Source organism: Rhinopithecus roxellana, chromosome 4 (genome assembly GCF_007565055.1).
Source record: "Rhinopithecus roxellana isolate Shanxi Qingling chromosome 4, ASM756505v1, whole genome shotgun sequence".
NCBI classification, from domain to species: domain Eukaryota; kingdom Metazoa; phylum Chordata; class Mammalia; order Primates; family Cercopithecidae; genus Rhinopithecus; species Rhinopithecus roxellana.
Window position 1 is genome coordinate 17196959 of NC_044552.1, and position 143873 is coordinate 17340831.

A 143873-nucleotide genomic window follows, 5' to 3' on the forward strand; every position below is an offset into this window, starting at 1 on the left:
AATCTCGGCTCACTGCAACCTCTGCCTCCTGGGTTCAAGTGATCCTCCTGCCTCAGTCTCCCAAGTAGCTGGGATTACAGGCACACCCACCACGCCCAGCTAATTTTTGTATTTTTAGTAGAGACAGAGTTTCACCATGTTGGTCAGGCTCATCCCAAACTCTTGGCCTCAAGTGATCCACCCACCTCGACCTCCCAAAGTGCTGGGATTACAGGGGTGAGCCACCGCGCCCGGCCTATTCTTTTCTTTTCATCAAATTTTTTTCTCCAACAGAAAGCCCAGTAGAAAACAGCACTGTGTTAAGCCTTCATGGCTAATATAAGCTCTAAGAATACTTCACAGACATGAAAAGCCATTTGTGTTCCACACCTGCCCAGGCTGGTAATGAGACAGGTGTTTTGTTTGTAAACTGAAAATTAAAGATTATACCTCTTGCTGAATTCGAAATGAGTTCTCCAAAAAACAAAGCAAAACCTTCCAAAACAAACAAAAAATTCCACCACGTCCCATATGTTGTTTCAGTAAATCCACTTTCTTGCTGACTGTCTCACCCCTCCTCATGGTTCTTCCCATGAAATGGATCACTTGGCCCAAAACTGCATGAGCCAAACAGATCTTAATGATCACTGGCGACACTGAAATCCAAGAATACAGGAACTGTTCAAGCCTGAGACCAAATCTGGGAAGGGAGAACGGAAAAGGACACGAAAATCGTCCCACAAAGGACTTGAACACACACAGAAGTGGCGTGTTAAAACAATATGTACACCATGACTCTTGAAGAGAAAATTGTTGGGAAGTTTCTTAGCAAGGGGAGAGGGACTTCTTACTATATACATTATATTAATATATTAACATTAATCAATATTAATTTCTGGAAGAATATACTTCACTAAAATGAAAAACGGTTTGATGTTGAAAAAATTGAGACATAAAAGAGAATACATTTATTTAACTTGGGGAGTTAGTTTCACTTTGGTTTATTTATGATATTTCAATATGTTGACTTTAATTTTTTGGATGCAGTATATTTGTATGTATTTATGGGGTACATGTGACATTTTGTATATGCATAGAATGTGTAATGATCTAGTCAAGATATTGATCATTTCCACGTTTTGGGTACATATCAAGTCCTCTCTTGCAGCTATTCTGAAATACATAATACATTGTGTTAACTGTAGTCACACTGCTCTGCTATCAAACATTAGAACTCATTAAATGGAAAGATACCTAGCACTTGGGGAGGCTGAGGCGGGCGGATCATTTGAGATTGGGAGTTCAAGACCAGCCTGGCCAATATGGTGAAACCCTGTCTCTACTAAAAATACAAAAAAAATTAGCTGGGCGTGGTGGCAGGTGCCTCTAGTCCCAGGTGCTTGGGAGGCTGAGGCAGGAGAATTGCCTGAACCCGGGAGGCGGAGGTTGCAGTGAGCTGAGATCACGCCACTGCACCCCAGTCTGGGAGACAGAGCTAGACTCTGTCTCCAAAAAAAAAAAAAAAAAGAAAGAAAGAAAAGAAAAGATACAAAGGCACACTCTTATTTTATGAAAACATGTTTCCTCAGTCAGAGACAGATGCTTGTCCATAGTCCTGCAGTTATCATCCTGAGTGGTAGTGAAGATGACACCAGAGGCGCAGTCCCGTTAGTATTTCTAGGGTTCGTTTTTGTCCATCCCTAAGACTGCAGTTTATTAGATGAAGTCGAAATAGCTCCTTACTGTGGAACTGTGAAGAGAAGGAACCGCCTCTCTTGGCTTGCTGGTCTAGTGCTGGAGAACGAGGTTATAGGTGTATCTTTGATCACGGTGGGACATGGGCCTTCATCTTCCAGAGGGACGAAAATTACAAGATCTCAGAGTTGCCTCAGTATTGTTGAAAGATCGAAATCAGACAATAGGCCAATGCACGTATTGTTATCACAGGGTGTCAGGAGCTGATAGCCACCAGAATTTAAATGAAGGGCCTTCAGAATGAATGCTGTTAACAATACCATAGATCGTTCCCCTCCTTCTGAGTCCACCCTTGACCAGGGCCACAGCCTGACTTCTTTCATAGAACTCCCATGGAACTTTCCATGAAGTTAAGACAGTCATTGCACACCTCCCAGCACTTTTATTTCTACTGAATAAAATCTCCCTCTCTTGGCCTTGGAAACTGCTACAGCTCACTAACCCTCTATCCTCACAAACAGCCCTTCCAGCAACCCTGGCGGGCACCTGCCCATATCCTCAGGGAATTCCACTGGACTGTTTCGGTTTCCTCCCTGGTCCCACAACGTTTTCACTGCGTTTGTGTTTAGCTGGCAGAGTGAAACTCAGCACATGCTTTATTCTCTCCCAGTTACACAAAGTTTCATGGAAAATCTCATGACAGGTTTTGGAATTGGGTTGATTTATAGGGCCATCCTTGGGAGAGGATGTGGATGGCAATTGGTAAATTGGGGCAAATGTCAAACTCTTTTAAATATTTTTTTTACCTGTTGCTGTCTTTCATATTTTTCTCCTGAGAATCAAATAACCTTAAAGCTGGAATGATCCACTCTCTCATTTCATGATGAGGAAATAGAAGCTTAGAGAAATGAATTAGCCTGGATTGAAAGATTAAACAACTAGTTAGGATGGGAGCCAGGGCAGGAATCTTATGTCTCCTCCTCTCCAGTCAAGAACTTCTTGCCTCCACCATCCTCTTGAACTCACATCTCAGAAGAGTGACACAATGTCCTCTCCCTGGGACCTCTACGTAGCCTCCACGTTGTCGAGGCTCTTGAAGTGCTGGGTTGGTGCCCTTGCCCGGAACAGAGAGTGAGGCAGACTGAGCCAGGGAGCAGGCAGGTGCTGGAGAGCCAAGGAGCCTCAGCGGGATGCCTTCCCACCTTACCACTGCTGTTATTCCAGAGCCCAACTCACGTTTGTCATTTTAAAAGCCATTTGTTAAACTCCCTTAGTCAATCCCGTAGACCCATTTTTCTTGTTTCCCTGTGGCACTTGACTAGGAGTTAAAAAATAATAACATTTAAGACAGACCAACTATTCTTATTCTTGGACCAAGTTCCGGGAGCTGTGTTTTCCACAGCCGGGAATCGGGGGAATCAATGTGACCTGAGTGGAGTCGTCGAGCAGTTTCCCACTCCTGCAAACCTGGGGCTGGTGCCAGGTCCAGGGCATGCACTCCAGAACAGGCAGGGGCAACCTCTGAGATGCAGCCAAGGTACCATCGCTCCTGTGGGCCCCTTTCTCTATAAAACATATTTTAAAAGTATTTTACTGCTGCACTGATAAAATGACAGATGTAATTGAGATGGGATTCATTATTATATATTCATGATTATTATGTATATTTTTCTTCTGATTTTAAAGAAATAAAGATTAAGCATTTTTTTTTTTGGACAGAGTTTCGCTCTTGTTGCTCAGGCTGGAGTGCAGTGGCACAATCTTAGCTCACTGCAGCCTCCACCTCCCAGGTTCAAGCGATTCTTCTGCCTCAGCCTCCTGAGTAGCTGGGATTACAGGCATGCACCACCACGACTGGCTAATTTTATATTTTTAGTAGAGTCGGGGTTTCTCCATGTTGGTCAGGCCGGTCTCTAACTCCCAACCTCAGGTGATCCGCACACCTTGGCCTCTCAAAGTGCTGGGATTACAGGCTTGAGCCACTGCGTCCAGCCAAAATTGAGCATTTCTGAGGTTTCCAAATGCAGCCTGGGCCCCAGGCACTGTGCCTCCTGTGCCAGAGGGCAAAGTCGGCTCACATCAGAACCAGATGAGCTGCGGGCAGCTCCTGCTTCTTCATGCCATCCTGAGTTCCCAGAATCTCTGTTTCCTTCTCTCTAGAATAAAGATTGCCCAGGGCTACTGTGAGGATGGACAGAGATCACATGCATCAAAGAGAGCATCCCCTCATCCCTCCCTCTCCTCCCTCCTTTTCCTGGGAGACTGGTCTGCAGCATTTCTTATCTGCACAAACTCTTGGATTTGTTGCTTCTGAAATTAGAGACAAGCCGCTGGTTAAGGGCACAGTCATTAGCAAGATCAGGTTTCCTCTGTCTCAGCTAACTTTTCTCTCTGTACGGCACTCCCTCTGCTCTGGTCACCATGTGCACAGCAGCACTGAAACTTCTCTCTGGTGACCGCCACTCCCTCCAAATAGCCTCACAGTGCCCCCACTGTTGCACACACACAAGCTACCGCCCAGAATAAACCACCTTGGGCATCTTTTAAAAAATGCACTAAAGGAAAGTGCTGTTCCATCCCTGAGCGATGGAGGAGGAATATATGTTTCAATTAATGGTAAAATAACCAAGACTGATGCATCCTATGATATCTGGGACCTGCTTTACTCATTTGTCATGAAAAATTGTGAAGGATTTTGAAATGTGAAAGAAAATGTGAGTGATGTCTATAAATCTATGTATCTACGGTTGACCCTTGAACGACATGGATTTGAACTTTGCAATTCCATTTACACACGAATTTTTTTCCATGGGAGTTACACTGACTGTGCCTGACTCTCTTGCCTTCTCTTCCACCTCCTCTACCTCTTCTGCCCGTGCTACTCCTGAGACAACAAGACCAACCCCTCCTTTTTCTCCTCCTCCTTAGCCGTTGTGAAGATGATGAGGATGAAGAGCTTTATGGTGATTCACTTCCACTTAATGAATAGTGAATGTATTTTTTTCTCTTCTTTATGATGTTCTTAATAACATTTTCTTTTCTCCAGCTTACTTTTTGCTAAGAATACAGTACATAATACATATAACATAAAAATATTTTTTAATCAACTGTTTATGTTGTTGGTAATGCTTCCAGTCAACAGTAGGGATTAGCAAAGTTTTGAAGGATGCTGAATTTTACCAAACATTTAAAGAAAAAGTAATACTAGTCCTACTCAAACTATTTTGAAAAACAGAGGAGGAGGGAATACTTCCAAAATCATTCTATGAGGCCAATATTACCCTGATAACAAAACCAGACAAAGACATATCAAAAAAAAGAAAACTGCAGGCCAATATCCCTGATAAGCATTGATGCAAAAACCCTCAACAAAATATTAGCAAACTGAATTCAACAACACATTGAAAGGATCATTCATCATGATCATGTGGGGTTTACCCCAGGGATGCAAAGATGATTCAACATAAACAAATCGGTCAGTGTGATCCCTCATATCAACAGAAAGAAGGACAAAAAACCATATGATCATTTCATCTGATCCTGAAATAGCATTTGATAAAATTCAACATCCTTTCACAGATAAAAACCCTAAAAAAACTGGGTATAGAAGGAACATACCTCAACACAATAAAAGCCATATATGACCGATCCACAGCTAGTATCATACTGAAAAAAATTAGTAGCATTTCTATATGCCAATAGTGAACAATTCGGAAAAGAAATCAAGATACTAATCTCATTTACAATGCTATGAATAAAATAAAATACCCAGAAATTAACTTAACCAAAGAGGTAAAAGATTACTACAATGAAAACTATAGCACATTGATGAAATAAACTGAAGAGGACACAAAACAGTGGAAAGATATTCCATGTTCATGGCCTGGAAGAATTAATATGGTTAAAATGTCCATATTGCCTAAAGCAATCTACAGATTTGATGTAATACCTATCAAAGTACCAATTACATTCTTCACAAAAATAGAAAAACTAATTATAAAATCTATATGTAATCACAAAAGACCCAGAATAGCCAAAGCTATCCTAAACAAAAAGAACAAAACTTGAGGAACCACATTTACTGACTTCAAATTATACTACAAAGCTATAGGAACCAAAACAGCATGGTACTGGCATAAAAACAGACACATAGACCAATGGAACAGAATAGAGAACCCAGAAACAAATCCATACATCTACAGTGAACTCATTTTCAACAAAGTTTCCAAGAACATACATTGGGGAAAGGATAGTCTCTTCAATAAATGGTGCTGGGAAAACTAGATATCCATATGCAGAAGAATGAAACTGTTGCACATCTCTTGCCATATACAAAACTCAAACTGAATTGAATACTTAAATCTAAGATTTCAAACTATAAAACTAGTGAAAGAAAACATTGGGGAAACTCTCCAGGACATTGGTCTGTACAAACATTTCTTGAGTAATACCCCACAAGCACAGGCAATCAAAGCAAAAATGGACAAAGAAGATGACATCAAGTTAAAAAGCTTTTGCACAGTAAAGGAAACAGTCAACAAAGTGAAGAGACAACACACAGAATGGGATAAAATATTTGAAACTATCTATCTGACAAGGGACTAATAACCAGAATACATAAGGAGCTCAAACAACTCCATAGGAAAAAAATCCAATGATCTAATTTTAAAAATGGGCAAAAAATCTGAATAGATGTTTCTCAAAAGAAGACATTTAAATGACATACAGGTATATGAAAAGGTCCTGAACATCACTGATCATCAGATAAACGCAAATCAAAACTACAATGAGATATCCTCTCACCCCAGTTAGAATAGCTTATATCCAAAAGACACATAATAATGAATGCTGGTGAGGATGTGGAGAAAAGAGAAACCTCATGCACTGTTGATAGAAATGTAAATTAGAACAACCACTATGGAGAACCATCTGGAGATTCCTCAAAAAACTAATAATAGAGTGCCATAGGATCCAGCAATCCAATCCCACTGATAGATATATATCCAAAAGAAAGGAAATCACTATACTGAAGAGATGTCTGCACTCTCATATTTATTTCAGCACTATTCACAATAGCCAAGATTTCGAAGCAACCAAAGTGTCCGTCAATAGATGAACAGATAAAGAAGATGTGGTGCATATACACAGTGGAGTACTATTCAGCCATAAAAAAGAATGAGATCCTGCAATTTGTAGCAATGTGGTTGGGACTGGAGGTCATTATGTAAAGTGAAATAAGCCAGGCACAGAGAGACAAAGTTTGTATATTCTCACTTATTAGTGAGAACTAAAAATTAAAACAACTGAACTCATGGAGATAGAGAGTAGAAGGATGGTTCCCAGAGGCTGGGAAGGGTAGTGGGAGGGGAGGGGAGTAGGAGGGATGGTTAGTGGGTACAAATATATAGTTAGAATAAATAAGATCTAGTGTTTGATAGCATAACAGGGTGACTATAGTCAACAATAATTTATATGTTGTTAATAATTAAATATTATCATTGGATTGCTTGTAACACAAAGATATGATAAATGCTTGAGGAGATGGATACCCTATTTACCCTGATGTGATTGCTACACATGGTATGCCTGTATCAAAATATCTCATGTACTCCATAAATACATACACCTATTATGTACCCACAAAAATTAAAAATTAAAAAAAAAAACAAGATTTTTTACTGCACAGGGATCCGCACCCTGACTCTTGCATTACTCGAGGATCAACTGTACATCTATATCTGTACATCTCACCCACTGACATGATCCTCACTATTCTTTTACCTCTATAAGTTGTTCATAGAAATGCAAATTAACTTGTCCCCATTGGGGTGCAATTGGCCATTGCCCTATGGAAGAGCAGTTTTATGGCTATTTGTAAATTCATTTTATAATTCCTTATTCCTTGTATATAAATGTATGGTTCTCAGAATTCTCTATTGAACCCATTGTAACATTTAATTATGAGTGAAATAACATCTTTGACATGTGTTCATTTTATATTTGCATAAGAGTCTGCAAATCACCCTTTAACACATTTCATCACTACTCTTGAGTTCACTCTTCCCTCCTTCATAAAGCCACATCACCTTCTGACATGAAGCAAACCCCGAAACAAGGTCTGCAAATCACAGGCTCATGACGGGCCCAGATTCTCTAGCAAAAAAGAAAGGACATCAGATTAGATAGATGTCATAAAGTGATTGTCTTCATTATGAGCAGTCTGGAAACCCAGTCTCGGTAATGGTTTGAAGTCATCAAATATATATACTCCCCTTGTAAATTTTACAGTTGTGTAGGTATGTTCGCTTGAACCACACGAAATTGCTGCTCTATAGGTTAAAATGTTCAATATCAGCAAATCCACATGGTTTGATCTAATAGATATGTATGCCATTGTAACACTCACATGGATGTGTATGCAGAGACACACAAAGTATGCATTCATACAGAGTAAAACTGCATCATGAGTGGAAGTTCTGGGCTAATTTAGGTGTAAGCAGAAAATCACGTTTCTTGATGAATGTGTTTCTGTTCCTTTAAACTCTAATTTCTGGAAGTTCACGTGAAATGGGCAGAGGAGTCTGTGCTGTGTTGTGGGAACTTTTGAGGCCAGGAATTAGGAAACCTACAGCCTCACTTGCTCTAAGATGTATTCATCCCTTTAGCGGACATTACTTTCGTACATTTTTCTTGGATTCTGAAGGGTTTTACAGGGACTCATGTGTTTTTCCTGAGGATCCAGAATGGATAGGAGATTGGGTTGAGTTGAAGCTTAAAATTATGTTTTCCTTTTGTTTTGTTTCTTTCAGTTTTGAAGAAAAATATTTCCTGATATAACCTTTTTTTTCCCCCTGATTGGCCTCTTTCTACCAAAGTAAGAGAGCAGCAAACACAAAATGTGGTTGAGATTCCATTCGGCAGGAATCCAGTGATTCTGAGTTTGGCTCTCCACATTTTGCAGAACACATCCTCGTGACTCACAAACCTACACTCTCCCATGTCCATCATGGTGAAGGTGCCAACATGACTCTAATGACTCATGCACCAGAGGAGGGTGACACTAGATGCACTCATGGAACCACTCGTGGTTGGTTTTCTAGTTATGGGAAAGGTTTGTGTTGAGTCATCTTCATGTTCTCACCTTCTCCTCTGCAATGTGTGTGACCTTCCAGCACAGGTCCTAGCCCTTAGAAATATGTCAGTCCATCTGGCCAACACGGTGAAACCCCGTTTCTAATAAAAATACAAAAATTACCAGATGTGGTGGCGGGTGCCTGTAGTCCCAGCCACTTGGGAGGCTGAGGCAGGAGAGTGGCATGAACCTGGGAGGCAGAGGTTGCAGTGAACCGAAATCACACCACTGTACTCTAGCCTGGGTGACAGAGCAAGACTCTGTCTCAAAAAACCAAAACAAAAACAAAAAAGAAAAAGAAAAAAGAAATAAATATGTCAGCCCGTAAAATCTGTCTCCAGAGAAAGGGAAGAGAAGGAATTACCACGTGCTGGGTTATAATTGGTGAAGTTTACTATTGTGTACAGAGGAACTTGAATTTTCTCCAGTCATTAGTAGTAAGTAAAACATGCTTCTTAATGGAGTGACTGTTGGGGAGATATAGAGAAATACATGAAAAATATTTTATATGTATATGTATATATATGGAACAGGGTGAGGGAGACAAAAGAGAAATAATACACACTTTTTTACATAATAGCTTTTTAGAGATATAATTCATACCATAAAATCACTCTTTTAAAGTGTGAAATTCAGTGTTTTTTAGTATGCTTGAAGAGTTCTGTAACCATCATGACTACATAATTTAGAACCTTTTTATGACACTTCAGAAAAAAAAAATCCCACATCTATTAGCAGTCACTCCCCATTTTCTCTTCCTCCCAGCCCCTGGCGATCACTAATTTGGTTTCTAGCTCTGTGGATTTTCCTTTTTCAGACATTGCACATCCATGGTCTGATACAGCGTGTGGTCTTTTGCGCCTGGCTTCTTTCACTTCACATTTTCAAGGTCTTTGGGGGTCATCAGTGCTGTGCCATGGATAAGAACTTCATTTGCTTTTGTGGCTAATAGTCTCTTGTATGGATAGACCACATTTCGTTTAGTCACTCATCAGTTGATAGACATTTGGGTTGTTTCTACTCTTTGGCTATTACAAAAAATGCTGCTACTATGAACATCTATGTACACATGTTATGTAGACATATGTTTTGATTTCTCTAGGATATACACCCCGGAGTAGAATTTTTAGGTAATATAAGAACTCTGTTTAATATCGTGAGTAACTGATACACTGTTTTCCAAAATGGCTGCACCATTTTACATTCCCATGGTAAACTAAGAGGGTTCCAATTTATCTGTGTCCTTGCCAATACTTCCTATTTTTCTTTTTTTTTTTTTTTTTTTTTTTTGAGATGGAGTCTCACTCTGTTTGGAGTACAATGGCGTGATCTTGGCTCACTGCAACCTCTGCCTCCCTGGTTCAAGCGATTCTCCTGCTTCAGCCTCCTGAGTAGCTGGGATTACAGGCACATACCACCATGCCCGGTTAATTTTTGTATTTTAGTAGAGACAGGGTTTCATCGTGTTGGTCAGGCTGGTCGCAAACTCCTGACCTCGTGATCTGCCTGCCTTGGCCTCCCAAAGTGCTGGGATTACAGGTGTGAGCCACCACACCCGGCTAATACTTACTATTATTTGTCTAATTATAGCCATCCTCATGGGTGTGAAGTGATATCTCATTGTGGTTTTGATTTTCACTTCCCTAATGGTGGATAATTTTTGGGCATCTTTTCATATTCTAATTGGCCATTTATATATCTTTCTTAGAGAAATGTCTGTTCAGATCCTTTGTGCATTTTTAAAAAAATAGTTTATTTTTATTATTGAGTTGCAGATGTTGTGTACTTATTCTAGAAGCAAGTTACCCTTCTATTCTGAATATATTTGATTTGCAAATATTTTTCCCATTTTGTGGGTTGTTTTTTTCACTTGATGGTGTCTTTTGCAGAACAACAGTTTTTAATTTTGCTCAAGTCCAGTCAATCTATTTTTTTCATTTGCCACTTGTGCTTTGTCGTTTTATCTAGGAAGACTTTACCTAACTCAAGGACATTAAAATTTACCCTTAGTACTTCTTCTAAGAGTGTATAGTTTTAGCTCTCACATTAAGGTTTATGACTCACATGGATTTAATTTTTGTGTATGTAACAAAGGAGTCCAACCTTATTCTTTTGCATGTCTATATTCAGTTTTCCCAGTACCATTTGTTAAAAAGATCTAAAGAGAGGAGGGTGATACTGGACCTACTCATAAAACCACCAGTGCTTGATTTTCTAATTTCTAATTTAAAATTATATCTATGAGTTTAATAATTTTATAATTTTAAAAAATATTTTAATTTTTAATTTTGTGGGTACATAGTAGGTGTATGTATTTATGGAGTGCATGAGACATTTTGATACAGGCATATAATTATAACATCACATCAGGGTAAATGGGGTATCCATCTCGTAAAGCATTTGTCATAGCTTTGTGTTACAAACAATCCAATATAATATGTTACATATTTTAAAATGTACAATAAATTATTGTTGACTGTAGTCACCCTGTTGTGATAGCAAATATAAGATCTTATTCATTCTAATATGTATGTATATACTATCATATATACATATGTATTCTAATTCCTACGTATACATATATAATAGAAAAGAAATATATATATACACACACATATATACATCTTTTTTTTTTTTAGATGGAGTCTCACTCTGTCACCTAGGCTGGAGTGCAGTGGCATGATCTCAGCTCACTGCAACCTCCACCTCCCAGGTTCAAGTGATTCTTTTGCCTCAACCTTCCAAGTAGCTGGGACTATAGATGCACGCCACCATGCCCAACTAATTTTTGTATTTTTAGTAGAGACAGGGTTTCACCATATTGATCAGGCTGGTTTCAAACTGCTGACCTCAAGTGATCCACCTGCCTCGGCCTCCAAAAGTGCTGGGATTACAGGCATGAGACACTGCACCCACCCATTCTAACTATATTTTCGTACCCATTAACCATCCTTCTACTCTCCCCACCCCAACCCTTACTAACTTCTGGGAACCATTGTTCCCTTCCGTATCTCCATAAATTCAATTGTTTTAACTTTTAGCTTTCACAAATGAGTGAGAACATGCAAAGTTTGTCAGTCAGTGCCTGGCTTATCTCACTTAACACGATGACCTCCAGTCCCATCCATGTTACAGGATCTAATTCTTTTCTATGGCGGAACAGCACTTTATTGAGTGTCTGCACCACATATCCTCTGACCAGTCATCTGCTGAGGGACACTTAGGTTTGCTTCCAGATCCTGGCTATTGTGAACAGTGCTGCACTAAACATGGCATGCAGACATCTCTTCAGTGCAGTGATTTTCTTTCTTTTGGGTACATACCTAGCAGTGGGATTGCTGGATTCTAGGGTAGCTCTATTTGTCAAAATTGATTGGCCACAAACATAAGGATTTATTTCTGGACTCTGAACTCTATTCCACTGATCTACACGTCTGACTACTACCACACTGTCTTGCTTACTGTCACTTTGTAGCAAGCTTTAAAATCAGGAAGTGTTGAGTCTTTCAACTTTGTTTTTATTCTTCAAGATTGTTCTGGTTATTCTTGGTGCCTTGCCTTTCCATATGAATTGTATAATAAGCTTGCCAGTTTCCGCCAAAAAAAAAAAAAAAAAAAGCCAGCTGGGGTAATGGTAGGAATTATAGTGAATCTGTAGATCAATCTGGGGAGTACTGCCATCTTAACAGTAAATATCGAGTGTTCCAATCTATGTTCATGAGATGTCTTCCACTAACTTAGATCCTCTGTAATTCTTCCAATGATGTTTTGTACTGTGGTTTTCAGTGTAGAAGTCTTGAATATTTTGGCAAAATCTGTCCTTAAGATATTTTATTCTTTTTGATACTATTATAAATGGAACTATTTTCTTACTTTTATTTTCAGATTGTTCATTGCTAGTGTATAGAACCAGCCGACTTTTGTATATTGATCTGCTACCTGGCAACCTTAAGGAACTCATTTTGTAGTCCTAATAGTTTATTTTGTGGCATGCTTAGAATTTTTACTATTAGATCATGTCATCTACAAACAGAGATAGTTTTACTTCTTTCTTCCCTATCTGATGTCTTTCACTTCTCTTTCTTGTCTAATTGTCCTGGCTTGATCTTCCACTACGACGTTGAATGGAAGTGGTGAGAGTGGACTTTCTTAGGGCGAAAACATTCCACCTTTCACCACACACGGAACGTTAGGTGTGGGTTGTTTGTAGATTCCCTTGATCAGGTGGAGGAAGTTCCCTTCTGTTCTTAGCTTTTGTGTGTTTGTGTTATGAAAGATTGTTAGATTTTGGAAAATGCTTTTTTTTCTATCTCTTCAGATGACTCTGTGGTTTTGTTGTCATGCAATGCATTACATTGATTGATTTTTCAAAGTTAAAGCATCCTTATATTCCTTGGATGAATCTCACTGGATTCAGTTTGTGTTTTGTTGAGGATGTTTGTATTGATTTTTATAAGGGATATTGGTTTGTACTTTCCTTATGAATCTTAGTCTGGTTTTGATATCAGGGTAATACGGGAGACACAGAATAAGGTGAAAAGTACTTCATCCTCTCCTCTTTTTAAGAGTTTATGAGAGGGTCCAGACGCGGTGGCTCACACCTGTAATCCCAGCACTTTGGGAGGCCGAGGTGGGCGGATCACTTGGGGCCGAGAGTTCGAGACCAGCCTGACCAACATGGAGAAAACCCATCTCTACTAAAAATACAAAATTAGCAGGGCGTGGTGGCGCATGCCTGTAATCCCAGCTACTCAGGAGGCTGAGGCATGAGAATCGTTTGAACCTGGGAGGCAGAGGTTGTGGTGAGCTGAGAGCACGCCATTGCGCTCCAGCCTGGACGACAAGAGCGAAACTCTGTCTAAGAGAAAAAAAAAAAGGTTTATGAGAGTTTGGTGCTAACTCTGTATTTGATAGAATTCACCAATGAAGCCATGTGATTTGATAGAATTCACTAATGAAGCCATGTGATTTGATAGAATTCACCAATGAAGCCATGTGATTTGATAGAATTCACCAATGAAGCCGTGTGAGTCATTTGATAGAATTCACCAATGAAGCCGTGTGAGTCTGAGCTTTTTGGTCGGAAATTTTTAATTACTAATTCAATCTCCTTACCTGCTACACGTCTATTCGTCTTTCTTATTTACTCTTCTCTCAGCTTCGATAGTTTGTGTCTTGTATACACGTTAAAATAAAAATGTTAATTTGAAATTTCTCCCCATTCCTGTCATCTACCTATTCTCCTTATTACTTGGGCTCATCTCCTTGACAGCAACTATAGGAAAAACAAAAAAGCAAAAATATCATCTCTGTATATGTGACAGATTCCTTTGGATTTTGCTCCCCTGTGGCTTCTTTTGATACGTTTGGTCACCTAGCCCCTCTTCTTTAAAACTTCTCAACTCTAGAAAAACAGAAGAAAAAGACTGAGCGAGAGAAAGAGAAAGATTGCTGTAGTGAGATTTGAATCCATTCTGTAGTGCCGCATGGATAAAAGTAGGCCTATCAAATGTCACAAACGGGTTTGACTCACTTGGCATCTCAAAGCCCTCACAGCGTGTAACTGCTAGCAAAGGTGTGATGATTCATATCTTCTGCAGAATTGAGAACATGAAACTCTACATTGCCTTCCTCCTTAGAATTGTTCAGAGGAAAGGTTATTTCTTCCCTGAAAGCTAGTTGCAAGTTTCTTTCCTTTCTTACTGAATCAAATGTCACATATATTGATAGATGACCACTTTCACACAGAGCTAGGTAAATAAGATTATGATTCTTATATTAATTCCAGAGTGATGATTTGATAAAGAGAGGAGATAATTCATCATTTCATCCTTGCAACAGAGGTCTCAATTTTGTTGTAATTAGAAGGAGATGAATTATTTTTCCTTTAATGTACTTTAAAAAACAAAAACCAACCACCATCAACAACAAAAATACTCTCTAAACTTGTGTTGAAACTGCAATGGAAAAAACTATTTTAGTTAACTTAGCATTTTCCTAGTGTTACCTCATCTTAGGATTTGCGTTTTCCAATGACTGTTGGCAGTGTCTTGTTATTTTTAGGGATTCGACAGCCTCTTCTGCAAAACATTCTCTTGAACTCTCCCTCATCTACCTCTGCATTGTGATATTTTATGTATCAAAAAGTTTCTTTTTCTCTAAGATGAAGCTGGCTTATCTTTATTCAGTCTAGATGATTTGATTGCACAGAAATGATCTAATAGTTGCCCACTGAAGGATTTCACTGCACCTGAACTCATTCAAAATGCTTCTTACCCTTGCACAACTGTTGGGTTATGAAAGGAAGACCAACAGTCTCTCCACAAACTGGACTCTAGCTTGTGATTTTGCAATTAACTCTCTGCGGAACCTTGAGGTAATAATTTAATCTCAATTCTAGACTTTTTCTTATCTTCTCATAAAAGCTGATATTCTTTTTCTCTATAAAAATAACACTTGATTACTGATAGAAATGTTTTTGAATGAGCCTTTCAAACATTACCAGTCTTGCTCCACTGGCATTCCGATGCCTATATTGATTTTTGGTTCTATTTCTTTACTTATAAACTTGTTATTTTGAAATAATATCAGACTTATAGAATAGTTGTAGAAATAGTACATAGGATCCTTACATTTCCTATGCCCAGAATCGCCAGATGTTAATATTTTAACAGATTTGCCTTCTCTGGATTAATGTTTTTAATAAAGCCATGATCTCTAGGACAGATTATGGAACATGGATTCCCATTTCATCAAGTGGCAGGCACTCAGCACTTTCCTAGTCAGTTTGTTCTTATTTTCCTTCTAAGTTCTGCATGCTTTTTAAACACTGTTTCAGAAAGTCAAAGAAACATACCTTCTTATTCATTTAAACAACACTGAAGGACCTGAATAAGTCTGTCCTTAATTATTTCGTAACTGAAACGAAAACAAATTTTAGCATGTCAATCTGATATTGTAAGCCACACACAGGAAGCCCAAGGTCAATGTAGAGTGTCTTATTCTAGAATGGTAAGCCAGGCTTTATTGTTTCTATTGTTCTATAAATTACAGCTGACAAGCATGTATGAAAGCTTAACACAGATATTAAACAAACCAAAAAGACTTTCGGTTTCTACCTACACTGACAGATTATTTATCTCAACAGGTAAAATTGTAATAAATCCCCAAATCTTAGGAAAGGTATGAGAAGTTTATTTTCTCGTTGGAGAGGAAATTATGCTGACACCATAATTATGCTGTATTTTCCTTTTTCATTCATGGGCCTCAGTTGCACAGAATCAGATGATTCATAATTCTTGTTTCACCACACAATTTCCCCACTGATCCATGCATGGCCCTTTTCTATTAATTTACTCATTTATTTATTTATTTCTAGTAATACAAGAAAACCCCACAAACCCACCACCCATCACCACTGATCAATAAGCCAGGACTATGAATTCTTTTTTTTTCTGAGACAGAGTCTCGCTCTGTCACCCAGGCTGGAGGGCAGTGGTGTGACCTTGGCTCACTGCAACCTGTGCCTCCCAGGCTCAAGCAATTCTCCTGCCTCAGCCTCCCGAGTGGCTGGGATTACAGGTGTGTGCCACCACAGCTGGCTAATTTTTGTATTTTTGGTAGAGATGGGATTTCACCATGTTGACCAGGCTGGTCTCAAACTCCTGACATCAGGTGATCCGCCCACCTCAACCTCCCAAAGTGCTGGGATTACAGGTGTGAGTCACCGTGACAATGACAGTTTAACTCAGATTTTCTGCTCCTTTGCGATCTTCTATCCCTGCTTCACCCCACCTGACTTGCAGGCTGGTAACTGCGACCCTAAATCCTTGTCTATCATTCCCTTGCCTCCCTTTTTAACATGGGGTTTTCACTTTGTATCCCCTGATTAACAAGTCGATTTATTTTGTTTTATTTTTAAGTCCCTCCCAGATCCCACTCAGATATGCCTTTCACATTTTTGTGTTAGAGGGAATGGCTTGGCTCCTCCATTTTGGGGAAATTAATTCCTCATTTATTCATACTTAATTCTTCATTTATTCAAACAGGGTTTAAGAGCATGCAGACCGGCAAGGGCAGAGAACAATCCCACCTCAAGGGACCATAAAACCAAGAAGTCCTTTTGTGGGCTGTCTCGGTTGCCTCATACTGGTCTCTTCATGACACGCCAGCACTGGGCAGCTCCTCCTCCATGGGCTGGATCGTGTCTGTGGCTGGCCAAGCCCATGGTGAGCAACATCAGGAGTTTCCTTTCTGAGCACTTTTCTGCATGAGGGCTGAATTATGAAGTTATGAATCTGTATTAAGGAGGTTTTAAAGAGGCAAGGCTGACTTTGGGGGCTTTTTGCTTTCTTGAGGTCAATAAAAGTTGGTTTGGCAGGAAGGGGGCATCCCAGTGTAGGGGAAAGGACATTGGATTTCGAGCTTAGAGACGTGAATTATAGTTTCAGTTCTGCTGCAAGTAGCTGTGTGACCTTGAGCAAATGATTTCTACCTCACTGGACTCAGCTTTCTCTTCTGTAGAATACACATTTGAACCAAATGATTTCTTTTTTGTTTGTTTTGTTTTTGAGAGAGTGTCTTGCTCTGTTGCCCAGGCTGGAGTACACTGGTACAATCATACAGCCCTTGACCTCCTGGGTTCAAGCCATCTTCCCATCTTGGCCTCTCAAGTAGCTGGGACTATTGACACACACACCATCATGCCCAGCTATTTAATTTTTGTAGAAACAGGGTCTTACTGTGTTGTCCAGGCTGGTCTTGAGTTCCTGGGCTCAAGCAGTCCTCCCACCTCGGCCTCCCAAAATGCTAGATTTACAGACGTGAGCCGCTGCGCCCAGCCCCACATGATTTCTAAGGGTCCTACCAGAGAAGGAACTTGGGGAAAGAATGAGTCAGGGCCTCACTGTGCTTCCTTCATTCATTTGGTTGTGGAGTCAACACACAGGCCATTGGGTTCCTACAACGTGTCGGGGACACAGGAACTGAGTCCTGTCCCTCAGTGAAGTGCAGTCTCCTGCAGTGTATTTTCCAGCTGTCTTACTAAGTTGAGATCTGCTTATGAGCAAGGACACTGTCAAGCCTCAACTACAAGCAACAGAAGCTACTGGGACTAACTTAAGCAAAGGGGTAGATTTGCTGGAAGACTACAGGTGTTGGAGTATTTCATAAAAGTCATAAGCAGGACCACAACTGGGTCTCAGTAAAAGGCTAGAGACGCTACCCTGAATGTGGAGGGGAACCAGAAAGTCACCCCTCCGTTTCTGTTTCTATGTCTTTTTGGCAGCCTGCTTCATTCTTCACTTTCGCTGTAGCTGCTACTTCATGGAAAATAGCCTCAATCACCACAGTATTTTATATAAAAGGAGACAAACTCTTTCTCTCGTCTCCATTCTGAATTCCTAGGGAATAATTGTGACTCCCATTCCAATCCACTCTACTGCGGCCTGGCTGGCGTGGAGGTTGGGGAGGTTAAGGTCAAACAATGGCCTTTCATCTACCATGAGGATGGGAGGGGAAGACACACCTGGGAAGGTTCCGTGTCCTCCAGCTCTGGCAGGGCCTGTGATCAGTGCTGGTTTGCTCGTCTCTCTGTGCCTGGTGCTGGCTCAGAATGGGTCCTCATAACCTGCATTCTGAATGAATGAACGCGTAAACATAATCAACTAAGAGTGAAATTACAGGTAAAGAAAAACATGCCAAGTGAACCCCGCTCTTGGCTTTAAAAGGAAGTTAAAAGAATATTAGCAGAAGAGAATAAGCCACACAGTTTTGAAACAGAGCTTCCTGGAAGGCATGAAACTCGACACGTGACACTATGCACAGTTTACAGCCATGTGTTACTATCGTGCAATAGAGAGAACGCATACGTGTTTTCTTATAAGGTATCAAACAAGTAGGAAGTGATGACGGAATGACATCTCTTTCAAGTTTTCAGCGACTTAGAAGTCTTTCTTAGAGCTTTTCACATCCATTTCAAAATACCGATATCAACAACGAACAGCCAGTGCGAACAGAGAGGCCCGTTTGCCTTCTCGTAGCGATGACCCTGAAATCCAAAGAACATTTCTAAGGGAGAATCGTGGCATTTTAGCACTAAAGTGAGCCTGTCCCAGCGTCTCATTCTTTGCCCTAATTTTACAAAGGTGGTTAAACTACCTTCTGCCAGCTAGAGACAGAGGGGACCCCTGGCTCCGTGTTTTGGAGAATCGTGAGCTTCGGTTGTCACCAAAGCCGTGTGTGGATGACGTCGAAAGTTGTGCCTGATTTGTGCGTGAACACCTCATTCTCCCAGGCCTGGCTAACATGTGCTACATCAAAGTTAGGATGCATGGGTCTGAGCCTTGCCAGCCCAGAGTCAGGGTTCCCGAGAGGTCACAGGTTTATACTGACACTGTCTGCCAAGCAGGTAGCACATGGAGACACAGTGGTGGGACAGCTGTCTTTTTTTTTTTTCTTTTTTTTGGAGAGAGTCCTGTTCTTGTCGCCCAGGTTGGAGTGCAGTGGTGTGATGTGGGCTCACTACAACGTCCGATTCCCGGGTTCAAGCGATTCTCCTGCCTTAGCCTCCCAAGTTGCTGGGATTACAGGCGTGCACTGTCACACCTGACTAATTTTTGTATTTTAGTGGAGTTGGGGTTGCACCATGTTGGCCCGACTGGTCTCAAACTCCTGACCTTAGGTGATGGTCCCACCTTGGCCTCCTAAAGTGCTGGGATTACAGGCGTGAGCCCCCATGCCCAGTCGAGAGCTGTTATGTTTTATGTCAAATTGTATTTATTTGACTTATACCTCTATAAATTTATTCCATAATTTTGTTCAATATTAAATTATATTTAACACACATTATACACACACTTTTGTGACAGTGTTATACTTTCCATAATTTATCTATTTCATACCTCATGGGGACTTTTTAAAGAAAGGAATCTTTGACATTAAAAAAATATGTAAGCTGATCGTGATCTTAAATCAACAGTCTAAAATTTTAACTTAGATCTAAAATTCCTTGAAGAATAAACTCTGTAAGAAATTTCTAAGCATGACAATTCCACTCATGTTATTGAAGGACAACATATCCATTTACAAAGTCAACACATTTTCCTCTAAAACATTAAATGTGTGCTAGAAAAAAATACTTCCTGGAGAAGCGGTTTCCTTTGTGAAATAATTTTATCTTTTTCTGACTGCCTTTGGTTGACTAATCATGAGAAATCTCCCCTTGATGCAGTAATTCTAATTCTGACGCTGTCTCCAGGGGGAAAAGAAAGCTTCCAATTTCTCTTTAAGAGGAAGTCAGTGCCTCAGACAGACAATCACTTCCCTGGAAGAACATCTCCTCACAAGTGGAGTTTTTAAGTTTAAGAAGTTAACTTTGTAATGCTTAAAAATGAAAACTGCTGCTGGATTTGATAAGCTTAGGAGGGAAGCCCAGAATACCTTTGTCACTACTGGTCAGGCTGATGGTTTAGTTCGAGCCTCAGGTGGGAAGGGGAAGTGCTAATTAGGGCTTCCAGGAAGACACCCGCACTGACAAGCGTCCAAGTCCTCCGCGTCTCCAGAACTAAACCTTGATTTCAGCCTTGCCAAAGCCCTGCAGAATTATTATGTAAGGGTATTGGCTAATCTTTATTTGCTGACTTTTAAATGTCTTTCGTGCCTAAGGAAAATCAAACCCATTGTTGGGGTTTGAGAAGGTAAATTTACCACACCTCTGCCAGTTACAGCTTTAAGATCAGGTACAGAAAGCAGATATAAGTCAGTGTATTAGCTTTATTTCTGGCAAGGCTGAGTTTAAAAATCTCCACTTGGACCCAAGGTCCCAATGATCTTCCACTGAACTTAACCAGGCCCACCCACCCACAGGCAGGACAGCTGTGGGCCTCCCCCTCAAGGGCTGCACCTGGCTCCTTGGGCTCACCCCATGGAGGGGAGGAGGGCAGGTGCATCCTGTGACCAGGCTGTTCTAAAAAAGTGATGAGAGAGAGAGAGAAAGCACACCAAGGGGAGGGGAGTGGTGAACTTTACAGTGACCCCAACCCTTAATGAGCAGCGGAATTAGTCATCCATACTGAAGAGTTAGAAAGGGGTAAGGAGAAGAAAAAAGTTATTTCCGATGTTTGAAAGGTCAGGCGTTTCCTTTTCCTTGCAGAGGCAGGAGCAGGTGGGGACAAGAGAATAGGTCTCGCTTTGGTTGGCCACTCCAGTGGGTCACTGCAAATGCTGCCATGCACACTAGGCTTTGCCAAGTGTAGCTTTGCCCATAGGGCATCAAAATTGGAAAGCCCAGAAAAAGTTTTATTTTATAATTTCAACTTGTATTTTAGATTCAAGACGTACATGTGCATGTTTGTTACATGGGTTTATTGCATGATGCTAAGGGTTAGGGGTCTGAATCATCCCATCACCCAAGTAGTGAGCATGGTACCCAACTTAGTTTTTCAGCCTTGTCCCCATCCCTCTCTCCTGCCTCTCGTAGTCCTCAGTGCCTACTGTTCCCATCTTTATGTCCACGTGTACCCAGTGACCAATGCTTAGCTCCCACCTGTAAGTGAGAACAGGCAATGTTTGGTTTTCTATTCCTGTGTTAATTAATTCACTTAGGATAATGACCTCCAGCTGCAAAGGACATTTTATTTTATTTTTTTGGTAGAGGTAAGATTGTGCTCTGTCGCGCACTGCGGCCTTGACCTCCTGGGCTCAAGCAACTCTCCTGCCTCAGCCTCTTGAGTAGCTGAGACTGCAGGTGCATGCCACCACACTTGCCTAAGTTTTTGTTTTTTACTTTTGTAGTGACAGGGTCTTGCTATGTTGTCCAGGCTGCTCTCAAGCTCTCGCCCCAAGTGGTTCCTCCACCTTGGCCTCCCAAAATGCTGGGATTACAGGTATGAACCATTGCACCTGGCCAAGTTCATTCTTTTTTATGGCTGCATAATACTCCACACAGTATATGTACCACATTTTTAAAATCTACTCCACTGTTGACGGGCACCTAGGCTGATTCTATGTCTTTGCCATTGTGAATAGGGCTGTGATGAAGTTTTAAATAATCGTTTGAAAACTCTGTGAAAGCCATTATATCTCACCTCTTCAGTAAACACTGTGTTCCCAGTACTGCCAGCATGGTCCCACCAACAGAGGCAAAGAGCTGAGCTCCAACCTCAGACCAGGACAGGCACCAGCAAAGCTGAACAGGACTAGGGACCCAGTACCCCTGTGTGGGCTTGGGGGCAGGCAATCGCGTCCTCCTCCCCTCTTCCCTTTCCCTGCTGCTGACACTGGTGCCTCTTTTGTTTTGGGAGTTTTTCCATGTTGCTTGTCCCTAACATCAAAATTAGGCTAAGAAGCTGAAGACAGAAGGATTTCTTTCAAATTAGTGTTAGAATTCTCTCAACAGTTATTTGTTGAGCACTCACTATATGCTATTCTAGTAGCTAGGCATGCAGCACTAAACGAAATAGAATGTACATTCTGGTGGGAAGAAACTGCAGTGATCAAGTCATTAATCTTTGGAGAGAATTTCACGTATGTGTGCATTTGCCTCTTATGTGCGTCCACATAAATCCAGCTTGTCCAACCCATGGCCCACGGGCCACACGTGGCCCTGGATGGCTTTGAATGTGGCCCAACACAAACTTGTAAACTTTCTTAAAACATCGTGAGACTTTTAAATTTTTTTGCAATTTTTTTAGCTCATCAGCTATAGTTAGTGTATTTCACGTGTGCCCCGAGACAATTCTTCTTCCAGTGTGGTCTAGGGAAGCCAAAAGATTGGACACTCCTGCATAAATCAACATATTAATAAGGCACATGACAGTTACTTTGAGGATTCTCATTGAGACAGTTCTTCAGGGAACACGTAAGAGGGTATAGGTGACAAATCACAGACATCAACAAGATTTACACAAAGAATTTATTGACCATCTAGGCTGTGCAAGAGACACTTTCGTTTCAAGGCTTACTACATTGCAGGAAGCATGACAACCACAAACTGACTGCTCTTTAATGGTCAAAAATAAACCCCAAACTCACATCTTTGTTTTGTTTTAACCAGGTAGCTGAAAAGCAAAAATGAAAGTTTAGATAAATTTTACTGCCGTAAAAGACACATAACATAAAATATACCATTTTAACAATTTTTAAGTGTACAGTTCAGTGGCATTAATTGCATTCACATTGTAGTGCAACCATCACAACTCTCCATTGCCAGGACTTTTTTCATCTTTCTGAACTGAAACTCCAACTAATAAACAATAACTCCTCCTTCCCTCCACATTTTTGCCCCTAACAATGACCATTCTGCTTTCTGTCTATGAATTTGCCTAACACAGGTGCCTCACATAAGTGGAATTGTACAGTATTTGTCTTTTTGTGACTCGTTTATTCCACTTAGCATAATGTCTTCAAAGTTCAACCATATGTAGCATGTGTCAGAATTTTATTCCTTTTCAAGGCTGAATGATATTCCATTGTGTGCATTTACCACATTTTGCTTATACATTCATATACCGATGGACATGGGGTGTTTCCATCGTGTGGCTATTGAGAATAAATCTGCAATAAACACTATCATACAAGTAGCTGAGTCCCCACTTTCAGTTCTTTGGTTATGCACGTAAGAATGGAATTGCTGGGTCATGTGGCAGTTTTACACTTAACTTTTGAAGGAACCAAACCAAACTGTGTCCCACAATGACTGCACCATTTTAAATGCCTGCTATCAATGCACAAGGGTTTCAATTTCTCTACACCCCTGTAAACATTTATTTTGTGTTTTTAAAATTATGGTCCATCTTAGCAGCTGTAAAGTGGTGTCTCGTGGTTTTGATTGGCATTTTTATAATGATTAATAATGTTGAGATTAATGACCGATGTGCTATTTGCAAATCTTCTTTGGAGAAGTGTCTATTCAGGTCCTTTCTCCTTCTTATTTATTGGGTTACATGTTTTGTATTTTTGTTGTTGAGTTCTAGGAGTTATTTATATATTACGGATATTAATCCCATTCCAGATATGTGATTTGCAAATATTTTCTCCCATTCCGTAGTTGTCTTTTACTTTCTTGGTAATGTCCTTTGATATACAAATATTTTGATGAAGAAAAATTGATCTAATCTTTCTTTTGCTTTTCGTGCTTTTGGTGTCCTGAGGGTCTACTACTGAACTCAAGGTTATAACAGCTTATTCCTATGTTGTCTTCTAAGAGTTTTAAGACTTTACTATTTTAGAGGAGTTTTAGGTTCTCAGCAAAATTAGGCGGAAGATACAAAAACTTCCCGTGTGCCTTTTATCCTACGTATGCACAGCCTCCCCCACTATCAAAATCTCTCATGAGAGCTGTTCATACAATTAATGAACCTACCTTGACACCCCGTAGTCATCCCATAACCACCCCAAGTTCACAGTTTACCTTAGAATACAGCTCTTGTGTTGCATATTCTACAGGTTTGAGCAAACGTATCCATCATTGCTGTATTTCACAGAATCTTTTCACTGCCTTAAAAAAAACCTTCTGTGTCTTCAAAGATTTTATGGTCATCGACCCATGAGTTAACTTTTATGTATCATGTGAGGTAGGGGTCCAACTTCATTCTCTTGCATATAGAAATCCAATTGTCTTTGCACTGTTTGTGGAAAAGACTTACTTCCCCATTGAATGAACTTGGCATATATGTCAAAAATAAATTGGCCATACTGGGCACAGTGGCTAACACCTGTAATCTCAGCATTTTGGGAGGCTGAGGCGGGCAGATCACGAGGTCAGGAGATTGAGACTATCCTGGCTAACACGGTGAAACCCCGTCTCTACTAAAAATACAAAAAAATTAGCCAACTGTGGTGGCGGGCACCTGTAGTCCCAGCTACTTGGGAGGCTGAGGCAGGAGAATGCTGTGAACCCAGGAGGTGGAGCTTGCAGCAAGCTGAGATCGTGCCAGTGCACTCCAGCCTGGGCGACAGAGCAAGACTCCATCTCAAAAATAAATAAAGTAAAATAAAATAAAATAAAATAGCTATAGATATATGGGTTTATTTCTGAACTCTCATTCTATTACATTGGTTTATATGTTTATACCTAGGCCTCCACCTTGTTTTGCTTTTTGTAACTTTGTGAGCTTTGAAATCAGGAAGTGTGACTCCTCCAAATTTGTTTTTCTTTTTAAAGATTGTTTTGACTATTCCAGGGCTCTTGCAATTGCCTATGAATTTGAGGATTGACTTTTTCATTTCTGCAGCAACAGCTGTTGGAATTTTGAAAGGGATTTTATTAAATCTGTGTATTGCTTCAGGTAGTATTAACATCTTAACAGTATTAAGTCTTCTAATCTGTGAACACAAAATTTCTTTCCATTTATTTCTTTAATTTCTGTCTTTAATTTCCTACAGCGAAGTTTTATAGTTTTCACTGTACCATTCTTTCACCCCCTTAGTTAAATTTATCTCTAGGTGTTTATTCTTTTAGAAGTTGTTATAAATGGAATTGCTTTATTTTAATTTTCTTTTTTGATTGTTAACTGCTGGCATATAGTATATTATATACTATATATATATATATATATTTCTGGTATAACACAAACTAAACTTTTCGTGTTAATCTTGTAGCCTGTAATTTTGCTGGATTTGTATTCCTGTCAACTCTAGAATTTTCTATATATAGGATCATGTCCTCACTCATAGAGATAGTACTACTTTTTCCTTTTTCATTTGAATGCCTTTTCTTTCTTTTTGTTGTTTAATTTTTCTGGCTGGAACTTATAATGTTGAATAGAAGGAATGAAAGTGGGCATCTTTGTCTTGTTAGGAGGAAATTTAAAAAATCTTAACGGAGAAAGCTTCACTATTGAGTATGATGTTAGCTGTGGGTTTTTTATAATTGCCTTTTATCATATTTAGGCAGCTCCTTTCTATTCCTAGTTTTCTGGGCTTAGAAAAATATCATGAAAGGGAGTTGAAAATGCCTTTTCTGCATCAATTGAGATGAGCATGCATCTTTTCCCTTTGTTCTATTAATTTAATTGATCTGTTATATTGATTTTTAAAAAAATTTTGAGCCACCTTTGCATCCTGGGTTAAATCCTACTGAGTCATGGTGTATAATTCTTTTAATGTGTCATTTGATTTGGTTTGCTAGTATTTTGTTGAAGTTTTTGCATCTCTATTCATATGGGATATTGGTTTATACTTTTCTTCTGATGTCTTTTTCTAGTTTGACATCTGGGTTACGATGGCCTTATAATATGAGTTCCCATAAAAAGTATTCCCTCCTCTATTTCAAGGATGGGAGGAAGAGTTTATAGAGAATTGGTGTCAATTTTTTAAATATTTAGTATAATTTACCAGTGAAGCCATCTGGTCTTGGACATATCTTTGTTAGAAGGTTTTGATTACTGATTTAATCTCCTGTTTTATATGTGTTGAGATTTTCTATTTCTTCACGAGTCACTTCAGGTAATTTGTGTGTTTCCAGAAATTCATCAATTTCATCTAGGTTATCTAATGTTTTGGCATGCAGTTAGTTGTTCATAGCATTCTCTTACAATGTTTTATTTCTGTGAAATCTGTGCTCATGCCTCCACTTTGGTTTCTGATTTTAGCTAGCTGTGTCTTCTCTCTTTTTGGTTTGCTACTTTAGCTGAAGACTTGCCAATTCTGTTGCACTTTTTAAACAAGCCAACATTTGGGTTTATTGAGTCTCTACTTCTTTTTTTTTGAAACAGACTTGCTCTGTCACCAGGCTGGAGTGCAAAGGCACGATCTTGGCTCACTGCAACCTCTGCCTCCTGGATTCAAGCGATTCTCCTGCCTCGGGAGGATCCTGAGTAGCTGGGACTACAGGTGTGCACCACCACACCCAGCTAACTTTATATTTTTAGCAGAGACAGGGTTTCACCATGTTGGCCAGGATGGTCTCCATCTCTTGACCTTGTGATCCACCCGCCTTGGTCTCCCAAAGTGCTGGGACTATAGGCGTGAGCCACCATGCCCAGCTTATTTTTTTCATTCTCAATTATATTTATCTCCACTCTAATCTTTATTTCCTTCCTTCTAACTTCACAGAAAGAAGTTTAGTTTTCCTCTTCTTTAGATCCTCAAGGTGTAAAGTTAGGTTTATTGATTTGAAATCTTTCTTATTTTTAAAGGTAGGCACTGGCCAGGCACGGTGGCTCACACCTGTAATCCCAGCACTTTGGGAGGCTGAGGCCGGAGGATCACCTGAGGTCAGGAGTTCACGACCAGCCTGGCCAACACGGTGAAACCCCGTCTCTACTAAAAATGCAAAAATTAGCTGGGCATGGTGGCGTCCACCTGTGATCCCATCTACTTAGGAGGCTGAGGCAGGAGAATTGCTTGAACCCAAGAGGCAGAGGTTGCAGTGAGCCGAGATCACACCACTGCACTCCAGCCTGGGTGACAGAGTGAGACTCCATCTCAAAATAAACAAACAAACAAAAAAATAAAAAAAGGTAAGCATTTACAGCTGTAGATTTCCTTGTAAGCGTTGCTTTTGTTGCATTCATAAGTTTTGGTATGTAATACTTAAGTTTTTAATCATCTCAGTGCATTTGCTAATTTCCATTGTGATTATTTCTTTGATCATTGGTTGTTTAAAAGTATGTAATTTAATGTCCACATATTTGTGACTTTTCCATTTTTCCTTCTGTTCCTGGTTTCTGTTCCTGGTTGAAAGACATACTTTATATACTTTCTTTTAAAATTTGTTGAAACTTGTTTTGACTCAACATATGATCCATCCTGGAAAATGTTCCACCAGCATTTCGGAAGAATCGTATTCTGTTTCTGTTGGGTGGAATTGGGTGGAATGCTCTGTACATGTCGAGAAGATCTAATTGTTTATTATGTTGTTCAAGTTCTATGTTTATCTTTTGCCAAGTTGTTCTATCTATTCCTGAAAGTGGGTATTAAAATCTCCAATTATTATTATAGAACTCTGTCCCCCTTCAATTCCATTAGTTTGTGTCATATTTTTTGAGGCCCTGTTTTTTATGCATATATGTTTATAATTGCTATATCTTTTTAAATGAATTTATGCCTACACTTTTCCCAATACAAGTCTTGCTATCAAGTATTTTCATCTCTGCTAATGTTCTTGGTTCTTGAATTTTCATTATTGAGTGCAATTAAGCATCTTTTCACAAGATTAAAAGTCATTTTTTTCCTTTTCCTATAAACTTAAGGCTCATAGCCTTAGCTCATTTTTTATTTTAAAATTATTGTTACACATAACAATTATTTTATGCTATTGTTATAATAACATAATTACATTATCTTAATTTACTAGAAAAGTTACTTCTTAATTCCAATGTACTTTGTAAATATTCATTTCCCAGTATGCCATTTGTTCCTTGACTTGTTCATAATGGCTTTTGCCATGCAGAAATACTTGACTTTCATGTATCTGAATTTATAAAAGTTTTCTGAGTTGTATAATAGCCAATGATTCTTTATTCAAAGGGTGTTTTGAAACATTTTTCCTTAAATGATTTTAGTACTTTTCTCATTTCTTTTTTCATTTTTTTTTTTTTTTTTTTTTTTTTTTTACCTATTATTAATTTCTTCAGAATGTATGCTGATACAAAGTGTAAGGGAGGGATCTATATTCACTCACCTTTCTGGGTGGCTTTCTAGTTATCCCAAACTATATAGTAACAAGTATAATCAATTAGCTTTGATGTGATCTAATTGTGAAAACAATGTGTTGTATCTGCCGAAGCCGACTTCCACTTACCAGAGGATTTTCTAATGCAAGACAATGCAGCTGGTCCCGTATTTTGTTTCCAAATCTGTCCTTAGTAGAAAAGACATCTAAGGGTTCCTAGGTCAGCAAGGCAGATAATTTGTCAACAAGTCAATATTCCTGTATATTCCATTTAACCTTCTGTTCCAGGCTGGGAAATGGGCTTGCTATAACCTGGACTTTATCTGCACTTCATTTCAATGATTGTATCTTTTTACAGCTTTCAGTGGGCCACTGCCTTGAAAACCTGTTAGGTGCCATTAGGTTTGCTTTTTTTTTTTTAAATGAATGAGGAATGCAGCCCTATTGTAATCTGCTGTGAGACCACCCCAAGATCAACCATTGATCTACTGAGTTGTATCTCTGTTTTCTATTCCTATGATGATGTGCTACCCATCCAGAAGAAAATATTTTTAAATCACATACCTGATAAAGAACTTGTATCTGCTATATATAAAGAACTCTTAAAGTCCATTTATAAGAAAACAAACAACCGTTAAAAATGGTAAGTTTTTACAGACATTTGAACAAAGATGATCATACGAATGGCAAATAAGCACAGAAAAAGATATTCAACACTTTATGTCATTGGGGAATAAGACACCACTTAATACTAATTAGGATATCTCAAATTACAGATGCTGACCAAGCCAAGTATTGGTGAGGATGCAGAATAGCTGGAACTCTCACTAATTACTGGAGGGAATATAAGTTAAACATAGTCAAATACAAACCTGCTACATGATCCAGGCATTGAACTTCTAGTTATTTACCTAAGAGAAACAAAAGCATAAAATGTGGACATAAATATATGTGACAACTTTATGTGTAATCACCATAAATTAGAAACTACTTAAATGTCCATTAACAACTGCATGGATAAATAAATTGTAGCATGTCCATACACATACAAAGGAGTATTCATACTGCTCTACCATAAAAATGAATTAAGTATTAATGCCTGCAGCAACATGAATAAATCTCAAAATAACTATGCTGTGTAAAAGCAGGCAGACAAAAAGAGTGAACAAAGTACATTATTCCATTTATATAAACTCCAGAAAATACAAAATACTCAAGAGTTGGTATGGAGTCAGCTGGATGCAATGGCTCACGCCTGTAATCCCAGTACTTTGGGAGGCCCAGGTGGATGGATCACTTGAGCTCAGGAGTTCCAGACCAGCCTGGGCAACATGGTGAAAACCTGTCTCTACTAAAAATACCAAAAAAAAATAGCTGGGCATGGTGGCACATGGCTGTAATCCCATCTACTTGAGTGACTGAGGCAGGAGAATCGCCTGAACCCAGGAGGCGGAGGCTGCAGTGCCTAGAAACCGTGTGATTGTACTCCAGCCTGGGCAACACAGTGAGATCCCGTCTCAAAAAAAAAAAAAAAAGAGTTGGTACTGAGTCTGTATGCAATGGGGGAGCCACTGGAAGGTGTTGCCCATGGTGCTATGTTTTAGGGCTCTCTGGAATTAAATGTAAAACTGCATTCATAAGCTGATATTTCTGGCGAAAAAATTTCAACATATCACTCCTTGGGAAGGCTAGAATGAAGTCTGTGGTACTGGTGGTACTGTATTAGAGTTGGAGACATCAGTATGAATTCAGGTTAACTTAATACAGATGGATAGATAAAGAATAATTTTAGCCATGTGTGTCCATGAGTTTGTATACAATGTACGTCCTAGGTCTGCCCAATGAGAGGGCCTTGAGTCAGTGAGCCCCCAGTGGCAATGGGCACCGCCAGCGCCAAGGTCTTAATTTCTAATCATTCTTCAACAAAAGGAGCCAGCGTTCCTTGGAGAATTGGCTGACTGTGGGACTGACAGGGAAAATACAAGATAGACCCGCAGTGTCTTGCAGTGCCAGCAAGAAAAGAAGTACCAAGAAACAAAGCAATTGGGATGTGAACAAGGGACGCAGGAGCCAACTTGGAAGAGCTCCCATCAGCCAAAGCTGAAACCATTTGAACAAGAAAATAGAGAACATGGTATTGAATTATAACCCAAAGTGTAAAATAAACATCACGAGTCTATACTAACATAAACTGCATAAACAAATAAATATGTAAACAGACGAGAACAGACAAATCTTTCATATGGAAGGATTACAAATAATTTGTGTAATACCTTGCCCTCCAGGAGATGCACTTCGTCCTCCCTCCCCGCCTCTGCCCACTCGTGCATGTGGGGCTTTGCTGGATGACTTGGTCCCAAAGTGCAGAGCATGCCACATTCTGTTTCCTCATTTATTCATCAATGTGCCTTTGGGTTATTTCTATTCTTGACTAATTTTGAGTGATACTGCTATAAACATGGTTATAAAAGTATCTGTTTGTGACGTTGCTTCCAATCCTCTTGTGTACCTATGCAGAAGCAGAATTTCTGTATCATATGGTAATGTTATGTGTAATTTTTTGAGGAACTGCCACGCTGTTTCCCACAGCAGCTGCATCATTTTATATTCCCACCGAATGCATGAGAATCCCCATTTCTCTGCATCCTTGTCAACACCTGTTTTTGTTTTCTATTGCTTTTATATTTTTTATAATAGCCATCATAATGAGTGGGAAATAGTGTTTCTTTGTGGTTTTCAAGTGAAATTCTCTAATAATGAGTGATGTTGAGCATCTTTTTTTGTGCTTATCAACCATCTGCATATCTTCTTTGGAGAAATGTCTGTTTAGTCCTTGGCTCATTTTAAAATGGAGTTGTGTGATTTTTGTTAATGTTCTTTATATAGTCTGGGTATTAAACCCCATTCGATATGCAAATATTTTCTCTCATTAAATGAGTTGCCCTTTTAACTGTGGTTATAGTGTTTTCTGGGCAAACATTTTTTAATTTTGATGAAGTACAATTTGTCTACTTTTTTCTTTTGTTGCCCATGATTTTGGTGTCATATCTAAGAAATATTTACCAAATCCAATGTCATGAAATCTTTCCCCTATGTTTTCTTAATTTTATAGTTTCAGCTTTTATGTTTAGGTCTTTGATTCGTTTTGAGTTAATTTTTGCCCATGGTGTTAGGTAAGGTGCAACTTCATTTTTTTACAATACGGATGTTCATGGTCCCAACACCATTTGTTGAAAAGATTTATTTTCCCCTTGAATGCTTTTGGCATCCATGACAAAAATCGTATGTGTGTATGTATGAGGGTTTGTTTCTGGGCTTTCTGTTGTTCTCCACGGGTCTATATGTCAGTTTTTATGTCACTACCACGTTGTATTGATTCCCCGTGGCTTTGTGGATGGGTCTATGTGTCAGTTTGTATGTCACTACCACGTTGTATTGATTCCCCGTGGCTTTGTGGATGGGTCTATGTGTCAGTTTTTATGTCACTACCACGTTGTATTGATTCCCCGTGGCTTTGTGGATGGGTCTATGTGTCAGTTTGTATGTCACTACCACGTTGTATTGATTCCCCGTGGCTTTGTGGATGGGTCTATGTGTCAGTTTGTATGTCACTACCACGTTGTATTGATTCCCCGTGGCTTTGTGGATGGGTCTATGTGTCAGTTTTTATGTCACTACCACGTTGTATTGATTCCCCGTGGCTTTGTGGATGGGTCTATGTGTCAGTTTTTATGTCACTACCACGTTGTATTGATTCCCCGTGGCTTTGTGGATGGGTCTATGTGTCAGTTTGTATGTCACTACCACGTTGTATTGATTCCCCGTGGCTTTGTGGATGGGTCTATGTGTCAGTTTGTATGTCACTACCACGTTGTATTGATTCCCCGTGGCTTTGTGGATGGGTCTATGTGTCAGTTTGTATGTCACTACCACGTTGTATTGATTCCCCGTGGCTTTGTGGATGGGTCTATGTGTCAGTTTGTATGTCACTACCACGTTGTATTGATTCCCCGTGGCTTTGTGGATGGGTCTATGTGTCAGTTTTTATGTCACTACCACGTTGTATTGATTCCCCGTGGCTTTGTGGATGGGTCTATGTGTCAGTTTTTATGTCACTACCACGTTGTATTGATTCCCCGTGGCTTTGTGGATGGGTCTATGTGTCAGTTTTTATGTCACTACCACGTTGTATTGATTCCCCGTGGCTTTGTGGATGGGTCTATGTGTCAGTTTTTATGTCACTACCACGTTGTATTGATTCCCCGTGGCTTTGTGGATGGGTCTATGTGTCAGTTTTTATGTCACTACCACGTTGTATTGATTCCCCGTGGCTTTGTGGATGGGTCTATGTGTCAGTTTTTATGTCACTACCACGTTGTATTGATTCCCCGTGGCTTTGTGGATGGGTCTATGTGTCAGTTTTTATGTCACTACCACGTTGTATTGATTCCCCGTGGCTTTGTGGATGGGTCTATGTGTCAGTTTTTATGTCACTACCACGTTGTATTGATTCCCCGTGGCTTTGTGGATGGGTCTATGTGTCAGTTTTTATGTCACTACCACGTTGTATTGATTCCCCGTGGCTTTGTGGATGGGTCTATGTGTCAGTTTTATGTCACTACCACGTTGTATTGATTCCCCGTGGCTTTGTGGATGGGTCTATGTGTCAGTTTTTATGTCACTACCACGTTGTATTGATTCCCCGTGGCTTTGTGGATGGGTCTATGTGTCAGTTTTTATGTCACTACCACGTTGTATTGATTCCCCGTGGCTTTGTGGATGGGTCTATGTGTCAGTTTTTATGTCACTACCACGTTGTATTGATTCCCCGTGGCTTTGTGGATGGGTCTATGTGTCAGTTTTTATGTCACTACCACGTTGTATTGATTCCCCGTGGCTTTGTGGATGGGTCTATGTGTCAGTTTTTATGTCACTACCACGTTGTATTGATTCCCCGTGGCTTTGTGGATGGGTCTATGTGTCAGTTTTTATGTCACTACCACGTTGTATTGATTCCCCGTGGCTTTGTGGATGGGTCTATGTGTCAGTTTGTATGTCACTACCACGTTGTATTGATTCCCCGTGGCTTTGTGGATGGGTCTATGTGTCAGTTTTTATGTCACTACCACGTTGTATTGATTCCCCGTGGCTTTGTGGATGGGTCTATGTGTCAGTTTTTATGTCACTACCACGTTGTATTGATTCCCCGTGGCTTTGTGGATGGGTCTATGTGTCAGTTTTTATGTCACTACCACGTTGTATTGATTCCCCGTGGCTTTGTGGATGGGTCTATGTGTCAGTTTTTATGTCACTACCACGTTGTATTGATTCCCCGTGGCTTTGTGGATGGGTCTATGTGTCAGTTTTTATGTCACTACCACGTTGTATTGATTCCCCGTGGCTTTGTGGATGGGTCTATGTGTCAGTTTTTATGTCACTACCACGTTGTATTGATTCCCCGTGGCTTTGTGGATGGGTCTATGTGTCAGTTTTTATGTCACTACCACGTTGTATTGATTCCCCGTGGCTTTGTGGATGGGTCTATGTGTCAGTTTTTATGTCACTACCACGTTGTATTGATTCCCCGTGGCTTTGTGGATGGGTCTATGTGTCAGTTTTTATGTCACTACCACGTTGTATTGATTCCCCGTGGCTTTGTGGATGGGTCTATGTGTCAGTTTTTATGTCACTACCACGTTGTATTGATTCCCCGTGGCTTTGTGGTAAGTCTTGAAATCAGGAAGTGCGAATGCTCCAACTTGATATTTCTTTTTTTTTAAGATTCTTGTTGACTATTCAGGGTCCCTTAAGTTCTATATGAACTGTAGGAGTTTTCTGTTTCTCAACATAAAACAATGTCAGGGTTTTGATAGAGGTGTCATGAAATCTGTGGATTATCACTTGGGGGGTAGTATTGATACCTTAACAATATTAAGTCACAATCCATAAATATGGGATGTCTTTCCATTTATTTATCCCTAATGTATTTTCAACAAAGCTTTATAGTTTTTGGTGTACACATCTTTCACCTCCTTGGTTAATTCCTAAAGATTTTATTCTTTTTTAAACGCTATTATAAATGGAATTTTTAAGTATTAAGTTTGAATTGTTCGTTGTAAGTGTTTAGAAAAGCAATTTTTGTGGTTGATTTTGCATTCTGCAACTTTACTGAATTTTTATATTAGTTTTGTGTGTGTGTGTGTGTGTGTGTGTGTGTATAATCTTTCAGGTTTTATGTGATATAAGATCATATCATCTACAAATAGAAAGAATTTTACCTATTCCTCTCCAAATTAAATGCTTTTTATTTCTTTTTCCTGCCTAAGTTCTGTGGCTATGCTATGGACTAAGTGTTGTATCCTCCCTAAATGCACTTGTTGAGGCCCTAATCTGAATTGAGATAGTAATTAGAGGTGTTGCTTATCCATGAAAAAGAGTTAAACTTTGTCAAATGCTCTTTCTGCATCAATGGAAATTACTGATGAAGAAGAAGATAACTTACTTCTATCCTCTATTTCCTTCATTCTGTTAATGTCATGTATTACACGATTGATTGCCATATGTTGAAGCATCTTTGCATTGCAGGACAAAGTCCCATTTGCTCACTGTGTACGATCCTTGCAATATGCTGCTGAATTTGGTTTGGTAGTATTTTCTTGATGATTTTTACATCAATATTTATAATGGATATTCATCTATAGCTTTTTGTCATGTTCTTGCCTGGTTTCGGTATCAGAGCAATGCTGTCTTCTGAATAAGTTAGGAAGTGTTTCTTGCTCCTGAATTTTTTGAAAGAGTCAGGAAAGGATTGGTGGGTTTTCTCCTTTTAATATTTGGTAGAATATATCAGTAAATCCATCTGGTCCTGGGCTTTTCTTTGATTGGAAGTTATTTATTTAAGTTTTTTATTATTGATTCAATCTTCTCACAAGTTATAGGTCTACTAAAACGTTTTATTTCTTTTTTTTTTTTTTTTTTTTTTTTTTTTCAGAGACGCAGTCTTGTTCTGTTGCTCAGGCTGGAGTGCAGTGGTGCCATCTCGACTCACTGCAACCTCTGCCTCCCGGGGTCAAGCAATTTTCCTGCCTCAGCCTCCAGAGTAGCTGGGACTACAGGCGCCGCCACCTCGCCCGGCTAGTGTTTTGTATTTTTTTTTTTTTTTGAGACGGAGTCTCGCTCTGCCGCCCGGGCTGGAGTGCAGTGGCCGGATCTCAGCTCACTGCAAGCTCCGCCTCCCGGGTTCGCGCCATTCTCCTGCCTCAGCCTCCTGAGTAGCTGGGACTACAGGCGCCGCCACCTCGCCCGGCTAGTTTTCTGTATTTTTTTAGGAGAGATGGGGATTCACCGTGTTAGCCAGGATGGTCTCGATCTCCTGACCTTGTGATCCGCCCATCTCGGCCTCCCAAAGTGCTGGGATTACAGGCTTGAGCCACCGCGCCCGGCCAGTTTTTGTATTTTTAGTAGAGACAAGGGTTCACCATATTGGCCAGGCTGGTCTCGAACTCCTGACCTCAGGTGATCCGCCTGCTTCGGCCTCCCAAAAAATGTTTTATTTCTTTATGACTCAGTCTTGGTAGATTTTGTGTCTCTAGAATTTTGGCCATTTTGTCTAGGTTATCTAATTTATTGGCATACAATTATTCATGGTACTCTCTTATAATCCTTCATATTTCTGAAAAATTGGTAGTAATGTCTCCACTTTCATTTCTGATTTTAGTAATCTGACTCGTTTCTCTTTTTGTCTTAGTCAATCTTGCTAAAGTTTCTCAATTTTGTTGATCTTTTTGAAGAACCAACTTTTGGCTTCACTGAGTTTCTCTATTGTTTTTCTATTCTCTATTTCATTTATCTCTGCTCTAATCTTTATGATTTCCTTCCTTCTGCAGCTTTGGGGTTAGTTTGTTCTTCTTTTTCAAGTTCCTTAAAGTGTAAATTTAGGTTGTTGATTTGAGATCTTTCTTCTTTTTTAATGTAAGCATTTACAGCTTTAAATTTCCCTTGTAGCAGTGTTTTCACTGCATCCTATAAATTTGGGTATATTGTTTTAATTTTCACTTATCTATGAGTAATTTCTAATTTCCCTTGTGATATCTTCTTTGATCCATTGATTGTGTAAGAACATGTTGTTTAATCATCACGTATTGTGAATTTTTCAGTTTTCTCTCTTTTTGTTATTGATTTCTAACTTCAACTTGCTATATTCAGAGAAGATACTTTTATAAAAATAATATCAATCTTTTAAAAATGTATGGACACTAGTTTTGTAGCCTAACATATGTTCCATACTAGAGAATGTCCCATCTGCCTTTGAGAAGAGTGTGTATTCTGTTTTTGTGGGGTGGGACGTGTTTTATATGTCTGTTGGATGTAGTTGATTTATTGTGTTTTCCAAGTCCTCTATTTCCTTGCTCATTTTCTGTCTGGTTGTTCTATTGACTATGGAAGTCTGCAGCTATCATTGCAGAACTGTCCATTTCTTTCTTTACTTCTGTCCATATTTGTGTCATGTATTTCGTGGGTCTGTTATTAGGTGTGTAAATGTTTATGACTGTTACATCACCTTGCTGTATTACAACTTTTATTACTATCTAATATCCTTCCTTGTCTCTTTTCAACATTTTTTTTTAACTTAACTCTATTTTGTGTAATTTTTCTATCCCTTCCCCAGCTCTCTTTTGGTTACTATTTGCATGAAGTATCTTCTATCATCCTTTTACTTTCAACCTTTTTGTGTCTTTGGATCTAAAGTGAGTCTCTTGTAGACAGCACATAGTTGAATTATTTTTAAAAATTTATTCATCAATCTCTGTCTTTTTGTTTGATAATTGACTTCATTTATATTTAAAATATTCACTAGTAAGGAGAAACTTATTTCTGCCATTTTGCTATTTGTTTTCCGTTTTGCCTTTTGTTTTCATCTTTTACGTGACTGTCTTACGTTGTGTTTGAGTTTTTGTAGTGAAACATTTTAATTGCTTTCTCATTTCTTTTGGTGTATATGTTATAGCTATTTTCTTTGTGGTTTCCATGGGATTTACATTTAACATCTCATATTTATAACAGTCTAATTTGAACTCACACAAGCTTACATTTCTGTCTTTACCTTTTAATTATTGATGTCATAAATTACACATGATCAAAAACAATGACTAAAAATTGTTTCTCTATGTATTTGTCTTTTAAATTAGAAAATAAAAGGGGAGTTACAACACAAAATTACAATTATATTAACTTTTATAATTGCCCATGTAAATCCTCTGTTGGCTGTCTTTATTTCTTCATATGGGTTTGAGTTTCTGTCTAGCATCCTTTCATTTCAACCTGAAAATCTTCCTTTAGCATGTTTTACATTTATAGCCACGATATATTTAAATCTCTTTCTTTCTCTCTTCTTCTTGAACTGACACAACACATATGTTTGTCTGCTTGACAGTATCCCAGGGGTCCCTTGGACTCTGTTTACTTTTCTTCAGTCTTTTTCTGTTTCTCTGACTCAGTAATTTCCATTGTCCTATCTTCAAGTCTGCTGATTCTTTCTTCTGCCTGCTCAAATCTGCTTGTGAAACTAAAGAGTTTCAAAACTTCACCAAAGTGAATTTTATATTTGTTATTGTGCTTTTCAGCTCCATCATTTCTGTTTTCTGTCTTTACTGATACTTCTATTTGTTTGTATCTAATTTTCATGAATTTGTCCACGTATTTGTCCATGTCTTCCTTTAGCTCTTAGAGCATCTTGAAGACAGCTGTTTTAAAGTCTTTGTGTAGTAAGTCTGACACCTGGTCTTCCTCAGGTATGGTTTCTGTGCATTTAGTTTGTTACTCTGAATAGGCAACTATTTCCTGTGTCTTTGTATGCTTTGTAATTTTTGTTATTGTCACTGTTGAAAACTGGACATTTGGAGCTTACAATGTAGTAGCTTTGGAAATCAAATTATCTGTTTACCAGAGTTTGCTGTTTTTAAATATACATATATATTCTATACTGGGGATCAGCCTGAGATGTAAACTTAGGAAACTTCAGGTCTTTTCTGAGTCTGTACCCTTCCCTAGACATGCATACTGACTTTCTAAATTTCCTCATATAAGCAATTTCTTTCAAATGTCCTAATGCTTAAATCTCAGCCAAGCCTCTTTCTGGAAGCTAGACACCTTCAAATCGACTCCAGAGTTCCAAAACTCATTACATCAGTCAGGTTCCGGCATTCCTCTGTAGGTATGTGTGCATATATATATGTGTGTGTGTACATATATATGTAATTTATATTACATAATAAATATTACATAATAAATATTACATATCTCAGACTGAAGATGAGTCCTTAAAAGTGGAAGACAGTGAAAGAAGAGTGGGTCAGAGTGATGCAATGTGTGAAGGATTCAAGCCACCATTGTGTGAAGATGGAGGGAAGGGGCCATGATCAAGGAATCCTGTGACCTCTGGCCTCAATTTACAGCAAATAAGAAAACATGGGCCTATGTTCTACAGCTGCAAGGAACTGAATTCTTCCAACAAATCATATGAGGAGGAAAAGTTCTCCCCTACAATCTCCAGAAAGGAATGCAGTGTGCTGAAACTTTGATTTTAGTCCAACAAAGCCCATGTCTGACTTCTTTTTTGTTGTTTTTCTTTTTTCTTTTTTTTTTTTTTTTTGAGACGGAGTCTCACTCCGTAACCCAGATTGGAGTGCAGTTGTGCAATCTCGGCTCACGGCAACCTCTGCCTCTGAGTTCAAGTGATTCTCCTGCCTCAGCCTCCCAAGTGGGTGAGATTACAGGCATGCACTGCCACACATGGCTAATTTTGTATTTTCAGTAGAGATGAGGTTTCCCCACTTTTGGCCAGGCTGGTCTCAAACTCCCGACCTCAGGCAATATGCCTGCATTGGCCTCCCAAAGTGCTGGAATTACAGGTGTGAGCCACTGCACCCAGCCCATGTCTGACTTCCGACAGATGTTACAGATGTTACAGTTACAGAACTGTACATTTGTTACAGTTGTTTTGTGTACGGCGTACAAGTGTACGCCGTACACAAAACATTTGTGTTGTTTTACGCCGTTAAAATTGTGGTAATTTGTTATAGTGGCAATAGAAAACTAATACATACATCCAGTATTATTCTAGTAAATTCAATTTCTTTCTGCTAAAACCAAAAGAATCTTTGGTTATTTAAGAATTTAAGATTAAATCCATATATTCCCTGAATTAGAAAGAAAATGTGTTTTCCTAAAACCTGTGATATGCTCAGTGTTATCTTTCCTTTGTTAGTCCATAATCTATGAAGACAAAGACATTTCTACACTGCCATTGATTTTTCTTCAGAATTAGAAGTTTTGTTTTGTGTTGTTACTGCTGTTGCTTCCTCTGCCAACTTGGAAAAACTCAGCCAAGCAAAGACAAATAGTTAGCGGATGTTCTTCTTTCAGCAGAATTAGAATTACAGCAGTTAAGAAATATAGGTATATGAAATAAAAACAAAAAGTTCTCACCTGTGATTCTGCTAATCAGTTTAATCTATGGGAACTTTAATGATGCTATTAAGAATTAAAATAACTTTATTATTTGTTTTAAAAATAATGATTAGGATTTTGGGTAGGATTGTTCTGTGGTATCTCTAGTGGAATACATCACAGTGAATGAGTGTGCATAAAAAATATGGAGGGATTTCATGTAGCAGAGTAGTAGTCAAGTGTTCTCCTCCGAAGCCACACTACCTGAGTGAAAATACCACTCTTTCCACTTACTTAGCACATCACTTTGAAGGCTTACCCTCTCTTCAGATTTTGATCCATTGAAATGAGGATAAACACAGTACCTGATTTATAGAACTGTAAGTATTAAATGAGTTAATATATTTAAATTACTTAGATGAGTTCTGGCCCATAGAAAATGCTTAATATATTCTATTATGATCATAATAAAAATTATTATTACTATTCAATAAATATTAAGAACATTTAAAGTGGATATTTCAAGTATTTTCAATGGGCTGATTCACTATTCTGAATTGTCAAGACTATTTTATTTTACCTTCAGATATCAAGCAACGTCGTTGTCAAAACAGTTGACTTCTTATTGGTTAGGATGCTTTTCGCTACAACATAAAACTCAGCTAAATGTGACTTAAGCCATAATGATATTTATTGTTTACCCAACAATTACCATTTCTTTGCCTTCCATACAAATTTTAGAACAAGCTTATCGATTTCTACAAATAATCCTTCAGGGATTATAACTAGGATAGCACTGAATGCACAGATCAACTTGGGGGAAAACTGGCACTTTAGAAACATTGAGTCTTTCAATCCATGAACATGACATATGTGGTATACATCCATTTATTTAGATCTTTGATTTTGCATCTCAGTGTTTTATTATTTCCAAACATACAGACCTCATATAAACTCTATTAGGTTTATATCTAAGTATTTTCTGTTTATTGGTGCAATTGTAAATAATACAGTTTTTTAAATTTCAATTATTACTTTTTATTGGTATTATATAATAAAACTATTGATATTTTAGCATTGACCTCGTATCCTCTGGCCTTATTAAATTCACTTGCTAGTTCTAGCCATTTTTATGTATTATCTGAGATTTTCTAAGTAGGTAATCACGTCATATGCAAACAGAGATAGTTTTAACTCTTTCTTTCAATGTGTATTCTCTTCCCCACCTCACTTTAGTGTTTTGGCTGGGATCTCTAATACGAGGTTGAATAGGGGTGGTGAAAGTGCGCATCCTTGTCTTGTTCCTGATCGTAAGGGGAAAACATTTAGTTTCTCACCGTTAAGTGTGATGTTGGCAAATTTTTGGTAGACGCTCACTTGGAGGAAGTTCCCTCATATTCCTAGTTTGCTGACAGTTTTTATCAAAAATGGATTTTGGATTTTGTCAAGTGGTTTTTCTGAATCTAGTCAAATGATAGTTTATTTTCTGTACTCTATTGATATGGTGAATTACACTGTTTAATTTTCTAATATTTGAACCAGCATTGCATTCATGGAATAAATTCCACTTGGTCATGATTTATTATACTTTTATATATTGTTTATTTGACTTGCTAATCCTTTGTTGAGGATTTTTGCACCTATATTAATGATGGGAATTGGCCTGTAGATTTCTCTTCTTGTAATGTTTTCATCTGGTTTTGGCACCAAGGCATGCTAACTTCACAGAATGAATGGATAACTGTTCTCTCTCAATTATCTGAAAGCTTTGAAAAGGAATAAAATTCTGATAAATGAGTGAACCTTGAAAACATTACACTAAGTGAAAGAAAATTATTATGCTAAGTTTGTGTCAAATTGGCACTATTTCTTTCTTAAATGTTTGGTAAATCTGCCCATGAAGCTATCTGAGCCTGGAGATTTTTATGAACTCTTTTAAAAATGTTATTTTAAAAATTGTAAAATATATGTAATATAATATAAAATTTACCATTTTCACTATTTTTTTTATTTTTATTTCTTGAGACGGAGTCTTGCTTTGTCGCCCAGACTGGAGTGCAGTGGTGTGATCTCGGCTCACTGCAACTTCCACCTCCTGGGTTCAAGCGATTCTCCTGCCTCAGCCTCCCAAGTAACTGGGATTATAGGCGCCTGTCACCACATCCAGCTAATTTTTGTATTTTTAGTAGAGATGGGGTTTCACCATGTTGGCCAGGCTGGTCTCAAGCTCCTGACCTTAAATGATTCACTTGCTTTAGCCTCCCAAACTGCTAGGATTACAGGTGTGAGTCACGGCACCTAACCCATTTTAACTACTTTTAGATGTCCAATTCGGTGGCATCAACTATGTTCACAATACATGCAACCGTAAGCACCATCCATTTCAATAACTTTTTATCACCCCGAATATAATAATTCCTCACTTTTACCTTCCCCAAGCTCCTCGTACCTCTATTCTACTTCTGTCTATATGGGTTTGACAACTCTTGGTACCTCTTGGATAATTACTGTAGAATTATACACTAGTTTTCCTTCTGTTCTAGCTTATTTTACTTGGCATAATGTTTTCAAGATTCATTCAAGTATCAGAACTTCATTAGTTTTTAAAGCTGATTAATATTCCATTGCATGCATAAGCCATGTTTTGTCTATCTGTTCATCTGTTGACAGACATTTGGATTGCTTCCATCTTCTTCTCCCAGGAAATTTGGCCTGAAGCATCTTTTTGAGTTCCTGCCTTTAATTTTGTTGTGATATACTGAGGTATACAGTATCTATCCCTGGAAATGGTTATAACTCTTCTTCTAGGTAGTTTATTTGGGAACTTGACTCAATTTGGTCAGGAGTTGAGTTCAGCTGGGCTTCTGTTGCTGCTCTGGTTCACTTCAGTGCACCACTGGCTTCAGCAGTCTCTGGTGTTACTTTGTGCTTAGGTCCTGGAGCATTTTCCTCAATGTTCCTGCTTCATCCTCAGCTTTGGCCTCCTTGGTACTCCTGCACCACAGACATTTTCTCTCTGTGTGTGCTCTTGCCACCTCCCAGGGGTAGACTGTTTCTTCTTACCTGCTACAAACAATCCTTGTGGTGGGAAGCAGGAGAATTCTGTGTTGTCCTGGTCCAGCCTCAGCTTCAGGCAGGCCCTGTGTGTCTGGGACTTCAGGGTTGGGGTTTCCCCTCCTTCCCTTGGAGCTGAATTCTCCTGCATATCTTTGGCAGGGCTTGTGTGCCTAGGGTTGTCAGGTAAAATACAGGATTCCCACTTAAATTTAAATTTCATGTAAACAATGAAGTTTGTTAACATTACTATGTCCCAAATATTGGAATATACTTATAGTAAAAATTATTTATTGTTCTATGAAATTCAAATTTAACGTGTTTTTATTTGCTAAATCTGGTAACCCTAGATGTTTGGTGTTTTCTACCCTCCCCCAGTAGTAGGAGGCCCAGTAGGGCTCTGGGACCAGGATTGTTTTCTTCTCTTCCCCAAAGGTTAGAGGGTTTCTTGAAAAAATTCTTCCTCAGACATATGCATGTTCACCTGTGTCCTGGGACTGACTGAATGTTTCCTGCTCCTCAAAGTAAATTAAAGCTTTAGTTCCACAGAAGAGAGGGTCTGGGTGGGACTCACGAGTATCCCACAGTGACAGCGCTTTCCCAGTCCATGTCTGCACCACGGTGAGGCTCTTTCTAATCCTCCAGCTGCAGCCCTGAAATCTCTCTCATGAGAATCTGGTGGAAGGCTGTAGAGAGAACCTGGATGTGGCTTTCTGTCGTACTAGCTCATTCTTGGTTTCTAGAAATCTGTCTTGAAGGTTTATCTTCTTACCTACTTGTATGGTAGCTGGGGTTCTGTTTCTCCATCTTCTTACCTACTTGTATGGTAGCTGGGGTTCTGTTTCTCCCATTCACCACTGGTAGACAAACGCTCATATCCTTTCTACCCTTGGAAGGAATTGTCTTTTTTTGGATTTGGAACTATTTGGTTACCCTATGACCTCAGGTGTTTGCTGAGCTCAGGAGAAGTTATAATTCTATGGTATATCTAGTTTTTACTTGTTAGAGTGGGGGCAATACTCTTGCCTTTCTGTATATTTTCAACTCCTCATCTGTCTTTCCTTATGAGTGGAAATCTCAATAAAGACATCATAAAACAGAGCTTTAAATGTATGCGTTAAAATCTTCTTTAATTGGTCTTGCAAAGCACATAGGTTCCTCTGTTGTAATAAATAATAAAGATTGGCCGGGCGCGGTGGCTCAAGCCTGTAATCCCAGCACTTTGGGAGGCCGAGACGGGCGGATCACGAGGTCAGGAGATCGAGACCATCCTGGCTAACACGGTGAAACCCCGTCTCTACTACAAATACAAAAACTAGCCGGGCGAGGTGGCGGGCTCCTGTAGTCCCAGCTACTCAGGAGGCTGAGGCAGGAGAATGGCGTGAACCCGGGAGGCGGAGCTTGCAGTGAGCTGAGATCCCACCACTGCACTCCAGCCCGGGCGACAGAGCGAGACTCCGCCTCAAAAAATAATAATAATAATAATAATAAAGATAGTGCCTTATCTTTAATATTCTCTAAATATATGTTAGGGACATTACTTGACCAACAGTATAACTGCAAGGATGTTATTGCAAGGAACTTTCAGGAGGACTGAGAGCCATCTCTCTATGAGGTTGTCTCTCTTTCAAACTATTTCATTCCTAAGGCTACCTGCTGAGCACAACTGGGGCTGCCAGAACTACCAAACTACTGGAAATGAGGTGCATGATAAAATAAATTATTTCAAGTTAAGATCTCACAAAACCATCTTTGAGGTTACTTATTTAGCACACATTGACTTTTAAAAATTATCTTTACAATTTAGGACATTGCATAGTTCACTTCCTCAATATCCGTTGCCTATTTAAGCTGACAAATTTGAAATGATAGAAGGAGGCCTACTGCATGACATGTATAATTCACTCTGCCAGTCAAATTTAAGAGTCGTTGCCTTCATCTGGCCTTTATGCCTAGCACTACCTTCCACTGCTGACAACAGGACTGGAAGTGGCTCTCAGAGAGGCTGCCTGTGAGGCTGGAGGCTGCAGTTCAAGATGCAGATGTGGGCAGAGTGCGTTTCCTCTGAGGCCTCTGTCCTTGGCTCATTCTCCCTGTGTCCTCACATGTGTCTCTGTGTCCTCACCTCTTCTTCTTGTAAGGACATTAGTCAGATTAGTCAGATTGGATCCAGGCCACCCTGATGGCCTCATTTGACCTGACTTACCAGAGGTAGCCATCCACCGTCATACGGGTGTTCAGGTGGGAACCTCGGTATCTACCATGTCCACGTTGATTTTGCATTCAGCACTCCATCCTTTTTTTTTTTTTTTTTTTTTTGAGACGGAGTCTCGCTCTGTAGCCCAGGCTGGAGTGCAGTGGCGCGATCTTGGCTCACTGCAAGCTCCGCCTCCCAGGTTCACGCCGCTCTCCTGCTTCAGTCTCCTGAGACTACAGGCGCCCACCACTACACCTGGCTAATTTTTTTTTTTTTTGTACTTTTAGTAGAGACGGGGTTTCACTGTGTTAACCAGGATGGTCTCAATCTCTTGACTTCGTGATCCGCCCGCCTCAGCCTCCTAAAGTGCTGGGATTACAGGCTGAGCCACCGCGCCCGGCCTCAGCACTCCGTCCTCTTTAGCCACCTTTGTTTCAGTTTTGTGACTCCACCATCAGCTCTTCCTGGAAGACTCCGTCTTCCTCATCCTTCACTCTTACCTTTTTATTTTCCAATGCTTATCTAAGTATTTTTTGCAAAATTAGAACTCAGCTGCTTTTAAAATTATTAAAATAACATGCTTATAGCGATGACCTCCTCGTGGTGGCATGTGCTTTCACTGCTCCCAAAGGTGGGACAAGTGACCATTTTTAGAGTGATCAAAATCTTGTGATTTTGCTGTAAGATACTTAACAAAATTTAAGTTGTTGTTGGGTTTGCTGTGTTTTCTCATGGAATTTGACTCTGTCTTTTCTGCTTGGGTAACCCAGAGGCACCTGAAACTCAGGTGTCTGGGCAGCAGTCATCATTTTCCCACTGAACAGGTTCCTCCTCCTCTGTTCCCAGCCTTTGGGAAGGGCACCGCCATCCATGAAGTTCCCTAAGCCAGGAACCCAGAGGCACCCTTTGCGTCTTCCTCCTCCCCACTTCCCAAATCCAGTGAGTTTCAAGTCCTGCACATCTCATAGTCTGTGGCTTCTCCCACCAGCACCCTTCAGTCCCTGCTTCCCCACAGCCCATCTTTGGTTAAGGTCCTCATTATTTTTCACCTGGCTTTCTGCAAGTCTTCTAACTGATCGCCCCGCCTTCAGTCTTACTAGCAGTCTTACTGCTAGAATATGACATCCTCTAAACTGCCCTCAAGATGTTCAATCTAAAATCTGAATCCCTGGAAGCCTTCCCAAGCTCCCTGGGAGGAGTGTCAGCTTCTGGCGAGGCAGGAGAGGATGATCTTCATCTGTCCCTGCCCTACTTCCGCTCACTTCCTGCCTCTCTCCACACTGCACTCTCTAGTCCCACCTTGGTGCACCACCTCGGGTCCCCAGAGGTGCCCGTCTCTCTCGCCAGCACGCCTGTCGGTCTGCAACACCCTGCTCTGGAACTGCCCTTCACCCAGGCTTCCTCCTCTGGCTGAGGGCTTTTTCCTCATGGGATGCAGCCTGGAGCCAGGCAGGCCTGAGTGTGGATCCCGGCTTAGCCATTTGCTCAGCCTCCCTGAGTCTAACATTCTTATCTGTAAAAAGGAGAAAATAATACCAACCTTCCAGTATTTCTAGGAGGAATTAGAAATAGTAATAAAAATCAGTATGTGGTAAAAACGACACAGATACCTCTTATTATAGGCCAAGCAGGATTCTGAGTGCCTTCCTCATATTAACTCATTTGTTACTCCAGACTTCCTTCACGATTCACCTCCTCCATGTAGTCTGTCTTGATTTCTCAATACTCGACTGGATGCCTTTGCTGATTACTTTTTCCCTACCTGTTCGCGTTCCCTCTCTCTTTGCCCCACCGGTGTCCTGGGAGCTTGGCGCATATGGAACACACCAGTTGGACTCCTTTGCTGGCTGCCGGGTGGGTGTGGCGTTTGGATAAGGTTGAGAAAGTCTAGGGTGTTTCCTCCCCATGCTGTCCGTGATCAAGCTGTATTTTGGCAGCGGGTGTGTCCCTCCCTGTCTCAGTTTGCGAGGGCTGCAATGAAGCACTACAGACTCGGTGGCATAACCAACCATTATTTACGCACAGTCTGTGAGGCTGGAGGCTGGAAATTCAAGATGCAGGTGTGGACAGAGTGCGTTTCCTCCGAGGCCTCTGTCCTTGGCTCATTCTCCCTGTGTCCACACATGGGCTTCCCTCTGTGTCTCTGTGTCCCCACGTCTTCTTCTTGTAAGGACATTAGTGGGATTACTGCTAGTAAGACCGATGGCCTCATCTGACCTGACTGACCTTTTGAAAGGCCCGATCTCCAAATGCACTCACTTTCTGAGGTTCTGGGAGTCAGGGCTTCATAGGAATTTGGGGAAGAGGGACCCAACTCAGCCCCTAGTGATTCCCACTTACTCCACAGCTGGACCCCGGCCATGGCTCCAGTGGTCACTGGGCTCCAACCACGCTGTTCTTCCTCTACCCTTCAGGCCTGCGACGGTCACAGCTTCCCACTGTCTGGTCTCCAAGCCCAGGGCTCCTCTGGGTACTCTTCACCCTGCCATGCTGTTCATGAAGTGACTCTCACTGAAGGTGCTTCCGCTGACTGACTGGAGTTTTGTTTGCTGCCGCTGGGACACGTGAGTACCTTGGGCCACTTTCTTTCTCCTGCCCTGAACACCTAGGCGTGCAGCTCTGTGCTCCCTGTGGAGATGCAGCTTCCGTGGGGTAGAAACCATTCTTGCTCTTTGTACACCCTCAGGACCTTGCCCGGGGTCTGATGTGTGTAGAGTGGGTGCCAGGTGTTTGGTTCAATGCCATCGTTGACGATGGTTTCTGGCGCCACTCTCCCCAGCACTCTCTCCAGCCTCCCGAGCACTGAGTGTTGTGGACTAGGAAACAGCTCCTGGTGATCTCCTGCTCCCAAGTCTTCCCCTACAGTCCTGCTCCGGTTCGTCTCATGAGGCGCAGAGAGACCTGGGATGCAAGGCATCCTGACTCAGCCTCAAACTACCTTCAGTTTCTCTTGCTCCTGCCGTGACGGCAACCACCACCTCCCACCTTCCAGCACATCCCCGGACTCCAGCCTTTGTGTGGCTGCTCACATCCCTCCTCCCACCAGAAGCGGTGGTTGCGCTCCTCACCTCCTGCTGGAATTGAACTCAGCCTTCCCGGGGATATGCTCAAAATATCACGATACCATGGATACCGCCCAAACACAAAACAGCTTGGAGCAGGAGTGGGCTTTAAGGTCCTGTTAGTTGCTAGACAGTGGAAAGGTAGGGGAGCCCCAGAGGAGGGAATCTGGACAGCAAATATTTTCTGATTCTGTCACTTTGTGTGGCCGTGAAAAATCACCTAACGCCTCAGCTGCTCAGTGGCTTAGACTAGCATCTCGTGATCTTCAAGGACTTTTCAAGCTCTACAATTTGATTTTCTTCAACACACGTCAACTTTGACTTGCTGATTTAGCTCATGACCAACCATCTATCTCGCAATGCTGAGTTTTCCTCAAGAAGAAAAGGTTTCCTTTCATAGGCTAAAACGTTCCCAAACCTGTATTCATAGAATTATGCCACTTTTATAGACTTGTAGCCGTTCTAAATTCAAAGGCTTTTCTCAGAAATGGTACTTGTGAGCACCCCACATAAAGGAGAAGGGAAGGGGTGGGGACAGTGACAGGCAGAAATTCACCAAATCAGCTGTGGCTTAGAAGCTGCAGCACAGCCATACGGCCCTTCCACTTGGCATACGGCACCTGCATCCCTCCCTACATATGGCCCCTTTGGAAGCGATGCTTCGTAAACCAAGAGCTCCAGAATTGACCAAGACAGGCCAATCTTGTATTCTTTGCCATAAGTAACAAAAGTTGTTCGTCTGGAAACACATATAAGTATGTATGTTTGAAATAACTTCACAGAAGTACAGAAAGGTAGGATGCTCGTTTTCACGGAAAGGAAGAGCCAGCTGAGCCAGTTCCAAGCATGCCTTCCTCTAAGCTCCCAAAGCAAATTTTACAAATTCAGAGTACACTTCATGACACGGAAGTCATTCACGTGTGGATCCTTGTTTCCCACGGAGTTACAAAGCAACACTGAGTGAAGAGTGAGACAGGTTTTTATTTCTGTGTCCCCAGTTACTAGCACAATGCCTAGAACACACGAGGTTCTCAATAAATGTTGGTTGAATGAATTTAAAAGGGCCCTTAACGCTTGGAGATAGAAAATGAGCACAGGGCTTGTGAAACCCTGTGACCTGGGGAGCCACCGGGGCTGAGGGACAGTATGGAGCAGGAGACTTAAGAGGGGAAATTAAAAGTGATTATTATCAACACATTGATGCACTCAGCCTCTCCATTTTATGAAAACCTAACACCTTTCAGGAGGCTGTCCATCTCCTTTTAGATAAATACTGTTTGAAGCCTTGGGATTGCCTCAATTTAATGTTATAAGAAAAAGTTATTAGACTCTCATCGTTATTGTAAGATGTTTTCCAGAGAAAATATTCGAATAGAACCTGATACCTTATTGACTCGGTTGAGGAAAAGATCAAAATGTGTTTTTCTCCGTGAAGAAATATTGACATTGAAGTTACCTCAGCCAGTATTTCCTTCTGGAAAGCATCAGTTGCCCGGTCCAAGCCTTGAGGAGAAATTCGTTCCTGCCACGTGTTCCAAGCAGCTGAGGGTGCCTGGCCCTGCCCAGCAATGGGAGGCAGCTGCTCTCCTTCAGCATCTCACGCAGGGAATTATTTGTACCTAAAGAGGATGGTGTTTAAATCATAATTGTCTTTTTCTCGTTAAACCTAAAGTATATTTCACCAAAATATACCACGGTTATATGGTAACCAACTGTCCCAGATTGCTCATGACTGAACGGGCTCCTGGGACACTGAACTTTCAGTTTCAGAATCAGGAAAATCCTGGGCAAACCAGGACACGTTGGTGACCCATAGCCCAGAGGCTTTTATACCAAATGGAAGAACCAAATTATGCCCCCTTTTAATGTGGTAACTAAACATTTTAGAAATAAGAAATTCTAGCAAATTAAATAGAAAGTAACCGATACAACTAAAACCGTACATTTAAGAAAACAGAAAAAGAAGGCCAAGGGATTATGAATGTTAAGTCTGTGAAAGAGTTGCACTTAATCCACAACTAGAAGAAAGCATGTTCTGTTTCCAAGGAGTTGTTCTGCGAGCTCTTGATCAGACGTCTTACTTCCACTGCCCCGTGATACTCAGATATGTAATGTTACCAATCAGAATAAACTCTTACACTGACTCTGAAGTTCTAGAGTTGCTATGACTAAAAAACCATACTTTTAGACCAAAAAGAAGCTTCATACTGTGGCTCGGGTAAAACGCCAACAAAGCCGAGAGCTTCCTGCCCCTTTGGCTTGGTGGTTATCACGGTAACAAAAACAGTGAAATTTTGAAAGCAAAAGTTTATTTTAAACTGTACGTATTTTTAAAAGCACTACAGTAAGATGTCCACATATCTGTCTTAAATATCAGTTATCTCTCTGCCCATTCACTGCACCTGCCCACCTGTTAAGCTGCCCTGTAAACCTCAACAAGCAGGAGGGGAACTGCCATTTAAAAGTTACAACCCTTTCTGTCTGTAGAGACAAAGATCTCATCTCACCTTTAAGACAGACTGTGGCTTTGCTTGGGAAAAATTACCATCGTGGACACTTTAATCACATCAGAGGTAAGATAGGTACTGCTTTGTATTTTGGGGAAGGAGGGCAGATAAACTGTTGCCATTTAAGCCAAATATAAATGATTTTAGATTGACACATTGTTCTAGTCTGTTCAGTAATGCGAACTCTGCATGGATGAAACAGGGCAAGCTTAGCCCCAGACTTTTCTGCCCCCCCCCCCCCCCATTTTTTGCAAGGGGCATATGAGAGATGAGAAAGAAATCTATCCCAGCCTTGTGTGATCATGCTGCAATGGCTTGAGCCTCTTCCCAGTAGTTGTCCTCATGTTAGTTGTTGTTTGCGGGGTCTGGAGTTGAGGCCCCATGCAGAGAGGGCACACAGGTATGCAGAGAAGGTGAAAAGCACAGGTCAGACTGGGCACAGTGGCTCACATCTGTAATCCCAGCAGTTTGCGAGGCCAAGGGGGGTGGATTGCCTGAGCTCAGGAGTTTGAGAGCAGCCTGGGCAACATAGTGAAACCCTGTCTCTACTAAAAATATAAAAAATTTGCAGGGAGTGTTGGCATGTGCCTGTAATCCCAGCTACTGGGGAGACTGAGGCACGAGAATCACTTGAACCCAGGAGGCAGAGGTTGCAGTGAGCCAAGATCGCACCACTTCACTCCAGCCTGGGGGACAGAGTGAGACTCTGTCTTAAAAAAAAAAGAAAATGCACAGGTCAACCTTCACTTGAAGGCCAACGGTCAATGGTATCCTCATGAGTAAACATGATATCCTGGTACCAGGTTGTTGCTTCAGATGAGATTGTCTCATCTGGGCAAGGACAGCTCCTCGCCTGCAGGCCAAGTGGTGTTTGGTAAAACAAACAAACAAACCAAAAAAACCCCAGCAAGTTCTCTGTTGTAAAGAATAGAGAAAATGATTCTGGGTTCATCATCTAGCCTGAGGAACCCTCGATACATGATGATTTTCTCAGAATCCACAGGGTTTTCTTGATGAATAACTAATCAAAAGAATGATAAATATTAACACATGAAACCCAATGGAGAGTTTATAATGACAGTGTTATATCATGTCATACGAAACGGACTTCCCCTCTCATGGTAAGTGAAATTTCTCATGGGACATTCCATTCTCTCAGGAAAACCCCTGCTCCCTGTAGCCCCCTACCCAGACATTTTTTAGTGTCTTCAGACCCAGTTCAATTTCAGTTTTGCATGAAAGAGTGAATAACGAAAACAAACAAAAGCAGGGCAAAGCTCTGCACTGGGGAAGAGCTCAACAGTGACACTCGGCAGGCAGGCAGAAGCATCTTTGCGGAGGGCCACCCTAGCCCAGTCACTTCTTTGAGCTGGGGCTTCCCTTGCTGTCCTCCCTTCTGTCTTCACTTCTGGACTGCCCCCTGGTCCCTGCAGGCATTTGAAGAAGCAGAAGTGTGCCTCAGAGAGGGTGGCTGACGGTGCAGGTGCAGCAAGTGCAGATGGTTAAGACTCTCTGTGCAGGGACACTTCGGGTCCATTTCCTGCTGTCCACAAGATTGCAGTCCACATGATCATTTTGAACAGGATTTTAAGAGAGTTGGGGACCTCAGAAAGAGTACCACATCCAAGGCAAATGGTAAGACCTTCCGGCCATGTCTCCTTCTGCCCAGGCGAGTTAGGCTGAGAAAGCAATGCCCACGCTCTGTCTCACAGGAGTCCTGTCAGACACTGATGAAAATGATGATTGTTCTCCTGAGATTAAAAAGCCATTCGTGGCTCAGATCTTGTTAATTGTTTGGACTGGAGTCATTAGCCACAAAATGTTGTTTTTGTTTTGTTTCGTTTTTAAACCATGGAAAGTTTTAAGGGCCTAGTTTGTTGTCCCAGGTAGAGCTTCCTCTGTAGAGACAGGGAAGTACATGGGCCAAGTCTGACCATTCCACACATGGAAAATGAATGTAAGCAACTTCCATCAGGGCCATGCTTAAGTCAGGCATGGCTTCTTAACCAAAGATCAAAGAACAACTTGATGCCAAGAGGCAGAACCACAGAGAGTATTGTGCTCTGCCAAGTACGGCTATGGCTGCAGACCAAGGGGCGGAGTACAGCAATACGTGGAAGCATCGTGTGCGAGGGCTCCCTCCTCTCTCTCCTTTCTCTTCTCTTCTCATCTTCTCTCTCTCTCTTCTCTCTCTCTCTCTCATTTCTCTCTCTCTCTCTCTGTTGAGTGTGCCCTATATCTGTTTCAGAAACAAAAGACAACAGGATTCTGGTTTCTCCTAGAGAGCCGTCTCACATGGAAACTACATTGCTCAAGAAAGGGAAACATGAGGAGATGGCAGCATTGATGGAGTCTCCGGTATATCAAAGGATGAATTATTTGTGATCCTTATGCCTGAATAAATTCAACGGCCTCCCAGATGTGTTTCTTTCCTAAATCGACAAACATCTACATGGTTTCCCACACACTAGGAACTATTTTAGATGCTGGATACTAAGATTGATTAACAACTGGTCCCTGCCCTCAGGCAGCTACCATTTGGGGGAAAACAATGTTGTCCTGAGAATACACAGGCACACATGTTCTGACCTGCAGGCTGATAGTAATGTGACCTCCAAATTTTAGGAACCAGGGCTCTGTCTTATTTCCCCTTTGCTTGACACTGTTTTATAATCTGCCTGATAACTTCATTCCTGCAAGCCTCTGCCAATCCTCCCAGGAACTCTGTCCACAGACTTTTGTTGACTCCCAACTAAATGCCTGACATTTTCCCTTTACCTCTCCCAGATTCTCTGCCCTCCTGCTCACTTACCTGGATATCCATTCCTCTTGCTGCTCTTCCCTGACCCCACACTCTCCAGATATCTGTGCTGAGATCTGAGCCCCCCAAATCTCTTAAGTGAAAGGAGAAAACCATGTTCGTAATCAGAAGACTGCTTGGAAGACTGGAAATTGTGACCTTTGAAGAGCTGAGGTCGTATACCACAAGGGCCCATCCTCATGCTCAGGCTGCTCTGCATGGCCCTGAGAACTCAGGTATTCAGCTGGGCCGCCTCTGTCCGGACAGTGCTGGAGAAACAGAAAATGTTTTGCGCTTTTGCTTCCGTAATTCCAGGTTCCACCTTTTTTCTTCTTTCCACAACTCTTCAGATTCTAGCTTTCTTTTACTTTTAGTCATGCTTTTGCTAGATTAGCTCCTCATTTTAGCTTCTTGTTCTGAATTTGTTAATAATGAACAATTGTGGCTTATGAATTCTGCAGAGAACTAACATGATCTATTAGTGTAGATTTAGTGGGTTATTGAAGAGAGGGGAGTTGGAGACATTTCTGATTGTCATGACTGAGAGGGTGCTACTAGAATGCAATGAGCAGAAGTCAGGGATGCTTCTGAATATTCTGCAGTGCACAGGACAGCCTTCTAGAACAAAAATTTATCCAGCCTCAAATGTCAGTTTTGCCGAAGTTGAGAAACCCTGGACTGCAATATGTTCAAGAGGCCAATGAAGATTACATAATTACTTCTCTGTTGGGTAGAGGTCAATCTCAATGCTCTGAAATTATCACTAACACCTACAATGATTTGGCTAACTCTAATGGTTGAGCTTCTGTTTGTGAGCTTTTATACACCGCCACCTTAAAGTTTAAGGTTACTGCTCACCAAACACACCATTAACCAGTTATCCTTAACCATGTGTAAGTACGGACTCAGCTGTCCTCCGCACTTTGTAGACCATTCCTTATTGTGCACACATGACGGCTTTACCTGTTTTGGAGTTGCTGCCAAAATTTGTGACACTGGCAGTACTGAGAGGAAGAAAATAACAAGAAGAAAAGTGGAAGTAAAAATCTTACATAGTGTGAAAATCCACTGGGCTTGTGATGCCTTAAAATTTTTATGAGTGGGATAAAGAACAAATGAATAAAGATTCTACTTTGGATGTGAAATATGTCAGCTTTGTTGAAGAGTTTCCTCTCTTCCTTTCTTTCCATAATCAAGAGCTAGATAGTAAAAGTTATAGAACTGCAAGACGTGAACATTGGAAATTATTATTATAATAAAGAGAGGTGTTCCAGGGTTAGGGTGGAGGAGAGTACAGAGGGTCTCTTGTGGGAAACTCCCCAACCCCACAAAATCAATAATTTTTTTTTTTTTTTTTTGAGATGGAGTCTTGCTCTGTTACCCACACAGAAGTGCAGTGGCACAATCTTGGCTCACTGCAGCCTGTGCCTCCAGGGTTCCAGCGATACTCCTGCCTCAGCCTCCCGAGTAGCTGGGATTACAGGCACACCCCACCACGCCTGGCTAATTTTTGTATTTTTAGTAGAGACAGGATTTTGCCATGTTGGCCAGTCTGGTCCAGAACTGCTGACCTTAGGTGATCCACCCACTTCGGCCTCCCAAAGTGCTGGGATTGCAGGTGTGAGCCCAGCCAAAACCAATACATTTTTTAAAAAAAATCTTCCTCTTCTGACTTCTGGTGTTAATAGTCTCCTCTTTTCTCATTTAACCAAAAAGAAAAATTTGAGAAAAATTTGAGATTTTGATAGCAACTCTGGGCATGTGGACCTTTTAGGACCATACTGAATGCTGATTTTGACTGTAAGGAGGAAGCCATGGCAGGTTCTGAGTTTAGGGGGAATTGCCAAGCAGATGGTCCAAGCTGGAGAAATATATCTATAAGAAGAGTATGAATAAGAGAAGAAATATTCCCAGCGGATGACAGAAGAAAAAAATCGGTATGAATTAGTCATTCATGGTCAAGTACCAGTTTATGAATTGGTTGTGTTCTTAAACATTCATCTGACTGTTGGATGAACAGCCCAAGGAGGGCAGAGGGCTGCAGAAGTAGTTCATTGGTTGCTGGAGAGAAGCTTCAAAAATTCACAGTTTAATGGTCTTGTTTTAAAGAGAGAGAGAAAAAAAGCTAGCTCAGAAAAGTTGATCATCTTGCTCAAGACCTCCTTAAGAATCAGAAATAGAGGCTGATTACGGGATTCCCCAGGCAGTCCACTAACTATTCTGTGTTGTCTCTAAGCAGGAAGGCGTAAAAACAGTTACTTAATGGCAGTGTGTGGCAGAGGGGAAAGCAAGCTGTCCAGGTGACTGAGAAGCAGGCGGGAGAAGAGGAAGCGAAGGCAGTGAAGAAGGAACATTCTCCCAAAACAAGAGGCAGGAAGCTCACTCTGGGTCTGGGTCCCATTCTATCCACAGAAAACATGCAAGCGCATATTGAGTGAGGGCTTTCTACACGGAGGGTTTTGATACCATTTCTTGCCCAGAGATATGGTGTACAAGGACAGAAATGGCGACAGATGGAGTCTACAAGCTCTTTCCAAACGTTCACATTCCTCAGAACCTCACCCGTTTTCTTGGCCACAATAAATTATTAATTTATTTCACAGATATTTACAAAATCACTATTTTGTGCTAGATTCTGTCCCAGGCCACATGGCTGTAGTATTGAATAAGACAACTTTTTTTTTTTTTTTAATCTGAAAGTTGCTGGCGAGTGAGACAGATAAAAAGAAAGCAAATACATATATTTTCCGATCAATAATACTGAGTAATATGATAGTGACTGGAGGACACACCTGTAACTGGGTGGTTAGGAAAAGCCTCTTAGGAGAGATGGCATTTGGGCCGATACCTCAGAGACAAGAGGCAGCTATGCAGAGAGCTGGGGATCCAGGTGTCTGGATAGTGAGTACAGCCCAGCAAGCCTGACAGGTTCAAGGAACACACAGGAGACCAGCATGTCTGTAACTCGCTTAGCAAGAAGATAAAATGAGGTCAGCAGGGGTGAGCCAGGGCACATCAGACTGATGCATGTACTCATTCAGCAAATATTTAATAAGCACCTACTATGTTCAGGACATGGTTGAGGATACATACATTAAAAAGAAAAAATACTGGCTCAAGGATTCTGTCCCTGGAGAGAAACTTAAGAATTTACGAACGTTGATAGAATGCCCAAAACAATTCTGGACAGGTTAGAAATTGATCCATTCCAGACGGAACCACAATGCAGACATTAAGGGATACACATCGCCCAAGGCCGTGAGGTCTGCGGTCAGAGATCCAGCCATCTGCTCCCCCAGGGTAGGGAGGTCAGGCCTCGCTGGGGTGAGTCACGTAGCCCACCTCTCCCCACCCGCGAGCCTTCTGGGTCTCGGTGCACCGGGCAGGGCCGCAGGAAATCCCCCGGCCTAAATCTGTCGCACTCAGAAAACCCAGGCAGGGGAGGCCCCAGAGACCAGGCCTCTGATTAGCACCTGATTCACGGAGGCAGCCAAGGCAGGGTAGCGACTGCTGGTAACTGGCCCCCGGAGTCGCCCCGGGGGAAAAGGCCAAAGGGCTCCGGGCACCCCCGACCTTGGAGCGGGCTAGAGACCGGCGCAGCCGCAGGGCCAGGGCAGCGCCTGCGCGTCCGCCAGGCCCCGCCCCCCAGTCTCGGGCGCCCCGGCGGCCGGCTCGGGCCGCGCACGCGCTCTGGGCTTGGGGCCGCCCGACAGCCCGCGCCCGAGCCCGAGCCTCCCCCGCCCGGCGGCCGCGAGCCGAGGTCCGCGAAGGCGGAGCGGGAACCCGACTACAAGTCCCAGGGTGCGGGCGGGCGGACCGAGGAGGGACGCTGGGCCTGCCCGGTGCGCACGGGGCGGGGACTGGCCAGGCGGGACCACTGCCCGGCACAGGCTCCGGGGCCCCTGCGCTGCTCCCGCCGGGAAGTTCCAGGCCGCGGACAGAAAGCCCTGCCTTCCGCGCCGGGTCTCTGGAGCGCGCTGGGTGGCCCGGCCCGTCCCTGCCGCCGACTTGTAGACACTGCGCGCACTCAGTCCCGCCCGCGCGCCTCCTCCCCGCCCGCCGCCGCCGCTCCTCCCCGTAACATGCCATAGTGAGCTGCGAGCACACGGCCAGGGGCGCTAGGGTTCGCCTTCAGCCACCATGGGGAATGGGATGAACAAGGTAACGTCTTCCCTCGTTCGCGCTGGGTGTGCTCCGCTCTGCAGCCTCCTCTGCGACGGGTGCCGGCCGCCCGGTCCTGGCTGCCCGGCGACTCGAGCCCGGGGTGCCCCTGCCCGCGGGGGGACGGGCGCGGAGGGAGGGGCGGCGCGCCTGGGCGGCGACTGCGGAGTCGGGGTTCGGAGGGTTCCCGCCCCCGCCCTGCCGGCTTCCGGGTGGGCAGCCCGGGCCGCCGCCTGGCAGCAGGTGCGCGTCTGAGGCTGGAACGAGCCGTGCGCTTCGGGAGCGTGGACACTTGTTCTGCCGAGAGATCAGCTGAGCGCCGAATGGATGTGGTTTCTTTTTTCCCCTCCTCTTCGCTCCCAAACTGCGCTCTTGAAGCATCACCCTCCCACATCATTAGTAAACGGGCGTCCGCTGTAATTTCCTCTTTCTCCTCAGATTCTGTGTGGCTGCCTGTGGGCGCAGATACGTTTTTCTTGTGGACAGAGAAGTTAACAGAGCCCTCAGCCCTGAGCTGTTTCTCGATAAGTGGGAAGCAGAGAAGAGATTCAGAGCTGATTAGCTCATGTGACTTCTGCGACGAGGGCAACCTGTTGCTGGCTGCTTGCCCCATGAGGCCTTCTAGAAAATCTGTGTTGCTCCGTTTGTCCGGTCCGTTTGTGGGCCCCACCCTGTGTTCTGTTGTGTCCCCGCACCTCACTTCCCAGGCCGTGGGATCGCCTTTCCTGTCCAAGGAAGTTGCCAGATTCCAGTTCTTGCGGCTGAGAGTTGCCGGGGTGTGTTCATGTGAACCACAAGGTTAAAGATTTTGTTACTTGGTACTTGGCTGGTTTCAAGGAAGGATTCACCAGACTTTACAAAGCCCACAACAAAGACAGTCCCTTTTTACAGGTCTTTGAATGGTCCTGGATTAGATGAGTCGTCTTTCCGCTTCACTTTTTGATTGTGCTCCACCCACCCACATCTCTACACGCTGTCAGCTTCCACACTGGGTGGGGATGGCAGCATGGCTGTGTTTTCTTCCATGTCTCTCAACACGGGGTCAGCAGTGGTTTGGGTGTTTGAGCTGGAGTGTTGCAAATGTGGATTCCCGGTAGGGAAGGGGAGATGCAGTGGGGAGTCAGTCCAGGGAATACCTGTCTAACTTTTCACATGCCCATGTCATGTTTATTGTGTCCTGGTTACTCAGTTTGTGAAAGAACTATTGTGTGTTTGGGGCCTGCATACAATACTGAGGTATTTTGGTAAACAGAATTGTATTCACTTTTTTTTTTTTTTTTTTTTTTTTGGCGAGTGATCAAGTTTGGAAACAGACTATCTCTCTCTTGGATAAATACTTGTATTATATTCCCATGAGCACTGGAATCCATCGGCATCACGAGCCTTCTGCTTTTTAAATTAAAACAGAACAATAAAGATGGTCATCGTCAGTTTGTGGGCTCCGTTTGCCTTCCCGTTGATGATGGTGGTGTCTCAGCTTTCCTTTGGTTATTTCTACAGTTTTTCCCACTTGAGTTGTTCACTCTCCACCGTTTTCAGCATTAAATTTATAGTATTTGTGTAATACAATTAAAAAATATATTTAGGAATACAGATGGTTGCCTAAGGGATCAACGTTATTTTCATGCTTTTCAACAAAAGCAGTAGTATTCATACACTTTTTACCTTTCAAAATGGGTAATAAATTGCTTGACTTTTAATATCTTGTGAATAGAGACTCACAGTGTATAAATGAAGAAATATATGATCATGAGGTCAGGAGATCGAGACCATCCTGGCTAACACGGTGAAACCCCATCTCTACTAAAAAATACAAAAAACTAGCCGGGCGAGGTGGCGGGCACCTGTAGTCCCAGCTACTCGGGAGGCTGAGGCAGGAGAATGGCGTGAACCCGGGAGGCGGAGCTTGCAGTGAGCTGAGATCGGGCCACTGCACTCCAGCCCGGGCCACAGAGTGAGACTCCGTCTCAAAACAAAAAAAGAAATATATGTATAGAGAGATTTAGAGACTTCTCTGCTTCAACACTTATTTATTATGTACATACTGTGAGCCAGGTGTTGTGCTAGTGGGTGGGGAGGGAGGAAAAGGGGGTGCAGTGGTAAATGACCCAGAAATCCTTCACAGAACCTTCAGTATAGATCAACACTTGTCCAGCACTAATATGATGCGAGCCATGTTTATAACTTAAAATGTTCCAGGAGCCACATTAAAAAATACACTGGTGAAATTAATTTTAATAATATATTTTATCTAACAATATATTAAAACTATTGTTTCAACATGTAACCAATATATAAAATTATTCGTGGAAGATTTCATGTTTTTTACTATGTCTTTGTGAAAGGAAAAATCTCGGGATCCCCAGATCATTTATATATTCAAAGCCTAGCATGTATTTTATACCTAAATCGCGTCTCATTTTGCACTAGCCGCATTTGAAGTACTCAGTAATCACTGTGGCTGATGGCTGCTGTGTTGCACAACACAGGATGTGTGTGTGTGTGGGAGTGAGAGAGAGAGAGAGAACAAACAAGGTAGGGGGGAGTAGAGGCTCCAGAGGATAACATAGGCAATTTCAGAAAAGTGGGGAAAGCAGAAGATGGGATAAAAGGGACCTAGGAGGGGCATTCAGCCCAGGCAAGGAATCCTGCTGCAGTAAACGTGTTTACGTGAGATCAGGAGGAACTACCCCAAATCACAAGGTTAGTTCGTGGCAAAGTAGATTGCTGGAGGCCAGTAACTTAAGAACCTTAACTAGAACTTTTCCATATATTACTGTGTGACTTGGAACGAGGCTTCGTATTTTTCCCATCTGTAATAAAAGAAGAATGTTGATTTGCGGAATCAGTGGAAGGTGCTACCCCTAGAACATTTTCTAAGAACATTTATAAATATGTGCAATGCCTTGGGAACTAACATAACTTGGAATGTGTGTGCCCTGAGGTTACTGGGACAAGATTTCTTTCCAATCTCATACACACACATTGGTCATTTTTGGCAAAAGAACATTTCTGGTCTAAACAGTGCAGGCTCCATTCTGACTGCTTTGGGAGAGCAGTTTTTATTATTTCACATCCCCATGATGGCTCTTCTTGTCAGTACATTCCGGTCTCCTGTATGGCAAAATACTGTGCCAATTTCCATTAGGTATACACAGCAGATTATCAGAAGATGGAAGGGAAAAAGGCTTTTGTATTCTAGAAAATTAAAGATGAGGAGATGAAGGCAGGACTGGGTGTGGTGACTCGTGCCTGTAATCACAGCACTTTGGGAGGTTGAGGCAGGTGGACTGCTTGAGTCCAGGAGTTTAAGACCAGCCTGGGCAACATGGCGAAACCCTGTTTCTACCAAAAATACAAACAAATAAACAAACAAAATCAGCTGAGTGTGTGGTGGCTTGCATCTGTAGTCCCAGCTGCTTGGGAGGCTGAGGTGGGAGAATCACCTGAGCCTGGGAAGTCTAGGCTGGAGCGAGTCGTGATTGTACCACAGCACTCCAGCCTGAGCCGCAGAGCGAGACCCCATTTCAAAGAAAAAAGCAACACCGTTGTGAACCATTTGTTTTTTTAACACTTTATAAAATCTCAGCCTCATGATAGCCATATAAGGTCAAACGACCTTCTATTTGCCCAGATTGGGGAATGGAGATTTGGAGAGGCTAGGTAACATAAATAAGGTCCAATGCTAGGCAGGGCGGAACTGGGTTTGGACCCCAGTCTCTACTGATTTTGAGGATAGGAAAAGTCTTTCCTTTGAGCTGGGTGCCAATTCATCCCAAGTCAGTTTTAAAATTCCTGAAAAGTAATTTGAAAAGCTCCTCATAGCTTCGATTACTTGTCAAATAGCCAAAATCACCTCCTCTCTTCCTTCATGTTTGACATTTATAAAGAAGGGGGTAAAAGGCAGCAACTAAAACTATTTTTTTAATTGTTTTTGTTTGTTTGTGTGTGCAATCCCTAGGTAGATGCCCCACGCGGGCCAAAATTATAATCGCCAATGAGTTTATGGTGTGTTTTGAGTACGTTACCACGTAGAGTAAGCCACAACACCATGAAGCAGGTCCTGTTATTTCCGTGCCTGTTTTCTTGATGTGCACAGAGGTTAGGGAACTGCCAGGGTCACCCAGCTGGTGGGTAGCTGAGCCGGGACTCAAAGCCACAGTCGCTCAGCCACAATGCAGAGTGCCTCTAAGATACTCGTCTGCTGAGATGTTCGTCTAGTAAATGTCTCTGGTGAGATTAGGGTTAAACGAAGCAGGGTGTTGCATGCAAATGTCGTGTTCCTGTGGAGCCTTTGAAAACTCCTAGTTGACTCAAAGTTCTCTCGAGTCTGAACCCTCAAATCTTTTGGGGGAGAGCCTGTAAACAAAACTCCTGTCCTCACTGTCTACTTATTAGTCTTCAGTACTACAATACCCCATTAAAAACAAAACAACGACTAGTCTCTAGCCAAACATTATGTCAGAGAAGGCTGCCCGAAATGCTTCTCATGTGCCAGAAGTCTTTATCTTGATCAGCCTAAAAGTGGGCTGAAGCCTCGTGTTCTAGGGCAGGATATGAGGACCCTCTGGTTGGCGTCTTGCCCTCCACTGACTGCCAGGGTTCGTTCAGCTCATCAAGCATCTGGCCTGCCTGGCCTTGTGGCCTCTTCCTTCCTCCCTGCTGTGTGTCCTCTGAAAGCACCCTGCCTGGTGGGAATGGCTGCCATCCCTGTACTTCTCGGGAAGCCTCTCGTGGTACTGGGAGGCCTCACTTCAGTGGGTGCATCTCGTTCCCTTGGGGAGCCCACTGTTGCTAAGAGGGGCTGGCTACCAAAAAGCCTGACCTGGGGAACCTCCGCCTCTCTGCTGCTTCACGGGTGTGATCTTGAACAAGTCACTTAAATGTTTCTAAGCGTCAGGATTTTTTTCCTTCCTGGATTCATAGATGTATAGAACTAAAAGACCTTAGGTGGTTAGCTAATCCAGTCTCCTCACTGGCTCTACAATGAGGGTAATGATACCTTCCCCCAATTACCACTGAGTTATTGGGAGAAGCAAATGGGAATTTATTAGAACACATTTTTCCAAACTGTAAAGTTCAAATATAGTCTGTTTTGAGTATTCTTGGATGTGACTGACACTTGTTTGAGGATGGCTTTTGCCCTGTTAGGAAGATGAGGGAGTATAGTTGGGAAAGGATTATAATTCAAGGGGAATATGTTCCCTCCAGGCATAGGCCGGTGTTCCTCAGCGGCTGCTCCTGTAGACATTTCAGGATAATTACTTGTGAGACTGCCCTGTGGATTATGAGAGGTTTAGCGACATCTCAGATCTTCACCCAATAGTTGCCAGTGGCACCTCCTCCCCACCTGTGACAACCAAAAATGTCCCTGACATTGGCAGATACCCCTGGGGAGTGAAATCATCCCCAGTTGAGAACCACTGTTGAGGGTTCTTCCTCTCAGAATTTCCTGAGGCCTGTGTGGTCTGGAACTGGAGAGTTATCAAAAGATGGAATAGGGCTTACAGGGTTGAGAAGCTGTATTTTCATACGGGAAGGGGCTGGAAGGTCAGGCACCTTCGTGCTGCTAAATTCATGCGTTTCCACCTGGCAGCAGGTGACTTGGTTGCCTGCATAGTCCAGTCATCCATCCATTCACCTGTTCATGATATTATTATAGAACACCTGCTATTGTCAAGGCACTGTGTTGGATCCTATAGTGGGTTGTTAATATGAAAGACTCGAAGACCCTGCCATGCAGATTAGTCCCAGGCAGCTTAGAGAGGAGCCTCCTGCAGGAAGTGAACACTCAGCCACTGCTGCAGGACTGACAGACAGATGGCCACATGCTGGTGGGCTCTGGTTCCTTTCCTCTACACCACCCCCCGAGGGCTCTCTCTTTTCTCCATTTAATATTACATTTTTATTTCATGTTGAAGAGCAGATGTTAAAGGCAATGTTCTAAGGGCCCAGGAGAATATTCTCATATTCTTCCCTTTTTATATGCAAACTGGTTAAGTCCATGGCCAAATGGCATTTAAAAAGTCTCTGTGACATTTAACCCTTCAAGGAATCCACCAGAGTTTTTCCCCTTCATCCCTGGCTTTGAAACCCAGAAAGTCCTTTCTGACATAGAAAGAATTAAGATTCCACCCCCACCCCCACCCCACACATGGCCTTGTGCAGCTGCTTGCCCAGGAATTTACTTCTCAACATCAGTTTGGGTGGGGTTCTTAGATTCCATGCATCCTGAAGGACTAAAGGAAATGTTTAAAAAATAAACTCAAAATATTTCCTGCCTTAGAAGCGGTATTCTTTGGTGCTTAAGTGCGTTTTTGTGGCTGAGGATTTGTGTTTTTGCATTTCTGTGAAGCTGGAGTTAGCACAGTGTAGCACGTGGGTGGGAAGCTGTCCATCAAGAGGAACCATCAAGCATGGAGAATCTTTAGGATGATTTCAAAGCATTTCTGCAGAAAGGTTCTGCCTGTATTATCTATGCCCAGACAGTCTTGTATCAGAAAACAGGAGTCTTCGACCTGCGGAAGGCCAGAGACCATCTTCCTCTGTGGCCTGTGCTGTTTCATCACCATTTATTCACTGACTTCCTCTCAGTGTGTTCGACTCTGGGCAAGTTTTAGGGACACATTAGGAGACAAGACAGATGCACCCCCTGCTGCAAGATCAATCCGAAAGTCAGGAAATGAATGAAGCCATTTAGCCACTGATAACTGTGGTGAAGAAAATAAAGCAAGGCGATACGACAGAGAGAGTGCCGGGGAGTTTGGGGGTCAGGAGAGACCTCCCTGGAAGTGGTCATCTCATGGGAGGCCGCTCGGGACCAGCGTCCCCAGCACAGGGAAAGGACAGTTCAGAGGCCCGGACAGGATTAGCATCAATTCCGTGCTCTTTACTTGAGCGTAGGGGGACATTCCCCAGTTGTGCTGACAAACTTTTTTTTCCGGCTTGGCCTGGCTTTCTACCAGGTGGTGATGATTTCGTTTTCTCTCTGTGTTTCTTGCTTCTGGCTTGAGCTCAGCTCCTGCATGGGCTGACTGGTCAGCCAGGTTATTCCAGATGAACACCTTGTTTTTCCCAAGTCTCCTCTGCTGGAAAGTTACTCGATTTTATTTCATGTTCTCTTTCTCTGTATTCAGGGATTACCAGCAACAACAATATTGTGAAAGTAGATGGGTCAACATTTTTGTGATTTCCAGGTTGAAAGCCCGCATCAGGGTCCGTGGTGGTGAGCAACAGCATCCAAATGTGGTTACCTTAGGTAGAACAGAACAGAGCAGCCAGCCTGGAAGGCTGGAGAGCCAGACTCGGGGCAACCTTGGCAGGAGCAGATGCTGTAACTGGTCAGTGAGAGCATTTCCGGGGCTACTGCAAGATGCTGATGCTGCAGCCAGTGGACACTGAAGGTGCCAACAGCCCTGCTGCCTCTGTTGCCGAAGAGGACACTCTAGGCTGTCCCTGCAGTCGGCGTGCAGACTTGTTACACACGGGTCACACCCATGTAGCAGCAAAGGCTCGTGTGGGCAGGTACCGGCTTCGGCAGCTTCTGTATGAAGAGCCGGGCTCTGCTTCCCACCAAGACTCCCTGGGCCCGGGATATCCCCAAACCTAGGGAAGGATTTCAGAGCCTGGAAAACCAATAAAATAAATGACCATTACGGGGTTTGTGATTTTCGAGCAAACCCAAGGGATAAAGGACCCCACACAGTGGGAACTTCTTCTCTGTTTAGAATGATTATTTGGGGCAAAGAAAGTGCTATTGCAAGGTGGGACCAGTAAGGGGTATTGGGAGAGTGGGGGTGACCTGGCTCGGCTGGACGTGAGAAGGAAGTTAGGGGAACCCTTCAGAGATACATTGGAGCCAACCTGCAAAAGCCATGCTGAATGTTTATTGAATGTTTGGCCTTGATTTTTTAAGTAAAAGGGTTGTCACTGAACATTTTGAGGTAGAAAATCACCCAGGAAGAATATGGCTTTAGAAAATTAATTTGATAGGACAGAGGAATGAGTTCAGTGTTTGCTACTGTAACCCCCGTGGGAATTGAGGCTCTGGGCAAGGCCGAGGAGGGATACTGTGAGAGGCCTTCTAATTCCCGGGAGGAGGGGAGCAGAGAATTGAGAGAGGTGCCGCAGCGGTGGGAGCCCCAGGTTTTCCATTTGGGGTGACCGGGAGAAGGTGGCATCGTCAAGGGCAGGAGGACTCGACAATGGGGGTGGGAAAAGAGTGGTTTGCTTGAGATGGTTCTGCAGCAAGCCGGGCTCCAGACGGTGAATTTAGGAGTCAGAAAATCATGGTTCTATAACATTAGAATGTAGAGATGGTCTACTCTCATGCCCTCATTTAATTTTAAAGATAATATAAAATTTATTAGTTTGTGCAGTAGACGTACAAAGAAAAAAAGCAAAAATGGGCCGTAATCTGTTTTCCAAATAATCCCTCTTGATTAAAAAAAAAAAAAAAAAAAAAACACCATAAATTGGCATAGTGCATGCACAGGACTAGAGCGTCAGATGGTGTAGGCAAGCTCAGAGAGAAATGCGGAAGCCCTCCTCCAGGACCCCGCCGTCGCCGAGGTGAGCATGGTGAGAAGGGAGTGTGCTTGCACACAGCTGCACCTTTCCTGTTTTTCGTACCTTTTCAAGATATATTAAGTTAAAATGCATGAGATTGTCTTCCTCACAGTCCCAAACATCTTGGGCATCTTAGTAGCATTTCATTTCATGGCACCTAACTTGGAGTCTGGATAGCGGCCAGTGGCCACAGTGTCCGCTGTGCAGGACCGTCTCCTTGCACTGGCCCCTGCCTTCTCTCCACCTCTCTCCCACTTCCCCCCAGTAGAGACAGGACCCTTTCTCCAGGCTGACTGTTCTGCTGTCCCCTACCTGTCTGCCCGCTCCTCTTGGGCTGCAGTTCCCCCGAGTGTCAGTGTCCCCAGGAAGCCCTCTGCCACCCCAGAGTGGTCAGGTCACCTCCACTTTCCCTGTGTGAGCTGCTCCATGAGGGCAGGGCCCTGTCTCTCAGTCACACCTGTACCCCGAGTGCCCAGCGTTGTGCCTGAGTAACTTGATCCACGGCGATATGTTCTCTGACTTTGGGCAGATAAACATGCTTACGGTCTAGAAACGTTCTGATCTAGAAAATCACCCAGTGATTGTAACTGGAGAGATATGGAGCCATTTGCAGTCACTGCTGTAAAAAAAAGTGTTTCTGACACTTGCTTAAGCCAGCAAGGAGGACTCCATTCAAGACTATTGCAACAGGGGAGGACTCGACTCCAGTATGGCAGGGACAAGGGTGGATGGAAAGCTAAGGGTAGGGTGAGGGAGTGGGTGGAATACCACTCGGGAACTGGATTAGACCTCGGGTTGGAGGAAGAGGAGCTTGGTGGGGTCTTAGGGGATACACTTAGCAGGTCTCTGCTCGCATTGGACTCAGTCGGCCAATACCGGGCCTTCTTGAGAAAAGGACTCAGGAACCTGGCTAAAGTTTGGTCAAGGAGGGGTCATTGCACTGCCAGCCAAAAGAGCCACGTGGCAATGATGCTCGTTAGTATCTACCACCACATCCTGAAAAAGACAAGAGAGACCCTTGGGAATGAGAGACTATACACAGCAAAGCTCTGTGCAGCCAAGCGTTGCCAGAGAACATCAGCAGGATCCACATCCAGGGCAAACTTGCATTGTTCCTGTGTTTCAAAATAGGAATGATAAAGTATAGTCTCCACCCTTCCTCCCAGGAGAATTGTAAAGACTGATTATGCTTCCAGAAAGACCTGTCAGGTGTTTCAGCTCACTGGCAGTGGGTGCTGGCGTTGTCCTCTGAGACGTCATCTCACATGGTGCTGGTTACGGAGCTAACCCGACCTGCCTCCATCGGTGACTTCAGTCACGGACATAACTGAGCTCCGTCCCATGGGGCACTCTCCAAGCTAATTTTGCATCCTTACCACTCTGGGTATTGAGTCAGCCAGGGCGATCGCACAGCCCTGTGCCCGGGTCACTGCTGGCTTTTGCCTGTTGTCCTGGAGTGATGATTAGCAGAGCCTGTTTTCATTCTTGGACTGTCCCAGTTTGGTTGATACATTGCGTGGCCCCTTGGCTAGTTGTCCCTCTGCAGAGAGACTAACTCTGGGCCTAGCACTGCTGCCCTGATGTGAGCCACGATAGATCCCCTGCAATGACTAGACATGAGCCAGCAGTTTTTAGCGAGGCAGCCGGTGGTCAGGAAGATTCTTGAAGAAATCGGCAAGCATGAAGAACCGTACTACAGGCTCTTTCGACTTTCTCAGTGGGAGTGAAGAAAGATAGGGGAGCTGCGGGGATGGGAGTGGCAGATAGGAGGGTGAGGCTGGGACATCCAGGGATCTGTGGTGAAGTGTCACCAAAACCGCTGGTTGTATGTGCTTGGAGATCATGGTGAGTGATACAGTGAGCGTATTTTAATGAATGGTACTGTGTCCTTATTTAAATTTCAGAGTGTCCATGCAAAGTGCTGGCAAGACAAGAATTTGCTTCCTATTTCGCAAATCATGGGTGTGAAAGAAACCACCCCCAGTTCTCGTTGCTGATCTGCTAAATCGTTCCGTATGGGGGCCGGAGGTGGAGAGGAGGGCTTGCCCAGAAATCTGTTTCTAACAGAGTCTGGAGTTCGGATGGGGAGTTTGGTTTGAGAACCACTGCCTTGGACATTTTGCGACAAAGATGTGTTCTTATTAACTTGCATATATTTGCAGGTTGGATCATTTATTTAATTATTTAACAACCCCTTGTTGACTGTCCTCCTGGCCTGGGGCTCGGGAGGCAGCAGTGAGCGACAGGATTTGTTTGCTGCCCAAGGAGTTTTCCTCGACAGAAAGATGGGCCTTCACCTGGTCAAGCCCTCGCAACAGCATCGCCACCCAGGGGACACAGAGGGACACAGAGGGCTACCAGCACTGAGTCGGGGGCCCTCGCGACAGCATCGCCACCCAGGGGACACAGAGGGACACAGAGGGCTACCGGCACTGAGTCGGGGGCCGAGTCGGGGGCCAGCCCTGGACTCAGGGCTCAGGACAGGCCAAGGGTGAGGTGGGCGGGAGTGTAACCGCCTGCAGCGGGCACCATGTGTGCAGCAGGCACCGTGTGTGCAGTGGCCTCATGCAGCAGAGCGCAGGGCTGTGGGGCCGCCAGGGCTGCGGGGCCAGGGTGGGCAGGCGGGGCAGGGGACTTGGACCCTCAGAATGCCCACCAGCACTGCAGGGCTGCAAATGAGGATAATGGGGTCAAAGCCGGGCCCTCAACCCAGCGAGGCGATGGCACCACCTGCAGCCTTCCACAGGCCGCTGGGGGTGCTGGGTCACCCGCGTGTCTGTCAGGGAGGGGCTGTACTGGGGAAGCGCCTGGCCTTTGCAGGGATCCTGCTGCTGGATGAGGCCCCCTTCTACAACGCCATCCACTTAGAGTCTGCCAGGCTCATGTCTGTGTCTCTTTCTCCTAGATCCTGCCCGGCCTGTACATCGGCAACTTCAAAGGTGAGTTCTTGCTTTTTTATTGTTGTGGTAAAATACACATAACATACAATGTGTCTTGACCATTTTAAAGTGTGTAGGTCAATGGCTTTAAGTAATTTGCATTGCTGTGCAACCATCACCAACTTTCTTCTGCAGGACATTTCCCGTTCCCAACCTGAAACTGTGTCCCTGTTAAACACTAACTCCCCATTCCTCTCCTCCCAGCCCCGGGCAACCACCATTCTGCTTTCTGCCTCTAAGAATCTGACGACTCTCAGAACCTCCTCCTAGTGGAATCATACAGTATTTGTGCTTTCGAGACTGGCTTATTTTACTGAGCCCAGTGTCACAGTTCGTCCATGTTGTAGCATGTGTCAGAATGGCCTTCCTTCTTAAAGCCGAATAATAGTCCATTGTGTGCATAGGCCTCATTTTGCTTCCATTTATTTGTTCGTGGACATTTGGGCTGTTTCCACCAAAAGTGAGTTCACTTTTTAAAAGATCAGCTTTAGACTTCTCATGTGTGAGACTGACAGGCAAAGTGTAGACTCAGTCTGCAGTCTGTTCTGGGAGTGGCCGTCACTTGCACCCAAGCCCCTTGCTGGGTGCACCCCAACCCCTTGACCGTCCCCTGATGGAGTGGTGTGAGGCTGTGAGGCTCCAGCTCTGCCTTGGGTGCTCCTTTTAACTCTCCACACCCGTTGGGACGTTATCATCAAAAGACGGTGGACAACAGGCACATTCAGCAATCACGTGACTTGCTTATACCCTTTGACCACTTTCATTTTTTAGTTACTGTTGAGAAATTTTCAGAAGCCTGTTCTTTTTAAGTCACCCGGGAAACAAGAGTGACGATTTCATTTCTGGCAGATTCTTCTCATCTGGTGCTGCTTCTCTTCTCACACATTTCCTGCAACTTGTTCAGTGCTGATTGATTTACTGTCAGCTATTGACTCTGTTTTCACTCAGCTCTAGGGCACGGTGGTCACTGGGCTTGTTGGCTTCCAGGGAGGGGCCAAGTCCGCCTGCCAGGTGACATTCAGAGTTTGTGTAAGTGAATCACTGAGAGGAGGTGGGAAGATAGAGATGAGGGCCCTTAATAGGATGGGAGGGGCTTGGGAAGCTTGCAGACAAGGCCTCACCGTGTTAGGTCAGGCAGAGCCACACCGTGTCATCAGCAGCTCATGCTCCTCCCATCTCTCACAAGCCGGAACACGGCCACTCCTGCTGGCTTTCTGGATGCTGCTGAAATTTCCGAGTTCAGATTCAAATTGATTGTACAAATAATCTTTGTTATTTCTCTGTGCTCTGTATAATGTTTATCTCCACACACCTCCCGCCCCTTTTCCCGCCAGCTCACTAATTGGCCTCAAAGAGAATTAAGCACAGAGAGCTGACAGCTGCTAATTGTACAACATGTTAAAAATAGTACTGGACTTGCTAAATTAGTAAGCTTTGTAGTTCTGAAAAGCAGCAAACCCTTTGTGGTGGGTAGGCCAGGGTACATTAATGTAGCGAATGTCAGAGTTATTTAGTGAGGTATTAACTATTTTCATGGGGAAAGGGAGTATCTTTGAGAACAGAGTTTAGGATAAGTTCTTAGAAGTAGAATTGCTAGATGAAAGGTTTGAAATTAAAAATTTTAATAAATATGAACCAAATTCAATACTTCTGACAATAATATGTGAGAGTTTTAGCCTTAATCATGAAAGGTTACCTTTTTTGGAAGGACAGCTTTAAGAAAATATTTAAATTTCTTTTCATACTACAAGCTACACCTGTTTTCTAAATATTCCGTGACATAGGACTCCTTCCAGGTTCCTGGGTCTCGTGCTTTGTGGTTTAGTCTCTGAGACTGTTGTAGACAGCCCATCTCCTCTCCTTGTTCTTCGGGTCGATGCTGTGTTACTACCTTGAGTTATTCTGATATTGGTATGAGGTTGTGTTTTATTCACTCGTTAGCCAAATATTTATTAAATGCTTTCCAGGTACGAGGCTTATGTAAAAGAAGGGAATGAGAGTACAGTGAATTGGCAAGTGGGGCTAGAAGGAGAGGAAGTGTTTTTTCCCCATTGTGCTGTGAATTCACTTGTTCATTGCACAAGCTTGTCGGGAGCACACAATGTGCTGGGAGTTGGATGTGGACCAGCGTCCCTGTCCTCAGGCTGTCAGAGTCCAACAGCAGGTGCAGAACAGTGTGTGTCCTCAGACGGGTTATACACCTGGGGGTGTAGACTGGGAAGATGGCATCTGCCTCACAGGGCTGTAGCGGGGCTGACCCAGACGATGGGCGATGCCCTCGGTGGGCTCAGTGCCCAATACCTGGTGCCCTGAGAAATAAACACCCACACACTCACTGCTGCTGCCATGGGGCCCGATGGATGCCAGGTCTGCAGTAGGCAGCTGGGTGGCATTAGCTGGCGAGGGTGGAAACCCAGTGTAGAATGTGGCCTCTTTCTTTTTTCCTGGGCGGCGAATCCAGCTGTCATATGTGCTCTCGCCTGGCATCTCATATAGTCATTTATCTTGCTCTTAAAATCACAAGTAATACGTTCCTCTTGTAACACAAGAACCAGTAAAGTGGAAAGGAATGTGGACAGTCACTCCCTTCTTCTGTCCCTTCTTCCTCCCCTCCCTTCTTCTGTCCCTTCTCCTTCCTCCCCTCCCTTCTCTTCCCCTTCCCATTTCCTCTCTTCCCGCCCCACTTCCCTCCTTTTTCTCTCCCTCCCTTCCTTCTCTTCTTCCCTCCTTCCTTTCAGTGGGATCCCTCACGTGTCACTCTGCAGCCCTTAAAAAAAAAAAAAAAAGCTTTGTAATGAATCAACAAATGGTTTTGCAGGACCTGGTGATTTTTTCTCCTGGAGAAGACCCACAAACAAACCCAGCTCTGGAGCCCGGTCTTTGGGTCTTCGACGCTTTGGTGAGAGCCTCTCTGTTGAGGCTCCAGGATGCAGCAGGCAGCCTCGCCCACACGCCAGGAGGGAAGGCAGGGAGTGGAAGCCAGAGGGAGCAGCCCCTCCCTGGGCCAGAGGGTGGGTCCGTGGCTTCCTTACAACTGTGTGCCAGCAACAGTGGATGTCAGCTGCCAGAGGAAGCCCTCGTTGTTTGAAGATGTCCACAGAATTCTAGAAAAGAGGGAGCACTCTTAGGTACTGTGTGTATGCGGGTGGTGCACATTGAGACCATGTTCGCGGTCTAGAGCTTGTGTTTTGTGTCTGCCAGTGAGACAGACAGTCCTGGTGGGTACCCAGTTGTTTGGACAGGGCCAGCCTGGTCAGAGGTAGTCTGCTGTCAGCTTGCTGAGACAACATAACCATGCTTGAGAGGTCAGCATATGTCCATCCAGACTTATTTTTTTCCACATGAATTCTAACTGGTAACCTTCCTGTTAGTTTTATGAGTTACTAGCCTGTTGCATTTGTGATTGGCAGTTGGGGAGGGGCCCACTGGCACCAGGCCAAAGTCCATTCCCTCTGGGGCTCAGTGTTAGGGTGCACATGACCTTGTGGGATTCTTGCTAAAGTGCACGTTCTGATCAAGTAGACCTGGGGTGGAGTCAGCTCCAGGTGATGCTGTGCTGCCGGTTGGAGGACCCCATGCTGAGCACCAGCGTGCTAAGTTCTGACCCTGTAGGTCTGTGCTCAGGAGCAGCGTGTTGGAAATATACAAGCTTGTGTCTGTGCACCTGAGGAAGCTCCACCCTGGGCCTTACAGCTGGATTCCCAGCTCGTGACTTCGCTGCTCATTGGCCTTCCAGGACAATCAATAATGTGAAGTCCGTAAGAAATAAAGTTCCAGTGTCATCACCCGGCAGGTTTCATTAAGCATTTTATGCACTCAAGTAAGTTGGCAGAGCCTGTGCCTCATGGGAAGGGATGCATCAGCAGACATGGTGCGAGCGTGCAGTGAGGAAAAGGAGAAGCGCTGGCCCTGGAGTGCTTCCCTTTGCTTTGGAGTCCAGCAGTCCGTTGGCCGTTGTGTGATATCGAGTGGTCTTCTGTATTCAGAAATGTATACTTTTTTTTTCCCCAGGCCACTTTAAAAAGATTCACTCTGTATTATAAAGGCATTTTACTGGGTGAAGAGAATGTTCTAAAGTTATGATTTGTGACAGTTACGCAGCCTTGTGAATGTATGAAACCACTGAATCATGGACTTGATCAGGGTGCATATTATGGTGTGTGAATTATATCTCAATAAAGCTGCTGTGAAAGGAGCAAAGTAGATTGAAACAAATATGGATTGTTAAAATTCAAACGCCAGGTGGAATGGGTGTCTGGAGGAGCCAGGTGGGAGGGTAAGATGACCTGGCCCCGTCAGGCTGCCCCACGTCTGCTGGGTCCCTGTCCCACCTCCTGCGGGTTCAGGGAGCGCCGAAGCCCCGGCTTTGTCTGTTTCACTGCTTGTCTAAAATGTCCATACTGGTGGCGATTGGAAAATCCCATTTTGGTGTGAATGTGAGGACTGGCTGCCTGTGTCTTCCAAAACGATTCTAGCTTCTGCCTAATTAATTCTAAGCTAGCCCTGCTGGTACTCCAACTTGTGAGGGGTGGGGGGTTGGCAGTGAGTCCGCATGTGCTGTGTAGATGGCTCCCATCCATAGCAGGTGGCTTCGAGGTAACGATTTAGCTCAAGCGGGAGTGAGAGGAGACTGCCCTTACGGGATGGATGCCTTTCTGAGCCTGATAAAGGGCTCGTGTTCCTCATATAAAAAGGGTTTTTCTTTCTCACTTTGGGTCAAAAGATGAGCTGGTCAGACATAAACTTAGGCAAAATACTTGAAAGCGATAGCCCTGAACCTGAAGCTGGAGAATTTGAATCTGGGAAAGCAGCAGCCTGGAATGTGACGCCTGAGAAGTTGGAGCAATGAAAAGAGTCTTAAAATGAAACTGGTATTTTAATATGAGTTAAATTTTTTTCCTGACATTGCTGAATGTTTAGAACAACGTTTCTTGATTTCTGCATCATCATCAAGGCTTGTTAGAAATGGAGATTCCTCAGCCCCGGGGTGGATCAGGAACTAAGCTTGCACTCTGGCCTCCACCTTTCTAACTGAGCCTCTTGGTAGTTCACAGGGTGTTAAACTTTAGAGCCACTCATGTAGAACACACACACACACACACACACACGCAAGCGATAAAGAAGGAAAAAAACCACTTGTAATTCCGTCTCTGAGCTGGGGCTGCCTTTGGACCAGTCCCGCCACGCTCCCTGCTGTGGGAGGGAGCATGTCTCTGTGCTTTTATACGTTGGGTCTGTGTCATATTTATGGTTCGCATTATACCCCGAGCATTTTCCCATGCTGTGAAATAGTCTCCAGAACCATGATAATTAAACGTTTGCCTTTCTTTGTTGTTGCTGTTTTGTTTTGTTTGAGGTGGATTCTCACTCTGTTGCCCAGGCTGGTGTTCAGTGGGACGATCTCAGCTCACGGCAACCTCCGCCTCCTGGGTTCAAGCGATCCTCCTACTTCACCTCCCTAGTAGTGGGGATTACAGGTGCACACCACCACGCCCAGATAAATTTTGTAATTTTAGTAGAGACCTGATTTCGCCATGTTGGCCAGGCTGGTCTCACACTCCTGACCTCAGGTGATCCGCCTGTCTCGGCCTCCCAAAGTTCAAGGATTACAGGTGTGAGTCACCACACCCGGCCTAAACATTTGCCTTTCAATCCCTTTCTCCTGTATCATTTTGAAAAGCTTGGCCAGGCTGGGATGGGGGTGCAGAGAAGTGGACCTCCTCATTTCCTGCTGGCCCCCCGTTTTGTAGATTAGTAGAAGGGTTCCAATTCAGGGGATCACACCATTCGGTCTTCTTTTTGCAGATAGGAATATTGGAAGGGGATATCATTTTGTTATCTTCTTAGGTTCGTATGGAGATAATTTAATAGCCAACTGATAGCTGATAGACAGTTCTGTTTGGAATTTCCAGAAAGAGTTTCATTTTCTAATTGTGCTTTAAAGTGAATATAGATCATGTAAACCACAGGCCTGTCTGAATCCAGAACCGTCCATGCTTTTGACATCTGGGGAAAGAAGTAATGCACAGAGTTAGTGGTTCTTTTGTATTTAGCTTTTTAAGAATTCTAATCATTAAGAGGTCATTGAATTTAAAAAATATATTTTAAATATCCCTAATATTATGTGTCTCATGCAAAAAGACTGACCTAAGGTCATCTCTTACAAATGCTGACTACAAAATGGTCTCGTAAATTTAGCTTCCTGATGATGTAATCCATCATGATTACAACGTTGATTAATCTAAGTGCACTTCAAGTGCTGGATTAACACTGTTTTTGCCTAAAAGGAAGAAGCTGAGGCAAAATTAATACAGAGAGTTTATTTGGGCCAAGCTTGAGGACTGTAGCCTGAAACACACTTTCAAGTTGCCTTGGGGAGTGCTCTGGAAAATAAAATAGAGGCTCAAGTTTTTAAAGAAAAAAAGATGAATCAGGAGAGTGGTGATTACAGAAAATTGTTCAGCAGGAATTCTCATTGGTTTATAGAAGTAACACTGGTTCATGACTGGCTGTACAGTATTGAACTGTGATGTGTGGCATCTTATGACTCCTTGGCATCAGTCTAGGGACCACATAGCAGATGGTTCGAGGTAGCCATTTAGCCAAGCGGCAGTGAGAGGAGGCTGCCGTTATATTCCAGAGGCCTTTCTGCGTCTGATCATTTCAAGGGACTCTTGTTCCTCATAGAAAGTTTTTTTCTTTGCCACTCTGGGTCAAAAGATGAGACAGTCAGAAATAAAGTTAGACAAAATATATGAAAGCAGTAGCCCGAAATTCCCTACATGTATGGTCAGTTACGAAGTTTCAGGAAAGAAATATGTAAGTCATTTTGTGGGGTTTTTGTTTTTTTTTTTTTTTTTCTGGCTAGACTTTAGGAGTAATTAACTTGCAAAGATATCAAAATGTCCATCCCCTTTCTTCTCTGACAGATGCCAGGGATGCGGAACAGTTGAGCAAGAACAAGGTGACACATATTCTGTCTGTCCACGATAGTGCCAGGCCTATGCTGGAGGTAAGAGGGCACCGGGGGGCGTGTGTGGGCGTCTTCATTTGTATTCCGTGGGAGTGCATATGACGTTCATGAAGGCAGCCACGTTCTCTCCGTGCGAACGTGCTCCTGTGGTCTCTGGCGGTGCTCCCGTTGTGCTCAGGCCGTAGTTATGTCAGCGCGCTCTCTGTGGCGTGGCACAAGGGTGTGTGCTTTTTCTGATCACACTCCTGCTGCGTTGCCACTTTGGCTTTCTTGGCTAAATGCCTAGGAATAAGCTGATGCTGCATTTCCCGCTGGACCTTAAGGACATTTAAAGCCCATTTCATTCCTTTCAGAGTCATCTCTGGTTTTAAAATCCAAAACACTTCAGCCTGCTCATTTCCTGATTTTGTCCCAGTTACGCTCAAATAGCCACCATTGGCATCCAGGGGTAAAAGAAAACAGAAGGTCAATTGTGCCTGGAGGTTTCCCAGGGCCGCTCTAACCTGGAGACTTTCATGTAGAAGCTGTTGTGTGTCAGGTTTTCAGGGTAAACAGGGTGTGTCTGCTTGTGCACTAATTCCAAAAACATCTTTAAATTTACCCTAATGGACGGTTTGAGCTGTTGGCTAGAGGTAAAATCTGTTTATGTTTATTGGCCTTGACAGAGCCCAAGTTACCTCCTTTTAGAAAATAATGCTGTGTGGTTGCGATGTGTGTGTTTTTCTATTTTAGGGTGGGGTGTTGGAAAGGGAGGGGTGACTTGTTCTGAAAGAAAGAATCCTGGTTCAGGCTGTTTTCATTTAAATTTATATTAGGCAAGAGTAGGTAATGTTTTTTAATTGTATCTGTTCTCTTTAGCCATAAGGGCTGCCAGATTTTAGTTAGTATAAAGCAAGCTAAAACTGGTGAGAATGTAGAATAACAAATGATTCTACTAAACATTGTAGTACCAGAGATTCATAGCTGGTGAACAAACCTCAATTAATTTCTCCAGATCGCCGAGCTCCTACTTCCTTGTATTGTTTACTCATAAATTTTTTGGTAAGGTGCCATAATTTGTGTTCCAGCATGATTTTATTGGAAATAACAACAACAACAAACATTTTTTGGAGCCTAACAGTTCCTTTGAAAATAGCCACTCCATTTTTTCATCTGTCAACAATAGTTTGTATTTAAAATACAGCCAAGCTATGGCCAAGATGGCAAGTTAAACTGCAAACTGGTCATGATTGACTTCCTCTTAAATCACAAGATGAGGCCTGAGGTTTCCTTTATTTTAATAAATTGCAGAGATGCCCTCTCCACCCTCAGCCCCAGGCCTGCCTCCTGCTTTATACTCCATTTAATGGAACACACTGTCGTGTGTGCACATGACCCTTCAATCTGCTCCCATTGTGACCTCTGTGTAAACAGGAGATCTGCCAGTGTTAGAAATCAGAGCTGCAGCCCTTGTCACTCGGGAAGCCACAGGCTAGCGAGTGAAGCAGGTGGGGTTGTAACTCAGGTATAAAGAGCGCACTGATTGTGTAAAACCTCAGAGCTGTGGGCACACTGTGTTCCCAGCACAGCACACTACAGATGCTTTTTTATTCCCTCTGTAGCTCAGTCTATAAGGACAAATTCTGCCGTTAAAAAGAGAGAGAAGTCTGCCCTTTTTCTTCACTGGGATGGCTTTTACTTGGAGACATCCTGTTGTAGTCTCTGGGTGCTATTATCATCTTAGCTTCATAATAAGTACTTCCTTGTGATTTTATATTTATTAAGTGTTATACCACTGTTTTGTAGCATAGTGTAGTTTCGTATTGCCCCTCTTAGCATTTTATTAATCTTTAAGTTCACAAGTAATGCATGATCTATTCTTATTTTAAAAATTAAAACAACAGCCTCTGATTGCACAGTGGGGAAAAGTGAGGCACCAAAGTTATTGAATTGGTGGTGCCCACATTAAGTTACACTCTTAGAAGTTTCAAATCTTTGTTTAGCTGTCTGCGTGGGGCATAAAGGCAGTCTTCTGTCTTGAGTTTCAAATCCAGATCCAGAAGCTGTGTCCTCACGCAGCCTGAGATGAGTCAGGGAAATGATGTGTTTGCAGCCTGATCCTGGGAGAGAAACGGGGCAGGGATGAAGGTGAGCGGGGAGACTGTGCAGGGTCAAGCAAATGCAGTGCGCTGACCCCCCGGTTGGTGAGAGCCCCGAAGTGAGGGTGAAGGGATAAGTGGTAGGCGAGGAGAGAGCTGGGTCTCCTCTCTTTTCTGAGATCTTCAAAACCACACGTATTTATTGAATGGCCGCTGGCTTCTCTGGGCAGCCCCGGGCTGGGGCTTGGTAGGAAGTGGGAGGGTAGCTCCTGTCTGAAATGGAAGGGTTTTGGTCTTACTACGTCCATGCCGGTGTCCCACGAGCCCTGCTGCTGTGAAGCCGTGTGCTGGGCACTACGCTGTGGATACTTCTGTGGGTCATTTCCGACGAACATCTCAGTGCGTTTAAAGCTCTGGGGTTCTTAGCATCCATTACAAAGGGCTTTTTTCTCAAAGAGTTTCTACTCTAGTTCTACCTTTATTGTGATGGAGACTACGTGAGAGAGGGTATTCATATTGTTGGATGTGGTCATGCAAGTTGAGAAAACTTAGCACACTTTATTCCCCTCTGGAAGGTTCGTGGTCGTGTAGTCAGAATAAAGGCTTGAGAGCCCTGTTGTGCAGACATACATCAGCCTTTGTGAGCCAGGAAACATTGTATGTGCTTGCTTATGTGATGCGCCTCCTACTGAGACCCCCATGAAATATTTCCTGTGAAATCCAGGGGATCCAAATAAGGAGGCCCCCATGGGAGCCTCCGGGGTGAGCACTGGTCTGGAGGGTTGCTTGTGCAGCAGCTGGGCCGAGGCACCTGGGTGGGAGGGGAGGGTACCACTCTGGGCTTGTTGCTGGCTGAGGCTGCCTTTGTACAGACTGCTGCCTTTCAATCCTGGTTTACTTGGTTTGTTGTGAGAACCTGCCATAGGCAGAATGGAAGGTTGTACAGTTTTTGAGCCTGTTCCATCCTCTCTGGAGGTAATGATCTGTAACCTGTCACAACTCCCGACCAACGACTGTGCTATGAAATGTACCTGCTACGAGAGATCTGATGAAGAAAGTTTTAGTCCTTATGCACTTACTGAGTTTACTTAGGAAGGAACTGAGGAACTTGTGCCTTGGTTGCTTTTGGTTGGATTAGATCGGACTTCATTATTTGGGTAATTTGTTGGGGGTTGGGGTTTCCCAAAATAGCATTCACAGCATCTTGTACTCTTCCTACAGCCTGGCTGGAAAAATAACATGGAAGGTCTGTTCTCAGGCCTTCAGAGTGGCTGTGCCTTGCCTGTGGTCAGGCAGCGGCTGGATGGTCTCTGATGCGTCTTGGGTGGATGAGACAAGGTGTGTTTATCCACTGGACCATGAGGGATGAGGTGGTCAGCCAAGGGAAAAAGGCCTGTGTCTCCACTTACTACCTCTTCAGAAGAGTGGCTGAGGAGTAGACCTTCCAGAACGGAGATCTTAGAAACGTCATAGAAAACTGGGGACTTCTAGGCTTTCTAGTCCGCCCTAAAGTCACATCTGAGATTCTGAGCAGCTCTGGCCCATTTCTGTGCCCCACCGCTGTCTGTCTGAGACAGAAGTCCCAGCTAAGCAGGGTCTAGAGATGAGCAAGCCCAGCTCCGTTGCTGGGTGGACAGAAACCTGGACGACGGGAGACGTGAACGGGCTTGCCTGGGATTCATTCCCACGGCCGTCTGGGTCGCCTGATGGAAGCCGGGACTCCTCGTTCAGACCAGGGCTTCCCAGCATGCCTCGCTGCCCCCGTTCCCTCCTGGCACCACTGATGTTTCCGATATCCTTAGTGGTATTGATAGATCTTACCAGATCACCTTGGAAAAAGGTTGTGCGATTTGTGCTTGTACTAGCAACGGATGAAAGTGCCTTCCCCCCACGCCATCACCAGCGCAGAGCTTTGCTCTTCTTTACTTCTAATTAGCAAGATTTTTTTTTTTTTTTTTTTTTTTTGAGACGGAGTCTCGCTCTGTCGCCCAGGCTGGAGTGCAGTGGCCGGATCTCAGCTCACTGCAAGCTCCGCCTCCCGGGTTTACGCCATTATCCTGCCTCAGCCTCCCGAGTAGCTGGGACTACAGGCGCCAGCCACCTCGCCTGGCTAGTTTTTTGTATTTTTAGTAGAGACGGGGTTTCACCGGGTTAGCCAGGATGGTCTCGATCTCCTGACCTCGTGATCCGCCCGTCTCGGCCTCCCAAAGTGCTGGGATTACAGGCTTGAGCCACCGCGCCCGGCCCATTAGCAAGATTTTTGCTGTTATTTGCTGCAAATACCCTCTTCACACATCCCGTCCCTTTCCAGATAGTTCTTCCCTTTGAAGATAAAGGGTTACTGATTTATTCATTTCTTGAGCTCCTACCACGTTCCAGGCCTTGGGACGGGTACTGTGGGTGACAGAAATGAGTTCATCCCAAGATCTTCCCTGGCAGAGCCTTTAGTGTTTGCACAAGATATGCATTGTAGATGCTTTATAAACATTAATGACCATGAGAGAAGAGCTGTAGCTTGGAGCAGGAACAGAGCCTGTGGAAGCCCAGAGAATGAGGTCCCTCTTCTGCCGTTGAATCTGGAGACATTTGACTGGGCCTGTGGCGATGCCTAGGAATTCAGAAAATGTGATCCCTGGTACTCCGGCTGGTGGGCAGTGACAGGACATGACTTCCTCTGAGAACTCGGAGTCCAGCAAGGTGGATGGTGTTATTTTGGTGCCTCTATGGCTTACCCAGGCTGCCTGGGTGACGTCTCACATCATCTGTCAGCAAGTGGCAGGGCCAGGGCTGGAACCGAGGCCTTCTCACTCCAGAGGCAAGGGTTTTGCAGCCCTTCAGGAGTACACTTTTGGTATCAAAACTTTGGAGCACATGATGCTGGTAAAATGGCGGAAAATGATTGCCGCATATATTAATTTCAATAGAAAGTAAGCCCAGACCTGTTTAAGAGGAAAAAACAAAATCCTCCTTCACCTGTGTCCATGTTCGGACTTTGTCAGGGAGTTGCTTGTGTCTGCTCAGAAGTCTTTCCTTTTTCATGGGGCTGGGTGGGGGCAGCGTCTTCAGCGTCTGCTGATGGCTCCAGGTTTGAGGGTTGGTGAAAACTCCGGTTGCAAAGACAGTGATTTTTCAAATCAGAAACCCGATATTGTTTGTAGTTGCTGAGAAAATAATATTGAGCAATGAAAGGTTTCTCCCTTCCCCTGAAAAAAAGAAACAGAACTCTTTCTAATGTAAAAATTTCATGTTTCATTTTTCATTTTGTGTATTTAACCAGAGCACCTGCAGGAAACAAAACTATTTCTCACTATTAACAAAAAAAAGTTCTAAGAAATATTATCATGCCTTCACTAGGCTTCTAACATGGAGAACCTTACCTTTTTAAAAATAACACATATCGTAAGATGATAGTGTAGGATCAGGTAGAGAAAAAATGATTTATACTCATCTATGAAGACCAGGGTATTGTTTGTGTACCAGGTAGCTTTTATGAGCTGGAGTTCAGCTTGGATATTTTCTGTTTTCAGTGTGAACCATTTATGGTATTTTTAAAAGAATGGGATGTTTTCATATGCAGACATTTATTCTTGGTGATTCTATTTATGTTTCTTTTAACACTGAAGACATTTTTTGAAGTGTTGGTGCCAGGACTTCAATTGTGTTAGTTTGTGGTTGGCTTCTGCCTCTGGTTGTTATCTGTATGCCTGTACTTCTGTCTTTATTTACCTGCTTACTGATGAGCAAACTCCCCAAGGTGAGATTCCCAGTCCGCTGGGATGGCCCCATCCTCTTTCCGTGGGTTACGACGGCTCCTGGAGGGACCCTGGTTTCCTGCCACATGTTCCTCTTGCTGATCCACCCCATTCCTCTTGAACAGAAGTTTTGTTGGCTCCCCAAATGTAAAGCAAGCCAGAAGCAAGATGATAAAGGGTGTTTAAAGCTGAAGAAGGCATGTGTGTATTCTCTTTCCTCTCTTCCCACCCTCTCTTGCCCACATGAATTCTCCCTCCCTCCGAGCTCAGCCCCAGCTCTCCTTCCTCCAAAAGGGACACCGTCAGGGTCCTCCGAACTCAGGACTTCTGCCCCGTTTCTGTAATATCTTCAGTTGGGTCGTGAGTTATGTGTGCACTGTCACTACTTCTGTAGGGTATTAAGCATCCATTTAACCTGTGCTTGATGACGGAAGTGTTCATGGCCCACATCGGGCTCCTGGGCCGGCCTGCAAGCCCACACAGGCAGCCGCCGTGCTGGAGTTTCTCTGGTCCTTAGAGCACTCAGCGTGGATCCAGCACACAGGGGCCCCTCTGCAGACGTCTGCTAATGAGAGGCGAGATATGCACCTTTTTAGCCCCATTCCAAAGTGAGAAATCACGTCTTGTCGTGTCTTTGGTCACTTGTGGCTCGTTAGGGTATGAAAGTAGAGTTGGGTCAAGAATGATTTCTTTATCACAAGCAATTTGTGAAGCCAGAGGATCGGTTAGTCCAATGCAGCCTGGCTTCTCTGGGCTGTCTGTGTAGTTCCTCCTTTCTCTGGTAAGCAGTGGTGCCTGTGGATGTCCTGCTCTACAGAGCTGCTGTGGCCTCTGGTTCGGAATGATCCTTTCCTAAGTTACTAACAACCAATAATCCCCTGCACAGCTCCTGTGACTTTCTCACTGATCTCTAGAGAGCTACCTTTGGTTGGCATTAAAAGGTTCACTCTGCAAGGAGGACCATGCATCCACGACACAGACAGTGACAGTCAGTTAAAGGTGGCTTTGCCGTGGTCAAGCCCCATGCCAGGGTGGGGACACAGCTTGTGGAAACGCTGTCACAGACTTTGCAAAGCTTATCATCATTAGGAAAAGCTGAGAGGACATTCAGGGCACAGGGACTTATGTTCTGGTTGTCAAGAGAGAACCTCATTGCCTGTGGCTCTCCTCCAGCAGCCACTGAGGCTGCCATGCAGGCCGTCACCTCCAGCCCCACCTTTCACCAGGTGACCACAGCAGGTCTCAGCTCTCAGGACCCCAAGGCCTTTCCTGTCCAGAACTGCAAGTCACAGAAGCTGTGGGTTGCACTTCTCCAGGCACAAGGAGGATAACGCCCCAAAGCCACACATCTCACACACACAGATGAGTGCAGACGTTCAGGTGTGCAGCCATTCATGGCAGCCCTGTTTGTAATGGCAACAGATTGGAGCCAACCCCCATATTCGGCAGGAGGGGAGTGGTCAGTGATGGTTCATCCATTTTCAGGAATACTTGGCAGCAATTCAACAAGAAAAGGAAGACGTCTGTGTGTTCACAGGGTTAAGTCCACTGTTAAGAAAAAGAAGCAAGTTATAGGATGATACCCATAATATAACCACATCTGTGTAAAATTTAAAGTCAATGGCGTATTTCTGTATTACATTTATATGCATGATGATGCACAGATAAGGGTTGGAAAGGACCATGCCAGACTCCTCAAACTGGTTATTTCCTAGAGAACTAGAATGGAAAGGGAGGGAGGGATGGATGGTTCCCACTTTTTCCTCTATTTAAAAAAGAAAAAAATTCTTGAATTTATTTGTCACAGTAAGATCATGTCCAAGTATCCATTTGAGTGAAGAGAGGGAGAGAGAGAAGGGAAGGGCGTCTGTGGGCCATGCTCTGTGTGTCTGGTAGTGATAGGTAGATTTCATTTGAATGTTCAGGCCTGACTGGAAGGCAGTCTGTGTTTGGCTACATCCTGCTGTCCATGGCCAGTTGGTCCAGAGCAAGTATGTCATCCACTTCATATCAGTCATCTTAATCTTCAAAGGGAGAAGACGGCCCAAGACACTTCTTTAATGGTCTAGACTTTATTTCCTGTGTGCTCTATTTCTACCTGATTGATTGGACACAAAATGAATCTCTGCCCCTTTTCAGGACTCACAGATCCCCGGGGGACACAGCTCGAAGCGCTGGGCAAGCTTTCCTATTCACGTTGGCCATGGTTTCCAGCGTGGGTGAATTCAGCTATCTCACCGAAAACACTGTGGGTGTCAAGTTGCTAGAAAGGTCCAGGTCTTTTGAAAACCAGTTGCTGTTTGACCTGGAATGGTTTTCAGATTGACAGTTGTTTCCAGCACACCTCAGCTGTTTTCACCTCTCTAGGAAAACCTCTTTGAAGCCGCCCAGAATCAGTGGTACTTGCTGTACCAAAAGCTACAGCAGCTTTCATGTGTTGAGGCAAATTTGTTTGAAGCCAACCCCAGATTTAAATAGATATGACTCAAATAGAAATGATTATAGCAGGGATCGAAAACTGTCTAGTAATCGCTCTTTCTTGAAGCAAGCTGCATCTAGGTTTCTTGTGTGGCAGTCAGGTGTGTGAGAGCGGCCCCTCCGCCTGCTGGTCCTGCTGCCACAGACTCACTTGCAAATGGAGCCCTAGAACCCCTGCATGGCTGGACTCAGAGGGCTTGAGATCTTCCGGTACTTAACTGAGTCTAGGGAGGAAACGGTTTTTTAAATTTCTAAATCAAAGAGCTCTTTTGGCCTGGCTTCCTAGAGGTACCCCGTCCTTCAGCTGGGGAACCGTCTCTCTCGGGCTCATACTCACTGACCAGCCTCTCCCTACAGCTGAAGACTTTTGCAGAACACTCTTTCTAGATTTTGCCTTCGTGTTAAGTCCCGGTGTCAACATTTCCTCCTGACTGCTCTGCTTGAGCAATCACCTGGCACAGGTGTGTGGAGGACGGCGTTCTTGGAGTGGGTTTCCTGGTTTGCATCTCACCCTGTCCACTGTGGGGAATGTGTGAGGGGCAGGATCTGCCAGGATCTCCAAACCCAGATTCTGGGAGAAGCGTGTAGCACGTGGGCTCCTCCATGTTTCGACTGAGTGTAGTGTGCATAGACGCCACTGCAGCCAGGTTGCCTTTGGGTGCCAAAGTGCCTATCATAGATGGCACAGGCTCTGCCAGTCCACGCACGGGCTGCATGGCCACGGGCTGGGAGATTTGGGGAAGCCTTTGTCACGAGAGGGGTGTTGAGGCAGCCTCGCAGGACTACTGTGGTTTGACTCAGTGGGGAGGGCAGGTGAGGGGCATGTCTTCCGTAGGTTCAGTGCTTCAGGGCAGGTCGGGGACGGGGAGGGGAGCCCCGCCTGGCGATAGTGGTGACAGTGGCCAGCACGGCTGAGGGTGGTGCTGTAGGTTCAGTGCTTCAGGGCAGGTCGGGGACGGGAGGGGAGCCCCGCCTGGCGATAGTGGTGACAGTGGCCAGCACGGCTGAGGGTGGTGCTGTAGGTTCAGTGCTTCAGGGCAGGTCAGGGACGGGAGGGGAGCCCCGCCTGGCGATAGTGGTGACAGTGGCCAGCACGGCTGAGGGTGGTGCTGTCTTCAGTTCTCCTTCCGGCTGCCTTGGAAGTTGTTAACCCTTCAGACTCAGCAAACGTTTATTGAGCGCCTACCTCATAGCAGGGACTGGGAATAAAATACAGAGAGAAGCGGAGCGCGTCCCAGCAGTAAGGAGAGACAGGCGTGTAAATCCTGAAACATGCATACCAGAGGCGAGGGCCCTGGGAACCCAGGAGAGGCAGCTGACACTGCAGGGCAGACAGCAAGGCTCCGACAAAGGTGAAAATTTGGTCCTAAATGATAACAGAGGTTTGCTAGGCAGTGATGGAGATGACAGTTGAGTTGGAGGTGGGATTCTGGGTAGAGAAAAAGCAGTACGTGCAGAGGCACAGCGCACACTGAGGGATGGGGCATGCAAGGAGAAGGTGTGTCCTGGCACTCTTGAGAGCTCACCAGCTTGGCCAGACTGGAAAAGCAGGCTCAGAGCAGATTAGCAAAGACATTGTTTGTTAAGCTGTGGGATCTGAACTTCGTCTTGCAGTAAGCAGAGACCCAGCAAAGATTCATGAATAAAGCCAGGTGACACATTCAGATTTCTTTTGCAGGATGTTGCCTCGAGGATGGAGTGGAGTGAGGGAGGTGGGTACCCCAGAGACCCTCGAAAGCTCTTGAAGTAATCCTCGTTAGCAGTGATGAAGGTCTGAACTGGGATGCTGGGGACTGGATTTTTTTTAAAAGTGAAAGGATCAGATTTGATCTGAAAATCTTCCATAAAGTGACATAACAAGGTTGAAAATGAAAGAAGGGTAAAGATTCTCTGGCAAGAATCAAGCAAAAGGAAGATGGCATAGCGATAGTTTTCATGAGATAAAATGGAATTGAAAGCAAAAGAAAAATTAATAATAATTAGGGTAAAGAGGGAAACTACATAAATAAAGGAACAATCCATTAAGAAGTTACAACAGCCAGAAACTCAGGCACCTCATCAGACATCTTCAGAAGACAGACAGAAAGTCATTTCTCAGGCTGGGGAGTCAGGGACGCCTGAGAGTACAGCCAGTGAGGCCGTAAGTACCCACAGCTCTGCCACCCAGGGATGTGAGTGCTCCAGGAAGCAGAGCCAGGTGGAAGAAAGGGACCAAGCTCAGCCATGGGTGGGATGTTCGTGTGATATTCATCAGTGGATAGAAATACAGGTCCAGGGCTCAGGAGAGAGGTCTAGGCTGGACTTGAAGATTTGAGCATCACAGTGTCACAGTGTATGCACGTAGGAAGCTAAGCCCTCGCTCTTGAATAAAACCGTGCAAGAAAATGCTAGGACAGCATGACCGGGGATTGACGGTGGGGCCATCCTCCAGCGTCTTGCTTTTATGTGGTGGTATGTGATGGACTTCACAGCCTGTGAACACATGACCTTGTGAGACACACACATCTTTGTTACTCCTGTAACCCGCCGTGTGGGTTCTACTTAGTCTCAGCTCTTTTGAGTACAGTCCTCGGGGTCCCCTGCAGGGTGCCTCGGGGCACTGTGGCCCCGATGTAGAGTTTGTGTTTTGCTTCCCCCAAGCTGAGATGCTGCAGCGTCTCATTCACAGACCCCAATCCGAGACGACCCTCGTGTTTGGCTGTTTTAGGTGCTGTGGACACTGGAAAGGGGAGGCTCAGTGACATGAATAGTAAGTCTGGGATGCTTTCAGAGGAGATGCAATTCCATAAGGAGTTTGAAAGAGAAGACAGGCTCAGTTTGGTGGAAACAACCGAGGGGAATGTCCATGGAGAGCATCCGCGGAGGGAAAGGGTGCGTCTGGTTCTGGGTCAGGACAGCACTGTGTGTGTGGCTGGCAGAAAGCCTGAGCTTCGTGGCGGTGGTGGTGATGGAAGAGGACACCTACTCCAGGGAGATTCCGTGGGTTGTGGCTGCTTGGTGGGGAGGGCCTTCGAGTCTGCAGTCCGAAGTGTAAATGGGAAGTTAAAGGGGGTTGGCTAAGACCCAGCGCCGGGTTGAAGGGCTCTCTGAGCACCACTGTTGTTTTTAGCCATAGGAAAATATGCCCTAGTTTACCAAAGACTGGTTTAAGCAAATCTGCTGTTTTCAGGTGCCCTGAATAATCACTGCCTGCCAGGCAATGCAGGTGGACCTTGCGTCTGCCCACACCTGCAAGGGAAGTGATCCAGCCTTATTTTAAAACTCTGAGAGTGAAGCAATAGCACCTAGCTAGTTTCATCACCTTATTACAGGCTGTGAACAAGCGCTGTCCATGCTTTTAAAAATGTGTTCCCCTCGGTGTGGCCAGACTACCTGGGGTGTTTTAAAGACGTGTGTGTGTGTGTGTGCGTGCGTGCGCGCGCACACACATGTGTACGTGTGTTGGGGTGGACAGTACCAAACCCTAGGTTTGAACTGAAGTATTATTTCTCTCCTTTCAGTTATCACCACAACTACTGCCGGCGTCAGGTTTCAGCATTCATCACTGGGCAGGGGCATCACCTGCTAGCTCTGGCCTTCGGTTCCCGTGGGAAAGCGAATGAAATGCATGGTAAAGGTTCTGGGCATGGGACAGAGTAGGTGCCTCCGAAATCTGAGTTACAGCCTCTTTCTCTTGAGGTCCAACTTTTCGTTCTCAGATTTTTCCCCGGCTAGTGGAGGTTAATCCCTGGCTCCTTCCGTGAGCGGTGCAGCCACTGTGAGTGCAAGGAGAGGACACGGGGGAAGTGGCTCGTAGGGCGTCCCTTTGCCATCTTAGGATGGCTGCAAAGGCACAGACTTCGCTGTCAGTTTGTAACTCTGGGCTGAACAGAGCAGAGCTCAGACCTTGGCTTGAGACTCCTACTCTTGGAAATTATTCCTAAGCAGAGTAGTTCAAGGATCATTTCAGCTGTACTGACCTGGGAGGAGGCAGAGCCTAGCCAGGGTAGAATAGGTACAAATGAAATATATCTAGCTGATGAAGTACCTCGTTCCGGGAGATCAGCCCCGCAGCACCCGAATGGAAAGCAGTTCGAAATCTCTTCTGAATGCTTGTCAGTGAGAGTAGATCTAGGCTGCAGTTAAATTGCATTATGGAATCTCATAGCTAGCAAAGGAGGGTAACGTTTCCAGGTGTGTTTGGTTTTTGCTTTCTGGTTTTTAAAACTATCCTTTAAGCTGAGGTTTCTGACGAACCCTCTGTAGCTGCCCCTACATCGGCAGTGGGCTTGCCACCGCACGGCTGCCCCAGTGAGTGTCCTCTGGCCTCCTTGGTGGCCGGGGCACTCTCTTCCACGTGCTTCCACATGTGGGCTCTGACCGAGGTGACCTAGGGCCTCCTTCTGTGCCGTGGTGCAAGAGGATGCAGCTGTCAAAAAAAATTGCCCATCAGACTGGTAGCAATGGCAGGCATGGAGAGGGTGGAGGGCTTGGAGAAGCACTGCCCCTTCCTGGGGAGGCCAGGGAGCAGTGACCTGCTGGTCCTTAAGCAGAGCAAGGAAGACGCCCTCCCACCCACACCTGCTGCGTGAACATCAGGCAGTGAGTGCTGCAGAGCGCAGGAATGCAGCTCGTCTCTCAGATTCACTCACTCCATAACAGAGGGGTGTCCCTCCCAGTGTGGAGGAGAAACAGAAGAGCTGCTGTTCTCACTTCTCTCCACTCTCCCAACCCGTGGACATTCTTTCTGCCCTGAGCTCCCGTGGCCCTCACCACGTCCAACCTTTGCACGTCTTGAGCCTCAGCCCTGCCCGTGCAGAACTGGCCAGCCCTGGAGGGCAGCACCCTGCTCTGGGCCAGCGTTTGCCTCTTTTTCGAAACAGCTTCTAGAGTGTGATCCCAGAGGGAGGACGTGGTGTTCAGCCGGAGGATTCGTCTGTGCTGTTCAAAAAGGATTTCCTAGATGCTGCACATCGTGTCCAAGCCTGAAGACAAGCAGCAGTCTGCAAAGCCCGTAACCCATCTGCAGCTGATGGACTCAGTCCATCACCAGCGAGGGGCTCCGAGAGCTCACTGGCTTAGCCAACTGCAAAGCAGGCACAGTGTTCCCAGCAGTGCTCTGTGCCTCCCTGAGGAGGGAGCTGTGTTTAAGGCAGGCTGCTGCGTCCTGCCGGGAGGGAGAGGCTGGCTCGGGAGGTCGGTACAGGAGACAGCTTGAAGAGCAGTGTGGCCCTCTCCCTGCTGGTGCCTGGAGAGTCGTCTGCCCTGGGCTTCTGCATCCTGGCGTGTGCAGTGCTGTATCTGCTGGTAACTATGCAGATGGGATTGCCCTTGAGGGAGAGTCGCTGGCGACAGTCCTGTCAGCTACCGTTTATTGAACACCCACTGTGTTCTGGCACTGCACTCAGTATTTTTCACATGTCACATTGACTTTCCTTGTGTCAAGTCCTGTGTTCAAGGGAAATCCTTCTGTCCCTCTCTGCCTTAAGGGAGAACTGAGCTGAACTGCCAGTTAAGAATGTTGCAGTTCTAAGAAGGTAGTGTGCTGTAGCAGATGTCATTTAAATGTCGAAGACAAATGGGACGTGCAAAACAAGCTGCCAGCCATGAGAGTGACTCGTGCAATGGGACTGTCTAGACCAGGGCTTGGCACGCTTTGTCTGTCAAGGCCCAGGTAGTATCTGGGGCTTTGGGGACTTCAGCTGCAGCTACTCTACCCTCCACCATGAGGTGAGGAGCCACAGACAGTAACGTAAATCGGCGGGCACAACTGTGCCCCCGTGAACATGGGCCCTAGTTCACCCACCCTGAGCTTTGCTGTTGGGCAGCAGGAGAATTACTGAGAGGAAACAAAGAGCTTCCGGGAGCCCAGCCAGGTCTGAAGCTTGGGGCTGGGTAGCCCCCAGTTTAATGCAGCCCCCAAAATGCCCAGCATCTTTGCCTTGTCTTTGCCTGTCGTGGTTTTCCGTGTGGGAGAGCGTGCTCACCACTCTCCCTAGAGGCCGCAGCAGAGCCCCACTCACAGGATGGAGGAGAGCGAAGGTGGAGGCGCGGGCCTGACAGTGCCCTGGACTGGTCGGCCTGCGCTGGACGGTGACTCCAGGGCTGCCTGCAGGTGCCGTGGCCAGCCTGGGAACAGTGCTGTCGGGGCACATTGGGTTGGTGGCCACATGTTTACAATTCTGAAACGGCTTGTCCCTCCTCATGCATTCCTTTCTTCACTTGGAACCGTCTGCAGGAGAGAGGTGCCAGGAGACTGATGGGTGATGACCACAGCCCTGGGCATTCGAGGAATCCGGGGGTCTAGGGAGAGAGACTGGCCCTTCACACAGTGCCAGTCCCTGCCAGGGCCATGCGCCGTGTGCTGCTGGTGCTGTGGGGTGCCCAGCATGGGGCTGAAGTCTGCTAAGGGGGGCCCGAGGAGGTGAGGGAAGCCTCCACAGAGAGCCTGGTGGGTATGTCAGGGAGGTTTTACCGAGAAGAGCCACACAGAAAGCCTATTCCAGAGAGAGAAGACCACAGGGACTTGGCAGGATGGCCGGGGGCAGGAGAGCACAGAACAGTTGGGAGACTAATGGCAGCCAGGGTTGCTGGCGTTCGGGGAGGCAGGGGCGATAGAGGGAGATGTAATGAATGGGAGGTCAGGAAGGGGTTGTGGACAGATGTTGAAGCACTGTGAAGATGGGTCTTCTCTACTTTGCAGAGAGAGCCACTGAATATTTTTCAGCAGCTGAGATGTGTGATCAGGTAATGTTTGTAAAAGATAAATTTTTCCCTAATGATACATACAGAGAATGCTCCTAGAATATCTACTGCTGATTTCTAAGCAGCAGCTTTCACTCATGGCAAGTTTTTGATACGGGTTGTTCAGGATTCACCTTCATTAAGTAATACCACGGAATGCCAGTGACTGCTGAGGCTGGCCCAGTTTTCATGAGTCACAGTTCTGTACATCAGCAAGTCCTCCAGCTGAACCGAAAGCACCTGATAGGACTTTCAGTGGTGAGATGGAGCTAGAGTGAATCTCCCTCGCCGCCTTCCCATAACCCAGCCCGTACTGGCTGGAGGAAATCCAGCATTCTGACTGTGCCCACTTTAGCCCTGCACTGAAATATCTTGAACAAAAATAAGCTTTTGAGTGCTCATCTGTTGATCTGACAAGTCAAATGTATGTCGGTTTTTGACTAACCTGAAAGAAGTCACAGGTGTTGGAGGGTTCATTTGCATGTTGTCTCACAGAATCAAACCAGAGGCTAAATCTTGTCTCTCCACTCTGACCTCCTCCTCCCGCCCCGCCCCATCAGTACCACAGAGTTCTTGGAAGTTGTTATTTGTAGTACTGTTTCCTAAATTTAGCGGGTGCAGGAAGAATCAGTGGCAAATGAGTGCTTTAAGAAAATACATCTTCAGTTTAGAACCCAGACTTAAAACATGAGTAATGCAGCCTAACTAAAGGAGCATATTTATCTGCCATGGCAGCTTTCTACAGTAATTTATTTGGGACTTTTGCTGTGATGCAAACAAAAAAGAGAGGAGAGGTCTTGTCTGCTGGACCTTGCCTGTTTTATTTTTTTGTGTTGACTTCCAGTACTTAGTGCATAGGCGTATGTAAGTTTTTCCAGGTGTAGTCTTCCTTGGGATGGGATTTCCAATTCTGCTTTTTCCCTTTAACCTTACATAATTTCTGCAAATGTTATGGGCTATGTGAACGTCATACCTGGAGGAGAAATAATCAAAATGCATGTATCCCAGGCACCGAGTTGGGCTTCCACACATGTAAGTGAGCATTTTCATGTGCTTTCTGTGGAATAAGGACACCTTGCAAAGAGGAGACAGCTCATCCCACCTGCAGTGTGCATCAAAAAGCAGTTTCAAGTTCGTGACTGCCGTCTCCTGGGTCTACGAGTGTGGCCAGACTGTTTTCACAGTTTGCTTGCAGTCAGGTTTGTACGACAGTGTAGTAGTCAGATTCATAGAGGTATAAAGGAGAAAGGTGGTTGTCGGGCTACGAGGAATGACGAGTTATTACTTGACAGGTGCAGGGTTTTACTTTAGGAAAATGAAAAAGTCCTGGAGATGGGTGGTGGTGATGGTTGCACAACAGTGTGAATGTACCTAAGGCCACTGAACTCTACACCTTAAATGGTTACGATGGTAAATCTTTTTTTTTTTTTTTTTTTTGAGACAGTCTCACTGTGTCCCAGGCTGTAGTGCAGTGGTGCGATCTCAGCTCACTGCAACCTCCGCCTCCGGGTTCAAGCGATTGATTCTCCTGCCTCAGCTTCCTGAGTAGCTGGGATTACAGGTGCGTGCCACCACGCCTGGCTAATTTTTGTATTTTTTAGTAGAGACGGGGTGTTACCATGTTGGCCAGGCTGGTCTCAAACTCCTGACCTCGTGATCCACCTGCCTTGGCCTCCCAAAGTGCTGGGTTTGCAGGCACGAGCCTCCACAGTGCCCAGCCTACGATGATAAATCTTACGTGCATTTTACCACAAAACAGTGTAGAGAGAGCTTGTCTCCAGTGAGAGAGTCCTGCTGTGTTTCTCATACCACAAAACAGTGTAGAGAGAGCTTGTCTCCAGTGAGAGAGTCCTGCTGTGTTTCTCATACCACAAAACAGTGTAGAGAGAGCCTGTCTCCAGTGAGAGAGTCCTGCTGTGTTTCTCATACCACAAAACAGTGTAGAGAGAGCTTGTCTCCAGTGAGAGAGTCCTGCTGTGTTTCTCATACCACAAAACAGTGTAGAGAGAGCCTGTCTCCAGTGAGAGAGTCCTGCTGTGTTTCTCATACCACAAAACAGTGTAGAGAGAGCCTGTCTCCAGTGAGAGAGTCCTGCTGTGTTTCTCATACCACAAAACAGTGTAGAGAGAGCCTGTCTCCAGTGAGAGAGTCCTGCTGTGTTTCTCATACCACAAAACAGTGTAGAGAGAGCCTGTCTCCAGTGAGAGAGTCCTGCTGTGTTTCTCATACCACAAAACAGTGTAGAGAGAGCCTGTCTCCAGTGAGAGAGTCCTGCTGTGTTTCTCATACCACAAAACAGTGTAGAGAGAGCCTGTCTCCAGTGAGAGAGTCCTGCTGTGTTTCTCATACCACAAAACAGTGTAGAGAGAGCCTGTCTCCAGTGAGAGAGTCCTGCTGTGTTTCTCATACCACAAAACAGTGTAGAGAGAGCCTGTCTCCAGTGAGAGAGTCCTGCTGTGTTTCTCATACCACAAAACAGTGTAGAGAGAGCCTGTCTCCAGTGAGAGAGTCCTGCTGTGTTTCTCATACCACAAAACAGTGTAGAGAGAGCTTGTCTCCAGTGAGAGAGTCCTGCTGTGTTTCTCATACCACACAACAGTGTAGAGAGAGCTTGTCTCCAGTGAGAGAGTCCTGCTGTGTTTCTCATACCACAAAACAGTGTAGAGAGAGCCTGTCTCCAGTGAGAGAGTCCTGCTGTGTTTCTCATACCACAAAACAGTGTAGAGAGAGCCTGTCTCCAGTGAGAGAGTCCTGCTGTGTTTCTCATACCACAAAACAGTGTAGAGAGAGCTTGTCTCCAGTGAGAGAGTCCTGCTGTGTTTCTCATACCACACAACAGTGTAGAGAGAGCCTGTCTCCAGTGAGAGAGTCCTGCTGTGTTTCTCATACCACAAAACAGTGTAGAGAGAGCCTGTCTCCAGTGAGAGAGTCCTGCTGTGTTTCTCATACCACACAACAGTGTAGAGAGAGCCTGTCTCCAGTGAGAGAGTCCTGCTGTGTTTCTCATACCACACAACAGTGTAGAGAGAGCCTGTCTCCAGTGAGAGAGTCCTGCTGTGTTTCTCATACCACAAAACAGTGTAGAGAGAGCTTGTCTCCAGTGAGAGAGTCCTGCTGTGTTTCTCATACCACACAACAGTGTAGAGAGAGCTTGTCTCCAGTGAGAGAGTCCTGCTGTGTTTCTCATACCACACAACAGTGTAGAGAGAGCCTGTCTCCAGTGAGAGAGTCCTGCTGTGTTTCTCATACCACAAAACAGTGTAGAGAGAGCCTGTCTCCAGTGAGAGAGTCCTGCTGTGTTTCTCATACCACAAAACAGTGTAGAGAGAGCCTGTCTCCAGTGAGAGAGTCCTGCTGTGTTTCTCATACCACACAACAGTGTAGAGAGAGCTTGTCTCCAGTGAGAGAGTCCTGCTGTGTTTCTCATACCACAAAACAGTGTAGAGAGAGCCTGTCTCCAGTGAGAGAGTCCTGCTGTGTTTCTCATACCACAAAACAGTGTAGAGAGAGCCTGTCTCCAGTGAGAGAGTCCTGCTGTGTTTCTCATACCACAAAACAGTGTAGAGAGAGCCTGTCTCCAGTGAGAGAGTCCTGCTGTGTTTCTCATACCACAAAACAGTGTAGAGAGAGCCTGTCTCCAGTGAGAGAGTCCTGCTGTGTTTCTCATACCACACAACAGTGTAGAGAGAGCCTGTCTCCAGTGAGAGAGTCCTGCTGTGTTTCTCATACCACAAAACAGTGTAGAGAGAGCCTGTCTCCAGTGAGAGAGTCCTGCTGTGTTTCTCATACCACACAACAGTGTAGAGAGAGCCTGTCTCCAGTGAGAGAGTCCTGCTGTGTTTCTCATACCACAAAACAGTGTAGAGAGAGCCTGTCTCCAGTGAGAGAGTCCTGCTGTGTTTCTCATACCACAAAACAGTGTAGAGAGAGCCTGTCTCCAGTGAGAGAGTCCTGCTGTGTTTCTCATACCACAAAACAGTGTAGAGAGAGCCTGTCTCCAGTGAGAGAGTCCTGCTGTGTTTCTCATACCACAAAACAGTGTAGAGAGAGCCTGTCTCCAGTGAGAGAGTCCTGCTGTGTTTCTCATACCACACAACAGTGTAGAGAGAGCCTGTCTCCAGTGAGAGAGTCCTGCTGTGTTTCTCATACCACACAACAGTGTAGAGAGAGCCTGTCTCCAGTGAGAGAGTCCTGCTGTGTTTCTCATACCACAAAACAGTGTAGAGAGAGCTTGTCTCCAGTGAGAGAGTCCTGCTGTGTTTCTCATACCACAAAACAGTGTAGAGAGAGCCTGTCTCCAGTGAGAGAGTCCTGCTGTGTTTCTCATACCACAAAACAGTGTAGAGAGAGCCTGTCTCCAGTGAGAGAGTCCTGCTGTGTTTCTCATACCACACAACAGTGTAGAGAGAGCCTGTCTCCAGTGAGAGAGTCCTGCTGTGTTTCTCATACCACAAAACAGTGTAGAGAGAGCCTGTCTCCAGTGAGAGAGTCCTGCTGTGTTTCTCATACCACACAACAGTGTAGAGAGAGCCTGTCTCCAGTGAGAGAGTCCTGCTGTGTTTCTCATACCACACAACAGTGTAGAGAGAGCCTGTCTCCAGTGAGAGAGTCCTGCTGTGTTTCTCATACCACAAAACAGTGTAGAGAGAGCCTGTCTCCAGTGAGAGAGTCCTGCTGTGTTTCTCATACCACACAACAGTGTAGAGAGAGCCTGTCTCCAGTGAGAGAGTCCTGCTGTGTTTCTCATACCACAAAACAGTGTAGAGAGAGCCTGTCTCCAGTGAGAGAGTCCTGCTGTGTTTCTCATACCACACAACAGTGTAGAGAGAGCCTGTCTCCAGTGAGAGAGTCCTGCTGTGTTTCTCATACCACACAACAGTGTAGAGAGAGCCTGTCTCCAGTGAGAGAGTCCTGCTGTGTTTCTCATCATCGTGTTATGAGCTGTGACCTTGCTTCTGATCGGGGAGGAGTGGTTCAAATTTAAATTTGGCTTTTAATTCTGTTTTTTTTTCGGGGTCAGGCTTCTGGGAATGTGGTGAAAGTAGCTCTTGAGAGGTCACTGGCTGGTTTCACTCCGTTGTGAATTGTGGTGGAGGGTCCATGTGAATACAGTGTGTGCAGGGGCTGCCCAGGCCAGTGCAGCAGGGCACCCGACGCCTCCCTCACGGGACTCACGGTCAAATAACAGACACCATTGCCGGAGGAGGACCCCTCCTGGGCTCGCCCGTGCTGGCACGACTGCCGTACGGGCTGAGATGAGAAACCGGGGCTTCTAGTCGTGACGTGCTTATTAGCAGCCAAAATAACGTTTCTATTGCGTGATTTCCTGATCCTGGCCCTTAGAAACGTGCTCTCCTCCTCCTTGTGTTTTGAACAGGCCCCTGCAGGGATCCAGTTCTGTCCTGTGACTGGTTTCTGCTGGCTTTGCAGGAAGAGAGACGTGGCTTCTGAAGGGCTTATCTTCCTTGTGGAAAGTAGAATGTCAGCTGGTCCTTCAGAAGACTTGCCTTCTTACAGTGCCTCAGAAAGAGAAGAACAGTGAATGTTAGAAATCATACTTGAAACAAGCGAGAGTTTGATCTCTGTCTTTACCAGTCGTGAAATCAGAACCTTGGCCCTGCTTTTCAGGGACCTGCCTCCGTATCGTTTTAAGTGTAATCTTTAGTTTCAGGCCCAAAGAAAGGTAAAAACCTTACTTTTGGTGGTTACTATACTTGTTGAAACAGAAAACTGAGAAGTATTAGAGCCTTTGAGAAGATGGACTTAGCTCTAGGCGCTGGTTCCAGAAGAGCTGCTGGAATACTTTCTGAACTTTCTTCTCCTCCAAGTGACATCTGCTGTTTCTTTCAAAACCTAAACACAAAACCTCCACTAGAAAGCTTTCCTTAGCAGACCTCCCATCTCTCCTGCCTCTTGCCTGCATCTGCCTAATTTTGGCATCGCCTGGTTTTATACCAGTTGTTTTATACTAATGGTTTTATATGTGCTGTTTGGCGTTAGTAACATTCAGTGTACACGTGGGCCCCTCAACACGGATGGAGACTGTTTCTTCTTCCCCCCTTTCCCCTCTCTGGTGCTCACTTCATCATGTTAAAATGCCGTCATCAGCTGCTCTTTCTTTGTCCTCACCAAAATCATGATGGTCTTGAAGCGTACACAGAGCCCCTTTCTCCTAACGAGCTTGTTTTCTGTATTTCAGTGCACTCGAGATTGAAGCCCAGTAACTTGACATTTAATAGCCTCAAAAAACTTTATGTTAATTGGCTTCCCACCAGTCTGCTTTTTTGGAACATCATGGAAAGTGCTGAATTCTTATTTATTTAGTGAGAATTTTATTGCAACAGGAAGACAACCCATTTTATCTTGACTTTTTCAAATAGTAGCGGTAGCATGAAGGAGTGAATACCTTATAGGAAACCCTATACTAATGGAAACATTGCTGCTGTTTTTATTACTTACACATTTTTCAGATTGTTCTGGAATTTTTGCTTTTTTTAAACCTCCAAGTTTGTTATACTTTCCATAATTTATCTAAACATATCCTTTATTTCTATTTCTGTAAACTTCAAAACTGGAGAGTGGTCCTGTCTTTAGGACCTATGTGGTGAAACCATCGATTCCACATCACGTTAGAACATTTGCAGAACTTAACTTCTGTAGTTAAGCGGGCCCAGCTTTCTTGTGGCACTGGGGGACTCATGCTGCTTTCTGAATTAGTAATTAACTGTCGTGAATTGTGCACATGTGCAGGTATCTGAAGCTGGTTTAAGGCAACTCACATTCTGTAGTCTGTGGCTTGGAAGAGACTTTCGTGCTTTGTTAATAACTAAACCAAGATAAATAGGTGTTCCTGGGCGGCGAGCAGCTGGACCTTTTTGACAGTTTTGACTCCTTCCTGGACCGAGTTTGCATGTTCTTATTGTGGATCACGCCGACTGGCTGTCAGCCGCGTCCTGTTCCCGTGGCCAGGAGGGACGCTGGTGTCCCTCGAGCGTGTGTGGGTGGCTTGTCCTTTGCAGGGTGTGGGCCGAAGCCCAGCTCTCGCTTCATGGTTGCTAGGACAGAGGATGATGCTTTGCGGGGTGTTTTTCTTTCCTTACACTCATCTCGCAGTGTGGTCTTTGTGCGCATTGCACTCATCCTCCCGCTCATCGCTCCACGGACATTTCAGTGGGTGCCTGCGACGTGCCGGGCACCCGTGCAGGGAAGTTTGTTATCGTTGCTGTTGTTATTCCGTCTTCGACAGAATGTAATCTTGACTTAGGTTTTATATTTTTATCTGTCCTGCCTTAACCGCAGGGGGTCCCCACATTGTGGTTGGGAGCCATTTTGTTCCTCTGTAGAGGATCCACAGATGGGAAACTGCAGCTCCACACGCCCACCCCCGCACATGTGGGCAGGGCCAGCGTGGCCGAGAGCTGCCCCTCATCCTGGGTGGTTCCCAGATGGAGAGAGGGCCTTTGCCGTCCTCCTGTGGGTGGATTTGCCCACCTGACAAGGTGCTCCTGGCTCATGGGACCAACCTGATTTGGTCCTTTTATGCATCGGGTGCCACAAAGGGGAACACAGCGACACATGGAGACGGCCATGGGAAGCACAGCGCCGTCCAGTCCCATGGCTGGTACTTAGAGTGAATGCTCTCAGCCAGCACAGAGCTAGTCAGCAGACCCTCTGTCCATTCTCTTCCTGTCCTTCTTTTTGTTTTTCTTTCCTCTCGATATGTAGACCAGGCTGATTTTAGATTCTGCTAGAATAAAGTGGCTGTGAGTCAGCATCTGTGACAGGCGGGCATTTCCATCGCGTCTTAAGCTTCCTTGCCAGATGGAAGTCGCTGACACTGAAGATGGCTCTAGAAGGGAAGGTGGGAACTTGAGACTCCTTCTGGTCTGTCTGGAGGTCCTGGTCTCCAGGGAGGGTGGAGGAAGAGTGTGGGAGGAACGGATTTCACAAGCTTCTGGACTGATCGACTGCCAACTCTCACTTAAGAGTAAAAGGAAAGAAGTGAATGAGTCATTTCAACGGTGGCTGCAGGAGGTATGTGCATCTATACCGACAAGCTTGTTTGACCTCCATGAAGGAAAGGACTGAACTTACTTTTAACAATAATATTTCCTTTTCCGTTTGCTTTCCCTTTAAGTCCCAGCTGTACTACCTCTCTGGGTTTGAAGATACTTGAGAGTTTCAGACAACTGCTCAGTGTTCCCAGCAGAGCACAGCCCACGGGCCGGGAGAAATGAGGACAGAGACAGGAGGAGGCAACTGGGGAAGACAGAATGAAGGCAAAGGAGGGAGAAGCTGCTGCGTCCCTTTCCTCTTCCACCAGCAGATCCTAAATTAACCCTTGGCATGGCTGAGGCCCATTTGGTCTTAAGGGAGATGTTCCCATGTGGATAAACAGCAGTAAAACTCATCTCCTTCAAGAACCAAAAGGGCCTTTACTGGAAGGTGTAAAGATTGATGCAAAGCGGGAAGCAAAATATACAGAAACTGTGAGGGGAAAAATGTTTTTGATTCACACTGTACAGAAACTGTGAGGGGAAAGTGTATTTCTGACCCCTCATCACTGTGGAAGGGGCCGCAGGGATCCTCTCACTTAGGTCTTAGTTGCGGTGAACAGACCCTGCTCTGACCCAGTTTCAGCAGGAAACAGAGCTCTTACTAAGAGAGAATCAAAGCTCACGGTTCCCTCAGAATAGATGGAGAACAGGTTTTAGGCTGAAGTTCAGGAGCCATCCCCAGAAAACTGGCCCCAAGCTTAGCGCCCACTTTGCCCCGAGCCAGCCCACCTGTGCCCACCTGCACCAGCGGCGTGTGTTCTGTCCCCGCCCGGCGCCCACGAAGCCCACGTGTGCTTCCCAGATCCCACTCGGTAGCTCCCTGTCTGACTCTGAGGGTGGACCCTTGGGTCCATGAAGCCAGGTCGGGAGTCCCTCATCGCAAGGGCGGTTGGGACACGCGTGTGTCTGGTGCCTGTGTTGGAAAAGGAGGACTCGCAGTGTCAGGAGTTATAAAATGTGTAGGGGGTGTGGAAGGATTAGGGGCAGCTACACATTCAGTCGTTCCTGTTAGCAAATACAGCACAAAATTCCTAACAATAGGAGTTAATGGTAAAAGTTTAATTAAAAAATGCAAAAATTATTTGTGAATAATCATTGAAGATGTGCTGCATTGTAACTCCATCTTCCCAGGAACCTGAGATTGTTTGTCTATGTCACTCTTCTCTCTGTCTCTGTGCTTTTATTCTTCAAAGTTGGTTACTTTTCCAGTTTCTGATGTGCTCCCCTCACCCCTAGTATTGTCTGTGACATGATAGCAAGATTCTGTGAGATTAGGCAATTAAGAGAGGAATAATTTAAAAATAATTCATCTAATTCTTCATCAGGCTATAATCTCTTACAAAGAGAATATCAGAGTTTTATGTTTTGTGTTTCTACTTGGCAGAGCTCTTGAAACATTCTTTCAGTCCCCCCGAAAGAGAAAGAGCCAGTTTTTTTAAAAAACTAAATCTCAAATTTAGCATGCCTGTTATAGCATGAATTTACGTAAACCTTTTTCTGAGTGTTATAGAGGAGCTTATGAAGTTTATTTTTTTCAAGTTTGGCCATTCTTTAAAAGAGAAAAAAGTATGTTTGTTTGGTATATAAACCTTTATTGTCCTGAAAAGCAAGCAAAATGAAACCAATTATCCCTAGGGTAAAGCTCATGTTGGTGCATCCGTGAAATCGTAGCTGTCATGATACTAAAATTGATGTAGAAAGCTGTAATGTGACACTATAGTTTTCACTCATTATGTTAAGGCTTTTACGAATAGTGCTTCCTTTTTGAATATTCAGATTCCTAAATGAAACATATAAAAAATTTGGAATATATAAACTAGCATCTGAGATGCTGGTTTTGAAAGTAGTTGAAACTTACTGAAAAGCACTCCAGTATTTCACTTTTTTGACGTGTCCTTTGAGTTTTGCCTAAACCTACAAGCTGTTTGCAGACCAAAGCAGGATTATTTGTACGCATGGTCACGGAAAATAACCAGGAACTTTAATTAGTTTTTCTGCAGTTCCTTGGCAACAAAAGACGAGTGAAAAACTTCTCCTTTTTATTTTTTATTTTTTGACCTGAGTAAATAGTTCCTTAAATACTTTTCTCCACTGAGTTTCATGTTTTTATTTTTATGTTTTTACTTTTTATTATTCTGCAGGGAGTTAAATACCTGTGCATCCCAGCAGCGGATTCACCGTCTCAAAACCTGTAAGTTTCTTTTTTCTGTCTTATTTGGAGACATTTTAAAAAATGAATAGAGGATGGTAAAGTCAAAGAAGTAGAAGACTGTGACGTCGTCAGAGCTCGTGGAACCCTTGCTGACCCTGCAGGCCTGGTGCCCCAGGGAAGAGGCTGTGAACCTGCGACGTCGATGCTGGGCACGCTGGGATGAGCTGTGGCAGGAGGCTTCTTGCAGCTGACTGGTCCTTCCGTTATGCAGAGAGACTCACGGGATGTCCACAAGAAGGGTCTGATGTTTAAAAAGGGTACCTTAAACCTTTAGTGTGCTCATCTTTCCTCTAGAAATAAAACCGTAAGCGATTTGTTGGGTTTTGTCTAAAGCAGCACCGTCCAGTAGAAGTAGATAGTAAGCCACAAATGGGCAGTTTTAAATTTTCTAGAAGCCACATTTCAAACAGCAAGCAGAAACAGGCAATATTAATTCCAATAATACATTTTACTTAATCCAGTATATCTGAAATACTATTTTGATATGTACTCAATATAAAAAATTAATGAGCAAGTTTACGTTCTTCTTTCATACAAAGTCTGGTGTACTGTTTCATACTTAGCATGTCTCAGGTCAGCCCAGCTGCATTTCCAGGGCTTGAGAACCCCAGGAGGCTGGCAGCTGCCTTACGGACAGCATGCTGCGGAAGCCTGGCTGAGTTGAACGAATAGGTCGTTCTGGCTTAGGAAAGTCCGGTCCACTATTTCTTCGTAGCCGAATAAACCTTTGATGTCGTTTTAACTCTGTTTGCACCTAGAGAGAGATTCATAATTGCCCCCTTTTCCGTATTGAAGAAATCCTGTGGAGACAGGTAGGATTAGGTTTTGGCAAGATAGGGGGCAGGGCCCTGGAGACCCACGGCAGCTACAGCTTTAGCAGTCACTCGTGGCTGTGTAGAAGGAGCCCGGAAATACCGTGGTGTGGAGTAGATGACAATTTTCCTGAAGCACAAATGTGACTTTTGCAGGCCGAAAGGCTGGGGCTGGAAGTGAAGTACTTAGCAGCCCATGCTGCTGAGTCCGGCCTCTGGTTCTCAGGTTGGTCCAGTGCTGTATGACACAGGTCAAAGACACAGCAACCCTCCTGGAACTACATGTTACTGCATTTCACAGGGAAGTTGTAGGCTGTGGCGAAGTTTGTGAACCTGAGAGTCCCCAGGCTTGTCTGGATTCACCTTTTATGCCCCAAGCACTGGTGCATGCATACCCTACGAATCAGGAGTGCAGGCCGTGTGCCCCGATGTTCAGGATCCCAGGTGTCCCACCACTCTGGGAGTTACTAAGCGCTGGCCATCAGCCGACCTTGAGTGTTCACTGGGGCAGAGCAGAGAAATCACAGGTTATGCAATAATTTTGTGAGATCTACCTTTTTGGGGAAAAAAATAGAGCTGGAGTAAGATGGGTTGACATGGGAAAAGTGAGGTGGTAGATCAGGAGGGGAATGGGAGGTGGGAAGCTGGAGCCACTGTGTGCTACCCAGGGCTGTGTCTCCACATGCTCTCTTGATCCTTCACAGAAAGGTGAACCTTTAAGATTGAGGATGGTGGAGGAGGGGTTTTCCTAGGAAAACAGAGTAGCACTCCAGGCCTGGAAGGAGGAGAAGCAGCATTAGAGAACTTCCTTGGTTCCTAGTCGTGTCAAGAAACAGAAGTGGTTGGAAGGCATGGTGCACACGGAAGGAAGTGAGCCACTGCCTTTCTCCGAAGACCATAGCAATCTTCTGCCCGTGTTTTGGTGGCTATTTTTAGAATGGTTGCTTTGCTCTTATCTCAAACCGAGATTCTGACATGCTGTTGAACTTGTCAGTACCTGATTGGCAATTTGATTCTGTAGAAGAAAAACTCAGATGTGACCCTGGACACCTGTTGTCAGATCAGGTGGCTACGTGTCCTTGAGCTGTCCCTAGTGCTTCTCAGCTTTGCTCGGAGTTGAGTGCCGTCTTTGTCTGTGACAGTGACTTGATCTAAGCGTGGAGTGGCCCCTCGCACTACAGACACGTAAGCAGTCGACGTAGATGTTAAAAAGTCTCAACTGTAAAGCCAGTTACCCCTGCCTTGGGCATTTTAACCATCTACACCTCCGTTCTCTCATCTGAGAATGCCGGCCCTCAGGGTTCTGGGAGGCGAGGTCATGTATGTGAAGGTGTTCTCTGTGAACTCTGGGCACTTGTAAAAATGAGTCTGTTTTTACTCAGTGTATATTAATGTATCTTGAGAGTTACAGAAAAGGTAGTTGCAATAACAAGTTTTGGTGCCCAGGAAGCCTGCTTCAGTTACTTGAGAGACGTGTTGAGTGGAAGGACAGGGGAGACAGATACGCCAGCTTCTTTTCTGAGTTCCAGGTCTCGTGGGTCAGTTCAGATCATCTGTCAAAACCAGCCTAATTGCAGTCACCTTTGGTGCTGAAGGACTAGCCTGTACTTTTTCTTTTTAAAATACGTATAGATTTAGGGGGTGCAGGTGCAGTTTTGTTCCATGAATATATTGCTTAATGGCGAAGTCTGGACTTTCTGTGCATCCGCCACCCGAATCGTGAACGTTTTACTCTGTAAGTAATTTTTCATCCCCCACCCTACTCCTACCTTTTTAATTAGTTCTCTCCCATCCCACATATGTAAAGCGGTTCTGTTAAGTTGATGGTTTGCCTTTGTAACTCGTTCTTTGTATCTGGATGACAAAGGAAGAGTTACAAAGGCAAACTATAAATGTAGGTGGGCTTAGGGGTTAGGTAGGTGTGGCAGTGCCGTGTCTGGGGCATGTGCCCTGGTGCGCTTCCCAGTGAAGCTACAACAGTGAGACTTCTGTTTCAGCTGGAAGAGGAAGTCAGGGCCATAGCTCATGAAAAGGCGGAGAAAGGTGGACACTCTGCTGTTGGGAGTCATGCTCTTTGTGATTTTTGGGGAAACGTTTATTTTTAATCCATTAGTAACAGCAAAGCTTATGAATAAGTCAGGCTTCAGCACACATATGTCCCTGACTCTAAACAGTGCTTGCTGTACTAAAGTTATGTGGAAATGGGGGAGTTGACTTTGGAACTTTGAGTGACTCAGCTTGTGAAGAGGCAGGTGATGAAGTAGCTTGCGTTTCTTTTTACCAGTTACGGTGTTCTGCTGGAAGGCATAGTGAACTTTTTAATGGGGAGCTTATTTTCACTCGGTGTTCTGCTGGAAGGCATAGTGAACTTTTTAATGGGGAGCTTATTTTCACAATGTAATCAAATGATTCACCTCAGGTTGGCAGGCAGAACACCTACCTCTCTCAGGGCATTTATTAGGGTGTTTATTACTCACCGAGTATCACGTGCTGACGATCCACTTTTGCTTTCTGTATCATCAACCAGTGAGGATGGTCAGACGACAAATGTTCGTTTTTCTCTAGTTAACAAAAGCAAAAGAAGTCTTACCTGCCACTTGGAAAATGTGTTCTGCGGGACCTGAACGATTTGAAATTGTAGCTCTTTAGCCACTTAAAAAATTCTTGATGCCTAGGAGTTTCTCTATTCAATGATAAAATAGATTCTGGAAAACTATGTTGCTCATTGTTTTAAACTTAAGTACAGATTTTTAAAATGAGTGGCAGTTTTGATGTAATTTAACACTTTATATCTTAAACTTTTCCCCACAAATCCCTGCACTAACAGGAATTCTGGCTAGTTATGCTTAGTAAGAGATCTGTGACCTTTGAGACTAGCTGTTGTCACTTGACATTCAGTTGCTGCAAACTGCCCAGAAAGGTCAGTTTTCTGTCTTGGCCTTAATCCTCTCAAATCTCCCTCTCTGATCTTCCAGGAACGTAAAATGCAGCAACCTGGTTTGAGATAACATTAACATGTTAGAATTTCAGCTCAGTTCCCCAACCAGCTGGCCTTGCCAAGTCAGGAAATGTAAAGTTCAAGTTCTCAGAGTTGTAATAACGCCACAGACCTGTTGTGGTGTGTTTTGCATGATTTTGTCATAATTGGAGGCACCGTAGAGTTTGTATCAAATGCACGCACTGCATGTTCCCCAGTGGCCAGCGTGGTGTGCGTTAGTGAATTAAGGGCTGTGGAAATACTTGCTTGTTTTGCTTTTGCTTTCTCTCTGGGATTTCTTAGGCAAGTCATTTTAACCTTTCTTCTCTTATCTGTGAAATGCCTGTCTCACACGGCTTTTATAGTGTTAGGTGGGATGAGATCGGTGAAATTGTTTTTTATGAACACTAAGCATTTCTGAAAATGTGATTATGTTTTCTGCCTATTCAAGTACAGAGTATTAATGTATTTGGAAAGTGAATGGTTAGATGCATATTAACTTATGTGTACTCATCCTGTTTTAATATATATTACATTGGCATTTTGTAGTTTGACATCATGAAGCAAGTAATCATAGATTTTTTTTCTTTTTCTGTGAGGTCCAAGGGCATTTGATCTCTGCCAGGCTATGGGGTCGGTGGGGCTGCATCATTGCAGTAACGCCTTTGTGACATTCAGTGGTTTTAGAATCTAGCAGGTCTGTAAATGTCTTGAGGTTTTTGTGGCGAGTAGCAGCATTAGCAATACAGAGAGCCTGTATTGAAAACGTCGGTAAGACGTCCGTGCCTTATTCTATCTCCCTATCTTCTTGTCTGTATTTTCTTTAACTGACACTTTCTGTACTTTCAACTCTCTTTTTCTCTCATTTACGTTTTTCTTTATTCTATTATAAAGGAGCACTTTTGCAAGATTAGAGCTAGATGGGCCCTTGGACGACTGTGGTCCTGCTTCCGGACACTTCCTGAGGGCTCTGCCAGCCCGTGCTGATGCTCTCCTGCTCCAGGAGAAAGAAATGAGAGCTGAACGCGGCATTCAGTGTTAAAGACTTCATTTATTCAACTTAAAGAACTGTTGATCAGTCTTAGACTGGGTCCTTCTTTTTTGATGTTGAAATTTCTTCTGGGGATGGTGCTGCAGTCAGTCGTAGAGAGGCCTCTCCTTGTTTCAGTTTGGTTTTAAGAAGACCTTATCTGGCAGAACGAGAAGTACAATGTATGTATCCCCCAATTTTATTTTTAATGTTGACAGTTCATGAAATATCGAAGTTCAGGAATCACTGATACAAACGTGGGCTGGTTTCGTGTGTAGTGCCGGGCCCTCCCGGGGCAGCTCCTCTGTGCCCATCTGTGCCGGGCACTCACGGGGAGGCTCCTCCGTGCCCGTCTGTGCTGGGCCCTCCCGGGGCGGCTCCTCCGTGCCCGTCTGTGCTGTGCCCTCCCAGGGAGGCTTCTCCGTGCCCGTCTGTGCTGGGCCCTCCCGGGGCGGCTCCTCCGTGCCCGTCTGTGCCGGGCACTCACGGGGAGGCTCCTCCGTGCCCGTCTGTGCTGGGCCCTCCCGGGGCGGCTCCTCCATGCCCGTCTGTGCCGGGGACTCACGGGGGGGCTCCTCCGTGCCCGTCTGTGCTGGGCCCTCCCGGGGCGGCTCCTCCGTGCCCGTCTGTGCTGTGCCCTCCCAGGGAGGCTCCTCCGTGCCCGTCTGTGCCGGGCCCTCCCGGGGCAGCTTCTCCGTGCCCGTCTGTGCCGGGCCCTCCCGGGGCAGCTTCTCCATGCCCATCTGTGCTGTGCCCTCCCAGGGAGGCTCCTCCGTGCCCGTCTGTGCCAGGCCCTCCCGGGGCGGCCCCTCCGTGCCCGTCTGTGCCGGGCGCTCACGGGGAGGCTCCTCCATGCCCGTCTGTGCCGGGCCCTCCCGGGGAGGCTCCTCCGTGCCCGTCTGTGCCGGGCCCTCCCGGGGCAGCTTCTCCGTGCCCGTCTGTGCCGGGCCCTCCCGGGGCAGCTTCTCCGTGCCCGTCTGTGCTGTGCCCTCCCAGGGAGGCTCCTCCGTGCCCGTCTGTGCCGGGCCCTCCCAGGGCGGCTTCTCCGTGCCTGTCTGTGCCGGGCGCTCACGGGGCGGCTCCTCCATGCCCGTCTGTGCTGGGCCCTCCCAGGGAGGCTCCTCCGTGCCCGTCTGTGCCGGGCCCTCCCGGGGCGGCTCCTCCGTGCCCGTCTGTGCCGGGCCCTCCCGGGGCGGCTCCTCCGTGCCCGCCTGTGCCGGGCGCTCACGGGGCGGCTCCTCCGTGCCCGTCTGTGCTGTGCCCTCCCAGGGAGGCTCCTCCGTGTCCGTCTGTGCTGGGCCCTCCCAGGGCGGCTCCTCCGTGCCCGTCTGGTGAGGACGTCCTTCCCACTTACCTCTGGGTGGAGTGGGGGCTTCACCGTCAGCCTGTCCGCTGGAGAGCTGCTGGGGCAAGGCCTGTGGGTGGGGGCTGTGGACAGATTCTGCCCCAGGAGGAAGCAGCTCTCTGATATGAAACCCCCTTCCAGAGCCTGGACCCAGATAGAATACTCTGCTCATTGGCTATTAGAAAACAAACAAACAAAAACATTTTTTTCTAAGCAAAAACATACATATTTACATACATAACGTATAAAAATACACATTTTTTTATATATAAGGGCGCTTGCCTGTTTTGGATTTCTCCTTTGCTTTCATTGGCACACACACTTCTGCATCGTTTGAAGGAAGGAGGAGCCCCCGGGTTCCTGTGGCCTTGGCTGCCGTTACAGCCGGGCCTGGCACCATGGGCTTTTGGGGTAGGACCGGCTGCCATTCACGGTGCTCAGCCCGATCTCTGGGCTGCCACTCCAGCAGGCAAGGTCCTTTTGAGCGGGGCAGGACCACCTTAGATCCTGCAGTGGGAACTGAGGCCTCCAGATCTTGCAGTTCTGGAGTGAGAAGTAGTTGTCCAGCCTCAAAAGTGAACACCGTGTAGTGTGACCTACAGGCTCCCCCACCCTCTTCAGTAGAGCCGTCTGGGCATGGCTCTTGGCCTTTGATGCAGAAAGGAAAGGAACCAGGCAGAGGGTGCTGGTCTGTGAGGAGGAGGGAGACAGCTGCGGGTGGCTGGGCTGTTTGCAAGTTCCCTCTCCCTGGAGGTGCCCCTGCTGCCCTGGGTGTGCTCCAAGGACCGAGAGCAGGAGCGGGCATGAGAGCCCCAGGCGCTGTTTGGTGCGTTTCTAACCAAGTGCGGTCCGGTCCGTGCTTCCTTGTGCCTTCCCTGGCTCTGTGTGGACAGAGCCTGTTCCACACGGCTGTGCGTGGACGTCAAGGTGAACTGCCGATGAAACGGAGAGCAGGAACAGGGAACTTGCGTTCATCGAAACAGCCTGCGGTGGGATAGTGCTTCACACGCGCGCTTCTGCTTCTAACTGCAATTGAGCAATAGAAGGACCGGGACTGTGGGTGTTTTCCACTGTGGAGGAGGGAGTTTAATGACCAGAGCTGGGACTTCTGTCATCAGCTTCCCTGGAAATAACACCCCACACACAGTCCTGCACCTAAGTGGCAGAGTGCTCGCCTGCCTCTGGGCTTTTCTTGGAAAAGGCATTTCTAGGAATATCTCTTTGGCTTGGCCTTGTGCCGAATTGTGTCCATGAGTCACGTTTCGCGGTGGGGCTCCGAGCAGCCGCCTTGTTGGCATCCTTCCGGCTCCTGGCGTGGCGCCATGAGTAGCCCTGTCGTGATGCCTGCACAGGGGCTCTGCAGCCCAGGCCCCTAACACGGTGGTGGATAGGAGCTATGTCCTGTGGGCGCTACTGGACTAACTCTTACTACAGACGGAACGAGCTCCCGGTGGGGGTGGTGCCAAGTGGGGTCACCTCTCCACAACCTCCTCAGCTCCTTCCCGTGTCCACTCGGCTGCCTGGGCACGGATGGGTTTGGATGGTGCCAGGCTGAGCACACACCCCTCTTTTATTTTGAGATGTGGCAGGGCTGACTCTTGGACCCAGGTTCAACCCCACAATATGTAAGAAGCCCGGTTTCACAGTGTTTGTGGTTGGGGACGTGCAGATGTCAAAGCCAGATATCAGAAGTGGTTCCCACTCCAAGGTTTCAGTGAAAGGATTCAGTTGTCGTCTTTACAAGACCTTGGTGAGGTTGATAGAACCGAATGTGACCCGGTCCCATCCCACTCAGGGCACTGCTTGCTTTCGTGTTGCTGTGTGGTCTTTGCAGTGTGTTCTGAGGTGCCCTGTGGTTTTCATTTACTCGGGCGGTCGTCATTCATTTCTAGATTTGCTTTTGCTTTTTTGGCTGCTGTGCCTGCAGACACGGCTGTTTCTGAGCAGAAGGAGACCCACCCAGAACAGACCAGAGTGGGCCCTTCAGCAGGGGGCAGCATCTTGGCACCCTGGGGGCCACAGCAGTGGGACCAAGGAGGGTGCCGTCCAGCTGCACCCCTGCAGCCGGCCAGTCAGCTGCCCCAGCCTGTGCACTGGCCTGTCTACGGTGTGCAGTGGCCTGCAAGGAGGGCAGGCACCTGGTGTCAACCACCAGGCAAGTTGCAGACCAGCAGTCTGGAGCCACTTCTGGGCCAGATGAGTTGGCTCAAGGTTTTAATCATTGTTGAATTAGTTGCATAATATCAGGTAGCAGGAATTTGGCCATGAGTAGCGGAATACCGTGTCTGACCGACACACGGCATTCTAAGGGAGAGACACTTGGCAGCAGGTAGTGCAGGTCTGAGCATGGCACTCGCTCCCGGCTCCATGGCGGGAAGTCAGGGGCAGAGAGAGATCCCTTTCCTCTCTTCAGGAAGGGAAAGATTTTCCAGAAGTCCCTGCCCACGGCCTTTCCATTACTTCAGCGTGGACAGAGCTGCAGGAAGACAGGATGTCCTTCCCAAACAAAATCAGTGCAACGGACATGTCTTGCTCCAGTTCCAGTACCTGCAGACCACAGACTTCCCTGCCAACGCCACATGGCTCGTCCTGCTGACAGGGTGGGCAGCTCCCACTTGGCTGCCTGACTCTTTGCTGGGGGCCAGGCTCCTGCCCAAGAAGTCGCCCTTGGTGCCCCACTCTGCTGTACACTTGGCTTCACGGCCTGGCTGTAGTGGGTTCTGCTCCGAAGTCTCCTTCAGCACTGATACCTTAGATTTCGGGATTACAGCAAGAAAGCAAGAATCCTTTCTTGCCTGCTGTGTACCAAGCCACCCTATGAGTTTACATCTGGGAGCAGTTATTCCTGGAACAGCTAACAGAAGCAGATGTGCTAGTTAGAGACGTCAGGTCAGAGTCCGGAGTCCTTGATTGGGTCCGGGGGATTTGCGCTTTGCCGACACTTGGAGTTGTTGCAGAACATGTGTGTGCATGTGTGCGTGTGCATGCATGCACATGGACAATCGCTTCTGCTCCCTGGCTGTCCTCATCTCGCTGAGCACCCATCATGAGGTCGCTGAGTTTCTTCTGCAGTCGGTGCTGGGTGAGTTTGTTAGGCCGTGCCTGAATTTCTCATTCTTATTACATTCATGTGCCCTGGCATTCTGAATGTCTTACAGTTTATCAGTCCCTGGCAAATTGTCAGTATTCAATCATTGTTGAAAGAGAAGTCAGTTTAGTCCATGGGCAACTTTTGCTGCTTCATAAGCCATTCAAAGGTAGAAGACATTGGAGAGGTACACGTGCTCCTCGTCCCCTGAGGTATCTGCACTTAACCCACAAACCAGTCCAGAATGAGGTCTGAGTGGCGCGGGACACACGTGCCGGTTGGGAGCGCACCAGAGTGGGGCTTGAGTCCTATCTGGCTTTGTGTCTCAGGCTCGGCACAAGGCCATACAAGTAGGCACTCCCTGAACTACTTGCTGAATGAGTGACAGTTGGGGGCTGATTGAGTGACAAGAGAAAAGGGCGGTCTGAAGAGCTAAGAGTTAGGAAGAAAGGATTAACCCTGCGTCGTCATTTAGAGCTTAGTTCTGTTATTTATTTACTTATTTATTTATTTATTTATTTATTTATTATTTATTGAGACAGGGCCTCGCTCTGTCGCTCGGGCTGGAGTGCTGTGGCGTGATCTCGGCTCACTGCAGCCTCAACCTCCTGGGCTCAAGAGATCCTCCCACCTCAGCCTCCCGAGTAGCCGGGACTGCAGGCGTGCACCACCACACCCAGCTAATTTTTTTTTTTTTTTTTTTTGGTATTTTCTGTAGAGATGAGTTTCGACATTTTGCCCAGGCTGGTCTCGAATTCCTGAGCTCAAGTGATCTGCCCACCTCAGCCTCTCCAGGTGCTGGGATGATAGGTGTGCCCCTGCATCCAGTCCATTAGGACCTAAGTTTGCAGAGCATATTGGCACGTATTACCTCATCCGCCCTGTAAGATGCCAGCCCCACTTTATAACTGAGAAGATAAGTGGCTTGTCCGGGGCCACATGGTCCAGTAAATGGCAAAGAGGGATCACAGCCAGAATTTCCATCTCCCCACAGCTCCCCACGGAGCTACAGACAGGACTGCCAAAGTCCAGGGAGACCAGTCTGAGAGAATGCTTTTAGATTTTCCAGATTGCCGGGAGTGAATTAGTTTTTAGGACTTGGAAAGCCCACACGACATGGACACCTTCCTCGCCTGTGTCATGGTGGCCTGCACCACCCACAGCCAGTGTGAGGGTCCCTGTGTGCTGCTGGGGCTTTGAGGGGCTCAGATTGAACATGGGGGACTGGCCAGACCCAGTCCGTGGTCACTATGAGTTTCAGGGATTTCTTACAGAGAAATTCCAGACAACCCACAGCCTTCCCTAGACCTCAGCGTTGTAAATGATGGCTTCTGAGGCTGAGACGCTCCAGCCGCAGACAGTGTGACCGGGTTTTGATGGTATGGGACTGGGAGAGCTTTTGGTAAACTACAGGAAGAACAAATTCTGGTTTCTTTTTTTTTTTTTTTTTGGCTCTGTTGCCCAGGCTGGAGTGCAGTCGCGTGATCTCAGCTCACTGTAATCTGTGCCTCCTGGTTCAGGAAATTCTCCTGCCTCAGCCTCCCTGGTAGCTGGGATTACAGGTGTGCACCACACCCAGCTAATTTTTGTATGTTTAGTAGAGATGGGGTTTCACCACGATGGCCAGGCAGGTCTCGAACTCCTGACCTCAAGTTATGCGCCTGCCTCAGCCTCCCAAGTTGCTGGGATTACAGGCGTGAGCCACCGCACCCAGCTGTGTTCTGGTTTCCATTACATGGTGGATTATTTGATTATAGCAAATAATAATGCAGTATATGTTTCAAGAGAGCTACAAGAGAAGCTTTTGAATGTTATGACTACAAAGTGATAAATGTTTAAAGCGATTAAACATTTATCAGGTAATTATCCTGATTTGATCATTTATACAATGTATACATGCATTGAAGCGTCACACTGTAGCCCATAAATATATAGAATTTTGTGTCAATTATACATAAAAATCAATTAACATTTTAAGAAAGAGGCCTCAGTTAGAAATTTCTTTTCATCATATGTTGAGTAAAGTAGGCAATGTTGTTTCTCTTTTTTCTTTTCCCAGGACAAGACATTTCAAAGAAAGTATTAAATTCATTCACGAGTGCCGGCTGCGCGGTGAGAGCTGCCTTGTACACTGGTGCGTGTGTCTCTCGCTTTAGCGTGTTCTGGTCGGCTTGGCTTCCTGTCAAGTGTTTTTCTGTGTGTGAATAATGGTTTCACCTCCCAACAGTTTGCTGTAAACTCTCAGTCTCAAATGCGTGCTCCGTGTGTCCAGTGCTGTGTGTTAGTCACCGTTGCCTTGTGTTGAAGGAGAACCCTAACTCATTTTGCTTTTATGTTTTTTTTTTCCATTTCTGCTGTTAGGATTTCTGTAGGGACCGTGAAGGTTACTGGACAACAGAAACTTCTCTTTGCTGGCTTGCCTCCAGCATTTCATCAGAACAGCCTCTTACAGATGACACGGATTCTCTAGGCTCATCCTTGAAACCTCAGTGGCTTTTTGGAGACACTGTTGGTTTATTCTTTAGACTTCATTGCAAACGTGGATTTTCAGTATCGCCAAAATGACCCGGTTTAGTGACAGCTGTCTGTTTGCATTCTGCTGTTTTGTGTCTGTTTGCATTCTGCTGTTTTGTGTCTGTTTGCATTCTGCTGTTTTGTGTTTGTTTGCATTCTGCTGTGTTTTGTGTAGATACACACATACATACACACAGTGAAAAGAAAGCTGCTGTATCACATTTAACCCGAGAATGATGCATCTGAAGCTCTTGGCCGTGCGCCTGGCATAGAGAGAGTTCTTAGTAAAAGTGGGATGGCATTTTTATTACCACTTGTAATCATGCTAATAACATGGCTAATTTGTTCACGGAACCAGTAGCCAAAATTCTGGAGCCAAGGCTCTGTTTTCTAAGTGCTGGGCCGGACGTGTCCCCTCTCTGTCTTGAATGAAGTGTGTTACTAATTAACTGAAAGCCTAACAATCTTTTGACCTTCCCCGCAACAGTTACTCTTGCACTGTAAGCTCATTAGGTCTGTGAAGTGATAACTCCTGGGGAATATTGCTGCTGAGGTTGGTGGCAGCCCTGCCAGGACAGAGGGGATGCAGGGACCCAGCGCATGACATCCAGAGAAGCCACCTGTGAAAGCTGTCGTGTGTTCTGAGGGCCAATAACCCATGTCAGGGGAGGACGCTGATAGTTCAGTTGTTTTCAGAATGGTGTCTGCAGTTTCATACAGTTCTTGAAATCACATGATCTTTCATCTCACTTTTTTAAAGAGTAGAAAGTGTAATAAATACAAAGGGTAGGGTTTTAACGTTCATTTCTGTTTGGCTTTAACATACCTTGGGGGTTCAGGGAGCCAGTGAAAGCGGAATTCTGGAGCTCCCACTGCTGGGTTCTGGCTCCGAGTGAATGTGAGTCTCCAGGGTCGCAGCGCAAGAGGATCTGTCTTCTACAATCACTCCCAGCAGTTCTAGTATAAAACCCTAGTAAAGAGCCACTACTTGAGAGTGGGGGTTTCAAATTATTATTTGTATTTGAATATGTGTAGGTCTGATATTCTAGGAATTAATATTTCATACAGTTATGTACATCTAAAGATAGGTTTTTTCTAAAAGTGAGACATTTGCTAAACTTCCCCATCTTAACCTGTTGCTAGAACTCTCCAAGTCTGATGAAGCGCAGCCTTTCTGTGACCACCTTCGTTTGCATGTACATGTAAAATGTGTCTCACTCAGCCTGCTCCAGGTAACTGACCCTAACCGTTACCGCCTGCAGGATGCCTTGCTCGCACCCGGCAGACACAGTGTGCCTGCTCTGTACCCTGCATATTTATGTCAAAAAGAGCACAAAAGTAAGATTGGGTAAGGGCTTCTGTATGTCATGGGCTTTAAAAACTACAGATCTAGCCCTCATGTAGCTAAGAAAACTAGACTTCTAAGGAACATGAAGCATCCTAAATAAATGTAGGTTATAAATGGGTTTGTCGTGTAGATCCTGGAAGCCTCAAGTTCCCTTGGAATACCTCAGCTATGTCATCTGTCTAGGGAAATGGGGAGACCTGAGGAGGGGCTTTGGAGCAAGGGGGCATCTGGAGCCACAGCCCATAGAAAACCAATAAACAAAGCTCAGGCAGCGGAAGAAAGCGTGCGATTCTGGTGCCAGGAAGTAGAGGAAGCTGGGACGTTGAGTGCTGAGTGGCTTCCTGGTGGTGAGCTTGCTGTCCACATATAATCCAAGGCAGGAAGACTTTCTAAACAAGGTCCTTAGAATCCCCTGCTCCACGTGGACTGGGCGATGGACCCGGGGGTCTGAAACTGCCCTCACACGTGTGCTTCTCTTGGCCCCGCAGCCTGGCCGGGGTCTCCAGGAGCGTGACGCTGGTGATCGCGTACATCATGACCGTCACCGACTTTGGCTGGGAGGATGCCCTGCACACCGTGCGTGCTGGGAGATCCTGTGCCAACCCCAACGTGGGCTTCCAGAGACAGCTCCAGGAGTTTGAGAAGCATGAGGTCCATCAGGTAAGCAATTCCTAGGGGACATCAGAGATTCAGGCAGGTGCCCCTGGGCAGTGCCCACAGTCTCTCTGTACACAGCCAGCATCATGGTGTTTGGAGTTGAAAGGCCCACAGAGGACATCGGCTCCCGGCGCGCCCAGCTGCGCCCCCTCAGAAGTCATCACAGATCCCTTGTGCACCTGCTGAAGCCACAGGCGCCTACCTTTTGTCGTTTTCCTTGTGCCTGGTGCCCCCTACTAGCTTGTTTCTCTCCCTTTGGGTGACGTACCGTTTCCTTGGTCTGGCCTATTTTCATGTCCTAGGCCAGCACCTTGAAGGAGCAGTTACTTCTCTTGCTTGACCCTGGCTAGCCAACCACAGAGCGTCAACTTCCCACGGCTGTCTGTTTCCCTGGTTGTGTGTGCACCTGTGTGTGACGTGTGGGGTTTGTTTCCATCCTCTCCAGTATCGGCAGTGGCTGAAGGAAGAGTATGGAGAGAGCCCTTTGCAGGATGCAGAAGAAGCCAAAAACATTCTGGGTAAATATAAGGAGCAAGGGCGCATGGAGCCCCAGCCCGGCGCCAGGCGGTGGAGCAGTTTTCCGGCACTGGCTCCGCTGGCCTACGATAATTACACGACGGAAACCTAACGCAAGGGACCTGCTCCCTTCCTTCCCACTGCTTGTCTTCAGTGTGCCCGGCTGGACGGCGGTGTGGTGGGACCTGCTGCCTTCCTTCCCACTGCTTGTCTTCAGTGTGCCCGGCTGTGCGGCGGTGTGGTGGGACCTGCTGCCTTCCTTCCCACTGCTTGTCTTCAGAGTGTACCCAGCTGGGCGGCGGTGCGGTGGGACTTGCTGCCTGCTTGTCTTCCGTGTGCTGGCTGGGCGGCCGTGCGGTGGTGTTGGCCGCTGAGGACAGGAGAGGGAGATCGCCAGGGTGCAGTGGGCACTCAGGGCTCCTTCTCAAGCCACACTGCCCAGCCCTGCTTGAGGCCCCTTCACTCCACCCACCCCCACCCTGGTGCACCTGAGCTTGCTGCCCCCGGGATGTCGCCCAGTGGCTGTGCACGTGGGTGTGTGTGAGTGCACGTGTGTGTGGGTGAGTGTAAGTGAATGGATGCATGCGTGTGCCTGTGTGAGGGTATGTGCACCCTAAGTGTGTACCTGTGTGTACGTTGTGAAAGTGTGTGTGTGCCATGAATGTGTGTGTGTGAACCTTCTCACTGCTGGAAGTCACAGGATGCATATTGCTGCCTCGGTTGGTGTGGCCACCTTTCCTTTTGTCCAGGACTCCACATGGAAGGCATTGGAGCTCGACCTCTGAAAAGCTACGCAGCAAACAGCAGTCTGTGCTTGTGGGCAGACCGTGAGAACTCAGGGGATGAGTGGCTGAAAGCGTGGCCTCTCCCAGAACCCACACAGGGTGGTGTGGTGGGCAGCAGGGGCCAGACTGCCCTAGACGGAGGGTGGCTCTGGGGCCCTGGAAAGTGTGAGAGACTGCCCTGAGCTGGTCCAGTGGGCCAGTACTTTATACCAACCCAGCCGTTGAGGGGTGTCTTAGATTGCCTCAGTCTCAATGTGGATGCACCAGGCTGAGCGTTCCCTAGCGCCTCGAGCCAGGGCCGCTTTCCAGCCCATCGAGCCTTGAGTTCTCCCTGGTGTTTGCTCTCTGGAGCTGATTGCACTTGGGCTCTGTGGTGGGCAGGTGCACTAGCCTAAGGTGGCTGTGCCAGGGCGCCCCTCCTCTCTGCTGCTTGCCAGCTTCACTCACTCCCAGCCTCTTGCTGTGCTCACGTTACAGGGGTTCCTCCTCAGGGTTTGCGCCTGCAAGAACGGGAAGAAAGAGCATTTGTTGGGCACTGTAGCCGTTTGCATTTTAAAATGCCTGAGCGTTTATTAAGCTTCTTGGTGTTCACTTGGGTTTGATAATTGACCTGAGCTACCTCATTGAGTGTTTTTGGGAAGGTGTTTTTGGTGTGCAAGTCACCTTTGCCTCGCAGTTGAAAATGCTTGGTCATGATTGCGTTTGAAACCACAGGGGAAGGTGCCAATATCATTGCGCTATTTAAAGTTGCCGGTTTGGGCTCCAGCAATGCTTTCTGGTGGGTAAAATTCCACATTCAGGCCACGAGAGCATCCACAGTTTGTACTTGGGGCTGCAGGCATCCTGGGACGCTGTACCCGATTCGGTGGTCTAGTCCTTTACACCGACTCAGATTCCGTCAGCAGGCGGTCACTCAGATGAAAAAACATACTCGACCTCTCCCTAAAAAGATGTTGCAACCCCGTTTCTCTGAATTCCACCCCAAAAAGAGCCCCTGAATGAGGAGAGCGGTTTTCCCGCGCACGTGGAGGGTGTGTCAGTGGTGAGCTTTCTGGGGACCGGGGAAAACACGTTGCCTGATTCCGCGCACGTGCGCAGGCCCTGGGTGTACACCCGGAAAGGGGCTTGTGGCTGTAGAACCATCCGTCCATCTACAGCTAAAACAATTTGCCAATAAAGTACATGTTTTTCCTAAGCCAAAAATAAATATAAATATGTTAACAGAAAAATGATTTAGGATATTAGCTTGAACGCTTAAGTATGTGCATCTTACAAGCCTCTCAGTGTGTCCTTGGAGTTCCTGAAGTGTTGTTTTAATATTTGTTGCCAGTAATGTTCTTTCTTCACAGCCGCTCCGGGAATTCTGAAGTACTGGGCCTTTCTCAGAAGACTGTAGTGTACCTGAAGTGTCTGAAATGTGTAAACCCACAGAGTTTAGGCTGGTGCTGCCAAAAAGAAAAGCAACGTAGAGTTTATATTTTTAAGTATTCAGTAGTGATTTGTAAACTTGTTTTTCATTTGAAGCTGAATATATACGTAGTCATGTTTATGCTGAGAACTAAGGATATTCTTTAGCAAGAGAAAATATTTTTCCCTTATCCCCACTGCCGTGGAGGTTTCTGTACCTGGCTTGGATGCCTGTCAGGACCCGGGAGCCTTGCTGCACTGCTGTGTGGATGGCTGCGCTCGCGATGCCTTCCTGTGAATGCCCCCCAAGGACGAGCCCAGTGTGGTGGTGTGGCGTGAACTCTGCCGTGTGTCCTCAAATTCCCCAGCTTGGGAAATAGCCCTCAGTGTGGGTTTTATCTCTGGTTTGTGTTCTCCATGGTGGGATTAACCGAAAGCTCTCTGTTTTTATTAATAAAGGGCAACTTAGCCAAGTTTAAGGTCATGTGCAATGCTTTCTTCCCGAGCCAAGGGGCAGCCACCATGCACCCTTCTGCCTGTGCGATTGAAGCCTGCTCCTGGTTTTATTTTAGAGGCTATTGTTTTCCTCCAGAAGGCGCTAAAGCAGATGCTACAAAAGGTGGATTCATGTCTCCAAGAAAGAAAAAAAGGCCATCAGTGTGAGGTGAAAGAAATTTGGACATGAAAGTTAGGTTTTGCCTGCACGGAGTGGGAACTGCGTATTTGGCGCCTGGAATGAGTTGTGTGTGCAGCCAGCCCTGCCCTGTACGTCTGCTGCACAGCATTGAATACAGTTACTCTGCTTCCATAGTCAGCTCTTAATCTGAAGGAACATCACCTGACTTGAAGAGAAGTTTGGTCAGTTGGTAACATTTTCCTTCTCTGATTTGGTGGGGGAAAAGGGAAATCTAACTCTACAAGGGTAAGTTTGGCTTGATCTAAAGGCAAGTGAACTCACGAGCCGATTGACTGTAGGGGGCAGACTTTATGTGGATTCTGATGCCTGGACGCTCCTGGCAGTGGCTCGGGGGGCGGCTGGGGGCCACAGGAGAGGCAAAGCGAGGTAAGGCACCTTGCCAGGTTCCCAGAGGTCTGACTCCTGAGCTTGTACCTCTGAGCAGTCCCGAGGAGCGTGAGGGGACCCTCGGATCAGTTTCAGGCGACAGAAACACCTCGGGTGTGACAATGCTTATCCTGAAGCAGCGTGCATGCCTGGAATGGCACAGGTAGCTCTGTCCTCGGTGCCTCTGAGTGTTTTCATGGGCCAGACCAGTGAACCCTGGGTGTGTCTCCTGTGGGGCCCACTCTGGAGGCAGCAGCCAGGCCCCAGCACAGTCCCGGGAAGACCTGTGTGTGTCTCCCGGAGTGTGAGGCAGTGGCCACAGCAGGAAAACAGGTTTTCATGCAACGGCGCCCGTCTGCAGGGTCACCCAGCTCTCAGCCAATGTCACTTCCCACTGCCGTGTCTCAACCGCGGGATTTATCTGACACCAGCACCCGCCATCTCATAACGGCGAGCTGCTCTGCAGGTCACGAACTGTTGCCCCTAAGCTTTATAAACCGACAGAGAAGGTATTTCACTCACTTGAGGCTCAGAGGGGCCGTGAGATGCCCCTCAGAATGCGCCTGAAGATGTCCACATTGCTGGGACTGGAACCTGCTGGATCTTTTGGTCCGAAATCGGTGGGCGGGGAGGGAAGGAATGTGGGCACAAGGGTGGCTGTGGCTGGAGCAAGCAGCTGGGAGGAGCTCAGCAGAGTCCCTCACGGGCTCCGGAGGGTTCCACTGAGGCAGGTCCAGGCCCCACGTGCCAACAGTTGTTGGCACAAGTGTTGAAACCAGGAACCTCTCCTTGCCTGCCCCCTCCAGTCTCTGAGGGTTTGTTTTGGGCCATCGAGCGGGGCAGTCAGTTCCGGACCTCTGTCTGGAAACTCGGCCATGCTGAGATGGTATTGACCATCTTCGATGTGACGAGCCAGAGATTCCGGTCTGTTCACCACCCGGCCAGGCCGTGTGGGTCACCCTGGAGATGGGAATTGGCCACCTCTGAGGCTCCGTGAAGACCTGGGCGTGCACAGTGAGGTGGGGTGATGTCCGTGGCACTTTTGGTTATGCTGGTTTTTCTTCGATTTCTTTGAACACGGGTCTTTTCTAGCCTGAAACTCAGAACTGCAACCTACAAGCAGAGGAGACTTTACCGGGTCAGCTGCCTCTCCATTCATTAATTCATTCGTTCATCCATTCATTCATTCATTCGTTCATCCAGCTGCCTCTGCATTCATTCATTCGTTCATCCATTCATTCATTCATTCGTTCATCCAGCTGCCTCTCCATTCATTCGTTCATTCGTTCATCCATTCATTCGTTCATCCAGCTGCCTCTCCATTCATTCATTCATTCGTTCATCCAGCTGCCTCTCCATTCATTCATTCATTTGTTCATTCACTTGACAAACTTATGTTCATCGTCACAGGCACTCTGGAATCCAGCCAGGCCTCAGACACACCCCTGATTCTCAGAAAGACTGTGGCCGGGGGGTTTGGTGGTTAGGAAAGCTGTCACATCAGGGCTCCCCAGCCCCTGGGGCACAGACTGGTACTGGTGCATGGCCTGTTACAAACTGAGCCACAGCAGGAGGTAAGCCGTGGGTGGGCGAGTCCACGCTCCTGAGTCCCACCTCCTGTCAGATCCGCAGTGGCATCAGATGCTCATAGGAGCACAGACCCTATCGTGAACTGCGCACACGAGGGATCTAGGTTGCACGCTCTTGATGATAATTTAATTATACCCCAGTGATCTGAGGTGGGACAGTTTCTCGAAATCATTCCTGCCCCACTCCGGTCCGTGGAACAATTGTCCTCCACGAAACCGGTCCCTAGTACCAAAAAGCTTGGGGACCGCTGGCTTCCAGGACGGCATGGTGAGGACTATTGCAGCTGCCCTGGTGCCACGTATGGTGAAAGGGGCGAAAAGACACATTCCAGTTGGAGGAGGTGGGCGCATTTAAGGGAAGTGTCTTAGAAAACGCAGTACCGGCCGGGCGCGGTGGCTCAAGCCTGTAATCCCAGCACTTTGGGAGGCCGAGACCATCCTGGCTAACACGGTGAAACCCCGTCTCTACTAAAAAGTACAAAAAGCTAGCCAGGCGAGGTGGCGGGCACCTGTAGTCCCAGCTACCCGGGAGGCTGAGGCAGGAGAATGGCGTAAACCCGGGAGGCGGAGCTTGCAGTGAGCTGAGATCCGGCCACTGCACTCCAGCCTGGGCGACAGAGCGAGACTCCGTCTCAGTACCTACTTTAAGACCTGCATTATAAGCCATGGAATGAGCTGGTCATGGTGGGAAGGAAGGAGAGTTCGGGTGGAGGCCCAGCCCAGCACGTGGGCATGAAAGACCTTGGCTTCAGGAACGACAGCCACTGCAAGGCTGCAGAACTAAAGCAGCCTTCCCAGGACTGGGCAGTAGTGGAATCATGCCGGCAAGGCTGTGAGCGCAGCCAACGCCTGACCAGTCAGGTTTGCTTCTTAGGCCAGCCCTTGGAGCTAGGCAGGCTCAGAGGGGCAGCACCTTACCATGTTCTCAGAGGTCTGACTCCTGAGCCTGTAGCCTTATAAGTGCTGCAGATGGTGGGGGAGTGGGGGACTTGCTGAAGGGTGCTGAGCCAGCGGGACATACAGCGGGTGTGCAAGCGGAAGGCTTACTCGGGTGCCCACGTGGGCTGGGGCTGCACGTTGGGGCCCGTCAGGAGGCTGCTGCTAGGACTACCCCAGTGAGAAAAAACAGCAGCCTGCCACGGGTCATGGTGGTGGAGAGGAAGAGGGGCCCAGCAGGCCCATGGGCTTGATGGAGGGTGGGGAAGGACACGCAGCTCTTCTTGGTGACTGACTGCATGCTGGGGAATGAGGGCCCAGTGCCCTGCCCGCTCCCTGGGATCTTGCTGACTGCAGTGGCCCGTTTGTCCCAGCGTCTTCCTGGGCTGTGTGGTGTGCGTGCCTCTGCAAAAAGGTTTAAGGAAGATGCTACAGAAGGGGCCGACCGGGTCCCAGATCTGGGGCCTTCAAGTGGGGCTGTGCTTGGGTGTAACCTGGCTCTGCAAGTGAGGTACTCATGTTTGTACATCATCCAGGACACATTCCCAGGGACCAGACTCATGAAAATGAAGGTTGAATTCAAATTTCCAATTTCCTGTTTTACTGTGAAGGATAAAATATTGGTTCTCCAAAGACTAATGTTATCCCCTGGTCAGGCTGGCTCTGTTTCTGTCGTTAGCAAGATCTGGGGAGATTACCTTAGTCCTGGAGCATTGTGCGGTGAGCACGAGTGGTCAGGACCTGAAGCTGGCAGCCAAGGCTCTGTCCGTGCCTGCCGTGTCCCTGGGCTGGGGCGCTGCGGGGGCAGCAGGTGAGGCACACGTGGTCTGAGAGCAGGGCTGCTGCTCTTGAGGCTGCCGCTCTGGGTCCCAGGCAGACCCCTGCTGCCACCTGCTCTCTCTGCCCGTGGTGATGATGATGATAATTATTTTGTGTGTGTGACAGAGTCTCACTGTGTTGCCCAGGCCAGAGTGCAGTGGCGCAGTCTCGACTCACTGCAACGTCTGCCTCCCGGGTTCAAGTGACTGTCCTGCCTCAGCTTCCCAAGTAACTGGAAGTACAGGCGTGTGCCACCATGCCTGGCTAATTTTTATATTTTTAGTAGAGACAGGGTTTCACCATGTTGGCCAGGCTGGTCTCAAACGCCTAACTGCAAATGATCTGCCTGCCTCAGCCTCCCAAAATGCTGGGATTGCAGGTGTGAGCCATTGCGCCTGGTCTGCCCAAGGTGATTCTTTTCTCAGATCACTTTCCTTAAACTCGAGTGTTTCCAGATCTTCTCAGCGCTGTTTGTGCTTTTCCCTGGGTTCCTGCTAGTGGCTTTTTTTGTTTATTGGGTGCCAGCTCTTTCTAGTTTCAGTCTCAGCAGAGAATTCTGTTTCCAACTTCTGGAGCTGCCTTATGTTATTTGGACACAAGACAGCCATAAATTCTGCTGACTAGGGTGTGCGTGTGTGGGCAATGTGTATTTTATTGTTTTAATTTTATTTATTTAATTTTACTTCAAAGAACACCTTAGCCTCCAGGATGTGCAACCTCTCCGAGCGTGTGAGCTCAGGTACTTGGCCATTCAGGTAGCTCAGGCAGCAGGTACCTGAAAACACTCAGGGAAGTGGCCAAGCCCTCATCGTACAGCCAGAGCTGGTCACGGTGCTGCTCTGCACACCAGCCTCTAGTCATAAAAATAAGGAACACGCTAAGAATCACACCCCTGTGATCCCACATCAGATGTCTCCTCCCATCCTGAGTTATTAATAATTTTATTAAGAATATGCTTTCAACATGCTGTATTTATATATGTACTTAACAAGAAATCACCAAGACTGCAGCGGGCAGTTCCTCTTCCCTTTCCATTTCATCGCCCAGAGAAAGGGAGAAAAAGAAACAGCCCTGCATTTGACTTGGCACTTGGAGGCTGAATTCCCTTCTTACACGCAGGGGTCTCCTTCCGCCCTCAGGCACAGCTTGCTTTGAGACTTGCAGTATCACAATTAGTGTTCTCTTGCGGCTTGGACTTAACCAGCTTAAATTACCATCTGACTGAAGGGTGCCAGTGCTGGGTCTGCATGTGTTTCTTTCCATCGGGGGAAAGATTTGCCAGTGTGTGTTTGAACATTTGCAAGTGTGGGTTTATTTTGGCTTCAAATCTGTATGCAAACTGTTGGTCATAAAGAGTTAGAAATTCACAGCAAACCTTCGTGAAGCTTCTAGTTCAGTTTTTAGAGCCTGGTGTTGGAAGAAATCTATTTCAGCAGGTGCCTGAAAGTATGGGGAGTTCAATATTCTAATTGCGTGTGGTGGCGGCTGTTGGTTTAGAGGTAGGTTTAGCAGAAAAGACATTTTGGATGGGGTCATTTCTGTGCATGTCCTGTGTACACTGGCCTGATTTTAAAAGCTGTATAGGCCGGGTGGAGTGGCTTACGCCTGTAATCCCAGCAATTTGGGAGGCCGAGGTAGGTGGATCACTTGAGGTCAGGAGTTTGTGACCAGCCTGGCTAACATGGTGAAACCCTGTCTCCACTAAAAATACAAAAAATTAGCTGGGCGTGGTGGCATGTGCCTGTAATCCCAGCTATTTGAGAAGCTGAGGCAGGAGAATCGCTTAAACCCAGGAAGTGGAGGTTACAGTGAGCGGAGATCACGCCATTGTACTCCAGCCTCGGCAATAAGAACCAAACTCCGTCTGAAGAAAAAAAAAAAAAGCTAGATGACGGGTGAGGTTAGGGGGATGCTTTTTGGGTTAATAATTCCTTCAAGGAATAATGTTACGGAGGACAGGGTGTGGAAAAGTGCTAATCCCAGCAAGAGCCACCTTCCCAGCTTGGCCCGAGGAGCCACATCACCACGCAGCAGCCCCCATGATGCCCAGTAGTGGCGGAAAGGTTGGCCCCTCTCTACCTCAGAGGCACGTCGTCCATCGTTCTGTGCTGGGCCTTGGGCACCCAGCCCCAGCAGCGGCCCCATCGCCTCAGACAGGAAGTGCACCTCGCCGGGGAGCAGGTTTGCTGCTTTGCTTTCAGCCCTGGGTTTCCCCAGACACTGATGGGCAGCCTTTTTGGAAAACAAGAATCAGAAGACTCCAACACAGCACCCAAGAAATGCCACCTTCTGCTTTACAAAGGGTGTGCCCTTCCTGGCAACAGGCCCAGCCCCACAGAGCTTCCTCACAGCCAGGGTCCTGGGAGAGGCCTGTCATGTGCCAGGGTCAGCTGCCGGGATTCTCCTGGGTGTTGTGTGAAGCCGGGCCAGTGTGGTGACACAGGGAAAGGTGTGAGGAGAGGAACCGAATCTTAGCTGGTTACAGCGGCTGTTTGCAGGTTCAGGTGTGGCTGAGGGGTGCGGCAGGGTGGGCTGCCGTCGTTTCATGCCTGGAAAGTCACTTCCACAGCGAGAAACCCGCTCCATGCCTTGCCAGGCCCTCCCATCACCGTGACCCTCCAGCTTCCAGGACCACCAGGTGCACAGGTTGGGGCGGAGGTGGTATCAGCAGATGAGAGCCTGGAAGTGGCTGGGGCCAGGCGGACATGGCTGAGGTTCAGTTGGATCCTGATTCTCTGGAATACCTTGGGGAAGTCCCCGAGGAGGCAACACACTCGTGTGGGGAACTTCTCCCCTCCACTGCCATGAAAAAAACTCCCGAGAAGGGATGAGGGTGCAGACAGCACCCTGTCTCGTGGCATTTGATGTGGCCAGAGCCAGCCTCTCTGGGTGGCATTTGATGTGTCTGGGAAGGCCGCTTCTATCCCCAAAGACCTCCCATTGGACGGCAGGGTGGCCAACCTGAGCATGGCCAATAGCCATTGGGCACTGATTCGTGGTGAGAACTGGCAGAGGACCTTTTCTTTTGAAATCACGTCCTCATGACCAACTTGTGAGATAGGTTTCACTATGATCCTTGCTTTCAGATGAAGACACTGAACGCTAGTCTGTCAGCCAGGAGGCAGCCAGATCAGGACTGGAATGCAAGCAGTCTGACCCCAGTCACAGGCAAGGTGCGCCTACAGTCACCCCAGTGCCTTAGAAGTGCCAGTACGGTGAGGAGGGTGAAACCCATGCACTGCTGGCAATCACATGCCACCGTGTTCAAGTTCTTCTCTGAGGATGGGGCTGCATTCGATTAGAGGCCTTGTCGAGTGTGGGGAGGTAAAGGAGGAAGGCAGGCAGTGGCAGAGCGTGATTCACTTCTCGCTTGCAGCCAAAGGGTGCTCGTTGGGTGTGCAATAGGACGACGACGCACGCCTCTGCCCAGACCTTTCTGCTTTAGCCTGCTGGGCCCTGGGTGTCCTGGGCCCCGGGATGCCCTCCGCAGGAATATAGAATTGCCTGTGTGTGCAGTGGTGGGGGCTTTCTGTTCTCGATGCTCCATCTCTGTGAAAGGTGAGCTCTGCATGTCCCACAAGGTATCTTCAGAAGCACAGAGATTTGCTGTGCTTGTCCAAGAAAGCACCCTGTGTGTCCAGAGTGGTCAAGGCAGGACCTCCCCCACAGCCTGGCACCAGGTCCTGACAGGAAGCAGCCCATCCCGAAGAGCTCAGATGAAGAAGGGCTCCTCAAGACCAGGCAAGAGAAGCAGCCCTGGGTGTCGGAGCAGCCAGACTGGCAGCAGCTCCCTCCAACCCTGAGGCTGAGGGGCAGGGCTGGGCCATGGTGGCAGCTGAGTGCATTGGGACCTGGACCCTGGAGGGAGCCAGCAGGCCCTGGGCAAGGCAGGCTTGAAGAAGCGCAGCGAGGAAGAGTGTGTGGGGCAGCCTGGGTGGGTTGGTTGCCTTTCACACAGGCAGCCCTGGCCATAGCCATGGGTAGGGCTGGCGCCTCAGTGATTGGATGGAGGAAGTGCTGCCAGCTTCTGAGTGTCAACAAGCTGACCCTGAAAGTGGTCTGAGTGGGGAGTCTGTGCTCCAGAAATGTGCTGTTTGGAGCTTTACCTGTGACCCCTGCTTTGGAAGCATTCCTGCCCGTGTGCCCCACTGATCTCTGCTTTTCCTGAAAGCCTGTCTGGAGAACCGACCCCTCCCGGGAAGGTCATCTGCGCTGTGGGCATGGGAGCATCTGCTGTGAATGGTGGCCTCGTAAGAGACCTCCATGAAGAGGGATGGCCTCGTCTGCAGCCCCGTCAGCCGCTGTGCCCACAGCCCCCCCGTGAGAGCAAGGCTGGCACCACACAGACTGCCGTGAGGGAAAGGAATATTTAATCTGGGCAGCCTCTGTTCGGACACTGTGCAGAGGAGGTGGGGAGAGAAGGCAGTCACTCCGGAACATTCCGTGAGCAGAGCGAAGCCTGGAGCCCAGGCAGGGAGGCCCACAGGGGCTGCTTGGTGGGGGGTGCCCCCTGGGTGGGGATGGGGGTCTGGGAGGAGGGGTGACAGCACGGGGGTGTGAATGGCCTGCAGGGAAAGGCCCGGAACTGGCATGGCCTTGGCAGCGCACTTGCAAACGCTGAGGCCCTGTCCTGGGGAGGCCAGAGACTGGAAGGCAGGAAGGGCTGGTTTCCAGGTGCCTGCCAGGAAGCTCCTGTGCTGTGAGCTGTGGGCGGCTGTGGAAGGCCCTGGGGCTTGATTTAGGCCTGGGGAGGCTGGGCTGGTGGCTGGGAGGGAAAAGCAGTCAGGAGTGGGCAGGAGCCACTGCCTGGACTGGATGCCTCAGGGGCCTCTCCGCAGAAGGATTGAACAAATGAGGCGACCATGTGGGGGCCATCGCCATCGTCTCCTTGTGACTGGCTGTGGTGGCTTAGGTTCTCCAGAAGCAGAAGCAGCATTAGGGGTGCAGACGGCACACTGGGGGGTTTACACCTGTGACAAGAGGAGGAGGCCGCTGGGTCCTCCAACTCCCACTCAGTCTCACCTCATCTCCACCTGCCCATGGGCGCTGCCCGCAGGGACTGCCCTTCCGAGGAGCCAGGGTTGGGGAAGGGTGCAGAAGTGCCCGGCCCTGTGCCCCCACCTCACCTGGGTGTGACCAGAATAGCATGTACTGCCAGAAGAGGCCGGAGCTCAGGGGCACCCACCATGCTCTCAGACTACCTCTACTGCAAAAACAAAAAGCAACCACAGCGCACCTCTGTTTAGTGATGTGATCTGATTGAAATACTTGTCATGGAGCGTGCCCTCGTTCTGTGCCAAGAATCGCCACGTTCATACCCCTATTTTACTGTAATATTTATTTTCTTTTTTTTTTTTTTTTTTTTTTTACTGGTATGATAAAGTTCAATAAAAGAAAAGTTTTACTGCATGCCTTTTTTCTGTCCCTTATTTATTTTATCCCATGATTATGAATGATTGTCACATAGAATGCTGACATTAATCAGATTTCCCTAACACCTGACACTTGCCCACTGGTTCCATTTCATTTTTTCTACAGAAACAGAAGTGAAAAGGTCTTGAAAATTATCTGACTTTTCACAGCTTCTTTCATTCTTTCTAGTCCTTTCTTCAAAGATAACTGAAGATGACTGGGGATTGTTGAGGACCCTGGATGGGAAGGCTGCTTTGTTTTTCTGAGTGTGTTCTGTGGTGTCCCTCCCACTCAGAGACTCGGCTTGGGAGAGTCGACATCTCACCAGAGGCTGATAGAGGCGGGAGCTTTCCCCTTTCTCTTTGTCAAAGAAACCCTTTAGGGTGTCTTGAAATTACCATTTCCCCGAGTGCATTTCAGAGTCAGATTTGCAGTCATTTTATGTAGATACAACTTGTTAAGACGACCTCTACTGTGCCCAAAAAAAAAAAAAAAAAAAAAAAAAAAAAATCACAGAGCACCTCTATTTGATGATGTGATCTAACTTCAGTATTTGTGAATTTTTGATGAGGTCCAGTCATGCCAGTGCCTCTTTCTGCGCAGAGAATCACCGTGTGCATTTCTCTAAGGTGGGGCTCCAGCCTTCCTGCCAAGAGACCTTAAGCTTCTTGAGGGCAGGGCCTGGGGCTTTTCCACCACTTAGAAGGGACTAGTGCACAGTAGGTGCTGGGTCACCTCCCGCCACGGACCCTTGTCGAACAGGCAGGGCCAGCTTTCGGCCACCTGGAGCTTCATAAGCTTCTCCACGTGTCGTCGACATTTGTTTCTGGGCCTTTCTGTTAAAAAAGAAGAATTAGGAATTGACTCTCAGCCTCTTAAGCTTTCTTTTTTGCTTCCTTAAGCTTAAAAAAAAAATCATTCTGACACGTTCATTCCCTTTTCTGCATTTAAATCAGATGATAAAGTTACTGTTGGCCCACTGTGCCCCCAGCCATGTGCCATACCCCCACCAGCTGATGCCAGGTGCCCACCTGAGAGGGAGGGGCTGCACTTGGAGGCGAGGGAAGCCTGGTGCCCAGCGCCTTCGTCTCCGCCTGTGTGCCCTGCTCCTGCAGCTCCACCCTCCAGCTTCGCTCACCTTCTGGTTTGAGTCTTTAAATTACTCTTTTTCTGAGCATATCATTGACCTGATTCTTGTCACCTTTCACTCAAATCCATGCACTTAATATCTGATAGCCTTGTTCTATTTCCTGGGTTTTTTCATTCACTACCTTTCTCACAATGTATGCTCATTTCTTGGAAGAGTTTGATGTTGACTATTTGCTGTGAAACTAGCTCTGAACAAAGTTCACTGTAGCAGTTGAAACGGTTGTTTAAAGCAACTTTTCTTTGAAAGATGCACAGCGTCTGATACCAGACTCCCACACTGCTCTGTAAAATGCCCAAGTTAACACTGAACAACTTGAGCCATCAATCCTGAGCCACTGGACTGACCACCACGTCCCTGCTGTGGGCCCCCGGCCTGGACTTCACACTGCCTTTGTGAACACTTTCAGGACCACACATGGCATCCGGGTTTACAAATCTGTTTTAGTTTGCAACATCTTCTATGTAGTTTTTTAGGAAAAAAAAAAAAAAAAAAACAGATTGTCTAGATTTTCTGTCCAATAGTTTCTTTCTGAGATTACAAAAAAAAAAAAAGTATTGTTCCTTCATCTATGTCAGAATCCAGAAACTACTTTTATTTGGCCAATTCTAGAATGCTTTCAAAATGTTTTCTGCTTACAAAGCACTTTCACAAAAATTAACTCTTTTTCCCAACAAACTTGTAAAATGACTAGCACACATTTAGCTCTGAGCAGCAGGGCCTAATCTACCACTGCGGCCCGACTCTGGGACCAAGGCTCTTCACCCTATACTGCAGGACATAGGGACATGAGCTCGCCAAGTAGCTCATGGAACAACGAGGATAGTTGTTCCTCTTTGGAACCCAGGGACAACGAGCTCGCCAAGTAGCAAAACAAAGCCATTTCAGAATAAGTTAGAAGCAAAGGTCAGGATCGCCTAACAAATGACATAATTGATTTGAAATGCATTTGTTTTTAAGTTAATAAAAAAACACAACTAGCGGAGGGGACCACAGTTACCTAATCTACAGGACAGTGTTGTCACCACTCAGTACAGTCATGCAGGAAAATGGGTTTCCTTGAGGATATGCCTTGAGGCTATAGGACTTTGAAGTCATCTTGGAGGCCAGTAGTAGGCATGGACTCTGTGTGTAGGATCCCACTGAGGAAGTCTGGACACACAGCTGGGCGCCATCATGATTAGGTGGCAGTGAGTAGACATGGATTGGTCAGGAAGAGACATTGCTGGAAGAGGCAAAGACAATTCCAAAGTCTCCCAAATTCTTGGAAGATTCAAGAAAGGCAAAGGTACCAAAAAGAAGCAAGAGGCCCCCCGAAGCTTCATGGGAGGGCGGATGAGGCTAGTGACTCAAGCACTGAGCAAGCAGGGAGGAGGAAACTGGACCTGGGTGACTGACTGGGAGCAGGGGCAGGTGCTTCCACCGAAGGGCATGCTCTGAGGAGCACTTGAGGTGAGCAGAGCTGCTTCATCCACAGCTGGACAGACCGAGCACTGAGTTATGTGTTCTAAGAAATGCAGTTCTGACTCAGTGACTGCTCTTCAGCCTAATACAAACCATCAAACACAAATGAATATCCTTTTGAGGTGGTGCAACCAACGTCCTCTTGCCCCAGAGGTAGGAATTGTTTTGCCCCAAAACTTTTACAAAAGGAAAAAAAAAAAAAAAAAAAAAAGCCTGCAAGTCCTTGGAAAAGAATGATCTTAAAAAGAAAAATCTCAGTGGGAAAAGAAGCAATGGGGTGATTACAAAGTGGCTGTGACAACCACCCATGTAAAGAGACGATGATTCAGTGGGATGGTGGGCGTCCTTCTGACTTTCTGAGCCGGACTAAACTGAGTCAGCACCACCACCACCACCACCACCACCCTCTTCGACGTCTTCCAGGTTCAGACTCAAAGGTTAGGAAGCAGAAAACCGTGACATTCTTCGGAAGTGAAAAACAACTTGAGATTTGGGAAATTAGCCTGACTGGCATCACTTGGGCGGCAAAGATTTTCTTTTGTCCCAGTTGTATACTTTTCGATCTGATAATAGCACTAGACAAACATTCATGTGTGGAAAGAAAACGTCTCAGAACTGCCTCTGAAGCTTGTATTTATTTATCTATGTGCCGAAAGGAAGCAGGTAGCTTTAAGGTAAAAACAAACAAAAAACTGCGTCTTCTGTAGTGACATCACCTTTTTCTTATTTCCATATTTTATGAGACCCTTGTTCTTAGTGTGCTTGTTGCTCAAATCTCACTCAAGGAGACCTCACTGTAAAACCCCCGATGTGTATTTCACAGAACAGGCAGGGACCACACTGCTGTCCTGTGACGCTTCAGTGCCTGCCGGCCAACAAAAACCAAAGAGAATGTTCTACACGCCGTTTTCTAGGAAACGAGTGGGATTTGATCAGGTGGATCCTGACCTCCCACTCAGAATGATTTACGGCTTCGGTGGCTCTTCCTGCCGTGTTGCCAGGTGCTGCTGGGCTCGTCTCCGGCTTTGCTGCCCTCCTACTCAGGCTCAGCGCAACCTCTCCAGTCCATGGTGTCCCAGTCCTTAGAGTAGGAGCAGGATTTCTCAGAGGTTTGCTCTTCTGTAACTATCAGATGGAGAGTCATTAAAGGAAGTGTCTTTTTGATGTGTGGCCTTTGGGAGAAATTGGAATCATGAAAATTATTTCCGCTCGTCACTGTCGCCACAGCCGACAACACATCTAGAAAATGATAGAATTTTCTATTATCACCTTTATCCAAAACTTTGCCAGATTTGGGTCCCAGAATAATTTATCCCAAAACCCCAGTTTCTAGCCCATTTCTCACGTTGCTTGGCTCCGAAGAGCTGAGGATTCCTTGAATGGCAGGTGCCGCCTCCCTCGGGCCGTGTGTGCCGCCTCCCTCATGTTTATAATGTGGTAGGAAAGGGCTCTCCAGGAGCAGACAGACGCCCACCTCGTGGCTCTCCAGACAGGTCATGAACCCCCTGAAAATCTAGGTCTCTAAAAGAGTGGATATTTTTTACAGTAAATTAACAGCAGCTGATTCTCCAAGAAGACATGGGTTACCCCATTTACACTAAGGGTCCTCAGAATTTCTTTGAATAGCAACAGCAGCTGTCCTGTAATGCAAACCAAAGGACAGAGAAATTTTTTTTTTTTTTTTTTTTTACTGTGGTAGAGTTTTGAGTGGGCCATGGGGAATTCTGAGTGGTTTCAAGCCTTTTCCTCTTTAGATAGCAGGTCACACTGGGCATGTTTCATCGCTGATACCAATTGTTTTATATCCTAACAGGCAACGCAGACTGCCTTACGAGACACGCCCGTGCTGACCCCGGCCCCGCCCCGGCCGTGCAGAACTTGGGTGATCATGCATACACATTATTTTCCACAGAAAGATACACACCAGAGCTCATTAGACAGCCCACTGGGTTGCATCAGGTGCTAACAGACATCGCAGCTGTCTGACCAGCAAAAATATTGTGGGCTTGCACTAACGGTCATGTGGCTAGCTAGAATGTGGGGAATCTGATCTCTCTGTTTTTAGGATTATTTCCCGTAGTTAAAGGAAGTCACTGGGATTGGTTTTAAGTCCTATTTTGATTTTCTTCTCCTACAGAACACCATCCTCTCCTAATTTTTTTCACGCTTTTTGAAAGCAGCTTTATTGAGGTAAGATTCACCTATCATAAAATTCACCTGAGGTCGGAATTCGAGACCAGCCTGACCAACAAGAAGAAACCCCCGTCTCTACTGAAAAATACAAAATTAGCCGGGTGTGGTGGCACACATCTGTAGTCCCAGCCACTTGGGAGGCTGAGGCAGGAGAATTGCTTGAACCCGGGTGGCAGAGGTTGCAGTGAGCCGAGATCAAGCCATTGCACTCCAGCCTGGGCGACAAGAGTGAAACTCCATCTCCAAAAAAAAGAAAAAAAATCACCCATCTACAGCGTACAAGGATGTTTGGTAAATCTCCCGTCCCGTGGTGTGCAGCCATCTCCTCCATCCGGTTTCAGAATATTTTCATTGCCTCAATGAGATCCCACAGCCTGTGTGCTTCCCGTTCCCGCTCCCCATACTGACAACCGCCAATCTCCTTTTTGTCTCTATCAGTTTGCCTTCTTAGGGCATTTCATATAAAAAGAATCATGCAACCTTTCACGTCTGGCTTTCTTCACCCAGCATCAAGTTTTTGAGATTCAGCCCCCCAGGCACGTCTGGGCAGCTCTTTCCTTTTGATTGAACAGCCTGGTTTCTTTCTTATTGGAGTGCAGGACCGATCACGAGTGAGTTGGGCCAGTGGTTCTCCCCTGGGGCCGACTGCCCCCAGGGGCATTTGTCTGGAGACATTTTTGGCTGTCACACCTGGGGTGGGGGCCGCTCCTGACATCAAGAAGATGGGGAAGCTGCTAAGCCCCTGCAAGGCACAGGGCAGCTCCGCACTGGGAGTTACCCCGCCCAAGTATCACCAGCGCCAAGGTGGAGGATCCTGTGTTAGACTTCACCGAATTTTCACTTACCATCCAGGCGCCTGTCTAGAACCAAGTGGTCCACGACGTAAACCTCCTTCCCTTTGAGAGTGCTGATGCCACTGCACTGGAGTTTTTGTTTAACTTTTACATAGATTTGAAAGTACGCGCTGTCCACGAGAGGAAGATGAGGAGAAAAACAGTACAACCCTTGCTCCTGGTTGAGATATCCACACAACCTGGTTTTAGAAACAGAAAAATCTCAAGTGGTTTGGCTGATGCAGGCTAAGATCCCATGAAGCTGCAGAAACAGGTGGGAAGCTTATGGTAAAATCATATAATAAAGTACATTCAGTTTATTCAGCAACAAGTTGTATTTTGTTTGTTTTTGTGGTGTGAGGACCAGTGTTCCACATTCTGGTTCCACTGTTCGTGTGAAGGAATAAAGTTCACAGTGGAGTAGAGGTGAAAAGGAAACAGATCTAAAGAAGTTCTTATCATTCCAGCATTTGGCACAGCATAAAATCCCTTTAGGAGCAAGAAGAAATCAGCCTGAATTAAACTATTTTGTTTTATCTGAGACCAGGGACTCGCTGACCGCTCACTTCTTTTTCTCTGGGGTGGCTGAGATGCCAAGACATGAAATTCCATCTCTCAGTTCTTTGGAGCTCTGTGTGTTGATAAATTAGAAACAAAGCACTCTGTTTGGAGCTTAATAACGTAAAAGGAGACTGCTGTGATGTGAGTCGGTAAACTGTAGCTGGGAGAGGGTACCTTTGGAGATTTGACGAATAAACAATGGCAGCGTTTCAGCTGCCCAGGCAGTCTCCTCTCCCTGACCCCTCTTTTGCTCCAGTGGGCAACTCTGCGTCGGCCCTACGAGGACACGGGGAGGTGGTGGGACCTGCCCCGGGGGCTCTGCTGCAGCCTCGGGTCCCTCATCTCCTTCCTCTTTGTTTTGACACAAAGAATAACCGCACCAGAAATATATGGTGAGAGTAAACTGAGGGCAAAGCACACACATACACACACAGAACACATGCATAAACACGTGTGCACATGCGCATGTACACGTACACACAACACATGCATGTACAATACAACATGTGTGCCTATGCACACGCAGACACGATACACACAGATACACCTATGCACAGATGCATCCACATATCCACATGTACAGAATGCTTGCATACACTTACAGTATGTGCGCACACCATACATGCATACCCACATACATGTGCATGCACATGCAGGCAGACATACATGATGCATGCATACACATATACAACATGTGCACATATATACATATACGCAGTGCATGCAGACACATGATTCATGTACATACACATACAAAGTGTGTATGCACACTAATACAGGACTCACATACACACATTCTTCAGAGTTATTGCAGGCACTTGGACGCATTCTTTATTCATCACTGCCAGATCAATATTGTGTCCTGTGTTACAGAGGAGGAAACTGATGCTAAAAGAGGTTAAATAATTTGCTCCGAGCCACACAGCAGGTAAGTAATAGAGCCTGGGTGGAAACCACGTTCTCTCCAAATCTGAACTCCAAAGAGAAGCAGCACGAAGGAAGTATTCCCTTTAAAAAGATGTGCCAGGAGATCGAGACCATCGTGGCGAACACGGTGAAACCCCGTCTCTACTAAAAATACAAAAACTAGCCGGGCGAGGTGGCGGAAGCCTGTAGTCCCAGCTACTCGGGAGGCTGAGGCAGGAGAATGGCGGGAACCCGGGAGGCGGAACTTGCAGTGAGCTGAGATCCGGCCACTGCACTCCAGCCTGGGCGACAGAGCGAGACTCTGCCTCAAAAAAAAAGTAAAAATAAAAATAAAAATAAAAAAATAAAAAAAATAAAAAGATGTGCCTCCACACGCAGGTGTTCCAGCCCAGTCATCCCAACACCACCAAGCACCACTCACCTGTGCTCAACGAGGGCCTGGAATTCTACCTGAACGTGAAGCACAGGAGTCTGATAATAGACATAATCTCTCTCTCTCTTCCCCACCTATCCCCCCGAAAAGAAGGAGATGTAAGCGAAGCCCCCTGCCCTGCAACACATTTCTCTAAACCATTCCAGGAATAAGTGGTTTGCTTTTTGGCTGTTGGAGGTGGTGGCAATGGGAGGGGTTCTGAATTCTCTATGCACATCTTTCTCTCCAGAACTGGCGATAGGATGAAGCTCTGAGAACCCCAGGGAGGAGACTGGTTAGTGGTTTTGCTGTTACAGTCCTCTCAGGAGAGTGTCTGTTCTTCCCTGAAGGTGACTTTCTGCCCCCCAGAAGGGTTTGCGGCTGATGGAGGCCTGCGGACTCTCGAGAAGCGGGAAGCTCCCAGCTCTGTGAGAAGCTGTTACCTATGAGAGCTCGACGCCCAAGCTCTGCTCCCTGAACCCACACAGGCTCCCTGGGCAGAGCTGGGCTCACAGCCCCCAGGACTTCCCTTCTCTTTGTTTCTGTGATTGCCTTCTCATTCTTGGGTCTTCTTTGGAGACATTTTATCTTGTAAATTTGAGGATTTCAGTTGCTATTATTATTATTATTTTGAGATGAAGTCTTGCTCTGTTGCCAGGCTGGAGTGCAGTGTCGTGATCTCTGCTCACTGCAACCTCAGACTCCCTGGCTCAAGCGATTCTCCTGCCTCAGCCTCCCAAGTAGCTGGGATCACAGGCATGTGCCACCACGCCCACCTAATTTTTGCATTTTTAGTAGAGACGGGGTTTCACCATGTTGGCCAGGATAGTCTCGATCTCCTGACCTCATAATCTGCCTGCCTTGGCCTCCCAAAGTGCTGGGATTATAGGGGTGAGCCACCGCGCCCGGCCATCACTATCATTTTTTAAATGGGGACTCTGGCACTCAGGAAATGTTTATCCCAACTTTGGAGACATACTATGAGCTAATGTGCAGCCAGGGAGAAGTGATATCAGCCCTAAAAATAGTGAAATTCCTCAGGCCACTCAGCCCTTGCCAGAGGCTGGCTTCCCGCACGGCCAAGTGACTGGACTGTGAGTCCATTCCATGTGTATTGACCACCTTCTCTACCAGTGAACGCGAAGCATTTCATTTCTTCTTAATGTCAACAAATTTTAAAGGACAAAAATTGTATATGTTTATGGTGTACAATATATTTTGAAAATATGTACACATTGTAGAATAAGTACAAGGCGTCCATTGGGCAATTCAGTGAATCTAATTAATAACAATGTATTGTATGCTTGCAAGTTACTAAAATAGTGGAAGTATTCTCACCACTCAAATATAAGTATGTGTGGCAATGAATATGTTAATTAGCTTGATTTAACCCTTCCATGAAGCATTTTGATGAGTTTTTAAACCCTCATCCTGTTGTCCTTAGGAAGAAGTACTTTTCACAACTTCTGAAAGGAAAAGGAGATATGCCTCATTTTCACTCCAGAGGGCAGGATGGCCACTAGAAGAAGAGGCTTCTCCCTGCCTGCCCACTCGCCAAGGATTTTTCAAGCTTCGTGTCCTTCAGCGTCAGGCTGAAGCTGCGAGTTCCCTCCTCAGACTGCTGGGAAACTTGCTTAGGGTCACAGAGTTAGAAACGGCCTCGCCAGGTCGCAAACAGAGCCCTGGTCCTGAAGCTGTCTGTGTGGTCCTGCCTGGCAGACCCCAGGTTTTCTGTGGCTTGCCGCACGGTGAGGGCCCATGGAAGCCCTCCCCAGAGGGGCTGGTGGAGAGAGTTCTGGATTGCGGGCTCTGGGATGTGAAGGGAGGAGACTGCGGGGGAGAGGACTGTCAGCTTCCAAAATGCTGCTGGCATAAATGTTGCTGAATGAGTGATTCATTCTGGGAGTGTGGGGTTTGGGTGACTCTGAGTCCCTGTCCTCCGAACATCTACACACGGCACCTCCATGTGGGCAGGGAGCATAGGTGCCCACCTCCCATCCCCTGAGACAGGGCTGGTAGCATTGGCTAAAACCTTAGGGTGAAACACACGCCAGCATGGGGCTCAGCATTGAGGACTGAAGATAGAAATCCATATTCAAATAGCCATTCTGAGGATTTCTGCTGCACAGGCTGATTTCTGGTCAGATCTGGTCAGCACTTCGTGGTCTGGGCCTGGACAGGCAGCTGACCAGACCTGAGCTGGGATGGGGCCCGGCTCACCATTTTTTGGCTGGCTCTTTATTGGATTATATTTCTTTCAGTTTTGTTGCTAAAAGTTCTTTTGGGGGTTTTCTGCTTAAAACCAGAACCTGCACATCCATGTAAAGGGGCTCCCTACAGTGAGCTGCGGCAGTGGCCAGGGAGGTTTCCCACACACTGCTGTGACTTGTGATAACATGAGCATTGCTGGCTGGCGCTCTAGGCCTAGCGTGGCTTCAGCTCATTTTTGATATTCTAGATGCAAACACGTAAAGACGGATGTTCTGACATGTTATTTTGGAGACCCTTCTCGTGCTCTGCCCGCCCCAATGTAGGCTCTGAGGGGACCCTGGAGCCACTTTACCGTGCTTACCCCAGAGCAGTGCTTGGCACGGGGTGGGCACTCTGCATATGCCTTTAGAGGGAGCAAAGCCATTCGGGTTGAAATCACCTTCTCATGAACCCAGGGCTGACACAGTGGCAGGGAATAAACACATGCAGAGTCACAGACTCACGGCTGGTTGTGCATCCGAGCCTGTCCTCTCCATGCTGGCGTTTCCTACAGGCAGACGGGCCTCAGAGAAGTGCCCCAGACCCCCTGGCACGCTGCATCCATCGAGTCTGAACAACTTCGCTGTAGATTAACAGAAGGGTTATGGAGAGGCCAGGATCCAGTCTGGGGGTCCTCAGATATGTCAAGAGCTCACTGAAAAAAGAACTTTGATGCCAGCTTCCCAAATGGGAGTTAATGACAAAGATACGGAGAAGTAGTAGTAGCAATAGTTACAAGAGCCGTAGCAATAGCAGCGGCAGTAACTGTAGTAGTGCTGTCGTAGTAGTAGTTGTAGTACTCATATTAGAAGTCACAGCAGTAGCAGTAGCAGCAGTGCAGGAGCAGTGGCAGGAGTAGTAGTGGTCGTAGCAGCAGTTGCAGTAGTAGCAGCAGCAGCAGTTGCAGTAGTAGTGGTAGGAGTAGTCCTAGCAGTTGCCGTAGTGGTGGTAGGAAGAGTAGCAGCAGCAGTTGCAGTAGTAGCAGCAGCAGCAGTTGCAGTAGCTATGGTAGGAGTAGTCCCAGCAGTTGCCGTAGTGGTGGTAGGAGGAGTAGCAGCAGCAGCAATTGCAGTAGCTGTGGTAGGAGTAGTCCCAGCAGTTGCCGTAGTGGTGGTAGGAGGAGTAGCAGCAGCAGCAATTGCAGTAGCTGTGGTAGGAGTAGTCCCAGCAGTTGCCGTAGTGGTGGTAGGAGGAGTAGCAGCAGCAGCAGTTGCAGTAGCTGTGGTAGGAGTAGTCCCAGCAGTTGCCGTAGTGGTGGTAGGAGGAGTAGCAGCAGCGGTTGCAGTAGTAGCAGCAGCAGCAGCTGCAGTAGCTGTGGTAGGAGCAGCAGCAGCAGCAGCAGTCGCAGTGCAGTCGTGGCAGTAGCAGCCTGGGTAGCGGTAGCAGTGCTATAGCCACAGCAGCAGCAGAGCCTCAGTAGCGGCAGCAGCAGCAGCAGTAATAATAATAGTACAGGAGCAGCCACCCTTTTGTGAGCACCTCCTATGTGGCGAACACTGTAGTAGGTATTATTTCACTCGGTACTAGAAGGAGCCCCTGGCCGCGGTGCCTGCCCACTGCTCAGCCCTCCTCTGGCCACATGCCCCACCAGCACGCAGCCTGCATCCTCCTTTCACTTCCTCAAAGGCGCTGTGCCCTCTCCCCTCTGCACTTTCCACCCCGACCCCACTGGCCTGTCTCCCTCACCTCCATGGACCTCAGATTAAGTCATGCGTGGTGAAAGCTCCTGCATCTCAGACACGCTGGTTCCCTGTTACTGTCATTGCAGCTCAGTCCTTTATCTCCCCGTCCAGAAAAGAAGGGTGTGCTGGAGAAAGGACAGGACCCATGGAGGAGCGCCAGTGCCACCTGAGGGAGCGCCCACGGCAAGAGCTGGAGCAAGCTGAGAAAAAAAAGATGTAGCATTACATTCTAACCCCCAGAGCAAAATAAACACCCACAAGCCCATATTGGTACAGAAAGTGCAAACTCAGCGAGAGGAGCGCGTTCATCTGCCTTGCCCACCGCCCGCCGTTGTGCCCCTCCAGGCCTTCGCAGGGAACACTGGCGCGTCGCAGGTGCTTCGTAAAGGACAGTGGCGTGAAGGCAGTGGATGTGTGCCAGGCGAGGGTGGCGGCCGGAAGGTCCGCTGGTGCCCGAGGGAAGCGGTCGGGATCAGAGTTGGAACTCTGCAGCTGGCTTTAAACTTGCTTTTTTTCTGACTGTCTCCCAAAGGTGAGGAAAACTCAATTGGATTCTTTGTTCTCACATCCCAAAGACAGGAGCCAGGACTGGCATTTTACAGCTCAGCAAGAGGCTGACCTGCCCCCAGAAAGTGGAAAGGATTGGTCTTTACAGTTTATGATGCCACATTTCATGAATCTGAGAATCCATGCCACACATGGTCTTGCTTTACCAATGCAAAACGGCAAATCAAAGCATCATTAAACTTGTATCATTCAAACTGTCGTTTTGAAAAGTTCAATGAGAATGCTTTGCCCGTGATAAGAATCACAGGAGAGTCTTCGAGTGCTTTATCCTGGGAGAGCTGAGCGGCACGTTCAGCAGTGCGGATGCTTCTCACGTTACCGTCGGTGGCCCCTGCTCCACGGGGGCCGGAGCGGTTCACCGCCTGGCTTTCGAGTGTTCGTGTGTAAATTTGGCACAGGCATGCCGGTGGGTTCTACAGAATCCATGTAAGGATTGCACGTTGGATACCAAGCTTGCCGGTGACGCACTGGCTGACATGCCCCCGGCGTGTCCCTGTTTCCTGGCCGCTGCAGCAGCCTGAACCCAGCTCTGCAGAGCAACTTAGCTTTCCTGAACCTTAGTTCTTTAAGAGCTATTTTTAGAAAAATTAGGACTGAGGTTTGATTCCTGGTTTTAGGCTCCCCAGGCTGGCAGAAGCTGGAATTGCTTCAAAGCCACCAATTCCTTCTTTGGCCACTCACCAGTACTCCTTCTGCTGAGGGATGAGGAGCCACCAAGGGAGACAGAAGTCAGCCGAGCTCTGCTTGTTCCCCTCACACTGGCGAGCTCCTAAGTGTGTCAGTGGCTGCTCCAGGTCGTGTGGGCATAGCCGGGGCCAGAGAGACCAGCTCCCTGCTCTCCAGGGGCCAGCATCTCCATGGATTCAAATGCAACTGACTGTGGCATGGATTAAAATACGGGAGTACAGGTTGCATGGAGAAGTGATCGATTCCTTGGGCTGTAGCAGGGAAAATGCCAGAGGAGCCTCAGACATCTTATGGGGCCAGAAAATCAAGAGGTGCTTGAGAAAGAAAGGGATGTGTCGAGAAGTCACGTGACTAACCTGAAGGCGCTTCCAATGGCCAAACGTGGAGCAATTTGAGCAACAAAATAAATAATGAGAATAATGGATTCTGATTCACAGAATAAAAATGAATATCCATAAGTCCAGATTGATGTAAATAAATAATTGAATACATAATAAACAACAGAGAAGAGACGGTTCTTCCTCATAGAAGAATCCAGGTTAATGATTGTGGAAGGAATGAGAAAAATGCAAAATCATCACTAGGCAAACTTTACAGCAGCAACTGCTGTCAGCAGGAGCCACAGGTGGACACTGAGACCACTGGGCAAGGCTTTGAGAAGCAGCTGTCGCAGCTGATGGAGAAATCCTGCAAGCGCCACCTTCGCCAAGTGATCCAGGGAAACAGCACCACCCCTAGGACCACGGACATCACATCCCCCAGACACGTGGCAGTGAGGAGGACACATGCCCTTCGGTGGGATTCCTGCCAAATGTGCACTGACCTCAGTGCAACCGAAGGAAACAGACAAACCCAACAGAGAGGCAATCCGCGGAGTAACTGACCAGTACGGAGCGTGGGGAGCACGAGAGACGCGGCAGCTCTTGGACACGCCGTGAAGAAGACTACTGACCAACTCCTCTGTGGAATAAAGTGAAAGCGCTTAGGACAAAAAGACACTTTTAGCTGGCCGTGGAGGCTCACACATGTCATCCCAAAACTTCGGGAGGCTGAGGCGGGCGGATCATGAGGTCAAGAGATCAAGACCATCCTGGCCAACATGGTGAAACCCTGTCTCTACTAAAAATACAAAAATTCACTGGGTGTGGTGGCACATGCCTGTAGTCCCAGCTACTCAGGAGGCTGAGGCAGGAGAATTGCTTGAACCCGGAAGGCAGAGGTTGCAGTGAGCCGAGATCGCACCACTGCACTCCAGCCTCCAGTCTGGTGACAGAGCAAGACTCCATCCAAACAACAACAACAAAAAGACACTTTTAAACCCTGGCAGCAATGAAGCATCATGTGGAAACCTTGAGAACCAAGTAAAATGTGCAATAGCAGGGCGGTCACCGAAGGGGCCAAGTGAAGTGGAGAGGGAAAAGGCAGCTGAGTCTGGCCAATGTCCATGGACAGTTAGGGTAATGCAGACCAACATGTCTTATCTTTAACAGCAGGTTTTTACAAATCAGCCTTATTTGAAAAACTGTCTGAATTCTCCTTTGCCTGATGGGTAACTTACTTTGTGCACAGCACTATTTTAGGTTCTATTAAACATAATTAAGAAATAGAATAGAAAATAAGAGTTTACAAGGAGAAATGCACAAGTCAAAGATCAAAAAGCATGTCCATCAAAGAAAAGAGAACCCTGGTGTACTGTTGGTCAGAAGGTCAATTCGTATAGCCATTATGGAAAACAGTGTGGAAGCTCCTCAGAAGATTAAAAATGGAGCTACCATATAATCCAGCAACCTCACTACTGGGTATATGTCCAAAAGATATTGAAATCAACGTATTGAAGAGATGTCTGCCCTCCCATGCCCACTGCAGGATTAGTCACAATAGCCCAGATCCAAAATAAATCTTAGTGTCCCATCAGTGGACACACGGATAAAGAAAATGTGGTAGATACACACCATGGGATAAGATTCAGCCTTAAAGAAGAAAGAAGTCCTGTCATTGTTGACAACATGGAGGAACCTGGAGGACATTTTTCTAAGTGAAATAAGCCAGGCACAGAGACAAATACCACATGATCTCATTCACATGTGGAATCTAAAAACGTCCAACTCATAGAAGGAGGTAGCACAGTGGTGGGAACCAGGGCAGGTGAGGGGCTTAGGGGCATGTTGGTGTAAGGATACAAAATCTTAGTTAGACGGGAGGAATTAGTGCAAGAGAACCATTGTTCAGCATGGTGACTATATTTAATGACAGTGAATCGTATCCTTGAAAGTAGCTAGAAGAGTAGATTTTAAGTATTTTCAGTGCACAAAAAAGGGGAGTTTATGTATACATGCTTGATGCAGCTATTCCACAATGTGTGTGTACACGTATAAACATATGGTACACCATAAATATATACAATGTTGACTTTTCAATTAAAAGAGATAAAAGGAAGATTTTCTGACCAAAGTAAGTAGCTGATATAATTATATTACGCTGTTATTAGATGCTAATTACATTACAACAAAATTTCCATTTGGTTAAGAAATATCTTTTTTAAGTGCCCATAGATACTGCATGTATTCTGAGCTACAACTTTGGGAAGCCTACTACAGGTGAGTGGGTCCGAGAGGCCCCGTCCAGGAAGAGGAAGCAGTGGTTTAATTAGAACTGGGAAGGGGGTTTGCCTGTTTCTGCCAAAGACAGAGACTTGAATCATTAGGAGATGGGAACAGGCTGGACGTGAGAGGCAGCAATGAGGTTTGTTTTCTGTTGTTTATCTTTCTTGGGCTGAAGAGGGCAGCTGGGCCACTGGGCCCAAGGTTAGGAGAACAACTGGTGTCATGATAAAGATCTTTCAGGGTTTTGGTCAGATAACTGGGGTTGATCAATGTCATGGTGGGGCCTAGAGATTCTGAGAAGGAGGAGAGGAGTTCAGCTAGACGCCCAGTGGGCCATGAACAGACTATATGTGCAGAACACCCCCAGAGCCCACAATGAGGTGGCAACATGAGGAGGGGCCGTCGCCTTGCAGAAGGCCGAGAGGCCCAGAGGCTCAGAAAAGGGATGAGGCCATTGGATTTTTGCCAGGAAAATGTCACTGGTGGTTTTGGTAAAAGTAGTTCCTCCAAGGTAAAGACCGAACTAGAACTACTCAACTGAAAATTTATTGAGGGGAGGAACCATGCTGTCATATATCTTTGTATTTCCAAAAACATCTAGCCCAGAACATCATCTTCAAATTCTTGACATTGGGGTTCTGTGTTTTCCTGCTAAAAGCTTCAACCAAAGCCGCATTTCAAGCAATTAAGAAAAAGGCATCTTGGGAGGCCAAGGCAGGCAGATCACGAGGTCAGGAGTTCGAGACCAGCCTGGCCAAAGTGGTGAAACCGCATCTCTACTAAAGTTACAAAAAATTAGCTGGGTGTGGTGGTGCACGC

The 143873-nt window shown here is 46.1% G+C and overlaps 1 protein-coding gene across 5 annotated transcripts; it reads left to right on the top strand.

Moving 5' to 3' along the window:
* The first annotated feature begins 57164 nt into the window (after positions 1–57164).
* Positions 57165–118388, top strand: DUSP22 (dual specificity phosphatase 22). Of its 5 annotated transcripts, none has more exons than XM_010374184.2 (8): positions 57165–57650; positions 69124–69157; positions 76087–76169; positions 101360–101409; positions 112742–112816; positions 115033–115204; positions 115647–115719; positions 117852–118388. In XM_010374184.2, exons 1-8 carry the CDS (start codon positions 57630–57632, stop codon positions 117896–117898), a joined length of 555 nt encoding a protein of 184 aa, XP_010372486.1. In that variant the 5' UTR covers positions 57165–57629; the 3' UTR covers positions 117899–118388. The 5 variants fall into 5 exon arrangements, 4 of the variants coding, with proteins under 4 accessions (XP_010372486.1, XP_030784470.1, XP_010372485.1 ...); XR_004056798.1 differs by having other exon boundaries at positions 57492–57650; positions 115647–115895; positions 115959–118388; XM_030928610.1 differs by lacking the exon at positions 115647–115719 and having other exon boundaries at positions 57385–57650.
* Positions 118389–143873: the final 25485 nt, after the last annotated feature.

Bases quoted from the DNA above. Each gene is read 5' to 3' on its own strand.
- DUSP22 (XM_010374183.2), top strand. From the start codon at position 57,630: ATGGGGAATGGGATGAACAAG. The intron at 101,410-112,741 runs GTAAGTTTCTTT...TTCTTTTCCCAG, and splicing joins GATTCACCGTCTCAAAACCT to GACAAGACATTTCAAAGAAA. The intron at 112,817-115,032 runs GTGCGTGTGTCT...TTGGCCCCGCAG, and splicing joins GAGAGCTGCCTTGTACACTG to CCTGGCCGGGGTCTCCAGGA.